Source organism: Haliotis asinina, chromosome 9 (genome assembly GCF_037392515.1).
Source record: "Haliotis asinina isolate JCU_RB_2024 chromosome 9, JCU_Hal_asi_v2, whole genome shotgun sequence".
NCBI classification, from domain to species: domain Eukaryota; kingdom Metazoa; phylum Mollusca; class Gastropoda; order Lepetellida; family Haliotidae; genus Haliotis; species Haliotis asinina.
This window is the reverse complement of record NC_090288.1, coordinates 19,986,195-20,130,373: the sequence shown is the minus strand read 5'-3', so window position 1 is coordinate 20,130,373 and position 144,179 is coordinate 19,986,195.

Below are 144,179 nucleotides of genomic sequence, written 5' to 3'. Positions count from 1 at the left end.
TTTCCTTAACATTTATAGTGAATATGAAAGCCCATGGAAATCGGGTTCAAGACGATGTATAACATGCCCATGTACACTGGCATGTCAAGCTGCAAACGTCTACGTGCCATGCCGCGTGTCCTGTGCGTAGCCAACACCATCAGCGCAGGATCCTTTGGTTAACAGTATCTACATGCCTGATGCGACTTTTAATATCTTATATTCATTAGAAAGAGCATTTCAATTCGCTTCTGGCGGTGTACGGCATGTGCATGTGCAACGTTGAGCAAAGATGCTAGGCATGTCCGTATGTAATGCCGCATGTTAGTTCCTTTTCGACGGCGAAATAGGCTTTCGTTCTAATTTCGTTATCCATCTTTGGATTTTTAATATCTATGATTCATTTGAAAGGTCTTTCCGTGGGGTTTCTGGCGATGCATAACATGCACATATGCAATGCTGTGCATAACTGCAAACGTCTGCATATAGTGCCGCTTTTCTACCCCGCTTGACTTCCGCCGCCGACGTATGTCGACCCCACAATACCTAATTATAATTTCTCTTTCCTTTCGAAGACCCTTAACATCTTTAGTGCATATTAAAGCCCATGGAAATCGGGTTCAAGACGATGTATAACATGCCCATGTGCACTGGCATGTCAAGCTGCATACGTCTACGTGTCATGCCGCGTGTCCTGTGCGTAGCCAACACCATCAGCGCAGGATCCTTTGGTTAACAATGTCTACATGCCTGATGCGACTTTTAATATCTTATATTCATTAGAAAGAGCATTTCAATTCGCTTCTGGCGGTGTACGGCATGTGCATGTGCAACGTTGAGCAAAGATGCTAGGCATGTCCGTATGTAATGCCGCATGTTAGTTCTATCGCGACGGTGCCGGTAGCGGAAATAGGCTTTCGTTCTAATTTCGTTATCCATCTTTGGATTTCTAATATCTCTGATTCATTTGAAAGGTCTTTCCGTGTGGTGTCTAGCGATGCATAACATGCACATCAGCCATTCTGTGCATAGCTGCAAACGTCTGCATATAGTGCCGATTTTCTATCCCGTTTGACTTCCGCCGCCGATGTATGTCGACCCCGAAAATACCTAATTATAATTTCTCTTTCCTTAACATTTATAGTGAATATTAAAGCCCATGGAAATCGGGTTCAACACGATGCATAAAATGCCCATGTGCACTGGCATGTCAGGCTGCAAACGTCTACGTGTCATGCCGCGTGTCCTGTGCGTAGCCAACACCATCTGCGCAGGATCCTTTGGTTAATAATGTCTACATGCCTGATGCGACCTTTAATATCTTATATTCATTAGAAAGAGCATTTCAATTCGCTTCTGTCGGTGTACGGCATGTGCATGTGCGACGTTGAGCAAAGATGCTAGGCATGTCCGTATGTAATGCCGCATGTTAGTTCTATCGCGACGGTGCCGGGTAGCGGAAATAGCTTTCGTTCTAATTTCGTTATCCATCTTTGGATTTCTAATGTCTTTGATTCATTTGAAAGGTCTTTCCGTGGGGTGTCTGGCGATGCATAACATGCACATCAGCCATTCTGTCCATAGCTGCAAACGTCTGCATATAGTGCCGCTTTTCTACCCCGTTTGACTTCCGCCGCCGACGTATGTCGACCCCGCCAATACCTAATTATAATTTCTCTTTCCTTAACATTTATAGTGAATATGAAAGCCCATGGAAATCGGGTTCAAGACGATGTATAACATGCCCATGTACACTGGCATGTCAAGCTGCAAACGTCTACGTGCCATGCCGCGTGTCCTGTGCGTAGCCAACACCATCAGCGCAGGATCCTTTGGTTAACAGTATCTACATGCCTGATGCGACTTTTAATATCTTATATTCATTAGAAAGAGCATTTCAATTCGCTTCTGGCGGTGTACGGCATGTGCATGTGCAACGTTGAGCAAAGATGCTAGGCATGTCCGTATGTAATGCCGCATGTTAGTTCCTTTTCGACGGCGAAATAGGCTTTCGTTCTAATTTCGTTATCCATCTTTGGATTTTTAATATCTATGATTCATTTGAAAGGTCTTTCCGTGGGGTTTCTGGCGATGCATAACATGCACATATGCAATGCTGTGCATAACTGCAAACGTCTGCATATAGTGCCGCTTTTCTACCCCGCTTGACTTCCGCCGCCGACGTATGTCGACCCCACAATACCTAATTATAATTTCTCTTTCCTTTCGAAGACCCTTAACATCTTTAGTGCATATTAAAGCCCATGGAAATCGGGTTCAAGACGATGTATAACATGCCCATGTGCACTGGCATGTCAAGCTGCATACGTCTACGTGTCATGCCGCGTGTCCTGTGCGTAGCCAACACCATCAGCGCAGGATCCTTTGGTTAACAATGTCTACATGCCTGATGCGACTTTTAATATCTTATATTCATTAGAAAGAGCATTTCAATTCGCTTCTGGCGGTGTACGGCATGTGCATGTGCAACGTTGAGCAAAGATGCTAGGCATGTCCGTATGTAATGCCGCATGTTAGTTCTATCGCGACGGTGCCGGTAGCGGAAATAGGCTTTCGTTCTAATTTCGTTATCCATCTTTGGATTTCTAATATCTCTGATTCATTTGAAAGGTCTTTCCGTGTGGTGTCTAGCGATGCATAACATGCACATCAGCCATTCTGTGCATAGCTGCAAACGTCTGCATATAGTGCCGATTTTCTATCCCGTTTGACTTCCGCCGCCGATGTATGTCGACCCCGAAAATACCTAATTATAATTTCTCTTTCCTTAACATTTATAGTGAATATTAAAGCCCATGGAAATCGGGTTCAACACGATGCATAAAATGCCCATGTGCACTGGCATGTCAGGCTGCAAACGTCTACGTGTCATGCCGCGTGTCCTGTGCGTAGCCAACACCATCTGCGCAGGATCCTTTGGTTAATAATGTCTACATGCCTGATGCGACCTTTAATATCTTATATTCATTAGAAAGAGCATTTCAATTCGCTTCTGGCGGTGTACGGCATGTGCATGTGCGACGTTGAGCAAAGATGCTAGGCATGTCCGTATGTAATGCCGCATGTTAGTTCTATCGCGACGGTGCCGGGTAGCGGAAATAGCTTTCGTTCTAATTTCGTTATCCATCTTTGGATTTCTAATGTCTTTGATTCATTTGAAAGGTCTTTCCGTGGGGTGTCTGGCGATGCATAACATGCACATCAGCCATTCTGTCCATAGCTGCAAACGTCTGCATATAGTGCCGCTTTTCTACCCCGTTTGACTTCCGCCGCCGACGTATGTCGACCCCGCCAATACCTAATTATAATTTCTCTTTCCTTAACATTTATAGTGAATATGAAAGCCCATGGAAATCGGGTTCAAGACGATGTATAACATGCCCATGTACACTGGCATGTCAAGCTGCAAACGTCTACGTGCCATGCCGCGTGTCCTGTGCGTAGCCAACACCATCAGCGCAGGATCCTTTGGTTAACAGTATCTACATGCCTGATGCGACTTTTAATATCTTATATTCATTAGAAAGAGCATTTCAATTCGCTTCTGGCGGTGTACGGCATGTGCATGTGCAACGTTGAGCAAAGATGCTAGGCATGTCCGTATGTAATGCCGCATGTTAGTTCCTTTTCGACGGCGAAATAGGCTTTCGTTCTAATTTCGTTATCCATCTTTGGATTTTTAATATCTATGATTCATTTGAAAGGTCTTTCCGTGGGGTTTCTGGCGATGCATAACATGCACATATGCAATGCTGTGCATAACTGCAAACGTCTGCATATAGTGCCGCTTTTCTACCCCGCTTGACTTCCGCCGCCGACGTATGTCGACCCCACAATACCTAATTATAATTTCTCTTTCCTTTCGAAGACCCTTAACATCTTTAGTGCATATTAAAGCCCATGGAAATCGGGTTCAAGACGATGTATAACATGCCCATGTGCACTGGCATGTCAAGCTGCATACGTCTACGTGTCATGCCGCGTGTCCTGTGCGTAGCCAACACCATCAGCGCAGGATCCTTTGGTTAACAATGTCTACATGCCTGATGCGACTTTTAATATCTTATATTCATTAGAAAGAGCATTTCAATTCGCTTCTGGCGGTGTACGGCATGTGCATGTGCAACGTTGAGCAAAGATGCTAGGCATGTCCGTATGTAATGCCGCATGTTAGTTCTATCGCGACGGTGCCGGTAGCGGAAATAGGCTTTCGTTCTAATTTCGTTATCCATCTTTGGATTTCTAATATCTCTGATTCATTTGAAAGGTCTTTCCGTGTGGTGTCTAGCGATGCATAACATGCACATCAGCCATTCTGTGCATAGCTGCAAACGTCTGCATATAGTGCCGATTTTCTATCCCGTTTGACTTCCGCCGCCGATGTATGTCGACCCCGAAAATACCTAATTATAATTTCTCTTTCCTTAACATTTATAGTGAATATTAAAGCCCATGGAAATCGGGTTCAACACGATGCATAAAATGCCCATGTGCACTGGCATGTCAGGCTGCAAACGTCTACGTGTCATGCCGCGTGTCCTGTGCGTAGCCAACACCATCTGCGCAGGATCCTTTGGTTAATAATGTCTACATGCCTGATGCGACCTTTAATATCTTATATTCATTAGAAAGAGCATTTCAATTCGCTTCTGGCGGTGTACGGCATGTGCATGTGCGACGTTGAGCAAAGATGCTAGGCATGTCCGTATGTAATGCCGCATGTTAGTTCTATCGCGACGGTGCCGGGTAGCGGAAATAGCTTTCGTTCTAATTTCGTTATCCATCTTTGGATTTCTAATGTCTTTGATTCATTTGAAAGGTCTTTCCGTGGGGTGTCTGGCGATGCATAACATGCACATCAGCCATTCTGTCCATAGCTGCAAACGTCTGCATATAGTGCCGCTTTTCTACCCCGTTTGACTTCCGCCGCCGACGTATGTCGACCCCGCCAATACCTAATTATAATTTCTCTTTCCTTAACATTTATAGTGAATATGAAAGCCCATGGAAATCGGGTTCAAGACGATGTATAACATGCCCATGTACACTGGCATGTCAAGCTGCAAACGTCTACGTGCCATGCCGCGTGTCCTGTGCGTAGCCAACACCATCAGCGCAGGATCCTTTGGTTAACAGTATCTACATGCCTGATGCGACTTTTAATATCTTATATTCATTAGAAAGAGCATTTCAATTCGCTTCTGGCGGTGTACGGCATGTGCATGTGCAACGTTGAGCAAAGATGCTAGGCATGTCCGTATGTAATGCCGCATGTTAGTTCCTTTTCGACGGCGAAATAGGCTTTCGTTCTAATTTCGTTATCCATCTTTGGATTTTTAATATCTATGATTCATTTGAAAGGTCTTTCCGTGGGGTTTCTGGCGATGCATAACATGCACATATGCAATGCTGTGCATAACTGCAAACGTCTGCATATAGTGCCGCTTTTCTACCCCGCTTGACTTCCGCCGCCGACGTATGTCGACCCCACAATACCTAATTATAATTTCTCTTTCCTTTCGAAGACCCTTAACATCTTTAGTGCATATTAAAGCCCATGGAAATCGGGTTCAAGACGATGTATAACATGCCCATGTGCACTGGCATGTCAGACTGCATACCTCTACGTGTCATGCCGCGTGTCCTGTGCGTCGCTAACACCATCAGCGCAGGATCCTTTGGTTAACAATGTCTACATGCCTGGTGCGACTTTTATTATCTTATATTCATTAGAAAGAGCATTTCAATTCGCTTCTGGCGGTGTACGGCATGTGCATGTGCGACGTTGAGCAATGATGCTAGGCATGTCCGTATGTAATGCCGCATGTTAGTTCTATCGCGACGGTGCCGGTAGCGGAAATAGGTTTTCGTTCTAATTTCGTTATCCATTTTTGGATTTCTAATATCTCTGATTCATTTGAAATGTCTTTCCGTGTGGTGTCTGGTGATGCATAACATGCACATCTGCCATTCTGTGCATAGCTGCAAACGTCTGCATATAGTGCCGCTTTTCTACCCCGCTTGAATTGCGCCGCCGACGTATGTCGACCCCGCCAATACCTCCTAATACTTTCCCTTTCCTTAACATTTATAGTGAATATGAAAGCCCATGGAAATCGGGTTCAAGACGATGTATAACATGCCCATGTGCACTGGCATGTCAAGCTGCATACGTCTACGTGTCATGCCGCGTGTCCTGTGCGTCGCCAACACCATCAGCGCAGGATCCTTTGATTAACAGTCTCTACATGCCTGATGCGACTTTTAATATCTTATATTCATTAGAAAGAGCATTTCAATTCGCTTCTGGCGGTGTACGGCATGTGCATGTGCAACGTTGAGCAAAGATGCTAGGCATGTCCGTATGTAATGCCGCATGTTAGTTCCGTTACGACGGCGAAATAGGCTTTTGTTCTAATTTCGTTATCCATCTTTGGATTTTTAATATCTATGATTCATTTGAAAGGTCTTTCCGTGGGGTTTCTGGCGATGCATACCATGCATACCTGCAATGCTGTGCATAGCTGCAAACGTCTGCATATAGTGCCGCTTTTCTACCCCGTTTGACTTCCGCCGCCGACGTATGTCGACCCCGCCAATACCTAATTATAATTTCTCTTTCCTTAACATTTATAGTGAATATGAAAGCCCATGGAAATCGGGTTCAAGACGATGTATAACATGCCCATGTACACTGGCATGTCAAGCTGCAAACGTCTACGTGCCATGCCGCGTGTCCTGTGCGTCGCCAACACCATCAGCGCAGGATCCTTTGGTTAACAGTCTCTACATGCCTGATGCGACTTTTAATATCTTATATTCATTAGAAAGAGCATTTCAATTCGCTTCTGGCGGTGTACGGCATGTGCATGTGCAACGTTGAGCAAAGATGCTAGGCATGTCCGTATGTAATGCCGCATGTTAGTTCCGTTACGACGGCGAAATAGGCTTTTGTTCTAATTTCGTTATCCATCTTTGGATTTTTAATATCTATGATTCATTTGAAAGGTCTTTCCGTGGGGTTTCTGGCGATGCATACCATGCATACCTGCAATGCTGTGCATAGCTGCAAACGTCTGCATATAGTGCCGCTTTTCTACCCCGTTTGACTTCCGCCGCCGACGTATGTCGACCCCGCCAATACCTAATTATAATTTCTCTTTCCTTAACATTTATAGTGAATATTAAAGCCCATGGAAATCGGGTTCAACACGATGCATAAAATGCCCATGTGCACTGGCATGTCAGGCTGCAAACGTCTACGTGTCATGCCGCGTGTCCTGTGCGTAGCCAACACCATCTGCGCAGGATCCTTTGGTTAATAATGTCTACATGCCTGATGCGACCTTTAATATCTTATATTCATTAGAAAGAGCATTTCAATTCGCTTCTGGCGGTGTACGGCATGTGCATGTGCGACGTTGAGCAAAGATGCTAGGCATGTCCGTATGTAATGCCGCATGTTAGTTCTATCGCGACGGTGCCGGGTAGCGGAAATAGGCTTTCGTTCTAGTTTCGTTATCCATCTTTGGATTTCTAATATCTTTGATTCATTTGAAAGGTCTTTCCGTGGGGTGTCTGGCGATGCATAACATGCACATCAGCCATTCTGTGCATAGCTGCAAACGTCTGCATATAGTGCCGCTTTTCTACCCCGTTTGACTTCCGCCGCCGACGTATGTCGACCCCGCCAATACCTAATTATAATTTCTCTTTCCTTAACATTTATAGTGAATATGAAAGCCCATGGAAATCGGGTTCAAGACGATGTATAACATGCCCATGTACACTGGCATGTCAAGCTGCAAACGTCTACGTGCCATGCCGCGTGTCCTGTGCGTAGCCAACACCATCAGCGCAGGATCCTTTGGTTAACAGTATCTACATGCCTGATGCGACTTTTAATATCTTATATTCATTAGAAAGAGCATTTCAATTCGCTTCTGGCGGTGTACGGCATGTGCATGTGCAACGTTGAGCAAAGATGCTAGGCATGTCCGTATGTAATGCCGCATGTTAGTTCCTTTTCGACGGCGAAATAGGCTTTCGTTCTAATTTCGTTATCCATCTTTGGATTTTTAATATCTATGATTCATTTGAAAGGTCTTTCCGTGGGGTTTCTGGCGATGCATAACATGCACATATGCAATGCTGTGCATAACTGCAAACGTCTGCATATAGTGCCGCTTTTCTACCCCGCTTGACTTCCGCCGCCGACGTATGTCGACCCCACAATACCTAATTATAATTTCTCTTTCCTTTCGAAGACCCTTAACATCTTTAGTGCATATTAAAGCCCATGGAAATCGGGTTCAAGACGATGTATAACATGCCCATGTGCACTGGCATGTCAGACTGCATACCTCTACGTGTCATGCCGCGTGTCCTGTGCGTCGCTAACACCATCAGCGCAGGATCCTTTGGTTAATAATGTCTACATGCCTGGTGCGACTTTTATTATCTTATATTCATTAGAAAGAGCATTTCAATTCGCTTCTGGCGGTGTACGGCATGTGCATGTGCGACGTTGAGCAAAGATGCTAGGCATGTCCGTATGTAATGCCGCATGTTAGTTCTATCGCGACGGTGCCGGTAGCGGAAATAGGTTTTCGTTCTAATTTCGTTATCCATTTTTGGATTTCTAATATCTTTGATTCATTTGAAATGTCTTTCCGTGTGGTGTCTGGTGATGCATAACATGCACATCTGCCATTCTGTGCATAGCTGCAAACGTCTGCATATAGTGCCGCTTTTCTACCCCGCTTGAATTGCGCCGCCGACGTATGTCGACCCCGCCAATACCTCCTTATACTTTCTCTTTCCTTAACATTTATAGTGAATATGAAAGCCCATGGAAATCGGGTTCAAGACGATGTATAAAATGCCCATGTACACTGGCATGTCAAGCTGCAAACGTCTACGTGTCATGCCGCGTGTCCTGTGCGTCGCCAACACCATCAGCGCAGGATCCTTTGGTTAACAGTATCTACATGCCTGATGCGACTTTTAATATCTTATATGCATTAGAAAGAGCATTTCAATTCGCTTCTGGCGGTGTACGGCATGTGCATGTGCAACGTTGAGCAAAGATGCTAGGCATGTCCGTATGTAATGCCGCATGTTAGTTCCGTTACGACGGCGAAATAGGCTTTCGTTCTAATTTCGTTATCCATCTTTGGATTTTTAATATCTATGATTCATTTGAAAGGTCTTTCCGTGGGGTTTCTGGCGATGCATACCATGCATACCTGCAATGCTGTGCATAGCTGCAAACGTCTGCATATAGTGCCGCTTTTCTACCCCGCTTGAATTGCGCCGCCGACGTATGTCGACCCCACAATACCTAATTATAATTTCTCTTTCCTTTCGAAGACCCTTAACATCTATAGTGCATATTAAAGCCCATGGAAATCGGGTTCAAGACGATGTATAACATGCCCATGTGCACTGGCATGTCAAGCTGCATACGTCTACGTGTCATGCCGCGTGTCCTGTGCGTAGCCAACACCATCAGCGCAGGATCCTTTGGTTAACAATGTCTACATGCCTGATGCGACTTTTAATATCTTATATTCATTAGAAAGAGCATTTCAATTCGCTTCTGGCGGTGTACGGCATGTGCATGTGCAACGTTGAGCAAAGATGCTAGGCATGTCCGTATGTAATGCCGCATGTTAGTTCTATCGCGACGGTGCCGGTAGCGGAAATAGGCTTTCGTTCTAATTTCGTTATCCATCTTTGGATTTCTAATATCTCTGATTCATTTGAAAGGTCTTTCCGTGTGGTGTCTAGCGATGCATAACATGCACATCAGCCATTCTGTGCATAGCTGCAAACGTCTGCATATAGTGCCGATTTTCTATCCCGTTTGACTTCCGCCGCCGATGTATGTCGACCCCGAAAATACCTAATTATAATTTCTCTTTCCTTAACATTTATAGTGAATATTAAAGCCCATGGAAATCGGGTTCAACACGATGCATAAAATGCCCATGTGCACTGGCATGTCAGGCTGCAAACGTCTACGTGTCATGCCGCGTGTCCTGTGCGTAGCCAACACCATCTGCGCAGGATCCTTTGGTTAATAATGTCTACATGCCTGATGCGACCTTTAATATCTTATATTCATTAGAAAGAGCATTTCAATTCGCTTCTGGCGGTGTACGGCATGTGCATGTGCGACGTTGAGCAAAGATGCTAGGCATGTCCGTATGTAATGCCGCATGTTAGTTCTATCGCGACGGTGCCGGGTAGCGGAAATAGCTTTCGTTCTAATTTCGTTATCCATCTTTGGATTTCTAATGTCTTTGATTCATTTGAAAGGTCTTTCCGTGGGGTGTCTGGCGATGCATAACATGCACATCAGCCATTCTGTCCATAGCTGCAAACGTCTGCATATAGTGCCGCTTTTCTACCCCGTTTGACTTCCGCCGCCGACGTATGTCGACCCCGCCAATACCTAATTATAATTTCTCTTTCCTTAACATTTATAGTGAATATGAAAGCCCATGGAAATCGGGTTCAAGACGATGTATAACATGCCCATGTACACTGGCATGTCAAGCTGCAAACGTCTACGTGCCATGCCGCGTGTCCTGTGCGTAGCCAACACCATCAGCGCAGGATCCTTTGGTTAACAGTATCTACATGCCTGATGCGACTTTTAATATCTTATATTCATTAGAAAGAGCATTTCAATTCGCTTCTGGCGGTGTACGGCATGTGCATGTGCAACGTTGAGCAAAGATGCTAGGCATGTCCGTATGTAATGCCGCATGTTAGTTCCTTTTCGACGGCGAAATAGGCTTTCGTTCTAATTTCGTTATCCATCTTTGGATTTTTAATATCTATGATTCATTTGAAAGGTCTTTCCGTGGGGTTTCTGGCGATGCATACCATGCATACCTGCAATGCTGTGCATAGCTGCAAACGTCTGCATATAGTGCCGCTTTTCTACCCCGTTTGACTTCCGCCGCCGACGTATGTCGACCCCGCCAATACCTAATTATAATTTCTCTTTCCTTAACATTTATAGTGAATATGAAAGCCCATGGAAATCGGGTTCAAGACGATGTATAACATGCCCATGTACACTGGCATGTCAAGCTGCAAACGTCTACGTGCCATGCCGCGTGTCCTGTGCGTAGCCAACACCATCAGCGCAGGATCCTTTGGTTAACAGTATCTACATGCCTGATGCGACTTTTAATATCTTATATTCATTAGAAAGAGCATTTCAATTCGCTTCTGGCGGTGTACGGCATGTGCATGTGCAACGTTGAGCAAAGATGCTAGGCATGTCCGTATGTAATGCCGCATGTTAGTTCCTTTTCGACGGCGAAATAGGCTTTCGTTCTAATTTCGTTATCCATCTTTGGATTTTTAATATCTATGATTCATTTGAAAGGTCTTTCCGTGGGGTTTCTGGCGATGCATAACATGCACATATGCAATGCTGTGCATAACTGCAAACGTCTGCATATAGTGCCGCTTTTCTACCCCGCTTGACTTCCGCCGCCGACGTATGTCGACCCCACAATACCTAATTATAATTTCTCTTTCCTTTCGAAGACCCTTAACATCTTTAGTGCATATTAAAGCCCATGGAAATCGGGTTCAAGACGATGTATAACATGCCCATGTGCACTGGCATGTCAGACTGCATACCTCTACGTGTCATGCCGCGTGTCCTGTGCGTCGCTAACACCATCAGCGCAGGATCCTTTGGTTAATAATGTCTACATGCCTGGTGCGACTTTTATTATCTTATATTCATTAGAAAGAGCATTTCAATTCGCTTCTGGCGGTGTACGGCATGTGCATGTGCGACGTTGAGCAAAGATGCTAGGCATGTCCGTATGTAATGCCGCATGTTAGTTCTATCGCGACGGTGCCGGTAGCGGAAATAGGTTTTCGTTCTAATTTCGTTATCCATTTTTGGATTTCTAATATCTTTGATTCATTTGAAATGTCTTTCCGTGTGGTGTCTGGTGATGCATAACATGCACATCTGCCATTCTGTGCATAGCTGCAAACGTCTGCATATAGTGCCGCTTTTCTACCCCGCTTGAATTGCGCCGCCGACGTATGTCGACCCCGCCAATACCTCCTTATACTTCCTCTTTCCTTAACATTTATAGTGAATATGAAAGCCCATGGAAATCGGGTTCAAGACGATGTATAAAATGCCCATGTACACTGGCATGTCAAGCTGCAAACGTCTACGTGTCATGCCGCGTGTCCTGTGCGTCGCCAACACCATCAGCGCAGGATCCTTTGGTTAACAGTATCTACATGCCTGATGCGACTTTTAATATCTTATATGCATTAGAAAGAGCATTTCAATTCGCTTCTGGCGGTGTACGGCATGTGCATGTGCAACGTTGAGCAAAGATGCTAGGCATGTCCGTATGTAATGCCGCATGTTAGTTCCGTTACGACGGCGAAATAGGCTTTCGTTCTAATTTCGTTATCCATCTTTGGATTTTTAATATCTATGATTCATTTGAAAGGTCTTTCCGTGGGGTTTCTGGCGATGCATAACATGCACATATGCAATGCTGTGCATAACTGCAAACGTCTGCATATAGTGCCGCTTTTCTACCCCGCTTGACTTCCGCCGCCGACGTATGTCGACCCCACAATACCTAATTATAATTTCTCTTTCCTTTCGAAGACCCTTAACATCTTTAGTGCATATTAAAGCCCATGGAAATCGGGTTCAAGACGATGTATAACATGCCCATGTGCACTGGCATGTCAGACTGCATACCTCTACGTGTCATGCCGCGTGTCCTGTGCGTCGCTAACACCATCAGCGCAGGATCCTTTGGTTAATAATGTCTACATGCCTGGTGCGACTTTTATTATCTTATATTCATTAGAAAGAGCATTTCAATTCGCTTCTGGCGGTGTACGGCATGTGCATGTGCGACGTTGAGCAAAGATGCTAGGCATGTCCGTATGTAATGCCGCATGTTAGTTCTATAGCGACGGTGCCGGTAGCGGAAATAGGTTTTCGTTCTAATTTCGTTATCCATTTTTGGATTTCTAATATCTTTGATTCATTTGAAATGTCTTTCCGTGTGGTGTCTGGTGATGCATAACATGCACATCTGCCATTCTGTGCATAGCTGCAAACGTCTGCATATAGTGCCGCTTTTCTACCCCGCTTGAATTGCGCCGCCGACGTATGTCGACCCCGCCAATACCTCCTTATACTTTCTCTTTCCTTAACATTTATAGTGAATATGAAAGCCCATGGAAATCGGGTTCAAGACGATGTATAAAATGCCCATGTACACTGGCATGTCAAGCTGCAAACGTCTACGTGTCATGCCGCGTGTCCTGTGCGTCGCCAACACCATCAGCGCAGGATCCTTTGGTTAACAGTATCTACATGCCTGATGCGACTTTTAATATCTTATATGCATTAGAAAGAGCATTTCAATTCGCTTCTGGCGGTGTACGGCATGTGCATGTGCAACGTTGAGCAAAGATGCTAGGCATGTCCGTATGTAATGCCGCATGTTAGTTCCGTTACGACGGCGAAATAGGCTTTCGTTCTAATTTCGTTATCCATCTTTGGATTTTTAATATCTATGATTCATTTGAAAGGTCTTTCCGTGGGGTTTCTGGCGATGCATACCATGCATACCTGCAATGCTGTGCATAACTGCAAACGTCTGCATATAGTGCCGCTTTTCTACCCCGCTTGAATTGCGCCGCCGACGTATGTCGACCCCACAATACCTAATTATAATTTCTCTTTCCTTTCGAAGACCCTTAACATCTATAGTGCATATTAAAGCCCATGGAAATCGGGTTCAAGACGATGTATAACATGCCCATGTGCACTGGCATGTCAAGCTGCATACGTCTACGTGTCATGCCGCGTGTCCTGTGCGTAGCCAACACCATCAGCGCAGGATCCTTTGGTTAACAATGTCTACATGCCTGATGCGACTTTTAATATCTTATATTCATTAGAAAGAGCATTTCAATTCGCTTCTGGCGGTGTACGGCATGTGCATGTGCAACGTTGAGCAAAGATGCTAGGCATGTCCGTATGTAATGCCGCATGTTAGTTCTATCGCGACGGTGCCGGTAGCGGAAATAGGCTTTCGTTCTAATTTCGTTATCCATCTTTGGATTTCTAATATCTCTGATTCATTTGAAAGGTCTTTCCGTGTGGTGTCTAGCGATGCATAACATGCACATCAGCCATTCTGTGCATAGCTGCAAACGTCTGCATATAGTGCCGATTTTCTATCCCGTTTGACTTCCGCCGCCGATGTATGTCGACCCCGAAAATACCTAATTATAATTTCTCTTTCCTTAACATTTATAGTGAATATTAAAGCCCATGGAAATCGGGTTCAACACGATGCATAAAATGCCCATGTGCACTGGCATGTCAGGCTGCAAACGTCTACGTGTCATGCCGCGTGTCCTGTGCGTAGCCAACACCATCTGCGCAGGATCCTTTGGTTAATAATGTCTACATGCCTGATGCGACCTTTAATATCTTATATTCATTAGAAAGAGCATTTCAATTCGCTTCTGGCGGTGTACGGCATGTGCATGTGCGACGTTGAGCAAAGATGCTAGGCATGTCCGTATGTAATGCCGCATGTTAGTTCTATCGCGACGGTGCCGGGTAGCGGAAATAGCTTTCGTTCTAATTTCGTTATCCATCTTTGGATTTCTAATGTCTTTGATTCATTTGAAAGGTCTTTCCGTGGGGTGTCTGGCGATGCATAACATGCACATCAGCCATTCTGTCCATAGCTGCAAACGTCTGCATATAGTGCCGCTTTTCTACCCCGTTTGACTTCCGCCGCCGACGTATGTCGACCCCACCAATACCTAATTATAATTTCTCTTTCCTTAACATTTATAGTGAATATGAAAGCCCATGGAAATCGGGTTCAAGACGATGTATAACATGCCCATGTACACTGGCATGTCAAGCTGCAAACGTCTACGTGCCATGCCGCGTGTCCTGTGCGTAGCCAACACCATCAGCGCAGGATCCTTTGGTTAACAGTATCTACATGCCTGATGCGACTTTTAATATCTTATATTCATTAGAAAGAGCATTTCAATTCGCTTCTGGCGGTGTACGGCATGTGCATGTGCAACGTTGAGCAAAGATGCTAGGCATGTCCGTATGTAATGCCGCATGTTAGTTCCTTTTCGACGGCGAAATAGGCTTTCGTTCTAATTTCGTTATCCATCTTTGGATTTTTAATATCTATGATTCATTTGAAAGGTCTTTCCGTGGGGTTTCTGGCGATGCATAACATGCACATATGCAATGCTGTGCATAACTGCAAACGTCTGCATATAGTGCCGCTTTTCTACCCCGCTTGACTTCCGCCGCCGACGTATGTCGACCCCACAATACCTAATTATAATTTCTCTTTCCTTTCGAAGACCCTTAACATCTTTAGTGCATATTAAAGCCCATGGAAATCGGGTTCAAGACGATGTATAACATGCCCATGTGCACTGGCATGTCAGACTGCATACCTCTACGTGTCATGCCGCGTGTCCTGTGCGTCGCTAACACCATCAGCGCAGGATCCTTTGGTTAACAATGTCTACATGCCTGGTGCGACTTTTATTATCTTATATTCATTAGAAAGAGCATTTCAATTCGCTTCTGGCGGTGTACGGCATGTGCATGTGCGACGTTGAGCAAAGATGCTAGGCATGTCCGTATGTAATGCCGCATGTTAGTTCTATCGCGACGGTGCCGGTAGCGGAAATAGGTTTTCGTTCTAATTTCGTTATCCATTTTTGGATTTCTAATATCTTTGATTCATTTGAAATGTCTTTCCGTGTGGTGTCTGGTGATGCATAACATGCACATCTGCCATTCTGTGCATAGCTGCAAACGTCTGCATATAGTGCCGCTTTTCTACCCCGCTTGAATTGCGCCGCCGACGTATGTCGACCCCGCCAATACCTCCTAATACTTTCCCTTTCCTTAACATTTATAGTGAATATGAAAGCCCATGGAAATCGGGTTCAAGACGATGTATAACATGCCCATGTGCACTGGCATGTCAAGCTGCATACGTCTACGTGTCATGCCGCGTGTCCTGTGCGTCGCCAACACCATCAGCGCAGGATCCTTTGATTAACAGTCTCTACATGCCTGATGCGACTTTTAATATCTTATATTCATTAGAAAGAGCATTTCAATTCGCTTCTGGCGGTGTACGGCATGTGCATGTGCAACGTTGAGCAAAGATGCTAGGCATGTCCGTATGTAATGCCGCATGTTAGTTCCGTTACGACGGCGAAATAGGCTTTTGTTCTAATTTCGTTATCCATCTTTGGATTTTTAATATCTATGATTCATTTGAAAGGTCTTTCCGTGGGGTTTCTGGCGATGCATACCATGCATACCTGCAATGCTGTGCATAGCTGCAAACGTCTGCATATAGTGCCGCTTTTCTACCCCGTTTGACTTCCGCCGCCGACGTATGTCGACCCCGCCAATACCTAATTATAATTTCTCTTTCCTTAACATTTATAGTGAATATGAAAGCCCATGGAAATCGGGTTCAAGACGATGTATAACATGCCCATGTACACTGGCATGTCAAGCTGCAAACGTCTACGTGTCATGCCGCGTGTCCTGTGCGTCGCCAACACCATCAGCGCAGGATCCTTTGGTTAACAGTCTCTACATGCCTGATGCGACTTTTAATATCTTATATTCATTAGAAAGAGCATTTCAATTCGCTTCTGGCGGTGTACGGCATGTGCATGTGCAACGTTGAGCAAAGATGCTAGGCATGTCCGTATGTAATGCCGCATGTTAGTTCCGTTACGACGGCGAAATAGGCTTTTGTTCTAATTTCGTTATCCATCTTTGGATTTTTAATATCTATGATTCATTTGAAAGGTCTTTCCGTGGGGTTTCTGGCGATGCATACCATGCATACCTGCAATGCTGTGCATAGCTGCAAACGTCTGCATATAGTGCCGCTTTTCTACCCCGTTTGACTTCCGCCGCCGACGTATGTCGACCCCGCCAATACCTAATTATAATTTCTCTTTCCTTAACATTTATAGTGAATATTAAAGCCCATGGAAATCGGGTTCAACACGATGCATAAAATGCCCATGTGCACTGGCATGTCAGGCTGCAAACGTCTACGTGTCATGCCGCGTGTCCTGTGCGTAGCCAACACCATCTGCGCAGGATCCTTTGGTTAATAATGTCTACATGCCTGATGCGACCTTTAATATCTTATATTCATTAGAAAGAGCATTTCATTTCGCTTCTGGCGGTGTACGGCATGTGCATGTGCGACGTTGAGCAAAGATGCTAGGCATGTCCGTATGTAATGCCGCATGTTAGTTCTATCGCGACGGTGCCGGGTAGCGGAAATAGGCTTTCGTTCTAGTTTCGTTATCCATCTTTGGATTTCTAATATCTTTGATTCATTTGAAAGGTCTTTCCGTGGGGTGTCTGGCGATGCATAACATGCACATCAGCCATTCTGTGCATAGCTGCAAACGTCTGCATATAGTGCCGCTTTTCTACCCCGTTTGACTTCCGCCGCCGACGTATGTCGACCCCGCCAATACCTAATTATAATTTCTCTTTCCTTAACATTTATAGTGAATATGAAAGCCCATGGAAATCGGGTTCAAGACGATGTATAACATGCCCATGTACACTGGCATGTCAAGCTGCAAACGTCTACGTGCCATGCCGCGTGTCCTGTGCGTAGCCAACACCATCAGCGCAGGATCCTTTGGTTAACAGTATCTACATGCCTGATGCGACTTTTAATATCTTATATTCATTAGAAAGAGCATTTCAATTCGCTTCTGGCGGTGTACGGCATGTGCATGTGCAACGTTGAGCAAAGATGCTAGGCATGTCCGTATGTAATGCCGCATGTTAGTTCCTTTTCGACGGCGAAATAGGCTTTTGTTCTAATTTCGTTATCCATCTTTGGATTTTTAATATCTATGATTCATTTGAAAGGTCTTTCCGTGGGGTTTCTGGCGATGCATAACATGCACATATGCAATGCTGTGCATAACTGCAAACGTCTGCATATAGTGCCGCTTTTCTACCCCGCTTGACTTCCGCCGCCGACGTATGTCGACCCCACAATACCTAATTATAATTTCTCTTTCCTTTCGAAGACCCTTAACATCTTTAGTGCATATTAAAGCCCATGGAAATCGGGTTCAAGACGATGCATAAAATGCCCATGTGCACTGGCATGTCAGGCTGCAAACGTCTGCGTGTCATGCCGCGTGTCCTGTGCGTAGCCAACACCATCTGCGCAGGATCCTTTGGTTAATAATGTCTACATGCCTGATGCGACCTTTAATATCTTATATTCATTAGAAAGAGCATTTCAATTCGCTTCTGGCGGTGTACGGCATGTGCATGTGCGACGTTGAGCAAAGATGCTAGGCATGTCCGTATGTAATGCCGCATGTTAGTTCTATCGCGACGGTGCCGGGTAGCGGAAATAGCTTTCGTTCTAATTTCGTTATCCATCTTTGGATTTCTAATGTCTTTGATTCATTTGAAAGGTCTTTCCGTGGGGTGTCTGGCGATGCATAACATGCACATCAGCCATTCTGTGCATAGCTGCAAACGTCTGCATATAGTGCCGCTTTTCTACCCCGTTTGACTTCCGCCGCCGACGTATGTCGACCCCGCCAATACCTAATTATAATTTCTCTTTCCTTAACATTTATAGTGAATATGAAAGCCCATGGAAATCGGGTTCAAGACGATGTATAACATGCCCATGTACACTGGCATGTCAAGCTGCAAACGTCTACGTGCCATGCCGCGTGTCCTGTGCGTAGCCAACACCATCAGCGCAGGATCCTTTGGTTAACAGTATCTACATGCCTGATGCGACTTTTAATATCTTATATTCATTAGAAAGAGCATTTCAATTCGCTTCTGGCGGTGTACGGCATGTGCATGTGCAACGTTGAGCAAAGATGCTAGGCATGTCCGTATGTAATGCCGCATGTTAGTTCCTTTTCGACGGCGAAATAGGCTTTCGTTCTAATTTCGTTATCCATCTTTGGATTTTTAATATCTATGATTCATTTGAAAGGTCTTTCCGTGGGGTTTCTGGCGATGCATACCATGCATACCTGCAATGCTGTGCATAGCTGCAAACGTCTGCATATAGTGCCGCTTTTCTACCCCGTTTGACTTCCGCCGCCGACGTATGTCGACCCCGCCAACACCTAATTATAATTTCTCTTTCCTTAACATTTATAGTGAATATTAAAGCCCATGGAAATCGGGTTCAACACGATGCATAAAATGCCCATGTGCACTGGCATGTCAGACTGCATACCTCTACGTGTCATGCCGCGTGTCCTGTGCGTCGCTAACACCATCAGCGCAGGATCCTTTGGTTAATAATGTCTACATGCCTGGTGCGACTTTTATTATCTTATATTCATTAGAAAGAGCATTTCAATTCGCTTCTGGCGGTGTACGGCATGTGCATGTGCGACGTTGAGCAAAGATGCTAGGCATGTCCGTATGTAATGCCGCATGTTAGTTCTATCGCGACGGTGCCGGTAGCGGAAATAGGCTTTCGTTCTAATTTCGTTATCCATCTTTGGATTTCTAATATCTCTGATTCATTTGAAAGGTCTTTCCGTGTGGTGTCTAGCGATGCATAACATGCACATCAGCCATTCTGTGCATAGCTGCAAACGTCTGCATATAGTGCCGATTTTCTATCCCGTTTGACTTCCGCCGCCGATGTATGTCGACCCCGAAAATACCTAATTATAATTTCTCTTTCCTTAACATTTATAGTGAATATTAAAGCCCATGGAAATCGGGTTCAACACGATGCATAAAATGCCCATGTGCACTGGCATGTCAGGCTGCAAACGTCTACGTGTCATGCCGCGTGTCCTGTGCGTAGCCAACACCATCTGCGCAGGATCCTTTGGTTAATAATGTCTACATGCCTGATGCGACCTTTAATATCTTATATTCATTAGAAAGAGCATTTCAATTCGCTTCTGGCGGTGTACGGCATGTGCATGTGCGACGTTGAGCAAAGATGCTAGGCATGTCCGTATGTAATGCCGCATGTTAGTTCTATCGCGACGGTGCCGGGTAGCGGAAATAGCTTTCGTTCTAATTTCGTTATCCATCTTTGGATTTCTAATGTCTTTGATTCATTTGAAAGGTCTTTCCGTGGGGTGTCTGGCGATGCATAACATGCACATCAGCCATTCTGTGCATAGCTGCAAACGTCTGCATATAGTGCCGCTTTTCTACCCCGTTTGACTTCCGCCGCCGACGTATGTCGACCCCGCCAATACCTAATTATAATTTCTCTTTCCTTAACATTTATAGTGAATATGAAAGCCCATGGAAATCGGGTTCAAGACGATGTATAACATGCCCATGTACACTGGCATGTCAAGCTGCAAACGTCTACGTGCCATGCCGCGTGTCCTGTGCGTAGCCAACACCATCAGCGCAGGATCCTTTGGTTAACAGTATCTACATGCCTGATGCGACTTTTAATATCTTATATTCATTAGAAAGAGCATTTCAATTCGCTTCTGGCGGTGTACGGCATGTGCATGTGCAACGTTGAGCAAAGATGCTAGGCATGTCCGTATGTAATGCCGCATGTTAGTTCCTTTTCGACGGCGAAATAGGCTTTCGTTCTAATTTCGTTATCCATCTTTGGATTTTTAATATCTATGATTCATTTGAAAGGTCTTTCCGTGGGGTTTCTGGCGATGCATAACATGCACATATGCAATGCTGTGCATAACTGCAAACGTCTGCATATAGTGCCGCTTTTCTACCCCGCTTGACTTCCGCCGCCGACGTATGTCGACCCCACAATACCTAATTATAATTTCTCTTTCCTTTCGAAGACCCTTAACATCTTTAGTGCATATTAAAGCCCATGGAAATCGGGTTCAAGACGATGTATAACATGCCCATGTGCACTGGCATGTCAGACTGCATACCTCTACGTGTCATGCCGCGTGTCCTGTGCGTCGCTAACACCATCAGCGCAGGATCCTTTGGTTAACAATGTCTACATGCCTGGTGCGACTTTTATTATCTTATATTCATTAGAAAGAGCATTTCAATTCGCTTCTGGCGGTGTACGGCATGTGCATGTGCGACGTTGAGCAATGATGCTAGGCATGTCCGTATGTAATGCCGCATGTTAGTTCTATCGCGACGGTGCCGGTAGCGGAAATAGGTTTTCGTTCTAATTTCGTTATCCATTTTTGGATTTCTAATATCTTTGATTCATTTGAAATGTCTTTCCGTGTGGTGTCTGGTGATGCATAACATGCACATCTGCCATTCTGTGCATAGCTGCAAACGTCTGCATATAGTGCCGCTTTTCTACCCCGCTTGAATTGCGCCGCCGACGTATGTCGACCCCGCCAATACCTCCTAATACTTTCCCTTTCCTTAACATTTATAGTGAATATGAAAGCCCATGGAAATCGGGTTCAAGACGATGTATAACATGCCCATGTGCACTGGCATGTCAAGCTGCATACGTCTACGTGTCATGCCGCGTGTCCTGTGCGTCGCCAACACCATCAGCGCAGGATCCTTTGATTAACAGTCTCTACATGCCTGATGCGACTTTTAATATCTTATATTCATTAGAAAGAGCATTTCAATTCGCTTCTGGCGGTGTACGGCATGTGCATGTGCAACGTTGAGCAAAGATGCTAGGCATGTCCGTATGTAATGCCGCATGTTAGTTCCGTTACGACGGCGAAATAGGCTTTTGTTCTAATTTCGTTATCCATCTTTGGATTTTTAATATCTATGATTCATTTGAAAGGTCTTTCCGTGGGGTTTCTGGCGATGCATACCATGCATACCTGCAATGCTGTGCATAGCTGCAAACGTCTGCATATAGTGCCGCTTTTCTACCCCGTTTGACTTCCGCCGCCGACGTATGTCGACCCCGCCAATACCTAATTATAATTTCTCTTTCCTTAACATTTATAGTGAATATGAAAGCCCATGGAAATCGGGTTCAAGACGATGTATAACATGCCCATGTACACTGGCATGTCAAGCTGCAAACGTCTACGTGCCATGCCGCGTGTCCTGTGCGTCGCCAACACCATCAGCGCAGGATCCTTTGGTTAACAGTCTCTACATGCCTGATGCGACTTTTAATATCTTATATTCAATAGAAAGAGCATTTCAATTCGCTTCTGGCGGTGTACGGCATGTGCATGTGCAACGTTGAGCAAAGATGCTAGGCATGTCCGTATGTAATGCCGCATGTTAGTTCCGTTACGACGGCGAAATAGGCTTTTGTTCTAATTTCGTTATCCATCTTTGGATTTTTAATATCTATGATTCATTTGAAAGGTCTTTCCGTGGGGTTTCTGGCGATGCATAACATGCACATATGCAATGCTGTGCATAACTGCAAACGTCTGCATATAGTGCCGCTTTTCTACCCCGCTTGACTTCCGCCGCCGACGTATGTCGACCCCACAATACCTAATTATAATTTCTCTTTCCTTTCGAAGACCCTTAACATCTTTAGTGCATATTAAAGCCCATGGAAATCGGGTTCAAGACGATGTATAACATGCCCATGTGCACTGGCATGTCAGACTGCATACCTCTACGTGTCATGCCGCGTGTCCTGTGCGTCGCTAACACCATCAGCGCAGGATCCTTTGGTTAACAATGTCTACATGCCTGGTGCGACTTTTATTATCTTATATTCATTAGAAAGAGCATTTCAATTCGCTTCTGGCGGTGTACGGCATGTGCATGTGCGACGTTGAGCAATGATGCTAGGCATGTCCGTATGTAATGCCGCATGTTAGTTCTATCGCGACGGTGCCGGTAGCGGAAATAGGTTTTCGTTCTAATTTCGTTATCCATTTTTGGATTTCTAATATCTTTGATTCATTTGAAATGTCTTTCCGTGTGGTGTCTGGTGATGCATAACATGCACATCTGCCATTCTGTGCATAGCTGCAAACGTCTGCATATAGTGCCGCTTTTCTACCCCGCTTGAATTGCGCCGCCGACGTATGTCGACCCCGCCAATACCTCCTAATACTTTCCCTTTCCTTAACATTTATAGTGAATATGAAAGCCCATGGAAATCGGGTTCAAGACGATGTATAGCATGCCCATGTGCACTGGCATGTCAAGCTGCATACGTCTACGTGTCATGCCGCGTGTCCTGTGCGTCGCCAACACCATCAGCGCAGGATCCTTTGATTAACAGTCTCTACATGCCTGATGCGACTTTTAATATCTTATATTCATTAGAAAGAGCATTTCAATTCGCTTCTGGCGGTGTACGGCATGTGCATGTGCAACGTTGAGCAAAGATGCTAGGCATGTCCGTATGTAATGCCGCATGTTAGTTCCGTTACGACGGCGAAATAGGCTTTTGTTCTAATTTCGTTATCCATCTTTGGATTTTTAATATCTATGATTCATTTGAAAGGTCTTTCCGTGGGGTTTCTGGCGATGCATACCATGCATACCTGCAATGCTGTGCATAGCTGCAAACGTCTGCATATAGTGCCGCTTTTCTACCCCGTTTGACTTCCGCCGCCGACGTATGTCGACCCCGCCAATACCTAATTATAATTTCTCTTTCCTTAACATTTATAGTGAATATGAAAGCCCATGGAAATCGGGTTCAAGACGATGTATAACATGCCCATGTACACTGGCATGTCAAGCTGCAAACGTCTACGTGCCATGCCGCGTGTCCTGTGCGTCGCCAACACCATCAGCGCAGGATCCTTTGGTTAACAGTCTCTACATGCCTGATGCGACTTTTAATATCTTATATTCAATAGAAAGAGCATTTCAATTCGCTTCTGGCGGTGTACGGCATGTGCATGTGCAACGTTGAGCAAAGATGCTAGGCATGTCCGTATGTAATGCCGCATGTTAGTTCCGTTACGACGGCGAAATAGGCTTTTGTTCTAATTTCGTTATCCATCTTTGGATTTTTAATATCTATGATTCATTTGAAAGGTCTTTCCGTGGGGTTTCTGGCGATGCATACCATGCATACCTGCAATGCTGTGCATAGCTGCAAACGTCTGCATATAGTGCCGCTTTTCTACCCCGTTTGACTTCCGCCGCCGACGTATGTCGACCCCACAATACCTAATTATAATTTCTCTTTCCTTTCGAAGACCCTTAACATCTTTAGTGCATATTAAAGCCCATGGAAATCGGGTTCAAGACGATGTATAACATGCCCATGTACACTGGCATGTCAAGCTGCATACGTCTACGTGTCATGCCGCGTGTCCTGTGCGTCGCCAACACCATCAGCGCAGGATCCTTTGGTTAACAGTATCTACATGCCTGATGCGACTTTTAATATCTTATATGCATTAGAAAGAGCATTTCAATTCGCTTCTGGCGGTGTACGGCATGTGCATGTGCAACGTTGAGCAAAGATGCTAGGCATGTCCGTATGTAATGCCGCATGTTAGTTCCGTTACGACGGCGAAATAGGCTTTCGTTCTAATTTCGTTATCCATCTTTGGATTTCTAATATCTATGATTCATTTGAAATGTCTTTCCGTGGGGTTTCTGGCGATGCATACCATGCATACCTGCAATGCTGTGCATAGCTGCAAACGTCTGCATATAGTGCCGCTTTTCTACCCCGCTTGAATTGCGCCGCCGACGTATGTCGACCCCACAATACCTAATTATAATTTCTCTTTCCTTTCGAAGACCCTTAACATCTTTAGTGCATATTAAAGCCCATGGAAATCGGGTTCAAGACGATGTATAACATGCCCATGTGCACTGGCATGTCAAGCTGCATACGTCTACGTGTCATGCCGCGTGTCCTGTGCGTAGCCAACACCATCAGCGCAGGATCCTTTGGTTAACAATGTCTACATGCCTGATGCGACCTTTAATATCTTATATTCATTAGAAATAGCATTTCAATTCGCTTCTGGCGGTGTACGGCATGTGCATGTGCAACGTTGAGCAAAGATGCTAGGCATGTCCGTATGTAATGCCGCATGTTAGTTCTATCGCGACGGTGCCGGTAGCGGAAATAGGCTTTCGTTCTAATTTCGTTATCCATCTTTGGATTTCTAATATCTCTGATTCATTTGAAAGGTCTTTCCGTGTGGTGTCTAGCGATGCATAACATGCACATCAGCCATTCTGTGCATAGCTGCAAACGTCTGCATATAGTGCCGATTTTCTATCCCGTTTGACTTCCGCCGCCGACGTATGTCGACCCCACAATACCTAATTATAATTTCTCTTTCCTTAACATTTATAGTGAATATTGAAGCCCATGGAAATCGGGTTCAAGACGATGTATAACATGCCCATGTACACTGGCATGTCAAGCTGCAAACGTCTACGTGCCATGCCGCGTGTCCTGTGCGTAGCCAACACCATCAGCGCAGGATCCTTTGGTTAACAGTATCTACATGCCTGATGCGACTTTTAATATCTTATATTCATTAGAAAGAGCATTTCAATTCGCTTCTGGCGGTGTACGGCATGTGCATGTGCAACGTTGAGCAAAGATGCTAGGCATGTCCGTATGTAATGCCGCATGTTAGTTCCTTTTCGACGGCGAAATAGGCTTTCGTTCTAATTTCGTTATCCATCTTTGGATTTTTAATATCTATGATTCATTTGAAAGGTCTTTCCGTGGGGTTTCTGGCGATGCATAACATGCACATATGCAATGCTGTGCATAACTGCAAACGTCTGCATATAGTGCCGCTTTTCTACCCCGCTTGACTTCCGCCGCCGACGTATGTCGACCCCACAATACCTAATTATAATTTCTCTTTCCTTAACATCTTTAGTGCATATTAAAGCCCATGGAAATCGGGTTCAAGACGATGTATAACATGCCCATGTGCACTGGCATGTCAGACTGCATACCTCTACGTGTCATGCCGCGTGTCCTGTGCGTCGCTAACACCATCAGCGCAGGATCCTTTGGTTAACAATGTCTACATGCCTGGTGCGACTTTTATTATCTTATATTCATTAGAAATAGCATTTCAATTCGCTTCTGGCGGTGTACGGCATGTGCATGTGCGACGTTGAGCAATGATGCTAGGCATGTCCGTATGTAATGCCGCATGTTAGTTCTATCGCGACGGTGCCGGTAGCGGAAATAGGTTTTCGTTCTAATTTCGTTATCCATTTTTGGATTTCTAATATCTTTGATTCATTTGAAATGTCTTTCCGTGTGGTGTATGGTGATGCATAACATGCACATCTGCCATTCTGTGCATAGCTGCAAACGTCTGCATATAGTGCCGCTTTTCTACCCCGCTTGAATTGCGCCGCCGACGTATGTCGACCCCACAATACCTAATTATAATTTCTCTTTCCTTTCGAAGACCCTTAACATCTATAGTGCATATTAAAGCCCATGGAAATCGGGTTCAAGACGATGTATAACATGCCCATGTGCACTGGCATGTCAAGCTGCATACGTCTACGTGTCATGCCGCGTGTCCTGTGCGTAGCCAACACCATCAGCGCAGGATCCTTTGGTTAACAATGTCTACATGCCTGATGCGACTTTTAATATCTTATATTCATTAGAAAGAGCATTTCAATTCGCTTCTGGCGGTGTACGGCATGTGCATGTGCAACGTTGAGCAAAGATGCTAGGCATGTCCGTATGTAATGCCGCATGTTAGTTCTATCGCGACGGTGCCGGTAGCGGAAATAGGCTTTTGTTCTAATTTCGTTATCCATCTTTGGATTTCTAATATCTCTGATTCATTTGAAAGGTCTTTCCGTGTGGTGTCTGGTGATGCATAACATGCACATCAGCCATTCTGTGCATAGCTGCAAACGTCTGCATATAGTGCCGATTTTCTATCCCGTTTGACTTCCGCCGCCGACGTATGTCGACCCTACAATACCTAATTATAATTTCTCTTTCCTTAACATTTATAGTGAATATTGAAGCCCATGGAAATCGGGTTCAACACGATGTATAAAATGCCCATGTGCACTGGCATGTCAGGCTGCAAACGTCTACGTGTCATGCCGAGTGTCCTGTGCGTCGCCAACACCATCTGCGCAGGATCCTTTGGTTAATAATGTCTACATGCCTGATGCGACCTTTAATATCTTATATTCATTAGAAAGAGCATTTCAATTCGCTTCTGGCGGTGTACGGCATGTGCATGTGCAACGTTGAGCAAAGATGCTAGGCATGTCCGTATGTAATGCCGCATGTTAGTTCTATCGCGACGGTGCCGGTAGCGGAAATAGGCTTTCGTTCTAATTTCGTTATCCATCTTTGGATTTCTAATATCTCTGATTCATTTGAAAGGTCTTTCCGTGTGGTGTCTAGCGATGCATAACATGCACATCAGCCATTCTGTGCATAGCTGCAAACGTCTGCATATAGTGCCGCTTTTCTATCCCGTTTGACTTCCGCCGCCGACGTATGTCGACCCCGCCAATACCTAATTATAATTTCTCTTTCCTTAGCATTTATAGTGAATATGAAAGCCCATGGAAATCGGGTTCAACACGATGTATAACATGCCCATGTGCACTGGCATGTCAAGCTGCATACGTCTACGTGTCATGCCGCGTGTCCTGTGCGTCGCCAACACCTTCAGCGCAGGATCCTTTGGTTAACAGTATCTACATGCCTGATGCGACTTTTAATATCTTATATTCATTAGAAAGAGCATTTCAATTCGCTTCTGGCGGTGTACGGCATGTGCATGTGCAACGTTGAGCAAAGATGCTAGGCATGTCCGTATGTAATGCCGCATGTTAGTTCCTTTTCGACGGCGAAATAGGCTTTCGTTCTAATTTCGTTATCCATCTTTGGATTTTTAATATCTATGATTCATTTGAAAGGTCTTTCCGTGGGGTTTCTGGCGATGCATAACATGCACATATGCAATGCTGTGCATAACTGCAAACGTCTGCATATAGTGCCGCTTTTCTACCCCGCTTGACTTCCGCCGCCGACGTATGTCGACCCCACAATACCTAATTATAATTTCTCTTTCCTTTCGAAGACCCTTAACATCTTTAGTGCATATTAAAGCCCATGGAAATCGGGTTCTAGACGATGTATAACATGCCCATGTGCACTGGCATGTCAGACTGCATACCTCTACGTTTCATGCCGCGTGTCCTGTGCGTCGCTAACACCATCAGCGCAGGATCCTTTGGTTAACAATGTCTACATGCCTGGTGCGACTTTCGCTTCTGGCGGTGTACGGCATGTGCATGTGCGACGTTGAGCAATGATGCTAGGCATGTCCGTATGTAATGCCGCATGTTAGTTCTATCGCGACGGTGCCGGTAGCGGAAATAGGTTTTCGTTCTAATTTCGTTATCCATTTTTGGATTTCTAATATCTTTGATTCATTTGAAATGTCTTTCCGTGTGGTGTCTGGTGATGCATAACATGCACATCTGCCATTCTGTGCATAGCTGCAAACGTCTGCATATAGTGCCGCTTTTCTACCCCGCTTGAATTGCGCCGCCGACGTATGTCGACCCCGCCAATACCTCCTAATACTTTCCCTTTCCTTAACATTTATAGTGAATATGAAAGCCCATGGAAATCGGGTTCAAGACGATGTATAACATGCCCATGTGCACTGGCATGTCAAGCTGCATACGTCTACGTGTCATGCCGCGTGTCCTGTGCGTCGCCAACACCATCAGCGCAGGATCCTTTGATTAACAGTCTCTACATGCCTGATGCGACTTTTAATATCTTATATTCATTAGAAAGAGCATTTCAATTCGCTTCTGGCGGTGTACGGCATGTGCATGTGCAACGTTGAGCAAAGATGCTAGGCATGTCCGTATGTAATGCCGCATGTTAGTTCCGTTACGACGGCGAAATAGGCTTTTGTTCTAATTTCGTTATCCATCTTTGGATTTTTAATATCTATGATTCATTTGAAAGGTCTTTCCGTGGGGTTTCTGGCGATGCATACCATGCATACCTGCAATGCTGTGCATAGCTGCAAACGTCTGCATATAGTGCCGCTTTTCTACCCCGCTTGAATTGCGCCGCCGACGTATGTCGACCCCACAATACCTAATTATAATTTCTCTTTCCTTTCGAAGACCCTTAACATCTATAGTGCATATTAAAGCCCATGGAAATCGGGTTCAAGACGATGTATAACATGCCCATGTGCACTGGCATGTCAAGCTGCATACGTCTACGTGTCATGCCGCGTGTCCTGTGCGTAGCCAACACCATCAGCGCAGGATCCTTTGGTTAACAATGTCTACATGCCTGATGCGACTTTTAATATCTTATATTCATTAGAAAGAGCATTTCAATTCGCTTCTGGCGGTGTACGGCATGTGCATGTGCAACGTTGAGCAAAGATGCTAGGCATGTCCGTATGTAATGCCGCATGTTAGTTCTATCGCGACGGTGCCGGTAGCGGAAATAGGCTTTTGTTCTAATTTCGTTATCCATCTTTGGATTTCTAATATCTCTGATTCATTTGAAAGGTCTTTCCGTGTGGTGTCTGGTGATGCATAACATGCACATCAGCCATTCTGTGCATAGCTGCAAACGTCTGCATATAGTGCCGATTTTCTATCCCGTTTGACTTCCGCCGCCGACGTATGTCGACCCCACAATACCTAATTATAATTTCTCTTTCCTTAACATTTATAGTGAATATTGAAGCCCATGGAAATCGGGTTCAACACGATGTATAAAATGCCCATGTGCACTGGCATGTCAGGCTGCAAACGTCTACGTGTCATGCCGAGTGTCCTGTGCGTCGCCAACACCATCTGCGCAGGATCCTTTGGTTAATAATGTCTACATGCCTGATGCGACCTTTAATATCTTATATTCATTAGAAAGAGCATTTCAATTCGCTTCTGGCGGTGTACGGCATGTGCATGTGCAACGTTGAGCAAAGATGCTAGGCATGTCCGTATGTAATGCCGCATGTTAGTTCTATCGCGACGGTGCCGGTAGCGGAAATAGGCTTTCGTTCTAATTTCGTTATCCATCTTTGGATTTCTAATATCTCTGATTCATTTGAAAGGTCTTTCCGTGTGGTGTCTAGCGATGCATAACATGCACATCAGCCATTCTGTGCATAGCTGCAAACGTCTGCATATAGTGCCGATTTTCTATCCCGTTTGACTTCCGCCGCCGACGTATGTCGACCCCGCCAATACCTAATTATAATTTCTCTTTCCTTAGCATTTATAGTGAATATGAAAGCCCATGGAAATCGGGTTCAACACGATGTATAACATGCCCATGTGCACTGGCATGTCAAGCTGCATACGTCTACGTGTCATGCCGCGTGTCCTGTGCGTCGCCAACACCTTCAGCGCAGGATCCTTTGGTTAACAGTATCTACATGCCTGATGCGACTTTTAATATCTTATATTCATTAGAAAGAGCATTTCAATTCGCTTCTGGCGGTGTACGGCATGTGCATGTGCAACGTTGAGCAAAGATGCTAGGCATGTCCGTATGTAATGCCGCATGTTAGTTCCTTTTCGACGGCGAAATAGGCTTTCGTTCTAATTTCGTTATCCATCTTTGGATTTTTAATATCTATGATTCATTTGAAAGGTCTTTCCGTGGGGTTTCTGGCGATGCATAACATGCACATATGCAATGCTGTGCATAACTGCAAACGTCTGCATATAGTGCCGCTTTTCTACCCCGCTTGACTTCCGCCGCCGACGTATGTCGACCCCACAATACCTAATTATAATTTCTCTTTCCTTTCGAAGACCCTTAACATCTTTAGTGCATATTAAAGCCCATGGAAATCGGGTTCTAGACGATGTATAACATGCCCATGTGCACTGGCATGTCAGACTGCATACCTCTACGTTTCATGCCGCGTGTCCTGTGCGTCGCTAACACCATCAGCGCAGGATCCTTTGGTTAACAATGTCTACATGCCTGGTGCGACTTTCGCTTCTGGCGGTGTACGGCATGTGCATGTGCGACGTTGAGCAATGATGCTAGGCATGTCCGTATGTAATGCCGCATGTTAGTTCTATCGCGACGGTGCCGGTAGCGGAAATAGGTTTTCGTTCTAATTTCGTTATCCATTTTTGGATTTCTAATATCTTTGATTCATTTGAAATGTCTTTCCGTGTGGTGTCTGGTGATGCATAACATGCACATCTGCCATTCTGTGCATAGCTGCAAACGTCTGCATATAGTGCCGCTTTTCTACCCCGCTTGAATTGCGCCGCCGACGTATGTCGACCCCGCCAATACCTCCTAATACTTTCCCTTTCCTTAACATTTATAGTGAATATGAAAGCCCATGGAAATCGGGTTCAAGACGATGTATAACATGCCCATGTGCACTGGCATGTCAAGCTGCATACGTCTACGTGTCATGCCGCGTGTCCTGTGCGTCGCCAACACCATCAGCGCAGGATCCTTTGATTAACAGTCTCTACATGCCTGATGCGACTTTTAATATCTTATATTCATTAGAAAGAGCATTTCAATTCGCTTCTGGCGGTGTACGGCATGTGCATGTGCAACGTTGAGCAAAGATGCTAGGCATGTCCGTATGTAATGCCGCATGTTAGTTCCGTTACGACGGCGAAATAGGCTTTCGTTCTAATTTCGTTATCCATCTTTGGATTTTTAATATCTATGATTCATTTGAAAGGTCTTTCCGTGGGGTTTCTGGCGATGCATACCATGCATACCTGCAATGCTGTGCATAGCTGCAAACGTCTGCATATAGTGCCGCTTTTCTATCCCGTTTGACTTCCGCCGCCGACGTATGTCGACCCCGCCAATACCTAATTATAATTTCTCTTTCCTTAACATTTATAGTGAATATGAAAGCCCATGGAAATCGGGTTCAAGACGATGTATAACATGCCCATGTACACTGGCATGTCAAGCTGCAAACGTCTACGTGCCATGCCGCGTGTCCTGTGCGTAGCCAACACCATCAGCGCAGGATCCTTTGGTTAACAGTCTCTACATGCCTGATGCGACTTTTAATATCTTATATTCAATAGAAAGAGCATTTCAATTCGCTTCTGGCGGTGTACGGCATGTGCATGTGCAACGTTGAGCAAAGATGCTAGGCATGTCCGTATGTAATGCCGCATGTTAGTTCCGTTACGACGGCGAAATAGGCTTTTGTTCTAATTTCGTTATCCATCTTTGGATTTTTAATATCTATGATTCATTTGAAAGGTCTTTCCGTGGGGTTTCTGGCGATGCATACCATGCATACCTGCAATGCTGTGCATAGCTGCAAACGTCTGCATATAGTGCCGCTTTTCTACCCCGTTTGACTTCCGCCGCCGACGTATGTCGACCCCGCCAATACCTAGTTATAATTTCTCTTTCCTTAACATTTATAGTGAATATGAAAGCCCATGGAAATCGGGTTCAAGACGATGTATAACATGCCCATGTACACTGGCATGTCAAGCTGCAAACGTCTACGTGCCATGCCGCGTGTCCTGTGCGTCGCCAACACCATCAGCGCAGGATCCTTTGGTTAACAGTATCTACATGCCTGATGCGACTTTTAATATCTTATATTCATTAGAAAGAGCATTTCAATTCGCTTCTGGCGGTGTACGGCATGTGCATGTGCAACGTTGAGCAAAGATGCTAGGCATGTCCGTATGTAATGCCGCATGTTAGTTCCTTTTCGACGGCGAAATAGGCTTTCGTTCTAATTTCGTTATCCATCTTTGGATTTTTAATATCTATGATTCATTTGAAAGGTCTTTCCGTGGGGTTTCTGGCGATGCATAACATGCACATATGCAATGCTGTGCATAACTGCAAACGTCTGCATATAGTGCCGCTTTTCTACCCCGCTTGACTTCCGCCGCCGACGTATGTCGACCCCACAATACCTAATTATAATTTCTCTTTCCTTTCGAAGACCCTTAACATCTTTAGTGCATATTAAAGCCCATGGAAATCGGGTTCAAGACGATGTATAACATGCCCATGTGCACTGGCATGTCAAGCTGCATACGTCTACGTGTCATGCCGCGTGTCCTGTGCGTCGCCAACACCATCAGCGCAGGATCCTTTGGTTAACAGTATCTACATGCCTGATGCGACTTTTAATATCTTATATGCATTAGAAAGAGCATTTCAATTCGCTTCTGGTGGTGTACGGCATGTGCATGTGCAACGTTGAGCAAAGATGCTAGGCATGTCCGTATGTAATGCCGCATGTTAGTTCCGTTACGACGGCGAAATAGGCTTTCGTTCTAATTTCGTTATCCATCTTTGGATTTCTAATATCTATGATTCATTTGAAAGGTCTTTCCGTGGGGTTTCTGGCGATGCATACCATGCATACCTGCAATGCTGTGCATAGCTGCAAACGTCTGCATATAGTGCCGCTTTTCTACCCCGCTTGAATTGCGCCGCCGACGTATGTCGACCCCACAATACCTAATTATAATTTCTCTTTCCTTTCGAAGACCCTTAACATCTTTAGTGCATATTAAAGCCCATGGAAATCCGGTTCAAGACGATGTATAACATGCCCATGTGCACTGGCATGTCAAGCTGCATACGTCTACGTGTCATGCCGCGTGTCCTGTGCGTAGCCAACACCATCAGCGCAGGATCCTTTGGTTAACAATGTCTACATGCCTGATGCGACCTTTAATATCTTATATTCATTAGAAATAGCATTTCAATTCGCTTCTGGCGGTGTACGGCATGTGCATGTGCAACGTTGAGCAAAGATGCTAGGCATGTCCGTATGTAATGCCGCATGTTAGTTCTATCGCGACGGTGCCGGTAGCGGAAATAGGCTTTCGTTCTAATTTCGTTATCCATCTTTGGATTTCTAATATCTCTGATTCATTTGAAAGGTCTTTCCGTGTGGTGTCTAGCGATGCATAACATGCACATCAGCCATTCTGTGCATAGCTGCAAACGTCTGCATATAGTGCCGCTTTTCTATCCCGTTTGACTTCCGCCGCCGACGTATGTCGACCCCACAATACCTAATTATAATTTCTCTTTCCTTAACATTTATAGTGAATATTGAAGCCCATGGAAATCGGGTTCAAGACGATGTATAACATGCCCATGTACACTGGCATGTCAAGCTGCAAACGTCTACGTGCCATGCCGCGTGTCCTGTGCGTCGCCAACACCATCAGCGCAGGATCCTTTGGTTAACAGTCTCTACATGCCTGATGCGACTTTTAATATCTTATATTCAATAGAAAGAGCATTTCAATTCGCTTCTGGCGGTGTACGGCATGTGCATGTGCAACGTTGAGCAAAGATGCTAGGCATGTCCGTATGTAATGCCGCATGTTAGTTCCGTTACGACGGCGAAATAGGCTTTTGTTCTAATTTCGTTATCCATCTTTGGATTTTTAATATCTATGATTCATTTGAAAGGTCTTTCCGTGGGGTTTCTGGCGATGCATACCATGCATACCTGCAATGCTGTGCATAGCTGCAAACGTCTGCATATAGTGCCGCTTTTCTACCCCGTTTGACTTCCGCCGCCGACGTATGTCGACCCCGCCAATACCTAGTTATAATTTCTCTTTCCTTAACATTTATAGTGAATATGAAAGCCCATGGAAATCGGGTTCAAGACGATGTATAACATGCCCATGTACACTGGCATGTCAAGCTGCAAACGTCTACGTGCCATGTCGCGTGTCCTGTGCGTAGCCAACACCATCAGCGCAGGATCCTTTGGTTAACAGTATCTACATGCCTGATGCGACTTTTAATATCTTATATTCATTAGAAAGAGCATTTCAATTCGCTTCTGGCGGTGTACGGCATGTGCATGTGCAACGTTGAGCAAAGATGCTAGGCATGTCCGTATGTAATGCCGCATGTTAGTTCTATCGCGACGGTGCCGGTAGCGGAAATAGGCTTTCGTTCTAATTTCGTTATCCATCTTTGGATTTCTAATATCTCTGATTCATTTGAAAGGTCTTTCCGTGTGGTGTCTAGCGATGCATAACATGCACATCAGCCATTCTGTGCATAGCTGCAAACGTCTGCATATAGTGCCGATTTTCTATCCCGTTTGACTTCCGCCGCCGACGTATGTCGACCCCACAATACCTAGTTATAATTTCTCTTTCCTTAACATTTATAGTGAATATTGAAGCCCATGGAAATCGGGTTCAAGACGATGTATAACATGCCCATGTACACTGGCATGTCAAGCTGCAAACGTCTACGTGCCATGCCGCGTGTCCTGTGCGTAGCCAACACCATCAGCGCAGGATCCTTTGGTTAACAGTATCTACATGCCTGATGCGACTTTTAATATCTTATATTCATTAGAAAGAGCATTTCAATTCGCTTCTGGCGGTGTACGGCATGTGCATGTGCAACGTTGAGCAAAGATGCTAGGCATGTCCGTATGTAATGCCGCATGTTAGTTCCTTTTCGACGGCGAAATAGGCTTTCGTTCTAATTTCGTTATCCATCTTTGGATTTTTAATATCTATGATTCATTTGAAAGGTCTTTCCGTGGGGTTTCTGGCGATGCATAACATGCACATATGCAATGCTGTGCATAACTGCAAACGTCTGCATATAGTGCCGCTTTTCTACCCCGCTTGACTTCCGCCGCCGACGTATGTCGACCCCACAATACCTAATTATAATTTCTCTTTCCTTTCGAAGACCCTTAACATCTTTAGTGCATATTAAAGCCCATGGAAATCGGGTTCAAGACGATGTATAACATGCCCATGTACACTGGCATGTCAAGCTGCAAACGTCTACGTGCCATGCCGCGTGTCCTGTGCGTAGCCAACACCATCAGCGCAGGATCCTTTGGTTAACAGTATCTACATGCCTGATGCGACTTTTAATATCTTATATTCATTAGAAAGAGCATTTCAATTCGCTTCTGGCGGTGTACGGCATGTGCATGTGCAACGTTGAGCAAAGATGCTAGGCATGTCCGTATGTAATGCCGCATGTTAGTTCCTTTTCGACGGCGAAATAGGCTTTCGTTCTAATTTCGTTATCCATCTTTGGATTTTTAATATCTATGATTCATTTGAAAGGTCTTTCCGTGGGGTTTCTGGCGATGCATAACATGCACATATGCAATGCTGTGCATAACTGCAAACGTCTGCATATAGTGCCGCTTTTCTACCCCGTTTGACTTCCGCCGCCGACGTATGTCGACCCCACAATACCTAATTATAATTTCTCTTTCCTTTCGAAGACCCTTAACATCTTTAGTGCATATTAAAGCCCATGGAAATCGGGTTCAAGACGATGTATAACATGCCCATGTGCACTGGCATGTCAGACTGCATACCTCTACGTGTCATGCCGCGTGTCCTGTGCGTCGCTAACACCATCAGCGCAGGATCCTTTGGTTAACAATGTCTACATGCCTGGTGCGACTTTTATTATCTTATATTCATTAGAAATAGCATTTCAATTCGCTTCTGGCGGTGTACGGCATGTGCATGTGCGACGTTGAGCAATGATGCTAGGCATGTCCGTATGTAATGCCGCATGTTAGTTCTATCGCGACGGTGCCGGTAGCGGAAATAGGTTTTCGTTCTAATTTCGTTATCCATTTTTGGATTTCTAATATCTCTGATTCATTTGAAAGGTCTTTCCGTGTGGTGTCTAGCGATGCATACCATGCATACCTGCAATGCTGTGCATAGCTGCAAACGTCTGCATATAGTGCCGCTTTTCTACCCCGTTTGACTTCCGCCGCCGACGTATGTCGACCCCGCCAATACCTAATTATAATTTCTCTTTCCTTAACATTTATAGTGAATATGAAAGCCCATGGAAATCGGGTTCAAGACGATGTATAACATGCCCATGTACACTGGCATGTCAAGCTGCAAACGTCTACGTGCCATGCCGCGTGTCCTGTGCGTCGCCAACACCATCAGCGCAGGATCCTTTGGTTAACAGTCTCTACATGCCTGATGCGACTTTTAATATCTTATATTCAATAGAAAGAGCATTTCAATTCGCTTCTGGCGGTGTACGGCATGTGCATGTGCAACGTTGAGCAAAGATGCTAGGCATGTCCGTATGTAATGCCGCATGTTAGTTCCGTTACGACGGCGAAATAGGCTTTTGTTCTAATTTCGTTATCCATCTTTGGATTTTTAATATCTATGATTCATTTGAAAGGTCTTTCCGTGGGGTTTCTGGCAATGCATACCATGCATACCTGCAATGCTGTGCATAGCTGCAAACGTCTGCATATAGTGCCGCTTTTCTACCCCGTTTGACTTCCACCGCCGACGTATGTCGACCCCGCCAATACCTAGTTATAATTTCTCTTTCCTTAACATTTATAGTGAATATGAAAGCCCATGGAAATCGGGTTCAAGACGATGTATAACATGCCCATGTACACTGGCATGTCAAGCTGCAAACGTCTACGTGCCATGCCGCGTGTCCTGTGCGTAGCCAACACCATCAGCGCAGGATCCTTTGGTTAACAGTATCTACATGCCTGATGCGACTTTTAATATCTTATATTCATTAGAAAGAGCATTTCAATTCGCTTCTGGCGGTGTACGGCATGTGCATGTGCAACGTTGAGCAAAGATGCTAGGCATGTCCGTATCTAATGCCGCATGTTAGTTCCTTTTCGACGGCGAAATAGGCTTTCGTTCTAATTTCGTTATCCATCTTTGGATTTTTAATATCTATGATTCATTTGAAAGGTCTTTCCGTGGGGTTTCTGGCGATGCATACCATGCATACCTGCAATGCTGTGCATAGCTGCAAACGTCTGCATATAGTGCCGCTTTTCTACCCCGCTTGAATTGCGCCGCCGACGTATGTCGACCCCACAATACCTAATTATAATTTCTCTTTCCTTTCGAAGACCCTTAACATCTTTAGTGCATATTAAAGCCCATGGAAATCGGGTTCAAGACGATGTATAACATGCCCATGTGCACTGGCATGTCAAGCTGCATACGTCTACGTGTCATGCCGCGTGTCCTGTGCGTAGCCAACACCATCAGCGCAGGATCCTTTGGTTAACAATGTCTACATGCCTGATGCGACCTTTAATATCTTATATTCATTAGAAATAGCATTTCAATTCGCTTCTGGCGGTGTACGGCATGTGCATGTGCAACGTTGAGCAAAGATGCTAGGCATGTCCGTATGTAATGCCGCATGTTAGTTCTATCGCGACGGTGCCGGTAGCGGAAATAGGCTTTCGTTCTAATTTCGTTATCCATCTTTGGATTTCTAATATCTCTGATTCATTTGAAAGGTCTTTCCGTGTGGTGTCTAGCGATGCATAACATGCACATCAGCCATTCTGTGCATAGCTGCAAACGTCTGCATATAGTGCCGCTTTTCTATCCCGTTTGACTTCCGCCGCCGACGTATGTCGACCCCACAATACCTAATTATAATTTCTCTTTCCTTAACATTTATAGTGAATATTGAAGCCCATGGAAATCGGGTTCAAGACGATGTATAACATGCCCATGTACACTGGCATGTCAAGCTGCAAACGTCTACGTGCCATGCCGCGTGTCCTGTGCGTCGCCAACACCATCAGCGCAGGATCCTTTGGTTAACAGTCTCTACATGCCTGATGCGACTTTTAATATCTTATATTCAATAGAAAGAGCATTTCAATTCGCTTCTGGCGGTGTACGGCATGTGCATGTGCAACGTTGAGCAAAGATGCTAGGCATGTCCGTATGTAATGCCGCATGTTAGTTCCGTTACGACGGCGAAATAGGCTTTTGTTCTAATTTCGTTATCCATCTTTGGATTTTTAATATCTATGATTCATTTGAAAGGTCTTTCCGTGGGGTTTCTGGCGATGCATACCATGCATACCTGCAATGCTGTGCATAGCTGCAAACGTCTGCATATAGTGCCGCTTTTCTACCCCGTTTGACTTCCGCCGCCGACGTATGTCGACCCCGCCAATACCTAGTTATAATTTCTCTTTCCTTAACATTTATAGTGAATATGAAAGCCCATGGAAATCGGGTTCAAGACGATGTATAACATGCCCATGTACACTGGCATGTCAAGCTGCAAACGTCTACGTGCCATGTCGCGTGTCCTGTGCGTAGCCAACACCATCAGCGCAGGATCCTTTGGTTAACAGTATCTACATGCCTGATGCGACTTTTAATATCTTATATTCATTAGAAAGAGCATTTCAATTCGCTTCTGGCGGTGTACGGCATGTGCATGTGCAACGTTGAGCAAAGATGCTAGGCATGTCCGTATGTAATGCCGCATGTTAGTTCCTTTTCGACGGCGAAATAGGCTTTCGTTCTAATTTCGTTATCCATCTTTGGATTTTTAATATCTATGATTCATTTGAAAGGTCTTTCCGTGGGGTTTCTGGCGATGCATAACATGCACATATGCAATGCTGTGCATAACTGCAAACGTCTGCATATAGTGCCGCTTTTCTACCCCGCTTGACTTCCGCCGCCGACGTATGTCGACCCCACAATACCTAATTATAATTTCTCTTTCCTTTCGAAGACCCTTAACATCTTTAGTGCATATTAAAGCCCATGGAAATCGGGTTCAAGACGATGTATAACATGCCCATGTGCACTGGCATGTCAAGCTGCATACGTCTACGTGTCATGCCGCGTGTCCTGTGCGTCGCCAACACCATCAGCGCAGGATCCTTTGGTTAACAGTATCTACATGCCTGATGCGACTTTTAATATCTTATATTCATTAGAAAGAGCATTTCAATTCGCTTCTGGCGGTGTACGGCATGTGCATGTGCAACGTTGAGCAAAGATGCTAGGCATGTCCGTATGTAATGCCGCATGTTAGTTCCGTTACGACGGCGAAATAGGCTTTCGTTCTAATTTCGTTATCCATCTTTGGATTTCTAATATCTCTGATTCATTTGAAAGGTCTTTCCGTGGGGTTTCTGGCGATGCATACCATGCATACCTGCAATGCTGTGCATAGCTGCAAACGTCTGCATATAGTGCCGCTTTTCTACCCCGCTTGAATTGCGCCGCCGACGTATGTCGACCCCACAATACCTAATTATAATTTCTCTTTCCTTTCGAAGACCCTTAACATCTTTAGTGCATATTAAAGCCCATGGAAATCGGGTTCAAGACGATGTATAACATGCCCATGTGCACTGGCATGTCAAGCTGCATACGTCTACGTGTCATGCCGCGTGTCCTGTGCGTAGCCAACACCATCAGCGCAGGATCCTTTGGTTAACAATGTCTACATGCCTGATGCGACCTTTAATATCTTATATTCATTAGAAATAGCATTTCAATTCGCTTCTGGCGGTGTACGGCATGTGCATGTGCAACGTTGAGCAAAGATGCTAGGCATGTCCGTATGTAATGCCGCATGTTAGTTCTATCGCGACGGTGCCGGTAGCGGAAATAGGCTTTCGTTCTAATTTCGTTATCCATCTTTGGATTTCTAATATCTCTGATTCATTTGAAAGGTCTTTCCGTGTGGTGTCTAGCGATGCATAACATGCACATCAGCCATTCTGTGCATAGCTGCAAACGTCTGCATATAGTGCCGATTTTCTACCCCGTTTGACTTCCGCCGCCGACGTATGTCGACCCCGCCAATACCTAGTTATAATTTCTCTTTCCTTAACATTTATAGTGAATATTGAAGCCCATGGAAATCGGGTTCAAGACGATGTATAACATGCCCATGTACACTGGCATGTCAAGCTGCAAACGTCTACGTGCCATGCCGCGTGTCCTGTGCGTAGCCAACACCATCAGCGCAGGATCCTTTGGTTAACAATGTCTACATGCCTGATGCGACCTTTAATATCTTATATTCATTAGAAATAGCATTTCAATTCGCTTCTGGCGGTGTACGGCATGTGCATGTGCAACGTTGAGCAAAGATGCTAGGCATGTCCGTATGTAATGCCGCATGTTAGTTCTATCGCGACGGTGCCGGTAGCGGAAATAGGCTTTCGTTCTAATTTCGTTATCCATCTTTGGATTTCTAATATCTCTGATTCATTTGAAAGGTCTTTCCGTGTGGTGTCTAGCGATGCATAACATGCACATCAGCCATTCTGTGCATAGCTGCAAACGTCTGCATATAGTGCCGCTTTTCTATCCCGTTTGACTTCCGCCGCCGACGTATGTCGACCCCACAATACCTAATTATAATTTCTCTTTCCTTAACATTTATAGTGAATATTGAAGCCCATGGAAATCGGGTTCAAGACGATGTATAACATGCCCATGTACACTGGCATGTCAAGCTGCAAACGTCTACGTGCCATGCCGCGTGTCCTGTGCGTCGCCAACACCATCAGCGCAGGATCCTTTGGTTAACAGTCTCTACATGCCTGATGCGACTTTTAATATCTTATATTCAATAGAAAGAGCATTTCAATTCGCTTCTGGCGGTGTACGGCATGTGCATGTGCAACGTTGAGCAAAGATGCTAGGCATGTCCGTATGTAATGCCGCATGTTAGTTCCGTTACGACGGCGAAATAGGCTTTTGTTCTAATTTCGTTATCCATCTTTGGATTTTTAATATCTATGATTCATTTGAAAGGTCTTTCCGTGGGGTTTCTGGCGATGCATACCATGCATACCTGCAATGCTGTGCATAGCTGCAAACGTCTGCATATAGTGCCGCTTTTCTACCCCGTTTGACTTCCGCCGCCGACGTATGTCGACCCCGCCAATACCTAGTTATAATTTCTCTTTCCTTAACATTTATAGTGAATATGAAAGCCCATGGAAATCGGGTTCAAGACGATGTATAACATGCCCATGTACACTGGCATGTCAAGCTGCAAACGTCTACGTGCCATGTCGCGTGTCCTGTGCGTAGCCAACACCATCAGCGCAGGATCCTTTGGTTAACAGTATCTACATGCCTGATGCGACTTTTAATATCTTATATTCATTAGAAAGAGCATTTCAATTCGCTTCTGGCGGTGTACGGCATGTGCATGTGCAACGTTGAGCAAAGATGCTAGGCATGTCCGTATGTAATGCCGCATGTTAGTTCTATCGCGACGGTGCCGGTAGCGGAAATAGGCTTTCGTTCTAATTTCGTTATCCATCTTTGGATTTCTAATATCTCTGATTCATTTGAAAGGTCTTTCCGTGTGGTGTCTAGCGATGCATAACATGCACATCAGCCATTCTGTGCATAGCTGCAAACGTCTGCATATAGTGCCGATTTTCTATCCCGTTTGACTTCCGCCGCCGACGTATGTCGACCCCACAATACCTAGTTATAATTTCTCTTTCCTTAACATTTATAGTGAATATTGAAGCCCATGGAAATCGGGTTCAAGACGATGTATAACATGCCCATGTACACTGGCATGTCAAGCTGCAAACGTCTACGTGCCATGCCGCGTGTCCTGTGCGTAGCCAACACCATCAGCGCAGGATCCTTTGGTTAACAGTATCTACATGCCTGATGCGACTTTTAATATCTTATATTCATTAGAAAGAGCATTTCAATTCGCTTCTGGCGGTGTACGGCATGTGCATGTGCAACGTTGAGCAAAGATGCTAGGCATGTCCGTATGTAATGCCGCATGTTAGTTCCTTTTCGACGGCGAAATAGGCTTTCGTTCTAATTTCGTTATCCATCTTTGGATTTTTAATATCTATGATTCATTTGAAAGGTCTTTCCGTGGGGTTTCTGGCGATGCATAACATGCACATATGCAATGCTGTGCATAACTGCAAACGTCTGCATATAGTGCCGCTTTTCTACCCCGCTTGACTTCCGCCGCCGACGTATGTCGACCCCACAATACCTAATTATAATTTCTCTTTCCTTTCGAAGACCCTTAACATCTTTAGTGCATATTAAAGCCCATGGAAATCGGGTTCAAGACGATGTATAACATGCCCATGTACACTGGCATGTCAAGCTGCAAACGTCTACGTGCCATGCCGCGTGTCCTGTGCGTAGCCAACACCATCAGCGCAGGATCCTTTGGTTAACAGTATCTACATGCCTGATGCGACTTTTAATATCTTATATTCATTAGAAAGAGCATTTCAATTCGCTTCTGGCGGTGTACGGCATGTGCATGTGCAACGTTGAGCAAAGATGCTAGGCATGTCCGTATGTAATGCCGCATGTTAGTTCCTTTTCGACGGCGAAATAGGCTTTCGTTCTAATTTCGTTATCCATCTTTGGATTTTTAATATCTATGATTCATTTGAAAGGTCTTTCCGTGGGGTTTCTGGCGATGCATAACATGCACATATGCAATGCTGTGCATAACTGCAAACGTCTGCATATAGTGCCGCTTTTCTACCCCGTTTGACTTCCGCCGCCGACGTATGTCGACCCCACAATACCTAATTATAATTTCTCTTTCCTTTCGAAGACCCTTAACATCTTTAGTGCATATTAAAGCCCATGGAAATCGGGTTCAAGACGATGTATAACATGCCCATGTGCACTGGCATGTCAGACTGCATACCTCTACGTGTCATGCCGCGTGTCCTGTGCGTCGCTAACACCATCAGCGCAGGATCCTTTGGTTAACAATGTCTACATGCCTGGTGCGACTTTTATTATCTTATATTCATTAGAAATAGCATTTCAATTCGCTTCTGGCGGTGTACGGCATGTGCATGTGCGACGTTGAGCAATGATGCTAGGCATGTCCGTATGTAATGCCGCATGTTAGTTCTATCGCGACGGTGCCGGTAGCGGAAATAGGTTTTCGTTCTAATTTCGTTATCCATTTTTGGATTTCTAATATCTCTGATTCATTTGAAAGGTCTTTCCGTGTGGTGTCTAGCGATGCATACCATGCATACCTGCAATGCTGTGCATAGCTGCAAACGTCTGCATATAGTGCCGCTTTTCTACCCCGTTTGACTTCCGCCGCCGACGTATGTCGACCCCGCCAATACCTAATTATAATTTCTCTTTCCTTTACATTTATAGTGAATATGAAAGCCCATGGAAATCGGGTTCAAGACGATGTATAACATGCCCATGTACACTGGCATGTCAAGCTGCAAACGTCTACGTGCCATGCCGCGTGTCCTGTGCGTCGCCAACACCATCAGCGCAGGATCCTTTGGTTAACAGTCTCTACATGCCTGATGCGACTTTTAATATCTTATATTCAATAGAAAGAGCATTTCAATTCGCTTCTGGCGGTGTACGGCATGTGCATGTGCAACGTTGAGCAAAGATGCTAGGCATGTCCGTATGTAATGCCGCATGTTAGTTCCGTTACGACGGCGAAATAGGCTTTTGTTCTAATTTCGTTATCCATCTTTGGATTTTTAATATCTATGATTCATTTGAAAGGTCTTTCCGTGGGGTTTCTGGCGATGCATACCATGCATACCTGCAATGCTGTGCATAGCTGCAAACGTCTGCATATAGTGCCGCTTTTCTACCCCGTTTGACTTCCGCCGCCGACGTATGTCGACCCCGCCAATACCTAGTTATAATTTCTCTTTCCTTAACATTTATAGTGAATATGAAAGCCCATGGAAATCGGGTTCAAGACGATGTATAACATGCCCATGTACACTGGCATGTCAAGCTGCAAACGTCTACGTGCCATGCCGCGTGTCCTGTGCGTAGCCAACACCATCAGCGCAGGATCCTTTGGTTAACAGTATCTACATGCCTGATGCGACTTTTAATATCTTATATTCATTAGAAAGAGCATTTCAATTCGCTTCTGGCGGTGTACGGCATGTGCATGTGCAACGTTGAGCAAAGATGCTAGGCATGTCCGTATCTAATGCCGCATGTTAGTTCCTTTTCGACGGCGAAATAGGCTTTCGTTCTAATTTCGTTATCCATCTTTGGATTTTTAATATCTATGATTCATTTGAAAGGTCTTTCCGTGGGGTTTCTGGCGATGCATACCATGCATACCTGCAATGCTGTGCATAGCTGCAAACGTCTGCATATAGTGCCGCTTTTCTACCCCGCTTGAATTGCGCCGCCGACGTATGTCGACCCCACAATACCTAATTATAATTTCTCTTTCCTTTCGAAGACCCTTAACATCTTTAGTGCATATTAAAGCCCATGGAAATCGGGTTCAAGACGATGTATAACATGCCCATGTGCACTGGCATGTCAAGCTGCATACGTCTACGTGTCATGCCGCGTGTCCTGTGCGTAGCCAACACCATCAGCGCAGGATCCTTTGGTTAACAATGTCTACATGCCTGATGCGACCTTTAATATCTTATATTCATTAGAAATAGCATTTCAATTCGCTTCTGGCGGTGTACGGCATGTGCATGTGCAACGTTGAGCAAAGATGCTAGGCATGTCCGTATGTAATGCCGCATGTTAGTTCTATCGCGACGGTGCCGGTAGCGGAAATAGGCTTTCGTTCTAATTTCGTTATCCATCTTTGGATTTCTAATATCTCTGATTCATTTGAAAGGTCTTTCCGTGTGGTGTCTAGCGATGCATAACATGCACATCAGCCATTCTGTGCATAGCTGCAAACGTCTGCATATAGTGCCGCTTTTCTATCCCGTTTGACTTCCGCCGCCGACGTATGTCGACCCCACAATACCTAATTATAATTTCTCTTTCCTTAACATTTATAGTGAATATTGAAGCCCATGGAAATCGGGTTCAAGACGATGTATAACATGCCCATGTACACTGGCATGTCAAGCTGCAAACGTCTACGTGCCATGCCGCGTGTCCTGTGCGTCGCCAACACCATCAGCGCAGGATCCTTTGGTTAACAGTCTCTACATGCCTGATGCGACTTTTAATATCTTATATTCAATAGAAAGAGCATTTCAATTCGCTTCTGGCGGTGTACGGCATGTGCATGTGCAACGTTGAGCAAAGATGCTAGGCATGTCCGTATGTAATGCCGCATGTTAGTTCCGTTACGACGGCGAAATAGGCTTTTGTTCTAATTTCGTTATCCATCTTTGGATTTTTAATATCTATGATTCATTTGAAAGGTCTTTCCGTGGGGTTTCTGGCGATGCATACCATGCATACCTGCAATGCTGTGCATAGCTGCAAACGTCTGCATATAGTGCCGCTTTTCTACCCCGTTTGACTTCCGCCGCCGACGTATGTCGACCCCGCCAATACCTAGTTATAATTTCTCTTTCCTTAACATTTATAGTGAATATGAAAGCCCATGGAAATCGGGTTCAAGACGATGTATAACATGCCCATGTACACTGGCATGTCAAGCTGCAAACGTCTACGTGCCATGTCGCGTGTCCTGTGCGTAGCCAACACCATCAGCGCAGGATCCTTTGGTTAACAGTATCTACATGCCTGATGCGACTTTTAATATCTTATATTCATTAGAAAGAGCATTTCAATTCGCTTCTGGCGGTGTACGGCATGTGCATGTGCAACGTTGAGCAAAGATGCTAGGCATGTCCGTATGTAATGCCGCATGTTAGTTCCTTTTCGACGGCGAAATAGGCTTTCGTTCTAATTTCGTTATCCATCTTTGGATTTTTAATATCTATGATTCATTTGAAAGGTCTTTCCGTGGGGTTTCTGGCGATGCATAACATGCACATATGCAATGCTGTGCATAACTGCAAACGTCTGCATATAGTGCCGCTTTTCTACCCCGCTTGACTTCCGCCGCCGACGTATGTCGACCCCACAATACCTAATTATAATTTCTCTTTCCTTTCGAAGACCCTTAACATCTTTAGTGCATATTAAAGCCCATGGAAATCGGGTTCAAGACGATGTATAACATGCCCATGTGCACTGGCATGTCAAGCTGCATACGTCTACGTGTCATGCCGCGTGTCCTGTGCGTCGCCAACACCATCAGCGCAGGATCCTTTGGTTAACAGTATCTACATGCCTGATGCGACTTTTAATATCTTATATGCATTAGAAAGAGCATTTCAATTCGCTTCTGGCGGTGTACGGCATGTGCATGTGCAACGTTGAGCAAAGATGCTAGGCATGTCCGTATGTAATGCCGCATGTTAGTTCCGTTACGACGGCGAAATAGGCTTTCGTTCTAATTTCGTTATCCATCTTTGGATTTTTAATATCTATGATTCATTTGAAAGGTCTTTCCGTGGGGTTTCTGGCGATGCATAACATGCACATATGCAATGCTGTGCATAACTGCAAACGTCTGCATATAGTGCCGCTTTTCTACCCCGTTTGACTTCCGCCGCCGACGTATGTCGACCCCACAATACCTAATTATAATTTCTCTTTCCTTTCGAAGACCCTTAACATCTTTAGTGCATATTAAAGCCCATGGAAATCGGGTTCAAGACGATGTATAACATGCCCATGTGCACTGGCATGTCAGACTGCATACCTCTACGTGTCATGCCGCGTGTCCTGTGCGTCGCTAACACCATCAGCGCAGGATCCTTTGGTTAACAATGTCTACATGCCTGGTGCGACTTTTATTATCTTATATTCATTAGAAATAGCATTTCAATTCGCTTCTGGCGGTGTACGGCATGTGCATGTGCGACGTTGAGCAATGATGCTAGGCATGTCCGTATGTAATGCCGCATGTTAGTTCTATCGCGACGGTGCCGGTAGCGGAAATAGGTTTTCGTTCTAATTTCGTTATCCATTTTTGGATTTCTAATATCTCTGATTCATTTGAAAGGTCTTTCCGTGTGGTGTCTAGCGATGCATACCATGCATACCTGCAATGCTGTGCATAGCTGCAAACGTCTGCATATAGTGCCGCTTTTCTACCCCGTTTGACTTCCGCCGCCGACGTATGTCGACCCCGCCAATACCTAATTATAATTTCTCTTTCCTTTACATTTATAGTGAATATGAAAGCCCATGGAAATCGGGTTCAAGACGATGTATAACATGCCCATGTACACTGGCATGTCAAGCTGCAAACGTCTACGTGCCATGCCGCGTGTCCTGTGCGTCGCCAACACCATCAGCGCAGGATCCTTTGGTTAACAGTCTCTACATGCCTGATGCGACTTTTAATATCTTATATTCAATAGAAAGAGCATTTCAATTCGCTTCTGGCGGTGTACGGCATGTGCATGTGCAACGTTGAGCAAAGATGCTAGGCATGTCCGTATGTAATGCCGCATGTTAGTTCCGTTACGACGGCGAAATAGGCTTTTGTTCTAATTTCGTTATCCATCTTTGGATTTTTAATATCTATGATTCATTTGAAAGGTCTTTCCGTGGGGTTTCTGGCGATGCATACCATGCATACCTGCAATGCTGTGCATAGCTGCAAACGTCTGCATATAGTGCCGCTTTTCTACCCCGTTTGACTTCCGCCGCCGACGTATGTCGACCCCGCCAATACCTAGTTATAATTTCTCTTTCCTTAACATTTATAGTGAATATGAAAGCCCATGGAAATCGGGTTCAAGACGATGTATAACATGCCCATGTACACTGGCATGTCAAGCTGCAAACGTCTACGTGCCATGCCGCGTGTCCTGTGCGTAGCCAACACCATCAGCGCAGGATCCTTTGGTTAACAGTATCTACATGCCTGATGCGACTTTTAATATCTTATATTCATTAGAAAGAGCATTTCAATTCGCTTCTGGCGGTGTACGGCATGTGCATGTGCAACGTTGAGCAAAGATGCTAGGCATGTCCGTATCTAATGCCGCATGTTAGTTCCTTTTCGACGGCGAAATAGGCTTTCGTTCTAATTTCGTTATCCATCTTTGGATTTTTAATATCTATGATTCATTTGAAAGGTCTTTCCGTGGGGTTTCTGGCGATGCATACCATGCATACCTGCAATGCTGTGCATAGCTGCAAACGTCTGCATATAGTGCCGCTTTTCTACCCCGCTTGAATTGCGCCGCCGACGTATGTCGACCCCACAATACCTAATTATAATTTCTCTTTCCTTTCGAAGACCCTTAACATCTTTAGTGCATATTAAAGCCCATGGAAATCGGGTTCAAGACGATGTATAACATGCCCATGTGCACTGGCATGTCAAGCTGCATACGTCTACGTGTCATGCCGCGTGTCCTGTGCGTAGCCAACACCATCAGCGCAGGATCCTTTGGTTAACAATGTCTACATGCCTGATGCGACCTTTAATATCTTATATTCATTAGAAATAGCATTTCAATTCGCTTCTGGCGGTGTACGGCATGTGCATGTGCAACGTTGAGCAAAGATGCTAGGCATGTCCGTATGTAATGCCGCATGTTAGTTCTATCGCGACGGTGCCGGTAGCGGAAATAGGCTTTCGTTCTAATTTCGTTATCCATCTTTGGATTTCTAATATCTCTGATTCATTTGAAAGGTCTTTCCGTGTGGTGTCTAGCGATGCATAACATGCACATCAGCCATTCTGTGCATAGCTGCAAACGTCTGCATATAGTGCCGCTTTTCTATCCCGTTTGACTTCCGCCGCCGACGTATGTCGACCCCACAATACCTAATTATAATTTCTCTTTCCTTAACATTTATAGTGAATATTGAAGCCCATGGAAATCGGGTTCAAGACGATGTATAACATGCCCATGTACACTGGCATGTCAAGCTGCAAACGTCTACGTGCCATGCCGCGTGTCCTGTGCGTCGCCAACACCATCAGCGCAGGATCCTTTGGTTAACAGTCTCTACATGCCTGATGCGACTTTTAATATCTTATATTCAATAGAAAGAGCATTTCAATTCGCTTCTGGCGGTGTACGGCATGTGCATGTGCAACGTTGAGCAAAGATGCTAGGCATGTCCGTATGTAATGCCGCATGTTAGTTCCGTTACGACGGCGAAATAGGCTTTTGTTCTAATTTCGTTATCCATCTTTGGATTTTTAATATCTATGATTCATTTGAAAGGTCTTTCCGTGGGGTTTCTGGCGATGCATACCATGCATACCTGCAATGCTGTGCATAGCTGCAAACGTCTGCATATAGTGCCGCTTTTCTACCCCGTTTGACTTCCGCCGCCGACGTATGTCGACCCCGCCAATACCTAGTTATAATTTCTCTTTCCTTAACATTTATAGTGAATATGAAAGCCCATGGAAATCGGGTTCAAGACGATGTATAACATGCCCATGTACACTGGCATGTCAAGCTGCAAACGTCTACGTGCCATGTCGCGTGTCCTGTGCGTAGCCAACACCATCAGCGCAGGATCCTTTGGTTAACAGTATCTACATGCCTGATGCGACTTTTAATATCTTATATTCATTAGAAAGAGCATTTCAATTCGCTTCTGGCGGTGTACGGCATGTGCATGTGCAACGTTGAGCAAAGATGCTAGGCATGTCCGTATGTAATGCCGCATGTTAGTTCCTTTTCGACGGCGAAATAGGCTTTCGTTCTAATTTCGTTATCCATCTTTGGATTTTTAATATCTATGATTCATTTGAAAGGTCTTTCCGTGGGGTTTCTGGCGATGCATAACATGCACATATGCAATGCTGTGCATAACTGCAAACGTCTGCATATAGTGCCGCTTTTCTACCCCGCTTGACTTCCGCCGCCGACGTATGTCGACCCCACAATACCTAATTATAATTTCTCTTTCCTTTCGAAGACCCTTAACATCTTTAGTGCATATTAAAGCCCATGGAAATCGGGTTCAAGACGATGTATAACATGCCCATGTGCACTGGCATGTCAAGCTGCATACGTCTACGTGTCATGCCGCGTGTCCTGTGCGTCGCCAACACCATCAGCGCAGGATCCTTTGGTTAACAGTATCTACATGCCTGATGCGACTTTTAATATCTTATATGCATTAGAAAGAGCATTTCAATTCGCTTCTGGCGGTGTACGGCATGTGCATGTGCAACGTTGAGCAAAGATGCTAGGCATGTCCGTATGTAATGCCGCATGTTAGTTCCGTTACGACGGCGAAATAGGCTTTCGTTCTAATTTCGTTATCCATCTTTGGATTTCTAATATCTCTGATTCATTTGAAAGGTCTTTCCGTGGGGTTTCTGGCGATGCATACCATGCATACCTGCAATGCTGTGCATAGCTGCAAACGTCTGCATATAGTGCCGCTTTTCTACCCCGCTTGAATTGCGCCGCCGACGTATGTCGACCCCACAATACCTAATTATAATTTCTCTTTCCTTTCGAAGACCCTTAACATCTTTAGTGCATATTAAAGCCCATGGAAATCGGGTTCAAGACGATGTATAACATGCCCATGTGCACTGGCATGTCAAGCTGCATACGTCTACGTGTCATGCCGCGTGTCCTGTGCGTAGCCAACACCATCAGCGCAGGATCCTTTGGTTAACAATGTCTACATGCCTGATGCGACCTTTAATATCTTATATTCATTAGAAATAGCATTTCAATTCGCTTCTGGCGGTGTACGGCATGTGCATGTGCAACGTTGAGCAAAGATGCTAGGCATGTCCGTATGTAATGCCGCATGTTAGTTCTATCGCGACGGTGCCGGTAGCGGAAATAGGCTTTCGTTCTAATTTCGTTATCCATCTTTGGATTTCTAATATCTCTGATTCATTTGAAAGGTCTTTCCGTGTGGTGTCTAGCGATGCATAACATGCACATCAGCCATTCTGTGCATAGCTGCAAACGTCTGCATATAGTGCCGATTTTCTATCCCGTTTGACTTCCGCCGCCGACGTATGTCGACCCCGCCAATACCTAGTTATAATTTCTCTTTCCTTAACATTTATAGTGAATATTGAAGCCCATGGAAATCGGGTTCAAGACGATGTATAACATGCCCATGTACACTGGCATGTCAAGCTGCAAACGTCTACGTGCCATGCCGCGTGTCCTGTGCGTAGCCAACACCATCAGCGCAGGATCCTTTGGTTAACAGTATCTACATGCCTGATGCGACTTTTAATATCTTATATTCATTAGAAAGAGCATTTCAATTCGCTTCTGGCGGTGTACGGCATGTGCATGTGCAACGTTGAGCAAAGATGCTAGGCATGTCCGTATGTAATGCCGCATGTTAGTTCCTTTTCGACGGCGAAATAGGCTTTCGTTCTAATTTCGTTATCCATCTTTGGATTTTTAATATCTATGATTCATTTGAAAGGTCTTTCCGTGGGGTTTCTGGCGATGCATAACATGCACATATGCAATGCTGTGCATAACTGCAAACGTCTGCATATAGTGCCGCTTTTCTACCCCGCTTGACTTCCGCCGCCGACGTATGTCGACCCCACAATACCTAATTATAATTTCTCTTTCCTTTCGAAGACCCTTAACATCTTTAGTGCATATTAAAGCCCATGGAAATCGGGTTCAAGACGATGTATAACATGCCCATGTACACTGGCATGTCAAGCTGCAAACGTCTACGTGCCATGCCGCGTGTCCTGTGCGTAGCCAACACCATCAGCGCAGGATCCTTTGGTTAACAGTATCTACATGCCTGATGCGACTTTTAATATCTTATATTCATTAGAAAGAGCATTTCAATTCGCTTCTGGCGGTGTACGGCATGTGCATGTGCAACGTTGAGCAAAGATGCTAGGCATGTCCGTATGTAATGCCGCATGTTAGTTCCTTTTCGACGGCGAAATAGGCTTTCGTTCTAATTTCGTTATCCATCTTTGGATTTTTAATATCTATGATTCATTTGAAAGGTCTTTCCGTGGGGTTTCTGGCGATGCATAACATGCACATATGCAATGCTGTGCATAACTGCAAACGTCTGCATATAGTGCCGCTTTTCTATCCCGCTTGACTTCCGCCGCCGACGTATGTCGACCCCACAATACCTAATTATAATTTCTCTTTCCTTTCGAAGACCCTCAACATCTTTAGTGCATATTAAAGCCCATGGAAATCGGGTTCAAGACGATGTATAACATGCCCATGTGCACTGGCATGTCAAGCTGCATACGTCTACGTGTCATGCCGCGTGTCCTGTGCGTCGCCAACACCATCAGCGCAGGATCCTTTGGTTAACAGTATCTACATGCCTGATGCGACTTTTAATATCTTATATGCATTAGAAAGAGCATTTCAATTCGCTTCTGGCGGTGTACGGCATGTGCATGTGCAACGTTGAGCAAAGATGCTAGGCATGTCCGTATGTAATGCCGCATGTTAGTTCCGTTACGACGGCGAAATAGGCTTTCGTTCTAATTTCGTTATCCATCTTTGGATTTCTAATATCTCTGATTCATTTGAAAGGTCTTTCCGTGGGGTTTCTGGCGATGCATACCATGCATACCTGCAATGCTGTGCATAGCTGCAAACGTCTGCATATAGTGCCGCTTTTCTACCCCGCTTGAATTGCGCCGCCGACGTATGTCGACCCCACAATACCTAATTATAATTTCTCTTTCCTTTCGAAGACCCTTAACATCTTTAGTGCATATTAAAGCCCATGGAAATCGGGTTCAAGACGATGTATAACATGCCCATGTGCACTGGCATGTCAAGCTGCATACGTCTACGTGTCATGCCGCGTGTCCTGTGCGTAGCCAACACCATCAGCGCAGGATCCTTTGGTTAACAATGTCTACATGCCTGATGCGACCTTTAATATCTTATATTCATTAGAAATAGCATTTCAATTCGCTTCTGGCGGTGTACGGCATGTGCATGTGCAACGTTGAGCAAAGATGCTAGGCATGTCCGTATGTAATGCCGCATGTTAGTTCTATCGCGACGGTGCCGGTAGCGGAAATAGGCTTTCGTTCTAATTTCGTTATCCATCTTTGGATTTCTAATATCTCTGATTCATTTGAAAGGTCTTTCCGTGTGGTGTCTAGCGATGCATAACATGCACATCAGCCATTCTGTGCATAGCTGCAAACGTCTGCATATAGTGCCGATTTTCTATCCCGTTTGACTTCCGCCGCCGACGTATGTCGACCCCACAATACCTAGTTATAATTTCTCTTTCCTTAACATTTATAGTGAATATTGAAGCCCATGGAAATCGGGTTCAAGACGATGTATAACATGCCCATGTACACTGGCATGTCAAGCTGCAAACGTCTACGTGCCATGCCGCGTGTCCTGTGCGTAGCCAACACCATCAGCGCAGGATCCTTTGGTTAACAGTATCTACATGCCTGATGCGACTTTTAATATCTTATATTCATTAGAAAGAGCATTTCAATTCGCTTCTGGCGGTGTACGGCATGTGCATGTGCAACGTTGAGCAAAGATGCTAGGCATGTCCGTATGTAATGCCGCATGTTAGTTCCTTTTCGACGGCGAAATAGGCTTTCGTTCTAATTTCGTTATCCATCTTTGGATTTTTAATATCTATGATTCATTTGAAAGGTCTTTCCGTGGGGTTTCTGGCGATGCATAACATGCACATATGCAATGCTGTGCATAACTGCAAACGTCTGCATATAGTGCCGCTTTTCTACCCCGTTTGACTTCCGCCGCCGACGTATGTCGACCCCACAATACCTAATTATAATTTCTCTTTCCTTTCGAAGACCCTTAACATCTTTAGTGCATATTAAAGCCCATGGAAATCGGGTTCAAGACGATGTATAACATGCCCATGTGCACTGGCATGTCAGACTGCATACCTCTACGTGTCATGCCGCGTGTCCTGTGCGTCGCTAACACCATCAGCGCAGGATCCTTTGGTTAACAATGTCTACATGCCTGGTGCGACTTTTATTATCTTATATTCATTAGAAATAGCATTTCAATTCGCTTCTGGCGGTGTACGGCATGTGCATGTGCGACGTTGAGTAATGATGCTAGGCATGTCCGTATGTAATGCCGCATGTTAGTTCTATCGCGACGGTGGCGGTAGCGGAAATAGGTTTTCGTTCTAATTTCGTTATCCATTTTTGGATTTCTAATATCTTTGATTCATTTGAAATGTCTTTCCGTGTGGTGTATGGTGATGCATAACATGCACATCTGCCATTCTGTGCATAGCTGCAAACGTCTGCATATAGTGCCGCTTTTCTACCCCGCTTGAATTGCGCCGCCGACGTATGTCGACCCCACAATACCTAATTATAATTTCTCTTTCCTTTCGAAGACCCTTAACATCTATAGTGCATATTAAAGCCCATGGAAATCGGGTTCAAGACGATGTATAACATGCCCATGTGCACTGGCATGTCAAGCTGCATACGTCTACGTGTCATGCCGCGTGTCCTGTGCGTAGCCAACACCATCAGCGCAGGATCCTTTGGTTAACAATGTCTACATGCCTGATGCGACTTTTAATATCTTATATTCATTAGAAAGAGCATTTCAATTCGCTTCTGGCGGTGTACGGCATGTGCATGTGCAACGTTGAGCAAAGATGCTAGGCATGTCCGTATGTAATGCCGCATGTTAGTTCTATCGCGACGGTGCCGGTAGCGGAAATAGGCTTTCGTTCTAATTTCGTTATCCATCTTTGGATTTCTAATATCTCTGATTCATTTGAAAGGTCTTTCCGTGTGGTGTCTAGCGATGCATAACATGCACATCTGCCATTCTGTGCATAGCTGCAAACGTCTGCATATAGTGCCGATTTTCTATCCCGTTTGACTTCCGCCGCCGACGTATGTCGACCCCACAATACCTAATTATAATTTCTCTTTCCTTAACATTTATAGTGAATATTGAAGCCCATGGAAATCGGGTTCAACACGATGTATAAAATGCCCATGTGCACTGGCATGTCAGGCTGCAAACGTCTACGTGTCATGCCGAGTGTCCTGTGCGTCGCCAACACCATCTGCGCAGGATCCTTTGGTTAATAATGTCTACATGCCTGATGCGACCTTTAATATCTTATATTCATTAGAAAGAGCATTTCAATTCGCTTCTGGCGGTGTACGGCATGTGCATGTGCAACGTTGAGCAAAGATGCTAGGCATGTCCGTATGTAATGCCGCATGTTAGTTCTATCGCGACGGTGCCGGTAGCGGAAATAGGCTTTTGTTCTAATTTCGTTATCCATCTTTGGATTTCTAATATCTCTGATTCATTTGAAAGGTCTTTCCGTGTGGTGTCTAGCGATGCATAACATGCACATCAGCCATTCTGTGCATAGCTGCAAACGTCTGCATATAGTGCCGATTTTCTATCCCGTTTGACTTCCGCCGCCGACGTATGTCGACCCCGCCAATACCTAATTATAATTTCTCTTTCCTTAGCATTTATAGTGAATATGAAAGCCCATGGAAATCGGGTTCAAGACGATGTATAACATGCCCATGTGCACTGGCATGTCAAGCTGCATACGTCTACGTGTCATGCCGCGTGTCCTGTGCGTCGCCAACACCATCAGCGCAGGATCCTTTGGTTAACAGTATCTACATGCCTGATGCAACTTTTAATATCTTATATTCATTAGAAAGAGCATTTCAATTCGCTTCTGGCGGTGTACGGCATGTGCATGTGCAACGTTGAGCAAAGATGCTAGGCATGTCCGTATGTAATGCCGCATGTTAGTTCCTTTTCGACGGCGAAATAGGCTTTCGTTCTAATTTCGTTATCCATCTTTGGATTTTTAATATCTATGATTCATTTGAAAGGTCTTTCCGTGGGGTTTCTGGCGATGCATAACATGCACATATGCAATGCTGTGCATAACTGCAAACGTCTGCATATAGTGCCGCTTTTCTACCCCGCTTGACTTCCGCCGCCGACGTATGTCGACCCCACAATACCTAATTATAATTTCTCTTTCCTTTCGAAGACCCTTAACATCTTTAGTGCATATTAAAGCCCATGGAAATCGGGTTCTAGACGATGTATAACATGCCCATGTGCACTGGCATGTCAGACTGCATACCTCTACGTTTCATGCCGCGTGTCCTGTGCGTCGCTAACACCATCAGCGCAGGATCCTTTGGTTAACAATGTCTACATGCCTGGTGCGACTTTCGCTTCTGGCGGTGTACGGCATGTGCATGTGCAACGTTGAGCAAAGATGCTAGGCATGTCCGTATGTAATGCCGCATGTTAGTTCCTTTTCGACGGCGAAATAGGCTTTCGTTCTAATTTCGTTATCCATCTTTGGATTTTTAATATCTATGATTCATTTGAAAGGTCTTTCCGTGGGGTTTCTGGCGATGCATAACATGCACATATGCAATGCTGTGCATAACTGCAAACGTCTGCATATAGTGCCGCTTTTCTACCCCGCTTGACTTCCGCCGCCGACGTATGTCGACCCCACAATACCTAATTATAATTTCTCTTTCCTTTCGAAGACCCTTAACATCTATAGTGCATATTAAAGCCCATGGAAATCGGGTTCAAGACGATGTATAACATGCCCATGTGCACTGGCATGTCAGACTGCATACCTCTACGTTTCATGCCGCGTGTCCTGTGCGTCGCTAACACCATCAGCGCAGGATCCTTTGGTTAACAATGTCTACATGCCTGGTGCGACTTTTATTATCTTATATTCATTAGAAAGAGCATTTCAATTCGCTTCTGGCGGTGTACGGCATGTGCATGTGCGACGTTGAGCAATGATGCTAGGCATGTCCGTATGTAATGCCGCATGTTAGTTCTATCGCGACGGTGCCGGTAGCGGAAATAGGTTTTCGTTCTAATTTCGTTATCCATTTTTTGGATTTCTAATATCTTTGATTCATTTGAAATGTCTTTCCGTGTGGTGTCTGGTGATGCATAACATGCACATCTGCCATTCTGTGCATAGCTGCAAACGTCTGCATATAGTGCCGCTTTTCTACCCCGCTTGAATTGCGCCGCCGACGTATGTCGACCCCGCCAATACCTCCTTATACTTTCCCTTTCCTTAACATTTATAGTGAATATGAAAGCCCATGGAAATCGGGTTCAAGACGATGTATAACATGCCCATGTGCACTGGCATGTCAAGCTGCATACGTCTACGTGTCATGCCGCGTGTCCTGTGCGTCGCCAACACCATCAGCGCAGGATCCTTTCGTTAACAGTATCTACATGCCTGATGCGACTTTTAATATCTTATATGCATTAGAAAGAGCATTTCAATTCGCTTCTGGCGGTGTACGGCATGTGCATGTGCAACGTTGAGCAAAGATGCTAGGCATGTCCGTATGTAATGCCGCATGTTAGTTCCGTTACGACGGCGAAATAGGCTTTCGTTCTAATTTCGTTATCCATCTTTGGATTTTTAATATCTATGATTCATTTGAAAGGTCTTTCCGTGGGGTTTCTGGCGAAGCATACCATGCATACCTGCAATGCTGTGCATAGCTGCAAACGTCTGCATATAGTGCCGCTTTTCTACCCCGCTTGAATTGCGCCGCCGACGTATGTCGACCCCACAATACCTAATTATAATTTCTCTTTCCTTTCGAAGACCCTTAACATCTATAGTGCATATTAAAGCCCATGGAAATCGGGTTCAAGACGATGTATAACATGCCCATGTGCACTGGCATGTCAAGCTGCATACGTCTACGTGTCATGCCGCGTGTCCTGTGCGTAGCCAACACCATCAGCGCAGGATCCTTTGGTTAACAATGTCTACATGCCTGATGCGACTTTTAATATCTTATATTCATTAGAAAGAGCATTTCAATTCGCTTCTGGCGGTGTACGGCATGTGCATGTGCAACGTTGAGCAAAGATGCTAGGCATGTCCGTATGTAATGCCGCATGTTAGTTCTATCGCGACGGTGCCGGTAGCGGAAATAGGCTTTCGTTCTAATTTCGTTATCCATCTTTGGATTTCTAATATCTCTGATTCATTTGAAAGGTCTATCCGTGTGGTGTCTAGCGATGCATAACATGCACATCTGCCATTCTGTGCATAGCTGCAAACGTCTGCATATAGTGCAGATTTTCTATCCCGTTTGACTTCCGCCGCCGACGTATGTCGACCCCACAATATCTAATTATAATTTCTCTTTCCTTAACATTTATGGTGAATATTGAAGCCCATGGAAATCGGGTTCAACACGATGTATAAAATGCCCATGTGCACTGGCATGTCAGGCTGCAAACGTCTACGTGTCATGCCGAGTGTCCTGTGCGTCGCCAACACCATCAGCGCAGGATCCTTTGGTTAATAATGTCTACATGCCTGATGCGACCTTTAATATCTTATATTCATTAGAAAGAGCATTTCAATTCGCTTCTGGCGGTGTACGGCATGTGCATGTGCAACGTTGAGCAAAGATGCTAGGCATGTCCGTATGTAATGCCGCATGTTAGTTCTATCGCGACGGTGCCGGTAGCGGAAATAGGCTTTCGTTCTAATTTCGTTATCCATCTTTGGATTTCTAATATCTCTGATTCATTTGAAAGGTCTTTCCGTGTGGTGTCTAGCGATGCATAACATGCACATCAGCCATTCTGTGCATAGCTGCAAACGTCTGCATATAGTGCCGATTTTCTATCCCGTTTGACTTCCGCCGCCGACGTATGTCGACCCAGCCAATACGTAATTATAATTTCTCTTTCCTTAACATTTATAGTGAATATGAAAGCCCATGGAAATCGGGTTCAAGACGATGTATAACATGCCCATGTACACTGGCATGTCAAGCTGCAAACGTCTACGTGCCATGCCGCGTGTCCTGTGCGTAGCCAACACCATCAGCGCAGGATCCTTTGGTTAACAGTATCTACATGCCTGATGCGACTTTTAATATCTTATATTCATTAGAAAGAGCATTTCAATTCGCTTCTGGCGGTGTACGGCATGTGCATGTGCAACGTTGAGCAAAGATGCTAGGCATGTCCGTATGTAATGCCGCATGTTAGTTCCTTTTCGACGGCGAAATAGGCTTTCGTTCTAATTTCGTTATCCATCTTTGGATTTTTAATATCTATGATTCATTTGAAAGGTCTTTCCGTGGGGTTTCTGGCGATGCATAACATGCACATATGCAATGCTGTGCATAACTGCAAACGTCTGCATATAGTGCCGCTTTTCTACCCCGCTTGACTTCCGCCGCCGACGTATGTCGACCCCACAATACCTAATTATAATTTCTCTTTCCTTTCGAAGACCCTTAACATCTATAGTGCATATTAAAGCCCATGGAAATCGGGTTCAAGACGATGTATAACATGCCCATGTGCACTGGCATGTCAGACTGCGTACCTCTACGTGTCATGCCGCGTGTCCTGTGCGTCGCTAACACCATCAGCGCAGGATCCTTTGGTTAATAATGTCTACATGCCTGGTGCGACTTTTATTATCTTATATTCATTAGAAAGAGCATTTCAATTCGCTTCTGGCGGTGTACGGCATGTGCATGTGCGACGTTGAGCAATGATGCTAGGCATGTCCGTATGTAATGCCGCATGTTAGTTCTATCGCGACGGTGCCGGTAGCGGAAATAGGTTTTCGTTCTAATTTCGTTATCCATTTTTGGATTTCTAATATCTTTGATTCATTTGAAATGTCTTTCCGTGTGGTGTCTGGTGATGCATAACATGCACATCAGCCATTCTGTGCATAGCTGCAAACGTCTGCATATAGTGCCGCTTTTCTACCCCGCTTGAATTGTCCCGCCGACGTATGTCGACCCCGCCAATACCTCCTTATACTTTCCCTTTCCTTAACATTTATAGTGAATATGAAAGCCCATGGAAATCGGGTTCAAGACGATGTATAACATGCCCATGTGCACTGGCATGTCAAGCTGCATACGTCTACGTGTCATGCCGCGTGTCCTGTGCGTCGCCAACACCATCAGCGCAGGATCCTTTGGTTAACAGTATCTACATGCCTGATGCGACTTTTAATATCTTATATGCATTAGAAAGAGCATTTCAATTCGCTTCTGGCGGTGTACGGCATGTACATGTGCAACGTTGAGCAAAGATGCTAGGCATGTCCGTATGTAATGCCGCATGTTAGTTCCGTTACGAAGGCGAAATAGGCTTTCGTTCTAATTTCGTTATCCATCTTTGGATTTCTAATATCTTTGATTCATTTGAAAGGTCTTTCCGTGGGGTGTCTGGCGATGCATAACATGCACATCAGCCATTCTGTGCATAGCTGCAAACGTCTGCATATAGTGCCGCTTTTCTACCCCGTTTGACTTCCTCCGCCGACGTATGTCGACCCCACAATACCTAATTATAATTTCTCTTTCCTTAACATTTATAGTGAATATTGAAGCCCATGGAAATCGGGTTCAACACGATGTATAAAATGCCCATGTGCACTGGCATGTCAGGCTGCAAACGTCTACGTGTCATGCCGAGTGTCCTGTGCGTCGCCAACACCATCTGCGCAGGATCCTTTGGTTAATAATGTCTACATGCCTGATGCGACCTTTAATATCTTATATTCATTAGAAAGAGCATTTCAATTCGCTTCTGGCGGTGTACGGCATGTGCATGTGCAACGTTGAGCAAAGATGCTAGGCATGTCCGTATGTAATGCCGCATGTTAGTTCTATCGCGACGGTGCCGGTAGCGGAAATAGGCTTTCGTTGTAATTTCGTTATCCATCTTTGGATTTCTAATATCTCTGATTCATTTGAAAGGTCTTTCCGTGTGGTGTCTAGCGATGCATAACATGCACATCAGCCATTCTGTGCATAGCTGCAAACGTCTGCATATAGTGCCGATTTTCTATCCCGTTTGACTTCCGCCGCCGACGTATGTCGACCCCGCCAATACCTAATTATAATTTCTCTTTCCTTAACATTTATAGTGAATATGAAAGCCCATGGAAATCGGGTTCAACACGATGTATAACATGCCCATGTACACTGGCATGTCAAGCTGCAAACGTCTACGTGCCATGCCGCGTGTCCTGTGCGTAGCCAACACCATCAGCGCAGGATCCTTTGGTTAACAGTATCTACATGCCTGATGCGACTTTTAATATCTTATATTCATTAGAAAGAGCATTTCAATTCGCTTCTGGCGGTGTACGGCATGTGCATGTGCAACGTTGAGCAAAGATGCTAGGCATGTCCGTATGTAATGCCGCATGTTAGTTCCTTTTCGACGGCGAAATAGGCTTTCGTTCTAATTTCGTTATCCATCTTTGGATTTTTAATATCTATGATTCATTTGAAAGGTCTTTCCGTGGGGTTTCTGGCGATGCATAACATGCACATATGCAATGCTGTGCATAACTGCAAACGTCTGCATATAGTGCCGCTTTTCTACCCCGCTTGACTTCCGCCGCCGACGTATGTCGACCCCACAATACCTAATTATAATTTCTCTTTCCTTTCGAAGACCCTTAACATCTTTAGTGCATATTAAAGCCCATGGAAATCGGGTTCAACACGATGTATAACATGCCCATGTGCACTGGCATGTCAGACTGCGTACCTCTACGTGTCATGCCGCGTGTCCTGTGCGTTGCTAACACCATCAGCGCAGGATCCTTTGGTTAATAATGTCTACATGCCTGGTGCGACTTTTATTATCTTATATTCATTAGAAAGAGCATTTCAATTCGCTTCTGGCGGTGTACGGCATGTGCATGTGCGACGTTGAGCAAAGATGCTAGGCATGTCCGTATGTAATGCCGCATGTTAGTTCTATCGAGACGGTGCCGGGTAGCGGAAATAGGCTTTCGTTCTAGTTTCGTTATCCATCTTTGGATTTCTAATATCTTTGATTCATTTGAAAGGTCTTTCCGTGGGGTGTCTGGCGATGCATAACATGCACATCAGCCATTCTGTGCATAGCTGCAAACGTCTGCATATAGTGCCGCTTTTCTACCCCGTTTGACTTCCGCCGCCGACGTATGTCGACCCCACAATACCTAATTATAATTTCTCTTTCCTTTCGAAGACCCTTAACATCTTTAGTGCATATTAAAGCCCATGGAAATCGGGTTCAAGACGATGTATAACATGCCCATGTGCACTGGCATGTCAAGCTGCATGCGTCTACGTGTCATGCCGCGTGTCCTGTGCGTAGCCAACACCATCAGCGCAGGATCCTTTGGTTAACAATGTCTACATGCCTGATGCGACTTTTAATATCTTATATTCATTAGAAAGAGCATTTCAATTCGCTTCTGGCGGTGTACGGCATGTGCATGTGCAACGTTGAGCAAAGATGCTAGGCATGTCCGTATGTAATGCCGCATGTTAGTTCTATCGCGACGGTGCCGGTAGCGGAAATAGGCTTTCGTTCTAATTTCGTTATCCATCTTTGGATTTCTAGTATCTCTGATTCATTTGAAAGGTCTTTCCGTGTGGTGTCTAGCGATGCATAACATGCACATCTGCCATTCTGTGCATAGCTGCAAACGTCTGCATATAGTGCCGATTTTCTATCCCGTTTGACTTCCGCCGCCGACGTATGTCGACCCCACAATACCTAATTATAATTTCTCTTTCCTTAACATTTATAGTGAATATTGAAGCCCATGGAAATCGGGTTCAACACGATGTATAAAATGCCCATGTGCACTGGCATGTCAGGCTGCAAACGTCTACGTGTCATGCCGAGTGTCCTGTGCGTCGCCAACACCATCTGCGCAGGATCCTTTGGTTAACAATGTCTACATGCCTGATGCGACTTTTAATATCTTATATGCATTAGAAAGAGCATTTCAATTCGCTTCTGGCGGTGTACGGCATGTGCATGTGCAACGTTGAGCAAAGATGCTAGGCATGTCCGTATGTAATGCCGCATGTTAGTTCCTTTTCGACGGCGAAATAGGCTTTCGTTCTAATTTCGTTATCCATCTTTGGATTTTTAATATCTATGATTCATTTGAAAGGTCTTTCCGTGGGGTGTCTAGCGATGCATAACATGCACATCTGCCATTCTGTGCATAGCTGCAAACGTCTGCATATAGTGCCGATTTTCTATCCCGTTTGACTTCCGCCGCCGACGTATGTCGACCCCACAATACCTATTAATTATAATTTCTCTTTCCTTAACATTTATAGTGAATATTAAAGCCCATGGAAATCGGGTTCAACACGATGTATAAAATGCCCATGTGCACTGGCATGTCAGACTGCATACCTCTACGTGTCATGCCGCGTGTCCTGTGCGTCGCTAACACCATCAGCGCAGGATCCTTTGGTTAACAATGTCTACATGCCTGGTGCGACTTTTATTATCTTATATTCATTAGAAAGAGCATTTCAATTCGCTTCTGGCGGTGTACGGCATGTGCATGTGCGACGTTGAGCAATGATGCTAGGCATGTCCGTATGTAATGCCGCATGTTAGTTCTATCGCGACGGTGCCGGTAGCGGAAATAGGTTTTCGTTCTAATTTCGTTATCCATTTTTGGATTTCTAATATCTTTGATTCATTTGAAATGTCTTTCCGTGTGGTGTCTGGTGATGCATAACATGCACATCTGCCATTCTGTGCATAGCTGCAAACGTCTGCATATAGTGCCGCTTTTCTACCCCGCTTGAATTGCGCCGCCGACGTATGTCGACCCCGCCAATACCTCCTAATACTTTCCCTTTCCTTAACATTTATAGTGAATATGAAAGCCCATGGAAATCGGGTTCAAGACGATGTATAACATGCCCATGTGCACTGGCATGTCAAGCTGCATACGTCTACGTGTCATGCCGCGTGTCCTGTGCGTCGCCAACACCATCAGCGCAGGATCCTTTGATTAACAGTCTCTACATGCCTGATGCGACTTTTAATATCTTATATTCATTAGAAAGAGCATTTCAATTCGCTTCTGGCGGTGTACGGCATGTGCATGTGCAACGTTGAGCAAAGATGCTAGGCATGTCCGTATGTAATGCCGCATGTTAGTTCCGTTACGACGGCGAAATAGGCTTTTGTTCTAATTTCGTTATCCATCTTTGGATTTTTAATATCTATGATTCATTTGAAAGGTCTTTCCGTGGGGTTTCTGGCGATGCATACCATGCATACCTGCAATGCTGTGCATAGCTGCAAACGTCTGCATATAGTGCCGCTTTTCTACCCCGTTTGACTTCCGCCGCCGACGTATGTCGACCCCGCCAATACCTAATTATAATTTCTCTTTCCTTAACATTTATAGTGAATATGAAAGCCCATGGAAATCGGGTTCAAGACGATGTATAACATGCCCATGTACACTGGCATGTCAAGCTGCAAACGTCTACGTGCCATGCCGCGTGTCCTGTGCGTCGCCAACACCATCAGCGCAGGATCCTTTGGTTAACAGTCTCTACATGCCTGATGCGACTTTTAATATCTTATATTCATTAGAAAGAGCATTTCAATTCGCTTCTGGCGGTGTACGGCATGTGCATGTGCAACGTTGAGCAAAGATGCTAGGCATGTCCGTATGTAATGCCGCATGTTAGTTCCGTTACGACGGCGAAATAGGCTTTTGTTCTAATTTCGTTATCCATCTTTGGATTTTTAATATCTATGATTCATTTGAAAGGTCTTTCCGTGGGGTTTCTGGCGATGCATACCATGCATACCTGCAATGCTGTGCATAGCTGCAAACGTCTGCATATAGTGCCGCTTTTCTACCCCGTTTGACTTCCGCCGCCGACGTATGTCGACCCCGCCAATACCTAATTATAATTTCTCTTTCCTTAACATTTATAGTGAATATTAAAGCCCATGGAAATCGGGTTCAACACGATGCATAAAATGCCCATGTGCACTGGCATGTCAAGCTGCAAACGTCTACGTGTCATGCCGCGTGTCCTGTGCGTAGCCAACACCATCTGCGCAGGATCCTTTGGTTAATAATGTCTACATGCCTGATGCGACCTTTAATATCTTATATTCATTAGAAAGAGCATTTCAATTCGCTTCTGGCGGTGTACGGCATGTGCATGTGCGACGTTGAGCAAAGATGCTAGGCATGTCCGTATGTAATGCCGCATGTTAGTTCTATCGCGACGGTGCCGGGTAGCGGAAATAGGCTTTCGTTCTAGTTTCGTTATCCATCTTTGGATTTCTAATATCTTTGATTCATTTGAAAGGTCTTTCCGTGGGGTGTCTGGCGATGCATAACATGCACATCAGCCATTCTGTGCATAGCTGCAAACGTCTGCATATAGTGCCGCTTTTCTACCCCGTTTGACTTCCGCCGCCGACGTATGTCGACCCCGCCAATACCTAATTATAATTTCTCTTTCCTTAACATTTATAGTGAATATGAAAGCCCATGGAAATCGGGTTCAAGACGATGTATAACATGCCCATGTACACTGGCATGTCAAGCTGCAAACGTCTACGTGCCATGCCGCGTGTCCTGTGCGTAGCCAACACCATCAGCGCAGGATCCTTTGGTTAACAGTATCTACATGCCTGATGCGACTTTTAATATCTTATATTCATTAGAAAGAGCATTTCAATTCGCTTCTGGCGGTGTACGGCATGTGCATGTGCAACGTTGAGCAAAGATGCTAGGCATGTCCGTATGTAATGCCGCATGTTAGTTCCTTTTCGACGGCGAAATAGGCTTTCGTTCTAATTTCGTTATCCATCTTTGGATTTTTAATATCTATGATTCATTTGAAAGGTCTTTCCGTGGGGTTTCTGGCGATGCATAACATGCACATATGCAATGCTGTGCATAACTGCAAACGTCTGCATATAGTGCCGCTTTTCTACCCCGCTTGACTTCCGCCGCCGACGTATGTCGACCCCACAATACCTAATTATAATTTCTCTTTCCTTTCGAAGACCCTTAACATCTTTAGTGCATATTAAAGCCCATGGAAATCGGGTTCAAGACGATGTATAACATGCCCATGTGCACTGGCATGTCAGACTGCATACCTCTACGTGTCATGCCGCGTGTCCTGTGCGTCGCTAACACCATCAGCGCAGGATCCTTTGGTTAATAATGTCTACATGCCTGGTGCGACTTTTATTATCTTATATTCATTAGAAAGAGCATTTCAATTCGCTTCTGGCGGTGTACGGCATGTGCATGTGCGACGTTGAGCAAAGATGCTAGGCATGTCCGTATGTAATGCCGCATGTTAGTTCTATCGCGACGGTGCCGGTAGCGGAAATAGGTTTTCGTTCTAATTTCGTTATCCATTTTTGGATTTCTAATATCTTTGATTCATTTGAAATGTCTTTCCGTGTGGTGTCTGGTGATGCATAACATGCACATCTGCCATTCTGTGCATAGCTGCAAACGTCTGCATATAGTGCCGCTTTTCTACCCCGCTTGAATTGCGCCGCCGACGTATGTCGACCCCGCCAATACCTCCTTATACTTTCTCTTTCCTTAACATTTATAGTGAATATGAAAGCCCATGGAAATCGGGTTCAAGACGATGTATAAAATGCCCATGTACACTGGCATGTCAAGCTGCAAACGTCTACGTGTCATGCCGCGTGTCCTGTGCGTCGCCAACACCATCAGCGCAGGATCCTTTGGTTAACAGTATCTACATGCCTGATGCGACTTTTAATATCTTATATGCATTAGAAAGAGCATTTCAATTCGCTTCTGGCGGTGTACGGCATGTGCATGTGCAACGTTGAGCAAAGATGCTAGGCATGTCCGTATGTAATGCCGCATGTTAGTTCCTTTTCGACGGCGAAATAGGCTTTCCTTCTAATTTCGTTATCCATCTTTGGATTTTTAATATCTATGATTCATTTGAAAGGTCTTTCCGTGGGGTTTCTGGCGATGCATAACATGCACATATGCATTGCTGTGCATAACTGCAAACGTCTGCATATAGTGCCGCTTTTCTACCCCGCTTGACTTCCGCCACCGACGTATGTCGACCCCACAATACCTAATTATAATTTCTCTTTCCTTTCGAAGACCCTTAACATCTTTAGTGCATATTAAAGCCCATGGAAATCGGGTTCAAGACGATGTATAACATGCCCATGTGCACTGGCATGTCAGACTGCATACCTCTACGTGTCATGCCGCGTGTCCTGTGCGTCGCTAACACCATCAGCGCAGGATCCTTTGGTTAACAATGTCTACATGCCTGGTGCGACTTTTATTATCTTATATTCATTAGAAAGAGCATTTCAATTCGCTTCTGGCGGTGTACGGCATGTGCATGTGCGACGTTGAGCAATGATGCTAGGCATGTCCGTATGTAATGCCGCATGTTAGTTCTATCGCGACGGTGCCGGTAGCGGAAATAGGTTTTCGTTCTAATTTCGTTATCCATTTTTGGATTTCTAATATCTTTGATTCATTTGAAATGTCTTTCCGTGTGGTGTCTGGTGATGCATAACATGCACATCTGCCATTCTGTGCATAGCTGCAAACGTCTGCATATAGTGCCGCTTTTCTACCCCGCTTGAATTGCGCCGCCGACGTATGTCGACCCCGCCAATACCTCCTAATACTTTCCCTTTCCTTAACATTTATAGTGAATATGAAAGCCCATGGAAATCGGGTTCAAGACGATGTATAACATGCCCATGTGCACTGGCATGTCAAGCTGCATACGTCTACGTGTCATGCCGCGTGTCCTGTGCGTCGCCAACACCATCAGCGCAGGATCCTTTGATTAACAGTCTCTACATGCCTGATGCGACTTTTAATATCTTATATTCATTAGAAAGAGCATTTCAATTCGCTTCTGGCGGTGTACGGCATGTGCATGTGCAACGTTGAGCAAAGATGCTAGGCATGTCCGTATGTAATGCCGCATGTTAGTTCCGTTACGACGGCGAAATAGGCTTTTGTTCTAATTTCGTTATCCATCTTTGGATTTTTAATATCTATGATTCATTTGAAAGGTCTTTCCGTGGGGTTTCTGGCGATGCATACCATGCATACCTGCAATGCTGTGCATAGCTGCAAACGTCTGCATATAGTGCCGCTTTTCTACCCCGTTTGACTTCCGCCGCCGACGTATGTCGACCCCGCCAATACCTAATTATAATTTCTCTTTCCTTAACATTTATAGTGAATATGAAAGCCCATGGAAATCGGGTTCAAGACGATGTATAACATGCCCATGTACACTGGCATGTCAAGCTGCAAACGTCTACGTGCCATGCCGCGTGTCCTGTGCGTCGCCAACACCATCAGCGCAGGATCCTTTGGTTAACAGTCTCTACATGCCTGATGCGACTTTTAATATCTTATATTCATTAGAAAGAGCATTTCAATTCGCTTCTGGCGGTGTACGGCATGTGCATGTGCAACGTTGAGCAAAGATGCTAGGCATGTCCGTATGTAATGCCGCATGTTAGTTCCGTTACGACGGCGAAATAGGCTTTTGTTCTAATTTCGTTATCCATCTTTGGATTTTTAATATCTATGATTCATTTGAAAGGTCTTTCCGTGGGGTTTCTGGCGATGCATACCATGCATACCTGCAATGCTGTGCATAGCTGCAAACGTCTGCATATAGTGCCGCTTTTCTACCCCGTTTGACTTCCGCCGCCGACGTATGTCGACCCCGCCAATACCTAATTATAATTTCTCTTTCCTTAACATTTATAGTGAATATTAAAGCCCATGGAAATCGGGTTCAACACGATGCATAAAATGCCCATGTGCACTGGCATGTCAAGCTGCAAACGTCTACGTGTCATGCCGCGTGTCCTGTGCGTAGCCAACACCATCTGCGCAGGATCCTTTGGTTAATAATGTCTACATGCCTGATGCGACCTTTAATATCTTATATTCATTAGAAAGAGCATTTCAATTCGCTTCTGGCGGTGTACGGCATGTGCATGTGCGACGTTGAGCAAAGATGCTAGGCATGTCCGTATGTAATGCCGCATGTTAGTTCTATCGCGACGGTGCCGGGTAGCGGAAATAGGCTTTCGTTCTAGTTTCGTTATCCATCTTTGGATTTCTAATATCTTTGATTCATTTGAAAGGTCTTTCCGTGGGGTGTCTGGCGATGCATAACATGCACATCAGCCATTCTGTGCATAGCTGCAAACGTCTGCATATAGTGCCGCTTTTCTACCCCGTTTGACTTCCGCCGCCGACGTATGTCGACCCCGCCAATACCTAATTATAATTTCTCTTTCCTTAACATTTATAGTGAATATGAAAGCCCATGGAAATCGGGTTCAAGGCGATGTATAACATGCCCATGTACACTGGCATGTCAAGCTGCAAACGTCTACGTGCCATGCCGCGTGTCCTGTGCGTAGCCAACACCATCAGCGCAGGATCCTTTGGTTAACAGTATCTACATGCCTGATGCGACTTTTAATATCTTATATTCATTAGAAAGAGCATTTCAATTCGCTTCTGGCGGTGTACGGCATGTGCATGTGCAACGTTGAGCAAAGATGCTAGGCATGTCCGTATGTAATGCCGCATGTTAGTTCCTTTTCGACGGCGAAATAGGCTTTCGTTCTAATTTCGTTATCCATCTTTGGATTTTTAATATCTATGATTCATTTGAAAGGTCTTTCCGTGGGGTTTCTGGCGATGCATAACATGCACATATGCATTGCTGTGCATAACTGCAAACGTCTGCATATAGTGCCGCTTTTCTACCCCGTTTGACTTCCGCCGCCGACGTATGTCGACCCCACAATACCTAATTATAATTTCTCTTTCCTTTCGAAGACCCTTAACATCTTTAGTGCATATTAAAGCCCATGGAAATCGGGTTCAAGACGATGTATAACATGCCCATGTGCACTGGCATGTCAGACTGCATACCTCTACGTGTCATGCCGCGTGTCCTGTGCGTCGCTAACACCATCAGCGCAGGATCCTTTGGTTAACAATGTCTACATGCCTGGTGCGACTTTTATTATCTTATATTCATTAGAAAGAGCATTTCAATTCGCTTCTGGCGGTGTACGGCATGTGCATGTGCGACGTTGAGCAATGATGCTAGGCATGTCCGTATGTAATGCCGCATGTTAGTTCTATCGCGACGGTGCCGGTAGCGGAAATAGGTTTTCGTTCTAATTTCGTTATCCATTTTTGGATTTCTAATATCTTTGATTCATTTGAAATGTCTTTCCGTGTGGTGTCTGGTGATGCATAACATGCACATCTGCCATTCTGTGCATAGCTGCAAACGTCTGCATATAGTGCCGCTTTTCTACCCCGCTTGAATTGCGCCGCCGACGTATGTCGACCCCGCCAATACCTCCTAATACTTTCCCTTTCCTTAACATTTATAGTGAATATGAAAGCCCATGGAAATCGGGTTCAAGACGATGTATAACATGCCCATGTGCACTGGCATGTCAAGCTGCATACGTCTACGTGTCATGCCGCGTGTCCTGTGCGTCGCCAACACCATCAGCGCAGGATCCTTTGATTAACAGTCTCTACATGCCTGATGCGACTTTTAATATCTTATATTCATTAGAAAGAGCATTTCAATTCGCTTCTGGCGGTGTACGGCATGTGCATGTGCAACGTTGAGCAAAGATGCTAGGCATGTCCGTATGTAATGCCGCATGTTAGTTCCGTTACGACGGCGAAATAGGCTTTTGTTCTAATTTCGTTATCCATCTTTGGATTTTTAATATCTATGATTCATTTGAAAGGTCTTTCCGTGGGGTTTCTGGCGATGCATACCATGCATACCTGCAATGCTGTGCATAGCTGCAAACGTCTGCATATAGTGCCGCTTTTCTACCCCGTTTGACTTCCGCCGCCGACGTATGTCGACCCCGCCAATACCTAATTATAATTTCTCTTTCCTTAACATTTATAGTGAATATGAAAGCCCATGGAAATCGGGTTCAAGACGATGTATAACATGCCCATGTACACTGGCATGTCAAGCTGCAAACGTCTACGTGCCATGCCGCGTGTCCTGTGCGTCGCCAACACCATCAGCGCAGGATCCTTTGGTTAACAGTCTCTACATGCCTGATGCGACTTTTAATATCTTATATTCATTAGAAAGAGCATTTCAATTCGCTTCTGGCGGTGTACGGCATGTGCATGTGCAACGTTGAGCAAAGATGCTAGGCATGTCCGTATGTAATGCCGCATGTTAGTTCCGTTACGACGGCGAAATAGGCTTTTGTTCTAATTTCGTTATCCATCTTTGGATTTTTAATATCTATGATTCATTTGAAAGGTCTTTCCGTGGGGTTTCTGGCGATGCATACCATGCATACCTGCAATGCTGTGCATAGCTGCAAACGTCTGCATATAGTGCCGCTTTTCTACCCCGTTTGACTTCCGCCGCCGACGTATGTCGACCCCGCCAATACCTAATTATAATTTCTCTTTCCTTAACATTTATAGTGAATATTAAAGCCCATGGAAATCGGGTTCAACACGATGCATAAAATGCCCATGTGCACTGGCATGTCAAGCTGCAAACGTCTACGTGTCATGCCGCGTGTCCTGTGCGTAGCCAACACCATCTGCGCAGGATCCTTTGGTTAATAATGTCTACATGCCTGATGCGACCTTTAATATCTTATATTCATTAGAAAGAGCATTTCAATTCGCTTCTGGCGGTGTACGGCATGTGCATGTGCGACGTTGAGCAAAGATGCTAGGCATGTCCGTATGTAATGCCGCATGTTAGTTCTATCGCGACGGTGCCGGGTAGCGGAAATAGGCTTTCGTTCTAGTTTCGTTATCCATCTTTGGATTTCTAATATCTTTGATTCATTTGAAAGGTCTTTCCGTGGGGTGTCTGGCGATGCATAACATGCACATCAGCCATTCTGTGCATAGCTGCAAACGTCTGCATATAGTGCCGCTTTTCTACCCCGTTTGACTTCCGCCGCCGACGTATGTCGACCCCGCCAATACCTAATTATAATTTCTCTTTCCTTAACATTTATAGTGAATATGAAAGCCCATGGAAATCGGGTTCAAGACGATGTATAACATGCCCATGTACACTGGCATGTCAAGCTGCAAACGTCTACGTGCCATGCCGCGTGTCCTGTGCGTAGCCAACACCATCAGCGCAGGATCCTTTGGTTAACAGTATCTACATGCCTGATGCGACTTTTAATATCTTATATTCATTAGAAAGAGCATTTCAATTCGCTTCTGGCGGTGTACGGCATGTGCATGTGCAACGTTGAGCAAAGATGCTAGGCATGTCCGTATGTAATGCCGCATGTTAGTTCCTTTTCGACGGCGAAATAGGCTTTCGTTCTAATTTCGTTATCCATCTTTGGATTTTTAATATCTATGATTCATTTGAAAGGTCTTTCCGTGGGGTTTCTGGCGATGCATAACATGCACATATGCAATGCTGTGCATAACTGCAAACGTCTGCATATAGTGCCGCTTTTCTACCCCGCTTGACTTCCGCCGCCGACGTATGTCGACCCCACAATACCTAATTATAATTTCTCTTTCCTTTCGAAGACCCTTAACATCTTTAGTGCATATTAAAGCCCATGGAAATCGGGTTCAAGACGATGTATAACATGCCCATGTGCACTGGCATGTCAGACTGCATACCTCTACGTGTCATGCCGCGTGTCCTGTGCGTCGCTAACACCATCAGCGCAGGATCCTTTGGTTAATAATGTCTACATGCCTGGTGCGACTTTTATTATCTTATATTCATTAGAAAGAGCATTTCAATTCGCTTCTGGCGGTGTACGGCATGTGCATGTGCGACGTTGAGCAAAGATGCTAGGCATGTCCGTATGTAATGCCGCATGTTAGTTCTATCGCGACGGTGCCGGTAGCGGAAATAGGTTTTCGTTCTAATTTCGTTATCCATTTTTGGATTTCTAATATCTTTGATTCATTTGAAATGTCTTTCCGTGTGGTGTCTGGTGATGCATAACATGCACATCTGCCATTCTGTGCATAGCTGCAAACGTCTGCATATAGTGCCGCTTTTCTACCCCGCTTGAATTGCGCCGCCGACGTATGTCGACCCCGCCAATACCTCCTTATACTTTCTCTTTCCTTAACATTTATAGTGAATATGAAAGCCCATGGAAATCGGGTTCAAGACGATGTATAAAATGCCCATGTACACTGGCATGTCAAGCTGCAAACGTCTACGTGTCATGCCGCGTGTCCTGTGCGTCGCCAACACCATCAGCGCAGGATCCTTTGGTTAACAGTATCTACATGCCTGATGCGACTTTTAATATCTTATATGCATTAGAAAGAGCATTTCAATTCGCTTCTGGCGGTGTACGGCATGTGCATGTGCAACGTTGAGCAAAGATGCTAGGCATGTCCGTATGTAATGCCGCATGTTAGTTCCTTTTCGACGGCGAAATAGGCTTTCCTTCTAATTTCGTTATCCATCTTTGGATTTTTAATATCTATGATTCATTTGAAAGGTCTTTCCGTGGGGTTTCTGGCGATGCATAACATGCACATATGCATTGCTGTGCATAACTGCAAACGTCTGCATATAGTGCCGCTTTTCTACCCCGCTTGACTTCCGCCGCCGACGTATGTCGACCCCACAATACCTAATTATAATTTCTCTTTCCTTTCGAAGACCCTTAACATCTTTAGTGCATATTAAAGCCCATGGAAATCGGGTTCAAGACGATGTATAACATGCCCATGTGCACTGGCATGTCAGACTGCATACCTCTACGTGTCATGCCGCGTGTCCTGTGCGTCGCTAACACCATCAGCGCAGGATCCTTTGGTTAACAATGTCTACATGCCTGGTGCGACTTTTATTATCTTATATTCATTAGAAAGAGCATTTCAATTCGCTTCTGGCGGTGTACGGCATGTGCATGTGCGACGTTGAGCAATGATGCTAGGCATGTCCGTATGTAATGCCGCATGTTAGTTCTATCGCGACGGTGCCGGTAGCGGAAATAGGTTTTCGTTCTAATTTCGTTATCCATTTTTGGATTTCTAATATCTTTGATTCATTTGAAATGTCTTTCCGTGTGGTGTCTGGTGATGCATAACATGCACATCTGCCATTCTGTGCATAGCTGCAAACGTCTGCATATAGTGCCGCTTTTCTACCCCGCTTGAATTGCGCCGCCGACGTATGTCGACCCCGCCAATACCTCCTAATACTTTCCCTTTCCTTAACATTTATAGTGAATATGAAAGCCCATGGAAATCGGGTTCAAGACGATGTATAACATGCCCATGTGCACTGGCATGTCAAGCTGCATACGTCTACGTGTCATGCCGCGTGTCCTGTGCGTCGCCAACACCATCAGCGCAGGATCCTTTGATTAACAGTCTCTACATGCCTGATGCGACTTTTAATATCTTATATTCATTAGAAAGAGCATTTCAATTCGCTTCTGGCGGTGTACGGCATGTGCATGTGCAACGTTGAGCAAAGATGCTAGGCATGTCCGTATGTAATGCCGCATGTTAGTTCCGTTACGACGGCGAAATAGGCTTTTGTTCTAATTTCGTTATCCATCTTTGGATTTTTAATATCTATGATTCATTTGAAAGGTCTTTCCGTGGGGTTTCTGGCGATGCATACCATGCATACCTGCAATGCTGTGCATAGCTGCAAACGTCTGCATATAGTGCCGCTTTTCTACCCCGTTTGACTTCCGCCGCCGACGTATGTCGACCCCGCCAATACCTAATTATAATTTCTCTTTCCTTAACATTTATAGTGAATATGAAAGCCCATGGAAATCGGGTTCAAGACGATGTATAACATGCCCATGTACACTGGCATGTCAAGCTGCAAACGTCTACGTGCCATGCCGCGTGTCCTGTGCGTCGCCAACACCATCAGCGCAGGATCCTTTGGTTAACAGTCTCTACATGCCTGATGCGACTTTTAATATCTTATATTCATTAGAAAGAGCATTTCAATTCGCTTCTGGCGGTGTACGGCATGTGCATGTGCAACGTTGAGCAAAGATGCTAGGCATGTCCGTATGTAATGCCGCATGTTAGTTCCGTTACGACGGCGAAATAGGCTTTTGTTCTAATTTCGTTATCCATCTTTGGATTTTTAATATCTATGATTCATTTGAAAGGTCTTTCCGTGGGGTTTCTGGCGATGCATACCATGCATACCTGCAATGCTGTGCATAGCTGCAAACGTCTGCATATAGTGCCGCTTTTCTACCCCGTTTGACTTCCGCCGCCGACGTATGTCGACCCCGCCAATACCTAATTATAATTTCTCTTTCCTTAACATTTATAGTGAATATTAAAGCCCATGGAAATCGGGTTCAACACGATGCATAAAATGCCCATGTGCACTGGCATGTCAAGCTGCAAACGTCTACGTGTCATGCCGCGTGTCCTGTGCGTAGCCAACACCATCTGCGCAGGATCCTTTGGTTAATAATGTCTACATGCCTGATGCGACCTTTAATATCTTATATTCATTAGAAAGAGCATTTCAATTCGCTTCTGGCGGTGTACGGCATGTGCATGTGCGACGTTGAGCAAAGATGCTAGGCATGTCCGTATGTAATGCCGCATGTTAGTTCTATCGCGACGGTGCCGGGTAGCGGAAATAGGCTTTCGTTCTAGTTTCGTTATCCATCTTTGGATTTCTAATATCTTTGATTCATTTGAAAGGTCTTTCCGTGGGGTGTCTGGCGATGCATAACATGCACATCAGCCATTCTGTGCATAGCTGCAAACGTCTGCATATAGTGCCGCTTTTCTACCCCGTTTGACTTCCGCCGCCGACGTATGTCGACCCCGCCAATACCTAATTATAATTTCTCTTTCCTTAACATTTATAGTGAATATGAAAGCCCATGGAAATCGGGTTCAAGGCGATGTATAACATGCCCATGTACACTGGCATGTCAAGCTGCAAACGTCTACGTGCCATGCCGCGTGTCCTGTGCGTAGCCAACACCATCAGCGCAGGATCCTTTGGTTAACAGTATCTACATGCCTGATGCGACTTTTAATATCTTATATTCATTAGAAAGAGCATTTCAATTCGCTTCTGGCGGTGTACGGCATGTGCATGTGCAACGTTGAGCAAAGATGCTAGGCATGTCCGTATGTAATGCCGCATGTTAGTTCCTTTTCGACGGCGAAATAGGCTTTCGTTCTAATTTCGTTATCCATCTTTGGATTTTTAATATCTATGATTCATTTGAAAGGTCTTTCCGTGGGGTTTCTGGCGATGCATACCATGCATACCTGCAATGCTGTGCATAGCTGCAAACGTCTGCATATAGTGCCGCTTTTCTACCCCGCTTGAATTGCGCCGCCGACGTATGTCGACCCCACAATACCTAATTATAATTTCTCTTTCCTTTCGAAGACCCTTAACATCTATAGTGCATATTAAAGCCCATGGAAATCGGGTTCAAGACGATGTATAACATGCCCATGTGCACTGGCATGTCAAGCTGCATACGTCTACGTGTCATGCCGCGTGTCCTGTGCGTAGCCAACACCATCAGCGCAGGATCCTTTGGTTAACAATGTCTACATGCCTGATGCGACTTTTAATATCTTATATTCATTAGAAAGAGCATTTCAATTCGCTTCTGGCGGTGTACGGCATGTGCATGTGCAACGTTGAGCAAAGATGCTAGGCATGTCCGTATGTAATGCCGCATGTTAGTTCTATCGCGACGGTGCCGGTAGCGGAAATAGGCTTTCGTTCTAATTTCGTTATCCATCTTTGGATTTCTAATATCTCTGATTCATTTGAAAGGTCTTTCCGTGTGGTGTCTAGCGATGCATAACATGCACATCAGCCATTCTGTGCATAGCTGCAAACGTCTGCATATAGTGCCGATTTTCTATCCCGTTTGACTTCCGCCGCCGATGTATTTCGACCCCGAAAATACCTAATTATAATTTCTCTTTCCTTAACATTTATAGTGAATATTAAAGCCCATGGAAATCGGGTTCAACACGATGCATAAAATGCCCATGTGCACTGGCATGTCAGGCTGCAAACGTCTACGTGTCATGCCGCGTGTCCTGTGCGTAGCCAACACCATCTGCGCAGGATCCTTTGGTTAATAATGTCTACATGCCTGATGCGACCTTTAATATCTTATATTCATTAGAAAGAGCATTTCAATTCGCTTCTGGCGGTGTACGGCATGTGCATGTGCGACGTTGAGCAAAGATGCTAGGCATGTCCGTATGTAATGCCGCATGTTAGTTCTATCGCGACGGTGCCGGGTAGCGGAAATAGCTTTCGTTCTAATTTCGTTATCCATCTTTGGATTTCTAATGTCTTTGATTCATTTGAAAGGTCTTTCCGTGGGGTGTCTGGCGATGCATAACATGCACATCAGCCATTCTGTCCATAGCTGCAAACGTCTGCATATAGTGCCGCTTTTCTACCCCGTTTGACTTCCGCCGCCGACGTATGTCGACCCCGCCAATACCTAATTATAATTTCTCTTTCCTTAACATTTATAGTGAATATGAAAGCCCATGGAAATCGGGTTCAAGACGATGTATAACATGCCCATGTACACTGGCATGTCAAGCTGCAAACGTCTACGTGCCATGCCGCGTGTCCTGTGCGTAGCCAACACCATCAGCGCAGGATCCTTTGGTTAACAGTATCTACATGCCTGATGCGACTTTTAATATCTTATATTCATTAGAAAGAGCATTTCAATTCGCTTCTGGCGGTGTACGGCATGTGCATGTGCAACGTTGAGCAAAGATGCTAGGCATGTCCGTATGTAATGCCGCATGTTAGTTCCTTTTCGACGGCGAAATAGGCTTTCGTTCTAATTTCGTTATCCATCTTTGGATTTTTAATATCTATGATTCATTTGAAAGGTCTTTCCGTGGGGTTTCTGGCGATGCATAACATGCACATATGCAATGCTGTGCATAACTGCAAACGTCTGCATATAGTGCCGCTTTTCTACCCCGCTTGACTTCCGCCGCCGACGTATGTCGACCCCACAATACCTAATTATAATTTCTCTTTCCTTTCGAAGACCCTTAACATCTTTAGTGCATATTAAAGCCCATGGAAATCGGGTTCAAGACGATGTATAACATGCCCATGTGCACTGGCATGTCAGACTGCATACCTCTACGTGTCATGCCGCGTGTCCTGTGCGTCGCTAACACCATCAGCGCAGGATCCTTTGGTTAACAATGTCTACATGCCTGGTGCGACTTTTATTATCTTATATTCATTAGAAAGAGCATTTCAATTCGCTTCTGGCGGTGTACGGCATGTGCATGTGCGACGTTGAGCAATGATGCTAGGCATGTCCGTATGTAATGCCGCATGTTAGTTCTATCGCGACGGTGCCGGTAGCGGAAATAGGTTTTCGTTCTAATTTCGTTATCCATTTTTGGATTTCTAATATCTTTGATTCATTTGAAATGTCTTTCCGTGTGGTGTCTGGTGATGCATAACATGCACATCTGCCATTCTGTGCATAGCTGCAAACGTCTGCATATAGTGCCGCTTTTCTACCCCGCTTGAATTGCGCCGCCGACGTATGTCGACCCCGCCAATACCTCCTAATACTTTCCCTTTCCTTAACATTTATAGTGAATATGAAAGCCCATGGAAATCGGGTTCAAGACGATGTATAACATGCCCATGTGCACTGGCATGTCAAGCTGCATACGTCTACGTGTCATGCCGCGTGTCCTGTGCGTCGCCAACACCATCAGCGCAGGATCCTTTGATTAACAGTCTCTACATGCCTGATGCGACTTTTAATATCTTATATTCATTAGAAAGAGCATTTCAATTCGCTTCTGGCGGTGTACGGCATGTGCATGTGCAACGTTGAGCAAAGATGCTAGGCATGTCCGTATGTAATGCCGCATGTTAGTTCCGTTACGACGGCGAAATAGGCTTTTGTTCTAATTTCGTTATCCATCTTTGGATTTTTAATATCTATGATTCATTTGAAAGGTCTTTCCGTGGGGTTTCTGGCGATGCATACCATGCATACCTGCAATGCTGTGCATAGCTGCAAACGTCTGCATATAGTGCCGCTTTTCTACCCCGTTTGACTTCCGCCGCCGACGTATGTCGACCCCGCCAATACCTAATTATAATTTCTCTTTCCTTAACATTTATAGTGAATATGAAAGCCCATGGAAATCGGGTTCAAGACGATGTATAACATGCCCATGTACACTGGCATGTCAAGCTGCAAACGTCTACGTGCCATGCCGCGTGTCCTGTGCGTCGCCAACACCATCAGCGCAGGATCCTTTGGTTAACAGTCTCTACATGCCTGATGCGACTTTTAATATCTTATATTCATTAGAAAGAGCATTTCAATTCGCTTCTGGCGGTGTACGGCATGTGCATGTGCAACGTTGAGCAAAGATGCTAGGCATGTCCGTATGTAATGCCGCATGCTAGTTCCGTTACGACGGCGAAATAGGCTTTTGTTCTAATTTCGTTATCCATCTTTGGATTTTTAATATCTATGATTCATTTGAAAGGTCTTTCCGTGGGGTTTCTGGCGATGCATACCATGCATACCTGCAATGCTGTGCATAGCTGCAAACGTCTGCATATAGTGCCGCTTTTCTACCCCGTTTGACTTCCGCCGCCGACGTATGTCGACCCCGCCAATACCTAGTTATAATTTCTCTTTCCTTAACATTTATAGTGAATATTAAAGCCCATGGAAATCGGGTTCAACACGATGCATAAAATGCCCATGTGCACTGGCATGTCAGGCTGCAAACGTCTACGTGTCATGCCGCGTGTCCTGTGCGTAGCCAACACCATCTGCGCAGGATCCTTTGGTTAATAATGTCTACATGCCTGATGCGACCTTTAATATCTTATATTCATTAGAAAGAGCATTTCAATTCGCTTCTGGCGGTGTACGGCATGTGCATGTGCGACGTTGAGCAAAGATGCTAGGCATGTCCGTATGTAATGCCGCATGTTAGTTCTATCGCGACGGTGCCGGGTAGCGGAAATAGGCTTTCGTTCTAGTTTCGTTATCCATCTTTGGATTTCTAATATCTTTGATTCATTTGAAAGGTCTTTCCGTGGGGTGTCTGGCGATGCATAACATGCACATCAGCCATTCTGTGCATAGCTGCAAACGTCTGCATATAGTGCCGCTTTTCTACCCCGTTTGACTTCCGCCGCCGACGTATGTCGACCCCGCCAATACCTAATTATAATTTCTCTTTCCTTAACATTTATAGTGAATATGAAAGCCCATGGAAATCGGGTTCAAGACGATGTATAACATGCCCATGTACACTGGCATGTCAAGCTGCAAACGTCTACGTGCCATGCCGCGTGTCCTGTGCGTAGCCAACACCATCAGCGCAGGATCCTTTGGTTAACAGTATCTACATGCCTGATGCGACTTTTAATATCTTATATTCATTAGAAAGAGCATTTCAATTCGCTTCTGGCGGTGTACGGCATGTGCATGTGCAACGTTGAGCAAAGATGCTAGGCATGTCCGTATGTAATGCCGCATGTTAGTTCCTTTTCGACGGCGAAATAGGCTTTCGTTCTAATTTCGTTATCCATCTTTGGATTTTTAATATCTATGATTCATTTGAAAGGTCTTTCCGTGGGGTGTCTAGCGATGCATAACATGCACATCTGCCATTCTGTGGATAGCTGCAAACGTCTGCATATAGTGCCGATTTTCTATCCCGTTTGACTTCCGCCGCCGACGTATGTCGACCCCACAATACCTATTAATTATAATTTCTCTTTCCTTAACATTTATAGTGAATATTAAAGCCCATGGAAATCGGGTTCAACACGATGTATAAAATGCCCATGTGCACTGGCATGTCAGGCTGCAAACGTCTACGTGTCATGCCGAGTGTCCTGTGCGTCGCCAACACCATCTGCGCAGGATCCTTTGGTTAATAATGTCTACATGCCTGATGCGACCTTTAATATCTTATATTCATTAGAAAGAGCATTTCAATTCGCTTCTGGCGGTGTACGGCATGTGCATGTGCAACGTTGAGCAAAGATGCTAGGCATGTCCGTATGTAATGCCGCATGTTAGTTCTATCGCGACGGTGCCGGGTAGCGGAAATAGGCTTTCGTTCTAATTTCGTTATCCATCTTTGGATTTCTAATATCTTTGATTCATTTGAAAGGTCTTTCCGTGGGGTGTCTGGCGATGCATAACATGCACATCAGCCATTCTGTGCATAGCTGCAAACGTCTGCATATAGTGCCGCTTTTCTACCCCGTTTGACTTCCGCCGCCGACGTATGTCGACCCCGCCAATACCTAATTATAATTTCTCTTTCCTTAACATTTATAGTGAATATGAAAGCCCATGGAAATCGGGTTCAACACGATGTATAAAATGCCCATGTGCACTGGCATGTCAGGCTGCAAACGTCTACGTGTCATGCCGAGTGTCCTGTGCGTCGCCAACACCATCTGCGCAGGATCCTTTGGTTAATAATGTCTACATGCCTGATGCGACCTTTAATATCTTATATTCATTAGAAAGAGCATTTCAATTCGCTTCTGGCGGTGTACGGCATGTGCATGTGCAACGTTGAGCAAAGATGCTATGCATGTCCGTATGTAATGCCGCATGTTAGTTCCTTTTCGACGGCGAAATAGGCTTTCGTTCTAATTTCGTTATCCATCTTTGGATTTTTAATATCTATGATTCATTTGAAAGGTCTTTCCGTGGGGTTTCTGGCGATGCATAACATGCACATATGCAATGCTGTGCATAACTGCAAACGTCTGCATATAGTGCCGCTTTTCTACCCCGCTTGACTTCCGCCGCCGACGTATGTCGACCCCACAATACCTAATTATAATTTCTCTTTCCTTTCGAAGACCCTTAACATCTTTAGTGCATATTAAAGCCCATGGAAATCGGGTTCAAGACGATGTATAACATGCCCATGTGCACTGGCATGTCAGACTGCATACCTCTACGTGTCATGCCGCGTGTCCTGTGCGTCGCTAACACCATCAGCGCAGGATCCTTTGGTTAATAATGTCTACATGCCTGGTGCGACTTTTATTATCTTATATTCATTAGAAAGAGCATTTCAATTCGCTTCTGGCGGTGTACGGCATGTGCATGTGCGACGTTGAGCAAAGATGCTAGGCATGTCCGTATGTAATGCCGCATGTTAGTTCCGTTACGACGGCGAAATAGGCTTTCGTTCTAATTTCGTTATCCATCTTTGGATTTTTAATATCTATGATTCATTTGAAAGGTCTTTCCGTGGGTTTTCTGGCGATGCATACCATGCATACCTGCAATGCTGTGCATAGCTGCAAACGTCTGCATATAGTGCCGCTTTTCTACCCCGTTTGACTTCCGCCGCCGACGTATGTCGACCCCGCCAATACCTAATTATAATTTCTCTTTCCTTAACATTTATAGTGAATATTAAAGCCCATGGAAATCGGGTTCAACACGATGCATAAAATGCCCATGTGCACTGGCATGTCAAGCTGCAAACGTCTACGTGTCATGCCGCGTGTCCTGTGCGTAGCCAACACCATCTGCGCAGGATCCTTTGGTTAATAATGTCTACATGCCTGATGCGACCTTTAATATCTTATATTCATTAGAAAGAGCATTTCAATTCGCTTCTGGCGGTGTACGGCATGTGCATGTGCGACGTTGAGCAAAGATGCTAGGCATGTCCGTATGTAATGCCGCATGTTAGTTCTATCGCGACGGTGCCGGGTAGCGGAAATAGGCTTTCGTTCTAGTTTCGTTATCCATCTTTGGATTTCTAATATCTTTGATTCATTTGAAAGGTCTTTCCGTGGGGTGTCTGGCGATGCATAACATGCACATCAGCCATTCTGTGCATAGCTGCAAACGTCTGCATATAGTGCCGCTTTTCTACCCCGTTTGACTTCCGCCGCCGACGTATGTCGACCCCGCCAATACCTAATTATAATTTCTCTTTCCTTAACATTTATAGTGAATATGAAAGCCCATGGAAATCGGGTTCAAGACGATGTATAACATGCCCATGTACACTGGCATGTCAAGCTGCAAACGTCTACGTGCCATGCCGCGTGTCCTGTGCGTCGCCAACACCATCAGCGCAGGATCCTTTGGTTAACAGTATCTACATGCCTGATGCGACTTTTAATATCTTATATTCATTAGAAAGAGCATTTCAATTCGCTTCTGGCGGTGTACGGCATGTGCATGTGCAACGTTGAGCAAAGATGCTAGGCATGTCCGTATGTAATGCCGCATGTTAGTTCCTTTTCGACGGCGAAATAGGCTTTCGTTCTAATTTCGTTATCCATCTTTGGATTTTTAATATCTATGATTCATTTGAAAGGTCTTTCCGTGGGGTTTCTGGCGATGCATAACATGCACATATGCAATGCTGTGCATAACTGCAAACGTCTGCATATAGTGCCGCTTTTCTACCCCGCTTGACTTCCGCCGCCGACGTATGTCGACCCCACAATACCTAATTATAATTTCTCTTTCCTTTCGAAGACCCTTAACATCTTTAGTGCATATTAAAGCCCATGGAAATCGGGTTCAAGACGATGTATAACATGCCCATGTGCACTGGCATGTCAGACTGCATACCTCTACGTGTCATGCCGCGTGTCCTGTGCGTCGCTAACACCATCAGCGCAGGATCCTTTGGTTAATAATGTCTACATGCCTGGTGCGACTTTTATTATCTTATATTCATTAGAAAGAGCATTTCAATTCGCTTCTGGCGGTGTACGGCATGTGCATGTGCGACGTTGAGCAAAGATGCTAGGCATGTCCGTATGTAATGCCGCATGTTAGTTCTATCGCGACGGTGCCGGTAGCGGAAATAGGTTTTCGTTCTAATTTCGTTATCCATTTTTGGATTTCTAATATCTTTGATTCATTTGAAATGTCTTTCCGTGTGGTGTCTGGTGATGCATAACATGCACATCTGCCATTCTGTGCATAGCTGCAAACGTCTGCATATAGTGCCGCTTTTCTACCCCGCTTGAATTGCGCCGCCGACGTATGTCGACCCCGCCAATACCTCCTTATACTTTCTCTTTCCTTAACATTTATAGTGAATATGAAAGCCCATGGAAATCGGGTTCAAGACGATGTATAAAATGCCCATGTACACTGGCATGTCAAGCTGCAAACGTCTACGTGTCATGCCGCGTGTCCTGTGCGTCGCCAACACCATCAGCGCAGGATCCTTTGGTTAACAGTATCTACATGCATGATGCGACTTTTAATATCTTATATGCATTAGAAAGAGCATTTCAATTCGCTTCTGGCGGTGTACGGCATGTGCATGTGCAACGTTGAGCAAAGATGCTAGGCATGTCCGTATGTAATGCCGCATGTTAGTTCCTTTTCGACGGCGAAATAGGCTTTCCTTCTAATTTCGTTATCCATCTTTGGATTTTTAATATCTATGATTCATTTGAAAGGTCTTTCCGTGGGGTTTCTGGCGATGCATAACATGCACATATGCATTGCTGTGCATAACTGCAAACGTCTGCATATAGTGCCGCTTTTCTACCCCGCTTGACTTCCGCCGCCGACGTATGTCGACCCCACAATACCTAATTATAATTTCTCTTTCCTTTCGAAGACCCTTAACATCTTTAGTGCATATTAAAGCCCATGGAAATCGGGTTCAAGACGATGTATAACATGCCCATGTGCACTGGCATGTCAGACTGCATACCTCTACGTGTCATGCCGCGTGTCCTGTGCGTCGCTAACACCATCAGCGCAGGATCCTTTGGTTAACAATGTCTACATGCCTGGTGCGACTTTTATTATCTTATATTCATTAGAAAGAGCATTTCAATTCGCTTCTGGCGGTGTACGGCATGTGCATGTGCGACGTTGAGCAATGATGCTAGGCATGTCCGTATGTAATGCCGCATGTTAGTTCTATCGCGACGGTGCCGGTAGCGGAAATAGGTTTTCGTTCTAATTTCGTTATCCATTTTTGGATTTCTAATATCTTTGATTCATTTGAAATGTCTTTCCGTGTGGTGTCTGGTGATGCATAACATGCACATCTGCCATTCTGTGCATAGCTGCAAACGTCTGCATATAGTGCCGCTTTTCTACCCCGCTTGAATTGCGCCGCCGACGTATGTCGACCCCGCCAATACCTCCTAATACTTTCCCTTTCCTTAACATTTATAGTGAATATGAAAGCCCATGGAAATCGGGTTCAAGACGATGTATAACATGCCCATGTGCACTGGCATGTCAAGCTGCATACGTCTACGTGTCATGCCGCGTGTCCTGTGCGTCGCCAACACCATCAGCGCAGGATCCTTTGATTAACAGTCTCTACATGCCTGATGCGACTTTTAATATCTTATATTCATTAGAAAGAGCATTTCAATTCGCTTCTGGCGGTGTACGGCATGTGCATGTGCAACGTTGAGCAAAGATGCTAGGCATGTCCGTATGTAATGCCGCATGTTAGTTCCGTTACGACGGCGAAATAGGCTTTTGTTCTAATTTCGTTATCCATCTTTGGATTTTTAATATCTATGATTCATTTGAAAGGTCTTTCCGTGGGGTTTCTGGCGATGCATACCATGCATACCTGCAATGCTGTGCATAGCTGCAAACGTCTGCATATAGTGCCGCTTTTCTACCCCGTTTGACTTCCGCCGCCGACGTATGTCGACCCCGCCAATACCTAATTATAATTTCTCTTTCCTTAACATTTATAGTGAATATGAAAGCCCATGGAAATCGGGTTCAAGACGATGTATAACATGCCCATGTACACTGGCATGTCAAGCTGCAAACGTCTACGTGCCATGCCGCGTGTCCTGTGCGTCGCCAACACCATCAGCGCAGGATCCTTTGGTTAACAGTCTCTACATGCCTGATGCGACTTTTAATATCTTATATTCATTAGAAAGAGCATTTCAATTCGCTTCTGGCGGTGTACGGCATGTGCATGTGCAACGTTGAGCAAAGATGCTAGGCATGTCCGTATGTAATGCCGCATGTTAGTTCCGTTACGACGGCGAAATAGGCTTTTGTTCTAATTTCGTTATCCATCTTTGGATTTTTAATATCTATGATTCATTTGAAAGGTCTTTCCGTGGGGTTTCTGGCGATGCATACCATGCATACCTGCAATGCTGTGCATAGCTGCAAACGTCTGCATATAGTGCCGCTTTTCTACCCCGTTTGACTTCCGCCGCCGACGTATGTCGACCCCGCCAATACCTAATTATAATTTCTCTTTCCTTAACATTTATAGTGAATATTAAAGCCCATGGAAATCGGGTTCAACACGATGCATAAAATGCCCATGTGCACTGGCATGTCAAGCTGCAAACGTCTACGTGTCATGCCGCGTGTCCTGTGCGTAGCCAACACCATCTGCGCAGGATCCTTTGGTTAATAATGTCTACATGCCTGATGCGACCTTTAATATCTTATATTCATTAGAAAGAGCATTTCAATTCGCTTCTGGCGGTGTACGGCATGTGCATGTGCGACGTTGAGCAAAGATGCTAGGCATGTCCGTATGTAATGCCGCATGTTAGTTCTATCGCGACGGTGCCGGGTAGCGGAAATAGGCTTTCGTTCTAGTTTCGTTATCCATCTTTGGATTTCTAATATCTTTGATTCATTTGAAAGGTCTTTCCGTGGGGTGTCTGGCGATGCATAACATGCACATCAGCCATTCTGTGCATAGCTGCAAACGTCTGCATATAGTGCCGCTTTTCTACCCCGTTTGACTTCCGCCGCCGACGTATGTCGACCCCGCCAATACCTAATTATAATTTCTCTTTCCTTAACATTTATAGTGAATATGAAAGCCCATGGAAATCGGGTTCAAGGCGATGTATAACATGCCCATGTACACTGGCATGTCAAGCTGCAAACGTCTACGTGCCATGCCGCGTGTCCTGTGCGTAGCCAACACCATCAGCGCAGGATCCTTTGGTTAACAGTATCTACATGCCTGATGCGACTTTTAATATCTTATATTCATTAGAAAGAGCATTTCAATTCGCTTCTGGCGGTGTACGGCATGTGCATGTGCAACGTTGAGCAAAGATGCTAGGCATGTCCGTATGTAATGCCGCATGTTAGTTCCTTTTCGACGGCGAAATAGGCTTTCGTTCTAATTTCGTTATCCATCTTTGGATTTTTAATATCTATGATTCATTTGAAAGGTCTTTCCGTGGGGTTTCTGGCGATGCATAACATGCACATATGCAATGCTGTGCATAACTGCAAACGTCTGCATATAGTGCCGCTTTTCTACCCCGCTTGACTTCCGCCGCCGACGTATGTCGACCCCACAATACCTAATTATAATTTCTCTTTCCTTTCGAAGACCCTTAACATCTTTAGTGCATATTAAAGCCCATGGAAATCGGGTTCAAGACGATGTATAACATGCCCATGTGCACTGGCATGTCAGACTGCATACCTCTACGTGTCATGCCGCGTGTCCTGTGCGTCGCTAACACCATCAGCGCAGCATCCTTTGGTTAATAATGTCTACATGCCTGGTGCGACTTTTATTATCTTATATTCATTAGAAAGAGCATTTCAATTCGCTTCTGGCGGTGTACGGCATGTGCATGTGCGACGTTGAGCAAAGATGCTAGGCATGTCCGTATGTAATGCCGCATGTTAGTTCTATCGCGACGGTGCCGGTAGCGGAAATAGGTTTTCGTTCTAATTTCGTTATCCATTTTTGGATTTCTAATATCTTTGATTCATTTGAAATGTCTTTCCGTGTGGTGTCTGGTGATGCATAACATGCACATCTGCCATTCTGTGCATAGCTGCAAACGTCTGCATATAGTGCCGCTTTTCTACCCCGTTTGACTTCCGCCGCCGACGTATGTCGACCCCGCCAATACCTAATTATAATTTCTCTTTCCTTAACATTTATAGTGAATATGAAAGCCCATGGAAATCGGGTTCAAGGCGATGTATAACATGCCCATGTACACTGGCATGTCAAGCTGCAAACGTCTACGTGCCATGCCGCGTGTCCTGTGCGTAGCCAACACCATCAGCGCAGGATCCTTTGGTTAACAGTATCTACATGCCTGATGCGACTTTTAATATCTTATATTCATTAGAAAGAGCATTTCAATTCGCTTCTGGCGGTGTACGGCATGTGCATGTGCAACGTTGAGCAAAGATGCTAGGCATGTCCGTATGTAATGCCGCATGTTAGTTCCTTTTCGACGGCGAAATAGGCTTTCGTTCTAATTTCGTTATCCATCTTTGGATTTTTAATATCTATGATTCATTTGAAAGGTCTTTCCGTGGGGTTTCTGGCGATGCATACCATGCATACCTGCAATGCTGTGCATAGCTGCAAACGTCTGCATATAGTGCCGCTTTTCTACCCCGCTTGAATTGCGCCGCCGACGTATGTCGACCCCACAATACCTAATTATAATTTCTCTTTCCTTTCGAAGACCCTTAACATCTATAGTGCATATTAAAGCCCATGGAAATCGGGTTCAAGACGATGTATAACATGCCCATGTGCACTGGCATGTCAAGCTGCATACGTCTACGTGTCATGCCGCGTGTCCTGTGCGTAGCCAACACCATCAGCGCAGGATCCTTTGGTTAACAATGTCTACATGCCTGATGCGACTTTTAATATCTTATATTCATTAGAAAGAGCATTTCAATTCGCTTCTGGCGGTGTACGGCATGTGCATGTGCAACGTTGAGCAAAGATGCTAGGCATGTCCGTATGTAATGCCGCATGTTAGTTCTATCGCGACGGTGCCGGTAGCGGAAATAGGCTTTCGTTCTAATTTCGTTATCCATCTTTGGATTTCTAATATCTCTGATTCATTTGAAAGGTCTTTCCGTGTGGTGTCTAGCGATGCATAACATGCACATCAGCCATTCTGTGCATAGCTGCAAACGTCTGCATATAGTGCCGATTTTCTATCCCGTTTGACTTCCGCCGCCGATGTATGTCGACCCCGAAAATACCTAATTATAATTTCTCTTTCCTTAACATTTATAGTGAATATTAAAGCCCATGGAAATCGGGTTCAACACGATGCATAAAATGCCCATGTGCACTGGCATGTCAGGCTGCAAACGTCTACGTGTCATGCCGCGTGTCCTGTGCGTAGCCAACACCATCTGCGCAGGATCCTTTGGTTAATAATGTCTACATGCCTGATGCGACCTTTAATATCTTATATTCATTAGAAAGAGCATTTCAATTCGCTTCTGGCGGTGTACGGCATGTGCATGTGCGACGTTGAGCAAAGATGCTAGGCATGTCCGTATGTAATGCCGCATGTTAGTTCTATCGCGACGGTGCCGGGTAGCGGAAATAGCTTTCGTTCTAATTTCGTTATCCATCTTTGGATTTCTAATGTCTTTGATTCATTTGAAAGGTCTTTCCGTGGGGTGTCTGGCGATGCATAACATGCACATCAGCCATTCTGTCCATAGCTGCAAACGTCTGCATATAGTGCCGCTTTTCTACCCCGTTTGACTTCCGCCGCCGACGTATGTCGACCCCGCCAATACCTAATTATAATTTCTCTTTCCTTAACATTTATAGTGAATATGAAAGCCCATGGAAATCGGGTTCAAGACGATGTATAACATGCCCATGTACACTGGCATGTCAAGCTGCAAACGTCTACGTGCCATGCCGCGTGTCCTGTGCGTAGCCAACACCATCAGCGCAGGATCCTTTGGTTAACAGTATCTACATGCCTGATGCGACTTTTAATATCTTATATTCATTAGAAAGAGCATTTCAATTCGCTTCTGGCGGTGTACGGCATGTGCATGTGCAACGTTGAGCAAAGATGCTAGGCATGTCCGTATGTAATGCCGCATGTTAGTTCCTTTTCGACGGCGAAATAGGCTTTCGTTCTAATTTCGTTATCCATCTTTGGATTTTTAATATCTATGATTCATTTGAAAGGTCTTTCCGTGGGGTTTCTGGCGATGCATAACATGCACATATGCAATGCTGTGCATAACTGCAAACGTCTGCATATAGTGCCGCTTTTCTACCCCGCTTGACTTCCGCCGCCGACGTATGTCGACCCCACAATACCTAATTATAATTTCTCTTTCCTTTCGAAGACCCTTAACATCTTTAGTGCATATTAAAGCCCATGGAAATCGGGTTCAAGACGATGTATAACATGCCCATGTGCACTGGCATGTCAGACTGCATACCTCTACGTGTCATGCCGCGTGTCCTGTGCGTCGCTAACACCATCAGCGCAGGATCCTTTGGTTAACAATGTCTACATGCCTGGTGCGACTTTTATTATCTTATATTCATTAGAAAGAGCATTTCAATTCGCTTCTGGCGGTGTACGGCATGTGCATGTGCGACGTTGAGCAATGATGCTAGGCATGTCCGTATGTAATGCCGCATGTTAGTTCTATCGCGACGGTGCCGGTAGCGGAAATAGGTTTTCGTTCTAATTTCGTTATCCATTTTTGGATTTCTAATATCTTTGATTCATTTGAAATGTCTTTCCGTGTGGTGTCTGGTGATGCATAACATGCACATCTGCCATTCTGTGCATAGCTGCAAACGTCTGCATATAGTGCCGCTTTTCTACCCCGCTTGAATTGCGCCGCCGACGTATGTCGACCCCACAATACCTAATTATAGTTTCTCTTTCCTTTCGAAGACCCTTAACATCTATAGTGCATATTAAAGCCCATGGAAATCGGGTTCAAGACGATGTATAACATGCCCATGTGCACTGGCATGTCAAGCTGCATACGTCTACGTGTCATGCCGCGTGTCCTGTGCGTAGCCAACACCATCAGCGCAGGATCCTTTGGTTAACAATGTCTACATGCCTGATGCGACTTTTAATATCTTATATTCATTAGAAAGAGCATTTCAATTCGCTTCTGGCGGTGTACGGCATGTGCATGTGCAACGTTGAGCAAAGATGCTAGGCATGTCCGTATGTAATGCCGCATGTTAGTTCCGTTACGACGGCGAAATAGGCTTTCGTTCTAATTTCGTTATCCATCTTTGGATTTTTAATATCTATGATTCATTTGAAAGGTCTTTCCGTGGGGTTTCTGGCGATGCATACCATGCATACCTGCAATGCTGTGCATAGCTGCAAACGTCTGCATATAGTGCCGCTTTTCTACCCCGCTTGACTTCCGCCGCCGACGTATGTCGACCCCACAATACCTAATTATAATTTCTCTTTCCTTTCGAAGACCCTTAACATCTATAGTGCATATTAAAGCCCATGGAAATCGGGTTCAAGACGATGTATAACATGCCCATGTGCACTGGCATGTCAAGCTGCATACGTCTACGTGTCATGCCGCGTGTCCTGTGCGTAGCCAACACCATCAGCGCAGGATCCTTTGGTTAACAATGTCTACATGCCTGATGCGACTTTTAATATCTTATATTCATTAGAAAGAGCATTTCAATTCGCTTCTGGCGGTGTACGGCATGTGCATGTGCAACGTTGAGCAAAGATGCTAGGCATGTCCGTATGTAATGCCGCATGTTAGTTCTATCGCGACGGTGCCGGTAGCGGAAATAGGCTTTCGTTCTAATTTCGTTATCCATCTTTGGATTACTAATATCTCTGATTCATTTGAAAGGTCTTTCCGTGTGGTGTCTAGCGATGCATAACATGCACATCTGCCATTCTGTGCATAGCTGCAAACGTCTGCATATAGTGCCGATTTTCTATCCCGTTTGACTTCCGCCGCCGACGTATGTCGACCCCACAATACCTAATTATAATTTCTCTTTCCTTAACATTTATAGTGAATATTGAAGCCCATGGAAATCGGGTTCAACACGATGCATAAAATGCCCATGTGCACTGGCATGTCAGGCTGCAAACGTCTACGTGTCATGCCGAGTGTCCTGTGCGTCGCCAACACCATCTGCGCAGGATCCTTTGGTTAATAATGTCTACATGCCTGATGCGACCTTTAATATCTTATATTCATTAGAAAGAGCATTTCAATTCGCTTCTGGCGGTGTACGGCATGTGCATGTGCGACGTTGAGCAAAGATGCTAGGCATGTCCGTATGTAATGCCGCATGTTAGTTCTATCGCGACGGTGCCGGGTAGCGGAAATAGGCTTTCGTTCTAGTTTCGTTATCCATCTTTGGATTTCTAATATCTTTGATTCATTTGAAAGGTCTTTCCGTGGGGTGTCTGGCGATGCATAACATGCACATCAGCCATTCTGTGCATAGCTGCAAACGTCTGCATATAGTGCCGCTTTTCTACCCCGTTTGACTTCCGCCGCCGACGTATGTCGACCCCGCCAATACCTAATTATAATTTCTCTTTCCTTAACATTTATAGTGAATATGAAAGCCCATGGAAATCGGGTTCAAGACGATGTATAACATGCCCATGTACACTGGCATGTCAAGCTGCAAACGTCTACGTGCCATGCCGCGTGTCCTGTGCGTAGCCAACACCATCAGCGCAGGATCCTTTGGTTAACAGTATCTACATGCCTGATGCGACTTTTAATATCTTATATTCATTAGAAAGAGCATTTCAATTCGCTTCTGGCGGTGTACGGCATGTGCATGTGCAACGTTGAGCAAAGATGCTAGGCATGTCCGTATGTAATGCCGCATGTTAGTTCCTTTTCGACGGCGAAATAGGCTTTCGTTCTAATTTCGTTATCCATCTTTGGATTTTTAATATCTATGATTCATTTGAAAGGTCTTTCCGTGGGGTTTCTGGCGATGCATAACATGCACATATGCAATGCTGTGCATAACTGCAAACGTCTGCATATAGTGCCGCTTTTCTACCCCGCTTGACTTCCGCCGCCGACGTATGTCGACCCCACAATACCTAATTATAATTTCTCTTTCCTTTCGAAGACCCTTAACATCTTTAGTGCATATTAAAGCCCATGGAAATCGGGTTCAAGACGATGTATAACATGCCCATGTGCACTGGCATGTCAGACTGCATACCTCTACGTGTCATGCCGCGTGTCCTGTGCGTCGCTAACACCATCAGCGCAGGATCCTTTGGTTAATAATGTCTACATGCCTGGTGCGACTTTTATTATCTTATATTCATTAGAAAGAGCATTTCAATTCGCTTCTGGCGGTGTACGGCATGTGCATGTGCGACGTTGAGCAAAGATGCTAGGCATGTCCGTATGTAATGCCGCATGTTAGTTCTATCGCGACGGTGCCGGGTAGCGGAAATAGGCTTTCGTTCTAGTTTCGTTATCCATCTTTGGATTTCTAATATCTTTGATTCATTTGAAAGGTCTTTCCGTGGGGTGTCTGGCGATGCATAACATGCACATCAGCCATTCTGTGCATAGCTGCAAACGTCTGCATATAGTGCCGCTTTTCTACCCCGTTTGACTTCCGCCGCCGACGTATGTCGACCCCGCCAATACCTCCTTATAATTTCTCTTTCCTTAACATTTATAGTGAATATGAAAGCCCATGGAAATCGGGTTCAAGACGATGTATAACATGCCCATGTACACTGGCATGTCAAGCTGCAAACGTCTACGTGCCATGCCGCGTGTCCTGTGCGTAGCCAACACCATCAGCGCAGGATCCTTTGGTTAACAGTATCTACATGCCTGATGCGACTTTTAATATCTTATATTCATTAGAAAGAGCATTTCAATTCGCTTCTGGCGGTGTACGGCATGTGCATGTGCAACGTTGAGCAAAGATGCTAGGCATGTCCGTATGTAATGCCGCATGTTAGTTCCTTTTCGACGGCGAAATAGGCTTTCGTTCTAATTTCGTTATCCATCTTTGGATTTTTAATATCTATGATTCATTTGAAAGGTCTTTCCGTGGGGTTTCTGGCGATGCATAACATGCACATATGCAATGCTGTGCATAACTGCAAACGTCTGCATATAGTGCCGCTTTTCTACCCCGCTTGACTTCCGCCGCCGACGTATGTCGACCCCACAATACCTAATTATAATTTCTCTTTCCTTTCGAAGACCCTTAACATCTTTAGTGCATATTAAAGCCCATGGAAATCGGGTTCAAGACGATGTATAACATGCCCATGTGCACTGGCATGTCAGACTGCATACCTCTACGTGTCATGCCGCGTGTCCTGTGCGTCGCTAACACCATCAGCGCAGGATCCTTTGGTTAATAATGTCTACATGCCTGGTGCGACTTTTATTATCTTATATTCATTAGAAAGAGCATTTCAATTCGCTTCTGGCGGTGTACGGCATGTGCATCTGCGACGTTGAGTAAAGATGCTAGGCATGTCCGTATGTAATGCCGCATGTTAGTTCTATCGCGACGGTGCCGGGTAGCGGAAATAGGCTTTCGTTCTAGTTTCGTTATCCATCTTTGGATTTCTAATATCTTTGATTCATTTGAAAGGTCTTTCCGTGGGGTGTCTGGCGATGCATAACATGCACATCAGCCATTCTGTGCATAGCTGCAAACGTCTGCATATAGTGCCGCTTTTCTACCCCGTTTGACTTCCGCCGCCGACGTATGTCGACCCCGCCAATACCTAATTATAATTTCTCTTTCCTTAACATTTATAGTGAATATGAAAGCCCATGGAAATCGGGTTCAAGACGATGTATAACATGCCCATGTACACTGGCATGTCAAGCTGCAAACGTCTACGTGCCATGCCGCGTGTCCTGTGCGTAGCCAACACCATCAGCGCAGGATCCTTTGGTTAACAGTATCTACATGCCTGATGCGACTTTTAATATCTTATATTCATTAGAAAGAGCATTTCAATTCGCTTCTGGCGGTGTACGGCATGTGCATGTGCAACGTTGAGCAAAGATGCTAGGCATGTCCGTATGTAATGCCGCATGTTAGTTCCTTTTCGACGGCGAAATAGGCTTTCGTTCTAATTTCGTTATCCATCTTTGGATTTTTAATATCTATGATTCATTTGAAAGGTCTTTCCGTGGGGTTTCTGGCGATGCATAACATGCACATATGCAATGCTGTGCATAACTGCAAACGTCTGCATATAGTGCCGCTTTTCTACCCCGCTTGACTTCCGCCGCCGACGTATGTCGACCCCACAATACCTAATTATAATTTCTCTTTCCTTTCGAAGACCCTTAACATCTTTAGTGCATATTAAAGCCCATGGAAATCGGGTTCAAGACGATGTATAACATGCCCATGTGCACTGGCATGTCAGACTGCATACCTCTACGTGTCATGCCGCGTGTCCTGTGCGTCGCTAACACCATCAGCGCAGGATCCTTTGGTTAATAATGTCTACATGCCTGGTGCGACTTTTATTATCTTATATTCATTAGAAAGAGCATTTCAATTCGCTTCTGGCGGTGTACGGCATGTGCATGTGCGACGTTGAGCAAAGATGCTAGGCATGTCCGTATGTAATGCCGCATGTTAGTTCTATCGCGACGGTGCCGGTAGCGGAAATAGGTTTTCGTTCTAATTTCGTTATCCATTTTTGGATTTCTAATATCTTTCATTCATTTGAAATGTCTTTCCGTGTGGTGTCTGGTGATGCATAACATGCACATCTGCCATTCTGTGCATAGCTGCAAACGTCTGCATATAGTGCCGCTTTTCTACCCCGCTTGAATTGCGCCGCCGACGTATGTCGACCCCGCCAATACCTCCTTATACTTCCTCTTTCCTTAACATTTATAGTGAATATGAAAGCCCATGGAAATCGGGTTCAAGACGATGTATAAAATGCCCATGTACACTGGCATGTCAAGCTGCAAACGTCTACGTGTCATGCCGCGTGTCCTGTGCGTCGCCAACACCATCAGCGCAGGATCCTTTGGTTAACAGTATCTACATGCCTGATGCGACTTTTAATATCTTATATGCATTAGAAAGAGCATTTCAATTCGCTTCTGGCGGTGTACGGCATGTGCATGTGCAACGTTGAGCAAAGATGCTAGGCATGTCCGTATGTAATGCCGCATGTTAGTTCCGTTACGACGGCGAAATAGGCTTTCGTTCTAATTTCGTTATCCATCTTTGGATTTTTAATATCTATGATTCATTTGAAAGGTCTTTCCGTGGGGTTTCTGGCGATGCATAACATGCACATATGCAATGCTGTGCATAACTGCAAACGTCTGCATATAGTGCCGCTTTTCTACCCCGCTTGACTTCCGCCGCCGACGTATGTCGACCCCACAATACCTAATTATAATTTCTCTTTACTTTCGAAGACCCTTAACATCTTTAGTGCATATTAAAGCCCATGGAAATCGGGTTCAAGACGATGTATAACATGCCCATGTGCACTGGCATGTCAGACTGCATACCTCTACGTGTCATGCCGCGTGTCCTGTGCGTCGCTAACACCATCAGCGCAGGATCCTTTGGTTAATAATGTCTACATGCCTGGTGCGACTTTTAATATCTTATATTCATTAGAAAGAGCATTTCAATTCGCTTCTGGCGGTGTACGGCATGTGCATGTGCGACGTTGAGCAAAGATGCTAGGCATGTCCGTATGTAATGCCGCATGTTAGTTCTATAGCGACGGTGCCGGTAGCGGAAATAGGTTTTCGTTCTAATTTCGTTATCCATTTTTGGATTTCTAATATCTTTCATTCATTTGAAATGTCTTTCCGTGTGGTGTCTGGTGATGCATAACATGCACATCTGCCATTCTGTGCATAGCTGCAAACGTCTGCATATAGTGCCGCTTTTCTACCCCGCTTGAATTGCGCCGCCGACGTATGTCGACCCCGCCAATACCTCCTTATACTTTCTCTTTCCTTAACATTTATAGTGAATATGAAAGCCCATGGAAATCGGGTTCAAGACGATGTATAAAATGCCCATGTGCACTGGCATGTCAAGCTGCAAACGTCTACGTGTCATGCCGCGTGTCCTGTGCGTCGCCAACACCATCAGCGCAGGATCCTTTGGTTAACAGTATCTACATGCCTGATGCGACTTTTAATATCTTATATGCATTAGAAAGAGCATTTCAATTCGCTTCTGGCGGTGTACGGCATGTGCATGTGCAACGTTGAGCAAAGATGCTAGGCATGTCCGTATGTAATGCCGCATGTTAGTTCCGTTACGACGGCGAAATAGGCTTTCGTTCTAATTTCGTTATCCATCTTTGGATTTTTAATATCTATGATTCATTTGAAAGGTCTTTCCGTGGGGTTTCTGGCGATGCATACCATGCATACCTGCAATGCTGTGCATAACTGCAAACGTCTGCATATAGTGCCGCTTTTCTACCCCGCTTGAATTGCGCCGCCGACGTATGTCGACCCCACAATACCTAATTATAATTTCTCTTTCCTTTCGAAGACCCTTAACATCTATAGTGCATATTAAAGCCCATGGAAATCGGGTTCAAGACGATGTATAACATGCCCATGTGCACTGGCATGTCAAGCTGCATACGTCTACGTGTCATGCCGCGTGTCCTGTGCGTAGCCAACACCATCAGCGCAGGATCCTTTGGTTAACAATGTCTACATGCCTGATGCGACTTTTAATATCTTATATTCATTAGAAAGAGCATTTCAATTCGCTTCTGGCGGTGTACGGCATGTGCATGTGCAACGTTGAGCAAAGATGCTAGGCATGTCCGTATGTAATGCCGCATGTTAGTTCTATCGCGACGGTGCCGGTAGCGGAAATAGGCTTTCGTTGTAATTTCGTTATCCATCTTTGGATTTCTAATATCTCTGATTCATTTGAAAGGTCTTTCCGTGTGGTGTCTAGCGATGCATAACATGCACATCAGCCATTCTGTGCATAGCTGCAAACGTCTGCATATAGTGCCGATTTTCTATCCCGTTTGACTTCCGCCGCCGATGTATGTCGACCCCGAAAATACCTAATTATAATTTCTCTTTCCTTAACATTTATAGTGAATATTGAAGCCCATGGAAATCGGGTTCAACACGATGCATAAAATGCCCATGTGCACTGGCATGTCAGGCTGCAAACGTCTACGTGTCATGCCGCGTGTCCTGTGCGTAGCCAACACCATCTGCGCAGGATCCTTTGGTTAATAATGTCTACATGCCTGATGCGACCTTTAATATCTTATATTCATTAGAAAGAGCATTTCAATTCGCTTCTGGCGGTGTACGGCATGTGCATGTGCGACGTTGAGCAAAGATGCTAGGCATGTCCGTATGTAATGCCGCATGTTAGTTCTATCGCGACGGTGCCGGGTAGCGGAAATAGCTTTCGTTCTAATTTCGTTATCCATCTTTGGATTTCTAATGTCTTTGATTCATTTGAAAGGTCTTTCCGTGGGGTGTCTGGCGATGCATAACATGCACATCAGCCATTCTGTCCATAGCTGCAAACGTCTGCATATAGTGCCGCTTTTCTACCCCGTTTGACTTCCGCCGCCGACGTATGTCGACCCCGCCAATACCTAATTATAATTTCTCTTTCCTTAACATTTATAGTGAATATGAAAGCCCATGGAAATCGGGTTCAAGACGATGTATAACATGCCCATGTACACTGGCATGTCAAGCTGCAAACGTCTACGTGCCATGCCGCGTGTCCTGTGCGTAGCCAACACCATCAGCGCAGGATCCTTTGGTTAACAGTATCTACATGCCTGATGCGACTTTTAATATCTTATATTCATTAGAAAGAGCATTTCAATTCGCTTCTGGCGGTGTACGGCATGTGCATGTGCAACGTTGAGCAAAGATGCTAGGCATGTCCGTATGTAATGCCGCATGTTAGTTCCTTTTCGACGGCGAAATAGGCTTTCGTTCTAATTTCGTTATCCATCTTTGGATTTTTAATATCTATGATTCATTTGAAAGGTCTTTCCGTGGGGTTTCTGGCGATGCATAACATGCACATATGCAATGCTGTGCATAACTGCAAACGTCTGCATATAGTGCCGCTTTTCTACCCCGCTTGACTTCCGCCGCCGACGTATGTCGACCCCACAATACCTAATTATAATTTCTCTTTCCTTTCGAAGACCCTTAACATCTTTAGTGCATATTAAAGCCCATGGAAATCGGGTTCAAGACGATGTATAACATGCCCATGTGCACTGGCATGTCAAGCTGCATACGTCTACGTGTCATGCCGCGTGTCCTGTGCGTAGCCAACACCATCAGCGCAGGATCCTTTGGTTAACAATGTCTACATGCCTGATGCGACTTTTAATATCTTATATTCATTAGAAAGAGCATTTCAATTCGCTTCTGGCGGTGTACGGCATGTGCATGTGCAACGTTGAGCAAAGATGCTAGGCATGTCCGTATGTAATGCCGCATGTTAGTTCTATCGCGACGGTGCCGGTAGCGGAAATAGGCTTTCGTTGTAATTTCGTTATCCATCTTTGGATTTCTAATATCTCTGATTCATTTGAAAGGTCTTTCCGTGTGGTGTCTAGCGATGCATAACATGCACATCAGCCATTCTGTGCATAGCTGCAAACGTCTGCATATAGTGCCGATTTTCTATCCCGTTTGACTTCCGCCGCCGATGTATGTCGACCCCGAAAATACCTAATTATAATTTCTCTTTCCTTAACATTTATAGTGAATATTAAAGCCCATGGAAATCGGGTTCAACACGATGCATAAAATGCCCATGTGCACTGGCATGTCAGGCTGCAAACGTCTACGTGTCATGCCGCGTGTCCTGTGCGTAGCCAACACCATCTGCGCAGGATCCTTTGGTTAATAATGTCTACATGCCTGATGCGACCTTTAATATCTTATATTCATTAGAAAGAGCATTTCAATTCGCTTCTGGCGGTGTACGGCATGTGCATGTGCGACGTTGAGCAAAGATGCTAGGCATGTCCGTATGTAATGCCGCATGTTAGTTCTATCGCGACGGTGCCGGGTAGCGGAAATAGCTTTCGTTCTAATTTCGTTATCCATCTTTGGATTTCTAATGTCTTTGATTCATTTGAAAGGTCTTTCCGTGGGGTGTCTGGCGATGCATAACATGCACATCAGCCATTCTGTCCATAGCTGCAAACGTCTGCATATAGTGCCGCTTTTCTACCCCGTTTGACTTCCGCCGCCGACGTATGTCGACCCCGCCAATACCTAATTATAATTTCTCTTTCCTTAACATTTATAGTGAATATGAAAGCCCATGGAAATCGGGTTCAAGACGATGTATAACATGCCCATGTACACTGGCATGTCAAGCTGCAAACGTCTACGTGCCATGCCGCGTGTCCTGTGCGTAGCCAACACCATCAGCGCAGGATCCTTTGGTTAACAGTATCTACATGCCTGATGCGACTTTTAATATCTTATATTCATTAGAAAGAGCATTTCAATTCGCTTCTGGCGGTGTACGGCATGTGCATGTGCAACGTTGAGCAAAGATGCTAGGCATGTCCGTATGTAATGCCGCATGTTAGTTCCTTTTCGACGGCGAAATAGGCTTTCGTTCTAATTTCGTTATCCATCTTTGGATTTTTAATATCTATGATTCATTTGAAAGGTCTTTCCGTGGGGTTTCTGGCGATGCATAACATGCACATATGCAATGCTGTGCATAACTGCAAACGTCTGCATATAGTGCCGCTTTTCTACCCCGCTTGACTTCCGCCGCCGACGTATGTCGACCCCACAATACCTAATTATAATTTCTCTTTCCTTTCGAAGACCCTTAACATCTTTAGTGCATATTAAAGCCCATGGAAATCGGGTTCAAGACGATGTATAACATGCCCATGTGCACTGGCATGTCAGACTGCATACCTCTACGTGTCATGCCGCGTGTCCTGTGCGTCGCTAACACCATCAGCGCAGGATCCTTTGGTTAACAATGTCTACATGCCTGGTGCGACTTTTATTATCTTATATTCATTAGAAAGAGCATTTCAATTCGCTTCTGGCGGTGTACGGCATGTGCATGTGCGACGTTGAGCAATGATGCTAGGCATGTCCGTATGTAATGCCGCATGTTAGTTCTATCGCGACGGTGCCGGTAGCGGAAATAGGTTTTCGTTCTAATTTCGTTATCCATTTTTGGATTTCTAATATCTTTGATTCATTTGAAATGTCTTTCCGTGTGGTGTCTGGTGATGCATAACATGCACATCTGCCATTCTGTGCATAGCTGCAAACGTCTGCATATAGTGCCGCTTTTCTACCCCGCTTGAATTGCGCCGCCGACGTATGTCGACCCCGCCAATACCTCCTAATACTTTCCCTTTCCTTAACATTTATAGTGAATATGAAAGCCCATGGAAATCGGGTTCAAGACGATGTATAACATGCCCATGTGCACTGGCATGTCAAGCTGCATACGTCTACGTGTCATGCCGCGTGTCCTGTGCGTCGCCAACACCATCAGCGCAGGATCCTTTGATTAACAGTCTCTACATGCCTGATGCGACTTTTAATATCTTATATTCATTAGAAAGAGCATTTCAATTCGCTTCTGGCGGTGTACGGCATGTGCATGTGCAACGTTGAGCAAAGATGCTAGGCATGTCCGTATGTAATGCCGCATGTTAGTTCCGTTACGACGGCGAAATAGGCTTTTGTTCTAATTTCGTTATCCATCTTTGGATTTTTAATATCTATGATTCATTTGAAAGGTCTTTCCGTGGGGTTTCTGGCGATGCATACCATGCATACCTGCAATGCTGTGCATAGCTGCAAACGTCTGCATATAGTGCCGCTTTTCTACCCCGTTTGACTTCCGCCGCCGACGTATGTCGACCCCGCCAATACCTAATTATAATTTCTCTTTCCTTAACATTTATAGTGAATATGAAAGCCCATGGAAATCGGGTTCAAGACGATGTATAACATGCCCATGTACACTGGCATGTCAAGCTGCAAACGTCTACGTGCCATGCCGCGTGTCCTGTGCGTCGCTAACACCATCAGCGCAGGATCCTTTGGTTAACAGTCTCTACATGCCTGATGCGACTTTTAATATCTTATATTCATTAGAAAGAGCATTTCAATTCGCTTCTGGCGGTGTACGGCATGTGCATGTGCAACGTTGAGCAAAGATGCTAGGCATGTCCGTATGTAATGCCGCATGTTAGTTCCGTTACGACGGCGAAATAGGCTTTTGTTCTAATTTCGTTATCCATCTTTGGATTTTTAATATCTATGATTCATTTGAAAGGTCTTTCCGTGGGGTTTCTGGCGATGCATACCATGCATACCTGCAATGCTGTGCATAGCTGCAAACGTCTGCATATAGTGCCGCTTTTCTACCCCGTTTGACTTCCGCCGCCGACGTATGTCGACCCCGCCAATACCTAATTATAATTTCTCTTTCCTTAACATTTATAGTGAATATTAAAGCCCATGGAAATCGGGTTCAACACGATGCATAAAATGCCCATGTGCACTGGCATGTCAGGCTGCAAACGTCTACGTGTCATGCCGCGTGTCCTGTGCGTAGCCAACACCATCTGCGCAGGATCCTTTGGTTAATAATGTCTACATGCCTGATGCGACCTTTAATATCTTATATTCATTAGAAAGAGCATTTCATTTCGCTTCTGGCGGTGTACGGCATGTGCATGTGCGACGTTGAGCAAAGATGCTAGGCATGTCCGTATGTAATGCCGCATGTTAGTTCTATCGCGACGGTGCCGGGTAGCGGAAATAGGCTTTCGTTCTAGTTTCGTTATCCATCTTTGGATTTCTAATATCTTTGATTCATTTGAAAGGTCTTTCCGTGGGGTGTCTGGCGATGCATAACATGCACATCAGCCATTCTGTGCATAGCTGCAAACGTCTGCATATAGTGCCGCTTTTCTACCCCGTTTGACTTCCGCCGCCGACGTATGTCGACCCCGCCAATACCTAATTATAATTTCTCTTTCCTTAACATTTATAGTGAATATGAAAGCCCATGGAAATCGGGTTCAAGACGATGTATAACATGCCCATGTACACTGGCATGTCAAGCTGCAAACGTCTACGTGCCATGCCGCGTGTCCTGTGCGTAGCCAACACCATCAGCGCAGGATCCTTTGGTTAACAGTATCTACATGCCTGATGCGACTTTTAATATCTTATATTCATTAGAAAGAGCATTTCAATTCGCTTCTGGCGGTGTACGGCATGTGCATGTGCAACGTTGAGCAAAGATGCTAGGCATGTCCGTATGTAATGCCGCATGTTAGTTCCTTTTCGACGGCGAAATAGGCTTTTGTTCTAATTTCGTTATCCATCTTTGGATTTTTAATATCTATGATTCATTTGAAAGGTCTTTCCGTGGGGTTTCTGGCGATGCATAACATGCACATATGCAATGCTGTGCATAACTGCAAACGTCTGCATATAGTGCCGCTTTTCTACCCCGCTTGACTTCCGCCGCCGACGTATGTCGACCCCACAATACCTAATTATAATTTCTCTTTCCTTTCGAAGACCCTTAACATCTTTAGTGCATATTAAAGCCCATGGAAATCGGGTTCAAGACGATGTATAACATGCCCATGTGCACTGGCATGTCAGACTGCATACCTCTACGTGTCATGCCGCGTGTCCTGTGCGTCGCTAACACCATCAGCGCAGGATCCTTTGGTTAATAATGTCTACATGCCTGGTGCGACTTTTATTATCTTATATTCATTAGAAAGAGCATTTCAATTCGCTTCTGGCGGTGTACGGCATGTGCATGTGCGACGTTGAGCAAAGATGCTAGGCATGTCCGTATGTAATGCCGCATGTTAGTTCTATCGCGACGGTGCCGGTAGCGGAAATAGGCTTTCGTTCTAATTTCGTTATCCATCTTTGGATTTCTAATATCTCTGATTCATTTGAAAGGTCTTTCCGTGTGGTGTCTAGCGATGCATAACATGCACATCAGCCATTCTGTGCATAGCTGCAAACGTATGCATATAGTGCCGATTTTCTATCCCGTTTGACTTCCGCCGCCGATGTATGTCGACCCCGAAAATACCTAATTATAATTTCTCTTTCCTTAACATTTATAGTGAATATTAAAGCCCATGGAAATCGGGTTCAACACGATGCATAAAATGCCCATGTGCACTGGCATGTCAGGCTGCAAACGTCTACGTGTCATGCCGCGTGTCCTGTGCGTAGCCAACACCATCTGCGCAGGATCCTTTGGTTAATAATGTCTACATGCCTGATGCGACCTTTAATATCTTATATTCATTAGAAAGAGCATTTCAATTCGCTTCTGGCGGTGTACGGCATGTGCATGTGCGACGTTGAGCAAAGATGCTAGGCATGTCCGTATGTAATGCCGCATGTTAGTTCTATCGCGACGGTGCCGGGTAGCGGAAATAGCTTTCGTTCTAATTTCGTTATCCATCTTTGGATTTCTAATGTCTTTGATTCATTTGAAAGGTCTTTCCGTGGGGTGTCTGGCGATGCATAACATGCACATCAGCCATTCTGTGCATAGCTGCAAACGTCTGCATATAGTGCCGCTTTTCTACCCCGTTTGACTTCCGCCGCCGACGTATGTCGACCCCGCCAATACCTAATTATAATTTCTCTTTCCTTAACATTTATAGTGAATATGAAAGCCCATGGAAATCGGGTTCAAGACGATGTATAACATGCCCATGTACACTGGCATGTCAAGCTGCAAACGTCTACGTGCCATGCCGCGTGTCCTGTGCGTAGCCAACACCATCAGCGCAGGATCCTTTGGTTAACAGTATCTACATGCCTGATGCGACTTTTAATATCTTATATTCATTAGAAAGAGCATTTCAATTCGCTTCTGGCGGTGTACGGCATGTGCATGTGCAACGTTGAGCAAAGATGCTAGGCATGTCCGTATGTAATGCCGCATGTTAGTTCCTTTTCGACGGCGAAATAGGCTTTCGTTCTAATTTCGTTATCCATCTTTGGATTTTTAATATCTATGATTCATTTGAAAGGTCTTTCCGTGGGGTTTCTGGCGATGCATAACATGCACATATGCAATGCTGTGCATAACTGCAAACGTCTGCATATAGTGCCGCTTTTCTACCCCGCTTGACTTCCGCCGCCGACGTATGTCGACCCCACAATACCTAATTATAATTTCTCTTTCCTTTCGAAGACCCTTAACATCTTTAGTGCATATTAAAGCCCATGGAAATCGGGTTCAAGACGATGTATAACATGCCCATGTGCACTGGCATGTCAGACTGCATACCTCTACGTGTCATGCCGCGTGTCCTGTGCGTCGCTAACACCATCAGCGCAGGATCCTTTGGTTAACAATGTCTACATGCCTGGTGCGACTTTTATTATCTTATATTCATTAGAAAGAGCATTTCAATTCGCTTCTGGCGGTGTACGGCATGTGCATGTGCGACGTTGAGCAATGATGCTAGGCATGTCCGTATGTAATGCCGCATGTTAGTTCTATCGCGACGGTGCCGGTAGCGGAAATAGGTTTTCGTTCTAATTTCGTTATCCATTTTTGGATTTCTAACATCTTTGATTCATTTGAAATGTCTTTCCGTGTGGTGTCTGGTGATGCATAACATGCACATCTGCCATTCTGTGCATAGCTGCAAACGTCTGCATATAGTGCCGCTTTTCTACCCCGCTTGAATTGCGCCGCCGACGTATGTCGACCCCGCCAATACCTCCTAATACTTTCCCTTTCCTTAACATTTATAGTGAATATGAAAGCCCATGGAAATCGGGTTCAAGACGATGTATAACATGCCCATGTGCACTGGCATGTCAAGCTGCATACGTCTACGTGTCATGCCGCGTGTCCTGTGCGTCGCCAACACCATCAGCGCAGGATCCTTTGATTAACAGTCTCTACATGCCTGATGCGACTTTTAATATCTTATATTCATTAGAAAGAGCATTTCAATTCGCTTCTGGCGGTGTACGGCATGTGCATGTGCAACGTTGAGCAAAGATGCTAGGCATGTCCGTATGTAATGCCGCATGTTAGTTCCGTTACGACGGCGAAATACGCTTTTGTTCTAATTTCGTTATCCATCTTTGGATTTTTAATATCTATGATTCATTTGAAAGGTCTTTCCGTGGGGTTTCTGGCGATGCATACCATGCATACCTGCAATGCTGTGCATAGCTGCAAACGTCTGCATATAGTGCCGCTTTTCTACCCCGTTTGACTTCCGCCGCCGACGTATGTCGACCCCGCCAATACCTAATTATAATTTCTCTTTCCTTAACATTTATAGTGAATATGAAAGCCCATGGAAATCGGGTTCAAGACGATGTATAACATGCCCATGTACACTGGCATGTCAAGCTGCAAACGTCTACGTGCCATGCCGCGTGTCCTGTGCGTAGCCAACACCATCAGCGCAGGATCCTTTGGTTAACAGTCTCTACATGCCTGATGCGACTTTTAATATCTTATATTCAATAGAAAGAGCATTTCAATTCGCTTCTGGCGGTGTACGGCATGTGCATGTGCAACGTTGAGCAAAGATGCTAGGCATGTCCGTATGTAATGCCGCATGTTAGTTCCGTTACGACGGCGAAATAGGCTTTTGTTCTAATTTCGTTATCCATCTTTGGATTTTTAATATCTATGATTCATTTGAAAGGTCTTTCCGTGGGGTTTCTGGCGATGCATACCATGCATACCTGCAATGCTGTGCATAGCTGCAAACGTCTGCATATAGTGCCGCTTTTCTACCCCGTTTGACTTCCGCCGCCGACGTATGTCGACCCCGCCAATACCTAGCTATAATTTCTCTTTCCTTAACATTTATAGTGAATATGAAAGCCCATGGAAATCGGGTTCAAGACGATGTATAACATGCCCATGTACACTGGCATGTCAAGCTGCAAACGTCTACGTGCCATGCCGCGTGTCCTGTGCGTAGCCAACACCATCAGCGCAGGATCCTTTGGTTAACAGTATCTACATGCCTGATGCGACTTTTAATATCTTATATTCATTAGAAAGAGCATTTCAATTCGCTTCTGGCGGTGTACGGCATGTGCATGTGCAACGTTGAGCAAAGATGCTAGGCATGTCCGTATGTAATGCCGCATGTTAGTTCCTTTTCGACGGCGAAATAGGCTTTCCTTCTAATTTCGTTATCCATCTTTGGATTTTTAATATCTATGATTCATTTGAAAGGTCTTTCCGTGGGGTTTCTGGCGATGCATAACATGCACATATGCAATGCTGTGCATAACTGCAAACGTCTGCATATAGTGCCGCTTTTCTACCCCGCTTGACTTCCGCCGCCGACGTATGTCGACCCCACAATACCTAATTATAATTTCTCTTTCCTTTCGAAGACCCTTAACATCTTTAGTGCATATTAAAGCCCATGGAAATCGGGTTCAAGACGATGTATAACATGCCCATGTGCACTGGCATGTCAAGCTGCATACGTCTACGTGTCATGCCGCGTGTCCTGTGCGTCGCCAACACCATCAGCGCAGGATCCTTTGGTTAACAGTATCTACATGCCTGATGCGACTTTTAATATCTTATATGCATTAGAAAGAGCATTTCAATTCGCTTCTGGCGGTGTACGGCATGTGCATGTGCAACGTTGAGCAAAGATGCTAGGCATGTCCGTATGTAATGCCGCATGTTAGTTCCGTTACGACGGCGAAATAGGCTTTCGTTCTAATTTCGTTATCCATCTTTGGATTTCTAATATCTATGATTCATTTGAAAGGTCTTTCCGTGGGGTTTCTGGCGATGCATACCATGCATACCTGCAATGCTGTGCATAGCTGCAAACGTCTGCATATAGTGCCGCTTTTCTACCCCGCTTGAATTGCGCCGCCGACGTATGTCGACCCCACAATACCTAACTATAATTTCTCTTTCCTTTCGAAGACCCTTAACATCTTTAGTGCATATTAAAGCCCATGGAAATCGGGTTCAAGACGATGTATAACATGCCCATGTGCACTGGCATGTCAAGCTGCATACGTCTACGTGTCATGCCGCGTGTCCTGTGCGTAGCCAACACCATCAGCGCAGGATCCTTTGGTTAACAATGTCTACATGCCTGATGCGACCTTTAATATCTTATATTCATTAGAAATAGCATTTCAATTCGCTTCTGGCGGTGTACGGCATGTGCATGTGCAACGTTGAGCAAAGATGCTAGGCATGTCCGTATGTAATGCCGCATGTTAGTTCTATCGCGACGGTGCCGGTAGCGGAAATAGGCTTTCGTTCTAATTTCGTTATCCATCTTTGGATTTCTAATATCTCTGATTCATTTGAAAGGTCTTTCCGTGTGGTGTCTAGCGATGCATAACATGCACATCAGCCATTCTGTGCATAGCTGCAAACGTCTGCATATAGTGCCGCTTTTCTATCCCGTTTGACTTCCGCCGCCGACGTATGTCGACCCCACAATACCTAATTATAATTTCCCTTTCCTTAACATTTATAGTGAATATGAAAGCCCATGGAAATCGGGTTCAAGACGATGTATAACATGCCCATGTGCACTGGCATGTCAAGCTGCATACGTCTACGTGTCATGCCGCGTGTCCTGTGCGTCGCCAACACCATCAGCGCAGGATCCTTTGATTAACAGTCTCTACATGCCTGATGCGACTTTTAATATCTTATATTCATTAGAAAGAGCATTTCAATTCGCTTCTGGCGGTGTACGGCATGTGCATGTGCAACGTAGAGCAAAGATGCTAGGCATGTCCGTATGTAATGCCGCATGTTAGTTCCGTTACGACGGCGAAATAGGCTTTTGTTCTAATTTCGTTATCCATCTTTGGATTTTTAATATCTATGATTCATTTGAAAGGTCTTTCCGTGGGGTTTCTGGCGATGCATACCATGCATACCTGCAATGCTGTGCATAGCTGCAAACGTCTGCATATAGTGCCGCTTTTCTACCCCGTTTGACTTCCGCCGCCGACGTATGTCGACCCCGCCAATACCTAATTATAATTTCTCTTTCCTTAACATTTATAGTGAATATGAAAGCCCATGGAAATCGGGTTCAAGACGATGTATAACATGCCCATGTACACTGGCATGTCAAGCTGCAAACGTCTACGTGCCATGCCGCGTGTCCTGTGCGTCGCCAACACCATCAGCGCAGGATCCTTTGGTTAACAGTCTCTACATGCCTGATGCGACTTTTAATATCTTATATTCATTAGAAAGAGCATTTCAATTCGCTTCTGGCGGTGTACGGCATGTGCATGTGCAACGTTGAGCAAAGATGCTAGGCATGTCCGTATGTAATGCCGCATGTTAGTTCCGTTACGACGGCGAAATAGGCTTTTGTTCTAATTTCGTTATCCATCTTTGGATTTTTAATATCTATGATTCATTTGAAAGGTCTTTCCGTGGGGTTTCTGGCGATGCATACCATGCATACCTGCAATGCTGTGCATAGCTGCAAACGTCTGCATATAGTGCCGCTTTTCTACCCCGTTTGACTTCCGCCGCCGACGTATGTCGACCCCGCCAATACCTAATTATAATTTCTCTTTCCTTAACATTTATAGTGAATATTAAAGCCCATGGAAATCGGGTTCAACACGATGCATAAAATGCCCATGTGCACTGGCATGTCAGGCTGCAAACGTCTACGTGTCATGCCGCGTGTCCTGTGCGTAGCCAACACCATCTGCGCAGGATCCTTTGGTTAATAATGTCTACATGCCTGATGCGACCTTTAATATCTTATATTCATTAGAAAGAGCATTTCAATTCGCTTCTGGCGGTGTACGGCATGTGCATGTGCGACGTTGAGCAAAGATGCTAGGCATGTCCGTATGTAATGCCGCATGTTAGTTCTATCGCGACGGTGCCGGGTAGCGGAAATAGCTTTCGTTCTAATTTCGTTATCCATCTTTGGATTTCTAATATCTTTGATTCATTTGAAAGGTCTTTCCGTGGGGTGTCTGGCGATGCATAACATGCACATCAGCCATTCTGTGCATAGCTGCAAACGTCTGCATATAGTGCCGCTTTTCTACCCCGTTTGACTTCCGCCGCCGACGTATGTCGACCCCGCCAATACCTAATTATAATTTCTCTTTCCTTAACATTTATAGTGAATATGAAAGCCCATGGAAATCGGGTTCAAGACGATGTATAACATGCCCATGTACACTGGCATGTCAAGCTGCAAACGTCTACGTGCCATGCCGCGTGTCCTGTGCGTAGCCAACACCATCAGCGCAGGATCCTTTGGTTAACAGTATCTACATGCCTGATGCGACTTTTAATATCTTATATTCATTAGAAAGAGCATTTCAATTCGCTTCTGGCGGTGTACGGCATGTGCATGTGCAACGTTGAGCAAAGATGCTAGGCATGTCCGTATGTAATGCCGCATGTTAGTTCCTTTTCGACGGCGAAATAGGCTTTCGTTCTAATTTCGTTATCCATCTTTGGATTTTTAATATCTATGATTCATTTGAAAGGTCTTTCCGTGGGGTTTCTGGCGATGCATAACATGCACATATGCAATGCTGTGCATAACTGCAAACGTCTGCATATAGTGCCGCTTTTCTACCCCGCTTGACTTCCGCCGCCGACGTATGTCGACCCCACAATACCTAATTATAATTTCTCTTTCCTTTCGAAGACCCTTAACATCTTTAGTGCATATTAAAGCCCATGGAAATCGGGTTCAAGACGATGTATAACATGCCCATGTGCACTGGCATGTCAGACTGCATACCTCTACGTGTCATGCCGCGTGTCCTGTGCGTCGCTAACACCATCAGCGCAGGATCCTTTGGTTAACAATGTCTACATGCCTGGTGCGACTTTTATTATCTTATATTCATTAGAAAGAGCATTTCAATTCGCTTCTGGCGGTGTACGGCATGTGCATGTGCGACGTTGAGCAATGATGCTAGGCATGTCCGTATGTAATGCCGCATGTTAGTTCTATCGCGACGGTGCCGGTAGCGGAAATAGGTTTTCGTTCTAATTTCGTTATCCATTTTTGGATTTCTAATATCTTTGATTCATTTGAAATGTCTTTCCGTGTGGTGTCTGGTGATGCATAACATGCACATCTGCCATTCTGTGCATAGCTGCAAACGTCTGCATATAGTGCCGCTTTTCTACCCCGCTTGAATTGCGCCGCCGACGTATGTCGACCCCGCCAATACCTCCTAATACTTTCCCTTTCCTTAACATTTATAGTGAATATGAAAGCCCATGGAAATCGGGTTCAAGACGATGTATAACATGCCCATGTGCACTGGCATGTCAAGCTGCATACGTCTACGTGTCATGCCGCGTGTCCTGTGCGTCGCCAACACCATCAGCGCAGGATCCTTTGATTAACAGTCTCTACATGCCTGATGCGACTTTTAATATCTTATATTCATTAGAAAGAGCATTTCAATTCGCTTCTGGCGGTGTACGGCATGTGCATGTGCAACGTTGAGCAAAGATGCTAGGCATGTCCGTATGTAATGCCGCATGTTAGTTCCGTTACGACGGCGAAATACGCTTTTGTTCTAATTTCGTTATCCATCTTTGGATTTTTAATATCTATGATTCATTTGAAAGGTCTTTCCGTGGGGTTTCTGGCGATGCATACCATGCATACCTGCAATGCTGTGCATAGCTGCAAACGTCTGCATATAGTGCCGCTTTTCTACCCCGTTTGACTTCCGCCGCCGACGTATGTCGACCCCGCCAATACCTAATTATAATTTCTCTTTCCTTAACATTTATAGTGAATATGAAAGCCCATGGAAATCGGGTTCAAGACGATGTATAACATGCCCATGTACACTGGCATGTCAAGCTGCAAACGTCTACGTGCCATGCCGCGTGTCCTGTGCGTAGCCAACACCATCAGCGCAGGATCCTTTGGTTAACAGTCTCTACATGCCTGATGCGACTTTTAATATCTTATATTCAATAGAAAGAGCATTTCAATTCGCTTCTGGCGGTGTACGGCATGTGCATGTGCAACGTTGAGCAAAGATGCTAGGCATGTCCGTATGTAATGCCGCATGTTAGTTCCGTTACGACGGCGAAATAGGCTTTTGTTCTAATTTCGTTATCCATCTTTGGATTTTTAATATCTATGATTCATTTGAAAGGTCTTTCCGTGGGGTTTCTGGCGATGCATACCATGCATACCTGCAATGCTGTGCATAGCTGCAAACGTCTGCATATAGTGCCGCTTTTCTACCCCGTTTGACTTCCGCCGCCGACGTATGTCGACCCCGCCAATACCTAGTTATAATTTCTCTTTCCTTAACATTTATAGTGAATATGAAAGCCCATGGAAATCGGGTTCAAGACGATGTATAACATGCCCATGTACACTGGCATGTCAAGCTGCAAACGTCTACGTGCCATGCCGCGTGTCCTGTGCGTAGCCAACACCATCAGCGCAGGATCCTTTGGTTAACAGTATCTACATGCCTGATGCGACTTTTAATATCTTATATTCATTAGAAAGAGCATTTCAATTCGCTTCTGGCGGTGTACGGCATGTGCATGTGCAACGTTGAGCAAAGATGCTAGGCATGTCCGTATGTAATGCCGCATGTTAGTTCCTTTTCGACGGCGAAATAGGCTTTCGTTCTAATTTCGTTATCCATCTTTGGATTTTTAATATCTATGATTCATTTGAAAGGTCTTTCCGTGGGGTTTCTGGCGATGCATAACATGCACATATGCAATGCTGTGCATAACTGCAAACGTCTGCATATAGTGCCGCTTTTCTACCCCGCTTGACTTCCGCCGCCGACGTATGTCGACCCCACAATACCTAATTATAATTTCTCTTTCCTTTCGAAGACCCTTAACATCTTTAGTGCATATTAAAGCCCATGGAAATCGGGTTCAAGACGATGTATAACATGCCCATGTGCACTGGCATGTCAAGCTGCATACGTCTACGTGTCATGCCGCGTGTCCTGTGCGTCGCCAACACCATCAGCGCAGGATCCTTTGGTTAACAGTATCTACATGCCTGATGCGACTTTTAATATCTTATATGCATTAGAAAGAGCATTTCAATTCGCTTCTGGCGGTGTACGGCATGTGCATGTGCAACGTTGAGCAAAGATGCTAGGCATGTCCGTATGTAATGCCGCATGTTAGTTCCGTTACGACGGCGAAATAGGCTTTCGTTCTAATTTCGTTATCCATCTTTGGATTTCTAATATCTATGATTCATTTGAAAGGTCTTTCCGTGGGGTTTCTGGCGATGCATACCATGCATACCTGCAATGCTGTGCATAGCTGCAAACGTCTGCATATAGTGCCGCTTTTCTACCCCGTTTGACTTCCGCCGCCGACGTATGTCGACCCCGCCAATACCTAATTATAATTTCTCTTTCCTTAACATTTATAGTGAATATTAAAGCCCATGGAAATCGGGTTCAACACGATGCATAAAATGCCCATGTGCACTGGCATGTCAGGCTGCAAACGTCTACGTGTCATGCCGCGTGTCCTGTGCGTAGCCAACACCATCTGCGCAGGATCCTTTGGTTAATAATGTCTACATGCCTGATGCGACCTTTAATATCTTATATTCATTAGAAAGAGCATTTCAATTCGCTTCTGGCGGTGTACGGCATGTGCATGTGCGACGTTGAGCAAAGATGCTAGGCATGTCCGTATGTAATGCCGCATGTTAGTTCTATCGCGACGGTGCCGGGTAGCGGAAATAGCTTTCGTTCTAATTTCGTTATCCATCTTTGGATTTCTAATATCTTTGATTCATTTGAAAGGTCTTTCCGTGGGGTGTCTGGCGATGCATAACATGCACATCAGCCATTCTGTGCATAGCTGCAAACGTCTGCATATAGTGCCGCTTTTCTACCCCGTTTGACTTCCGCCGCCGACGTATGTCGACCCCGCCAATACCTAGTTATAATTTCTCTTTCCTTAACATTTATAGTGAATATGAAAGCCCATGGAAATCGGGTTCAAGACGATGTATAACATGCCCATGTACACTGGCATGTCAAGCTGCAAACGTCTACGTGCCATGCCGCGTGTCCTGTGCGTAGCCAACACCATCAGCGCAGGATCCTTTGGTTAACAGTATCTACATGCCTGATGCGACTTTTAATATCTTATATTCATTAGAAAGAGCATTTCAATTCGCTTCTGGCGGTGTACGGCATGTGCATGTGCAACGTTGAGCAAAGATGCTAGGCATGTCCGTATGTAATGCCGCATGTTAGTTCCTTTTCGACGGCGAAATAGGCTTTCGTTCTAATTTCGTTATCCATCTTTGGATTTTTAATATCTATGATTCATTTGAAAGGTCTTTCCGTGGGGTTTCTGGCGATGCATAACATGCACATATGCAATGCTGTGCATAACTGCAAACGTCTGCATATAGTGCCGCTTTTCTACCCCGCTTGACTTCCGCCGCCGACGTATGTCGACCCCACAATACCTAATTATAATTTCTCTTTCCTTTCGAAGACCCTTAACATCTTTAGTGCATATTAAAGCCCATGGAAATCGGGTTCAAGACGATGTATAACATGCCCATGTGCACTGGCATGTCAAGCTGCATACGTCTACGTGTCATGCCGCGTGTCCTGTGCGTCGCCAACACCATCAGCGCAGGATCCTTTGATTAACAGTCTCTACATGCCTGATGCGACTTTTAATATCTTATATTCATTAGAAAGAGCATTTCAATTCGCTTCTGGCGGTGTACGGCATGTGCATGTGCAACGTTGAGCAAAGATGCTAGGCATGTCCGTATGTAATGCCGCATGTTAGTTCCGTTACGACGGCGAAATACGCTTTTGTTCTAATTTCGTTATCCATCTTTGGATTTTTAATATCTATGATTCATTTGAAAGGTCTTTCCGTGGGGTTTCTGGCGATGCATACCATGCATACCTGCAATGCTGTGCATAGCTGCAAACGTCTGCATATAGTGCCGCTTTTCTACCCCGTTTGACTTCCGCCGCCGACGTATGTCGACCCCGCCAATACCTAATTATAATTTCTCTTTCCTTAACATTTATAGTGAATATGAAAGCCCATGGAAATCGGGTTCAAGACGATGTATAACATGCCCATGTACACTGGCATGTCAAGCTGCAAACGTCTACGTGCCATGCCGCGTGTCCTGTGCGTAGCCAACACCATCAGCGCAGGATCCTTTGGTTAACAGTCTCTACATGCCTGATGCGACTTTTAATATCTTATATTCAATAGAAAGAGCATTTCAATTCGCTTCTGGCGGTGTACGGCATGTGCATGTGCAACGTTGAGCAAAGATGCTAGGCATGTCCGTATGTAATGCCGCATGTTAGTTCCGTTACGACGGCGAAATAGGCTTTTGTTCTAATTTCGTTATCCATCTTTGGATTTTTAATATCTATGATTCATTTGAAAGGTCTTTCCGTGGGGTTTCTGGCGATGCATACCATGCATACCTGCAATGCTGTGCATAGCTGCAAACGTCTGCATATAGTGCCGCTTTTCTACCCCGTTTGACTTCCGCCGCCGACGTATGTCGACCCCGCCAATACCTAGCTATAATTTCTCTTTCCTTAACATTTATAGTGAATATGAAAGCCCATGGAAATCGGGTTCAAGACGATGTATAACATGCCCATGTACACTGGCATGTCAAGCTGCAAACGTCTACGTGCCATGCCGCGTGTCCTGTGCGTAGCCAACACCATCAGCGCAGGATCCTTTGGTTAACAGTATCTACATGCCTGATGCGACTTTTAATATCTTATATTCATTAGAAAGAGCATTTCAATTCGCTTCTGGCGGTGTACGGCATGTGCATGTGCAACGTTGAGCAAAGATGCTAGGCATGTCCGTATGTAATGCCGCATGTTAGTTCCTTTTCGACGGCGAAATAGGCTTTCGTTCTAATTTCGTTATCCATCTTTGGATTTTTAATATCTATGATTCATTTGAAAGGTCTTTCCGTGGGGTTTCTGGCGATGCATAACATGCACATATGCAATGCTGTGCATAACTGCAAACGTCTGCATATAGTGCCGCTTTTCTACCCCGCTTGACTTCCGCCGCCGACGTATGTCGACCCCACAATACCTAATTATAATTTCTCTTTCCTTTCGAAGACCCTTAACATCTTTAGTGCATATTAAAGCCCATGGAAATCGGGTTCAAGACGATGTATAACATGCCCATGTGCACTGGCATGTCAAGCTGCATACGTCTACGTGTCATGCCGCGTGTCCTGTGCGTCGCCAACACCATCAGCGCAGGATCCTTTGGTTAACAGTATCTACATGCCTGATGCGACTTTTAATATCTTATATGCATTAGAAAGAGCATTTCAATTCGCTTCTGGCGGTGTACGGCATGTGCATGTGCAACGTTGAGCAAAGATGCTAGGCATGTCCGTATGTAATGCCGCATGTTAGTTCCGTTACGACGGCGAAATAGGCTTTCGTTCTAATTTCGTTATCCATCTTTGGATTTCTAATATCTATGATTCATTTGAAAGGTCTTTCCGTGGGGTTTCTGGCGATGCATACCATGCATACCTGCAATGCTGTGCATAGCTGCAAACGTCTGCATATAGTGCCGCTTTTCTACCCCGCTTGAATTGCGCCGCCGACGTATGTCGACCCCACAATACCTAACTATAATTTCTCTTTCCTTTCGAAGACCCTTAACATCTTTAGTGCATATTAAAGCCCATGGAAATCGGGTTCAAGACGATGTATAACATGCCCATGTGCACTGGCATGTCAAGCTGCATACGTCTACGTGTCATGCCGCGTGTCCTGTGCGTAGCCAACACCATCAGCGCAGGATCCTTTGGTTAACAATGTCTACATGCCTGATGCGACCTTTAATATCTTATATTCATTAGAAATAGCATTTCAATTCGCTTCTGGCGGTGTACGGCATGTGCATGTGCAACGTTGAGCAAAGATGCTAGGCATGTCCGTATGTAATGCCGCATGTTAGTTCTATCGCGACGGTGCCGGTAGCGGAAATAGGCTTTCGTTCTAATTTCGTTATCCATCTTTGGATTTCTAATATCTCTGATTCATTTGAAAGGTCTTTCCGTGTGGTGTCTAGCGATGCATAACATGCACATCAGCCATTCTGTGCATAGCTGCAAACGTCTGCATATAGTGCCGCTTTTCTATCCCGTTTGACTTCCGCCGCCGACGTATGTCGACCCCACAATACCTAATTATAATTTCCCTTTCCTTAACATTTATAGTGAATATGAAAGCCCATGGAAATCGGGTTCAAGACGATGTATAACATGCCCATGTGCACTGGCATGTCAAGCTGCATACGTCTACGTGTCATGCCGCGTGTCCTGTGCGTCGCCAACACCATCAGCGCAGGATCCTTTGATTAACAGTCTCTACATGCCTGATGCGACTTTTAATATCTTATATTCATTAGAAAGAGCATTTCAATTCGCTTCTGGCGGTGTACGGCATGTGCATGTGCAACGTTGAGCAAAGATGCTAGGCATGTCCGTATGTAATGCCGCATGTTAGTTCCGTTACGACGGCGAAATAGGCTTTTGTTCTAATTTCGTTATCCATCTTTGGATTTTTAATATCTATGATTCATTTGAAAGGTCTTTCCGTGGGGTTTCTGGCGATGCATACCATGCATACCTGCAATGCTGTGCATAGCTGCAAACGTCTGCATATAGTGCCGCTTTTCTACCCCGTTTGACTTCCGCCGCCGACGTATGTCGACCCCGCCAATACCTAATTATAATTTCTCTTTCCTTAACATTTATAGTGAATATGAAAGCCCATGGAAATCGGGTTCAAGACGATGTATAACATGCCCATGTACACTGGCATGTCAAGCTGCAAACGTCTACGTGCCATGCCGCGTGTCCTGTGCGTCGCCAACACCATCAGCGCAGGATCCTTTGGTTAACAGTCTCTACATGCCTGATGCGACTTTTAATATCTTATATTCATTAGAAAGAGCATTTCAATTCGCTTCTGGCGGTGTACGGCATGTGCATGTGCAACGTTGAGCAAAGATGCTAGGCATGTCCGTATGTAATGCCGCATGTTAGTTCCGTTACGACGGCGAAATAGGCTTTTGTTCTAATTTCGTTATCCATCTTTGGATTTTTAATATCTATGATTCATTTGAAAGGTCTTTCCGTAGGGTTTCTGGCGATGCATACCATGCATACCTGCAATGCTGTGCATAGCTGCAAACGTCTGCATATAGTGCCGCTTTTCTACCCCGTTTGACTTCCGCCGCCGACGTATGTCGACCCCGCCAATACCTAATTATAATTTCTCTTTCCTTAACATTTATAGTGAATATTAAAGCCCATGGAAATCGGGTTCAACACGATGCATAAAATGCCCATGTGCACTGGCATGTCAGGCTGCAAACGTCTACGTGTCATGCCGCGTGTCCTGTGCGTAGCCAACACCATCTGCGCAGGATCCTTTGGTTAATAATGTCTACATGCCTGATGCGACCTTTAATATCTTATATTCATTAGAAAGAGCATTTCAATTCGCTTCTGGCGGTGTACGGCATGTGCATGTGCGACGTTGAGCAAAGATGCTAGGCATGTCCGTATGTAATGCCGCATGTTAGTTCTATCGCGACGGTGCCGGGTAGCGGAAATAGCTTTCGTTCTAATTTCGTTATCCATCTTTGGATTTCTAATATCTTTGATTCATTTGAAAGGTCTTTCCGTGGGGTGTCTGGCGATGCATAACATGCACATCAGCCATTCTGTGCATAGCTGCAAACGTCTGCATATAGTGCCGCTTTTCTACCCCGTTTGACTTCCGCCGCCGACGTATGTCGACCCCGCCAATACCTAATTATAATTTCTCTTTCCTTAACATTTATAGTGAATATGAAAGCCCATGGAAATCGGGTTCAAGACGATGTATAACATGCCCATGTACACTGGCATGTCAAGCTGCAAACGTCTACGTGCCATGCCGCGTGTCCTGTGCGTAGCCAACACCATCAGCGCAGGATCCTTTGGTTAACAGTATCTACATGCCTGATGCGACTTTTAATATCTTATATTCATTAGAAAGAGCATTTCAATTCGCTTCTGGCGGTGTACGGCATGTGCATGTGCAACGTTGAGCAAAGATGCTAGGCATGTCCGTATGTAATGCCGCATGTTAGTTCCTTTTCGACGGCGAAATAGGCTTTCGTTCTAATTTCGTTATCCATCTTTGGATTTTTAATATCTATGATTCATTTGAAAGGTCTTTCCGTGGGGTTTCTGGCGATGCATAACATGCACATATGCAATGCTGTGCATAACTGCAAACGTCTGCATATAGTGCCGCTTTTCTACCCCGCTTGACTTCCGCCGCCGACGTATGTCGACCCCACAATACCTAATTATAATTTCTCTTTCCTTTCGAAGACCCTTAACATCTTTAGTGCATATTAAAGCCCATGGAAATCGGGTTCAAGACGATGTATAACATGCCCATGTGCACTGGCATGTCAGACTGCATACCTCTACGTGTCATGCCGCGTGTCCTGTGCGTCGCTAACACCATCAGCGCAGGATCCTTTGGTTAACAATGTCTACATGCCTGGTGCGACTTTTATTATCTTATATTCATTAGAAAGAGCATTTCAATTCGCTTCTGGCGGTGTACGGCATGTGCATGTGCGACGTTGAGCAATGATGCTAGGCATGTCCGTATGTAATGCCGCATGTTAGTTCTATCGCGACGGTGCCGGTAGCGGAAATAGGTTTTCGTTCTAATTTCGTTATCCATTTTTGGATTTCTAATATCTTTGATTCATTTGAAATGTCTTTCCGTGTGGTGTCTGGTGATGCATAACATGCACATCTGCCATTCTGTGCATAGCTGCAAACGTCTGCATATAGTGCCGCTTTTCTACCCCGCTTGAATTGCGCCGCCGACGTATGTCGACCCCGCCAATACCTCCTAATACTTTCCCTTTCCTTAACATTTATAGTGAATATGAAAGCCCATGGAAATCGGGTTCAAGACGATGTATAACATGCCCATGTGCACTGGCATGTCAAGCTGCATACGTCTACGTGTCATGCCGCGTGTCCTGTGCGTCGCCAACACCATCAGCGCAGGATCCTTTGATTAACAGTCTCTACATGCCTGATGCGACTTTTAATATCTTATATTCATTAGAAAGAGCATTTCAATTCGCTTCTGGCGGTGTACGGCATGTGCATGTGCAACGTTGAGCAAAGATGCTAGGCATGTCCGTATGTAATGCCGCATGTTAGTTCCGTTACGACGGCGAAATACGCTTTTGTTCTAATTTCGTTATCCATCTTTGGATTTTTAATATCTATGATTCATTTGAAAGGTCTTTCCGTGGGGTTTCTGGCGATGCATACCATGCATACCTGCAATGCTGTGCATAGCTGCAAACGTCTGCATATAGTGCCGCTTTTCTACCCCGTTTGACTTCCGCCGCCGACGTATGTCGACCCCGCCAATACCTAATTATAATTTCTCTTTCCTTAACATTTATAGTGAATATGAAAGCCCATGGAAATCGGGTTCAAGACGATGTATAACATGCCCATGTACACTGGCATGTCAAGCTGCAAACGTCTACGTGCCATGCCGCGTGTCCTGTGCGTAGCCAACACCATCAGCGCAGGATCCTTTGGTTAACAGTCTCTACATGCCTGATGCGACTTTTAATATCTTATATTCAATAGAAAGAGCATTTCAATTCGCTTCTGGCGGTGTACGGCATGTGCATGTGCAACGTTGAGCAAAGATGCTAGGCATGTCCGTATGTAATGCCGCATGTTAGTTCCGTTACGACGGCGAAATAGGCTTTTGTTCTAATTTCGTTATCCATCTTTGGATTTTTAATATCTATGATTCATTTGAAAGGTCTTTCCGTGGGGTTTCTGGCGATGCATACCATGCATACCTGCAATGCTGTGCATAGCTGCAAACGTCTGCATATAGTGCCGCTTTTCTACCCCGTTTGACTTCCGCCGCCGACGTATGTCGACCCCGCCAATACCTAATTATAATTTCTCTTTCCTTAACATTTATAGTGAATATGAAAGCCCATGGAAATCGGGTTCAAGACGATGTATAACATGCCCATGTACACTGGCATGTCAAGCTGCAAACGTCTACGTGCCATGCCGCGTGTCCTGTGCGTAGCCAACACCATCAGCGCAGGATCCTTTGGTTAACAGTATCTACATGCCTGATGCGACTTTTAATATCTTATATTCATTAGAAAGAGCATTTCAATTCGCTTCTGGCGGTGTACGGCATGTGCATGTGCAACGTTGAGCAAAGATGCTAGGCATGTCCGTATGTAATGCCGCATGTTAGTTCCTTTTCGACGGCGAAATAGGCTTTCGTTCTAATTTCGTTATCCATCTTTGGATTTTTAATATCTATGATTCATTTGAAAGGTCTTTCCGTGGGGTTTCTGGCGATGCATAACATGCACATATGCAATGCTGTGCATAACTGCAAACGTCTGCATATAGTGCCGCTTTTCTACCCCGCTTGACTTCCGCCGCCGACGTATGTCGACCCCACAATACCTAATTATAATTTCTCTTTCCTTTCGAAGACCCTTAACATCTTTAGTGCATATTAAAGCCCATGGAAATCGGGTTCAAGACGATGTATAACATGCCCATGTGCACTGGCATGTCAAGCTGCATACGTCTACGTGTCATGCCGCGTGTCCTGTGCGTCGCCAACACCATCAGCGCAGGATCCTTTGGTTAACAGTATCTACATGCCTGATGCGACTTTTAATATCTTATATGCATTAGAAAGAGCATTTCAATTCGCTTCTGGCGGTGTACGGCATGTGCATGTGCAACGTTGAGCAAAGATGCTAGGCATGTCCGTATGTAATGCCGCATGTTAGTTCCGTTACGACGGCGAAATAGGCTTTCGTTCTAATTTCGTTATCCATCTTTGGATTTCTAATATCTATGATTCATTTGAAAGGTCTTTCCGTGGGGTTTCTGGCGATGCATACCATGCATACCTGCAATGCTGTGCATAGCTGCAAACGTCTGCATATAGTGCCGCTTTTCTACCCCGTTTGACTTCCGCCGCCGACGTATGTCGACCCCGCCAATACCTAATTATAATTTCTCTTTCCTTAACATTTATAGTGAATATTAAAGCCCATGGAAATCGGGTTCAACACGATGCATAAAATGCCCATGTGCACTGGCATGTCAGGCTGCAAACGTCTACGTGTCATGCCGCGTGTCCTGTGCGTAGCCAACACCATCTGCGCAGGATCCTTTGGTTAATAATGTCTACATGCCTGATGCGACCTTTAATATCTTATATTCATTAGAAAGAGCATTTCAATTCGCTTCTGGCGGTGTACGGCATGTGCATGTGCGACGTTGAGCAAAGATGCTAGGCATGTCCGTATGTAATGCCGCATGTTAGTTCTATCGCGACGGTGCCGGGTAGCGGAAATAGCTTTCGTTCTAATTTCGTTATCCATCTTTGGATTTCTAATATCTTTGATTCATTTGAAAGGTCTTTCCGTGGGGTGTCTGGCGATGCATAACATGCACATCAGCCATTCTGTGCATAGCTGCAAACGTCTGCATATAGTGCCGCTTTTCTACCCCGTTTGACTTCCGCCGCCGACGTATGTCGACCCCGCCAATACCTAGTTATAATTTCTCTTTCCTTAACATTTATAGTGAATATGAAAGCCCATGGAAATCGGGTTCAAGACGATGTATAACATGCCCATGTACACTGGCATGTCAAGCTGCAAACGTCTACGTGCCATGCCGCGTGTCCTGTGCGTAGCCAACACCATCAGCGCAGGATCCTTTGGTTAACAGTATCTACATGCCTGATGCGACTTTTAATATCTTATATTCATTAGAAAGAGCATTTCAATTCGCTTCTGGCGGTGTACGGCATGTGCATGTGCAACGTTGAGCAAAGATGCTAGGCATGTCCGTATGTAATGCCGCATGTTAGTTCCTTTTCGACGGCGAAATAGGCTTTCGTTCTAATTTCGTTATCCATCTTTGGATTTTTAATATCTATGATTCATTTGAAAGGTCTTTCCGTGGGGTTTCTGGCGATGCATAACATGCACATATGCAATGCTGTGCATAACTGCAAACGTCTGCATATAGTGCCGCTTTTCTACCCCGCTTGACTTCCGCCGCCGACGTATGTCGACCCCACAATACCTAATTATAATTTCTCTTTCCTTTCGAAGACCCTTAACATCTTTAGTGCATATTAAAGCCCATGGAAATCGGGTTCAAGACGATGTATAACATGCCCATGTGCACTGGCATGTCAAGCTGCATACGTCTACGTGTCATGCCGCGTGTCCTGTGCGTCGCCAACACCATCAGCGCAGGATCCTTTGGTTAACAGTATCTACATGCCTGATGCGACTTTTAATATCTTATATGCATTAGAAAGAGCATTTCAATTCGCTTCTGGCGGTGTACGGCATGTGCATGTGCAACGTTGAGCAAAGATGCTAGGCATGTCCGTATGTAATGCCGCATGTTAGTTCCGTTACGACGGCGAAATAGGCTTTCGTTCTAATTTCGTTATCCATCTTTGGATTTCTAATATCTATGATTCATTTGAAAGGTCTTTCCGTGGGGTTTCTGGCGATGCATACCATGCATACCTGCAATGCTGTGCATAGCTGCAAACGTCTGCATATAGTGCCGCTTTTCTACCCCGTTTGACTTCCGCCGCCGACGTATGTCGACCCCGCCAATACCTAATTATAATTTCTCTTTCCTTAACATTTATAGTGAATATTAAAGCCCATGGAAATCGGGTTCAACACGATGCATAAAATGCCCATGTGCACTGGCATGTCAGGCTGCAAACGTCTACGTGTCATGCCGCGTGTCCTGTGCGTAGCCAACACCATCTGCGCAGGATCCTTTGGTTAATAATGTCTACATGCCTGATGCGACCTTTAATATCTTATATTCATTAGAAAGAGCATTTCAATTCGCTTCTGGCGGTGTACGGCATGTGCATGTGCGACGTTGAGCAAAGATGCTAGGCATGTCCGTATGTAATGCCGCATGTTAGTTCTATCGCGACGGTGCCGGGTAGCGGAAATAGCTTTCGTTCTAATTTCGTTATCCATCTTTGGATTTCTAATATCTTTGATTCATTTGAAAGGTCTTTCCGTGGGGTGTCTGGCGATGCATAACATGCACATCAGCCATTCTGTGCATAGCTGCAAACGTCTGCATATAGTGCCGCTTTTCTACCCCGTTTGACTTCCGCCGCCGACGTATGTCGACCCCGCCAATACCTAATTATAATTTCTCTTTCCTTAACATTTATAGTGAATATGAAAGCCCATGGAAATCGGGTTCAAGACGATGTATAACATGCCCATGTACACTGGCATGTCAAGCTGCAAACGTCTACGTGCCATGCCGCGTGTCCTGTGCGTAGCCAACACCATCAGCGCAGGATCCTTTGGTTAACAGTATCTACATGCCTGATGCGACTTTTAATATCTTATATTCATTAGAAAGAGCATTTCAATTCGCTTCTGGCGGTGTACGGCATGTGCATGTGCAACGTTGAGCAAAGATGCTAGGCATGTCCGTATGTAATGCCGCATGTTAGTTCCTTTTCGACGGCGAAATAGGCTTTCGTTCTAATTTCGTTATCCATCTTTGGATTTTTAATATCTATGATTCATTTGAAAGGTCTTTCCGTGGGGTTTCTGGCGATGCATAACATGCACATATGCAATGCTGTGCATAACTGCAAACGTCTGCATATAGTGCCGCTTTTCTACCCCGCTTGACTTCCGCCGCCGACGTATGTCGACCCCACAATACCTAATTATAATTTCTCTTTCCTTTCGAAGACCCTTAACATCTTTAGTGCATATTAAAGCCCATGGAAATCGGGTTCAAGACGATGTATAACATGCCCATGTGCACTGGCATGTCAGACTGCATACCTCTACGTGTCATGCCGCGTGTCCTGTGCGTCGCTAACACCATCAGCGCAGGATCCTTTGGTTAACAATGTCTACATGCCTGGTGCGACTTTTATTATCTTATATTCATTAGAAAGAGCATTTCAATTCGCTTCTGGCGGTGTACGGCATGTGCATGTGCGACGTTGAGCAATGATGCTAGGCATGTCCGTATGTAATGCCGCATGTTAGTTCTATCGCGACGGTGCCGGTAGCGGAAATAGGTTTTCGTTCTAATTTCGTTATCCATTTTTGGATTTCTAATATCTTTGATTCATTTGAAATGTCTTTCCGTGTGGTGTCTGGTGATGCATAACATGCACATCTGCCATTCTGTGCATAGCTGCAAACGTCTGCATATAGTGCCGCTTTTCTACCCCGCTTGAATTGCGCCGCCGACGTATGTCGACCCCGCCAATACCTCCTAATACTTTCCCTTTCCTTAACATTTATAGTGAATATGAAAGCCCATGGAAATCGGGTTCAAGACGATGTATAACATGCCCATGTGCACTGGCATGTCAAGCTGCATACGTCTACGTGTCATGCCGCGTGTCCTGTGCGTCGCCAACACCATCAGCGCAGGATCCTTTGATTAACAGTCTCTACATGCCTGATGCGACTTTTAATATCTTATATTCATTAGAAAGAGCATTTCAATTCGCTTCTGGCGGTGTACGGCATGTGCATGTGCAACGTTGAGCAAAGATGCTAGGCATGTCCGTATGTAATGCCGCATGTTAGTTCCGTTACGACGGCGAAATAGGCTTTTGTTCTAATTTCGTTATCCATCTTTGGATTTTTAATATCTATGATTCATTTGAAAGGTCTTTCCGTGGGGTTTCTGGCGATGCATACCATGCATACCTGCAATGCTGTGCATAGCTGCAAACGTCTGCATATAGTGCCGCTTTTCTACCCCGTTTGACTTCCGCCGCCGACGTATGTCGACCCCGCCAATACCTAATTATAATTTCTCTTTCCTTAACATTTATAGTGAATATGAAAGCCCATGGAAATCGGGTTCAAGACGATGTATAACATGCCCATGTACACTGGCATGTCAAGCTGCAAACGTCTACGTGCCATGCCGCGTGTCCTGTGCGTAGCCAACACCATCAGCGCAGGATCCTTTGGTTAACAGTCTCTACATGCCTGATGCGACTTTTAATATCTTATATTCAATAGAAAGAGCATTTCAATTCGCTTCTGGCGGTGTACGGCATGTGCATGTGCAACGTTGAGCAAAGATGCTAGGCATGTCCGTATGTAATGCCGCATGTTAGTTCCGTTACGACGGCGAAATAGGCTTTTGTTCTAATTTCGTTATCCATCTTTGGATTTTTAATATCTATGATTCATTTGAAAGGTCTTTCCGTGGGGTTTCTGGCGATGCATACCATGCATACCTGCAATGCTGTGCATAGCTGCAAACGTCTGCATATAGTGCCGCTTTTCTACCCCGTTTGACTTCCGCCGCCGACGTATGTCGACCCCGCCAATACCTAGTTATAATTTCTCTTTCCTTAACATTTATAGTGAATATGAAAGCCCATGGAAATCGGGTTCAAGACGATGTATAACATGCCCATGTACACTGGCATGTCAAGCTGCAAACGTCTACGTGCCATGCCGCGTGTCCTGTGCGTAGCCAACACCATCAGCGCAGGATCCTTTGGTTAACAGTATCTACATGCCTGATGCGACTTTTAATATCTTATATTCATTAGAAAGAGCATTTCAATTCGCTTCTGGCGGTGTACGGCATGTGCATGTGCAACGTTGAGCAAAGATGCTAGGCATGTCCGTATGTAATGCCGCATGTTAGTTCCTTTTCGACGGCGAAATAGGCTTTCGTTCTAATTTCGTTATCCATCTTTGGATTTTTAATATCTATGATTCATTTGAAAGGTCTTTCCGTGTGGTGTCTAGCGATGCATAACATGCACATCAGCCATTCTGTGCATAGCTGCAAACGTCTGCATATAGTGCCGCTTTTCTATCCCGTTTGACTTCCGCCGCCGACGTATGTCGACCCCACAATACCTAATTATAATTTCTCTTTCCTTAACATTTATAGTGAATATTGAAGCCCATAGAAATCGGGTTCAAGACGATGTATAACATGCCCATGTACACTGGCATGTCAAGCTGCAAACGTCTACGTGCCATGCCGCGTGTCCTGTGCGTCGCCAACACCATCAGCGCAGGATCCTTTGGTTAACAGTCTCTACATGCCTGATGCGACTTTTAATATCTTATATTCAATAGAAAGAGCATTTCAATTCGCTTCTGGCGGTGTACGGCATGTGCATGTGCAACGTTGAGCAAAGATGCTAGGCATGTCCGTATGTAATGCCGCATGTTAGTTCCGTTACGACGGCGAAATAGGCTTTTGTTCTAATTTCGTTATCCATCTTTGGATTTTTAATATCTATGATTCATTTGAAAGGTCTTTCCGTGGGGTTTCTGGCGATGCATACCATGCATACCTGCAATGCTGTGCATAGCTGCAAACGTCTGCATATAGTGCCGCTTTTCTACCCCGTTTGACTTCCGCCGCCGACGTATGTCGACCCCGCCAATACCTAGTTATAATTTCTCTTTCCTTAACATTTATAGTGAATATGAAAGCCCATGGAAATCGGGTTCAAGACGATGTATAACATGCCCATGTACACTGGCATGTCAAGCTGCAAACGTCTACGTGCCATGTCGCGTGTCCTGTGCGTAGCCAACACCATCAGCGCAGGATCCTTTGGTTAACAGTATCTACATGCCTGATGCGACTTTTAATATCTTATATTCATTAGAAAGAGCATTTCAATTCGCTTCTGGCGGTGTACGGCATGTGCATGTGCAACGTTGAGCAAAGATGCTAGGCATGTCCGTATGTAATGCCGCATGTTAGTTCTATCGCGACGGTGCCGGTAGCGGAAATAGGCTTTCGTTCTAATTTCGTTATCCATCTTTGGATTTCTAATATCTCTGATTCATTTGAAAGGTCTTTCCGTGTGGTGTCTAGCGATGCATAACATGCACATCAGCCATTCTGTGCATAGCTGCAAACGTCTGCATATAGTGCCGATTTTCTATCCCGTTTGACTTCCGCCGCCGACGTATGTCGACCCCACAATACCTAGTTATAATTTCTCTTTCCTTAACATTTATAGTGAATATTGAAGCCCATGGAAATCGGGTTCAAGACGATGTATAACATGCCCATGTACACTGGCATGTCAAGCTGCAAACGTCTACGTGCCATGCCGCGTGTCCTGTGCGTAGCCAACACCATCAGCGCAGGATCCTTTGGTTAACAGTATCTACATGCCTGATGCGACTTTTAATATCTTATATTCATTAGAAAGAGCATTTCAATTCGCTTCTGGCGGTGTACGGCATGTGCATGTGCAACGTTGAGCAAAGATGCTAGGCATGTCCGTATGTAATGCCGCATGTTAGTTCCTTTTCGACGGCGAAATAGGCTTTCGTTCTAATTTCGTTATCCATCTTTGGATTTTTAATATCTATGATTCATTTGAAAGGTCTTTCCGTGGGGTTTCTGGCGATGCATAACATGCACATATGCAATGCTGTGCATAACTGCAAACGTCTGCATATAGTGCCGCTTTTCTACCCCGCTTGACTTCCGCCGCCGACGTATGTCGACCCCACAATACCTAATTATAATTTCTCTTTCCTTTCGAAGACCCTTAACATCTTTAGTGCATATTAAAGCCCATGGAAATCGGGTTCAAGACGATGTATAACATGCCCATGTACACTGGCATGTCAAGCTGCAAACGTCTACGTGCCATGCCGCGTGTCCTGTGCGTAGCCAACACCATCAGCGCAGGATCCTTTGGTTAACAGTATCTACATGCCTGATGCGACTTTTAATATCTTATATTCATTAGAAAGAGCATTTCAATTCGCTTCTGGCGGTGTACGGCATGTGCATGTGCAACGTTGAGCAAAGATGCTAGGCATGTCCGTATGTAATGCCGCATGTTAGTTCCTTTTCGACGGCGAAATAGGCTTTCGTTCTAATTTCGTTATCCATCTTTGGATTTTTAATATCTATGATTCATTTGAAAGGTCTTTCCGTGGGGTTTCTGGCGATGCATAACATGCACATATGCAATGCTGTGCATAACTACAAACGTCTGCATATAGTGCCGCTTTTCTACCCCGTTTGACTTCCGCCGCCGACGTATGTCGACCCCACAATACCTAATTATAATTTCTCTTTCCTTTCGAAGACCCTTAACATCTTTAGTGCATATTAAAGCCCATGGAACTCGGGTTCAAGACGATGTATAACATGCCCATGTGCACTGGCATGTCAGACTGCATACCTCTACGTGTCATGCCGCGTGTCCTGTGCGTAGCCAACACCATCTGCGCAGGATCCTTTGGTTAACAATGTCTACATGCCTGGTGCGACTTTTATTATCTTATATTCATTAGAAATAGCATTTCAATTCGCTTCTGGCGGTGTACGGCATGTGCATGTGCGACGTTGAGCAATGATGCTAGGCATGTCCGTATGTAATGCCGCATGTTAGTTCTATCGCGACGGTGCCGGTAGCGGAAATAGGTTTTCGTTCTAATTTCGTTATCCATTTTTGGATTTCTAATATCTCTGATTCATTTGAAAGGTCTTTCCGTGTGGTGTCTAGCGATGCATACCATGCATACCTGCAATGCTGTGCATAGCTGCAAACGTCTGCATATAGTGCCGCTTTTCTACCCCGTTTGACTTCCGCCGCCGACGTATGTCGACCCCGCCAATACCTAATTATAATTTCTCTTTCCTTAACATTTATAGTGAATATGAAAGCCCATGGAAATCGGGTTCAAGACGATGTATAACATGCCCATGTACACTGGCATGTCAAGCTGCAAACGTCTACGTGCCATGCCGCGTGTCCTGTGCGTCGCCAACACCATCAGCGCAGGATCCTTTGGTTAACAGTCTCTACATGCCTGATGCGACTTTTAATATCTTATATTCAATAGAAAGAGCATTTCAATTCGCTTCTGGCGGTGTACGGCATGTGCATGTGCAACGTTGAGCAAAGATGCTAGGCATGTCCGTATGTAATGCCGCATGTTAGTTCCGTTACGACGGCGAAATAGGCTTTTGTTCTAATTTCGTTATCCATCTTTGGATTTTTAATATCTATGATTCATTTGAAAGGTCTTTCCGTGGGGTTTCTGGCGATGCATACCATGCATACCTGCAATGCTGTGCATAGCTGCAAACGTCTGCATATAGTGCCGCTTTTCTACCCCGTTTGACTTCCGCCGCCGACGTATGTCGACCCCGCCAATACCTAGTTATAATTTCTCTTTCCTTAACATTTATAGTGAATATGAAAGCCCATGGAAATCGGGTTCAAGACGATGTATAACATGCCCATGTACACTGGCATGTCAAGCTGCAAACGTCTACGTGCCATGCCGCGTGTCCTGTGCGTAGCCAACACCATCAGCGCAGGATCCTTTGGTTAACAGTATCTACATGCCTGATGCGACTTTTAATATCTTATATTCATTAGAAAGAGCATTTCAATTCGCTTCTGGCGGTGTACGGCATGTGCATGTGCAACGTTGAGCAAAGATGCTAGGCATGTCCGTATGTAATGCCGCATGTTAGTTCCTTTTCGACGGCGAAATAGGCTTTCGTTCTAATTTCGTTATCCATCTTTGGATTTTTAATATCTATGATTCATTTGAAAGGTCTTTCCGTGGGGTTTCTGGCGATGCATACCATGCATACCTGCAATGCTGTGCATAGCTGCAAACGTCTGCATATAGTGCCGCTTTTCTACCCCGCTTGAATTGCGCCGCCGACGTATGTCGACCCCACAATACCTAATTATAATTTCTCTTTCCTTTCGAAGACCCTTAACATCTTTAGTGCATATTAAAGCCCATGGAAATCGGGTTCAAGACGATGTATAACATGCCCATGTGCACTGGCATGTCAAGCTGCATACGTCTACGTGTCATGTCGCGTGTCCTGTGCGTAGCCAACACCATCAGCGCAGGATCCTTTGGTTAACAATGTCTACATGCCTGATGCGACCTTTAATATCTTATATTCATTAGAAATAGCATTTCAATTCGCTTCTGGCGGTGTACGGCATGTGCATGTGCAACGTTGAGCAAAGATGCTAGGCATGTCCGTATGTAATGCCGCATGTTAGTTCTATCGCGACGGTGCCGGTAGCGGAAATAGGCTTTCGTTCTAATTTCGTTATCCATCTTTGGATTTCTAATATCTCTGATTCATTTGAAAGGTCTTTCCGTGTGGTGTCTAGCGATGCATAACATGCACATCAGCCATTCTGTGCATAGCTGCAAACGTCTGCATATAGTGCCGCTTTTCTATCCCGTTTGACTTCCGCCGCCGACGTATGTCGACCCCACAATACCTAATTATAATTTCTCTTTCCTTAACATTTATAGTGAATATTGAAGCCCATGGAAATCGGGTTCAAGACGATGTATAACATGCCCATGTACACTGGCATGTCAAGCTGCAAACGTCTACGTGCCATGCCGCGTGTCCTGTGCGTCGCCAACACCATCAGCGCAGGATCCTTTGGTTAACAGTCTCTACATGCCTGATGCGACTTTTAATATCTTATATTCAATAGAAAGAGCATTTCAATTCGCTTCTGGCGGTGTACGGCATGTGCATGTGCAACGTTGAGCAAAGATGCTAGGCATGTCCGTATGTAATGCCGCATGTTAGTTCCGTTACGACGGCGAAATAGGCTTTTGTTCTAATTTCGTTATCCATCTTTGGATTTTTAATATCTATGATTCATTTGAAAGGTCTTTCCGTGGGGTTTCTGGCGATGCATACCATGCATACCTGCAATGCTGTGCATAGCTGCAAACGTCTGCATATAGTGCCGCTTTTCTACCCCGTTTGACTTCCGCCGCCGACGTATGTCGACCCCGCCAATACCTAGTTATAATTTCTCTTTCCTTAACATTTATAGTGAATATGAAAGCCCATGGAAATCGGGTTCAAGACGATGTATAACATGCCCATGTACACTGGCATGTCAAGCTGCAAACGTCTACGTGCCATGTCGCGTGTCCTGTGCGTAGCCAACACCATCAGCGCAGGATCCTTTGGTTAACAGTATCTACATGCCTGATGCGACTTTTAATATCTTATATTCATTAGAAAGAGCATTTCAATTCGCTTCTGGCGGTGTACGGCATGTGCATGTGCAACGTTGAGCAAAGATGCTAGGCATGTCCGTATGTAATGCCGCATGTTAGTTCCTTTTCGACGGCGAAATAGGCTTTCGTTCTAATTTCGTTATCCATCTTTGGATTTTTAATATCTATGATTCATTTGAAAGGTCTTTCCGTGGGGTTTCTGGCGATGCATAACATGCACATATGCAGTGCTGTGCATAACTGCAAACGTCTGCATATAGTGCCGCTTTTCTACCCCGCTTGACTTCCGCCGCCGACGTATGTCGACCCCACAATACCTAATTATAATTTCTCTTTCCTTTCGAAGACCCTTAACATCTTTAGTGCATATTAAAGCCCATGGAAATCGGGTTCAAGACGATGTATAACATGCCCATGTGCACTGGCATGTCAAGCTGCATATGTCTACGTGTCATGCCGCGTGTCCTGTGCGTAGCCAACACCATCAGCGCAGGATCCTTTGGTTAACAGTATCTACATGCCTGATGCGACTTTTAATATCTTATATGCATTAGAAAGAGCATTTCAATTCGCTTCTGGCGGTGTACGGCATGTGCATGTGCAACGTTGAGCAAAGATGCTAGGCATGTCCGTATGTAATGCCGCATGTTAGTTCCGTTGCGACGGCGAAATAGGCTTTCGTTCTAATTTCGTTATCCATCTTTGGATTTCTAATATCTCTGATTCATTTGAAAGGTCTTTCCGTGGGGTTTCTGGCGATGCATACCATGCATACCTGCAATGCTGTGCATAGCTGCAAACGTCTGCATATAGTGCCGCTTTTCTACCCCGCTTGAATTGCGCCGCCGACGTATGTCGACCCCACAATACCTAATTATAATTTCTCTTTCCTTTCGAAGACCCTTAACATCTTTAGTGCATATTAAAGCCCATGGAAATCGGGTTCAAGACGATGTATAACATGCCCATGTGCACTGGCATGTCAAGCTGCATACGTCTACGTGTCATGCCGCGTGTCCTGTGCGTAGCCAACACCATCAGCGCAGGATCCTTTGGTTAACAATGTCTACATGCCTGATGCGACCTTTAATATCTTATATTCATTAGAAATAGCATTTCAATTCGCTTCTGGCGGTGTACGGCATGTGCATGTGCAACGTTGAGCAAAGATGCTAGGCATGTCCGTATGTAATGCCGCATGTTAGTTCTATCGCGACGGTGCCGGTAGCGGAAATAGGCTTTCGTTCTAATTTCGTTATCCATCTTTGGATTTCTAATATCTCTGATTCATTTGAAAGGTCTTTCCGTGTGGTGTCTAGCGATGCATAACATGCACATCAGCCATTCTGTGCATAGCTGCAAACGTCTGCATATAGTGCCGCTTTTCTATCCCGTTTGACTTCCGCCGCCGACGTATGTCGACCCCACAATACCTAATTATAATTTCTCTTTCCTTAACATTTATAGTGAATATTGAAGCCCATGGAAATCGGGTTCAAGACGATGTATAACATGCCCATGTACACTGGCATGTCAAGCTGCAAACGTCTACGTGCCATGCCGCGTGTCCTGTGCGTCGCCAACACCATCAGCGCAGGATCCTTTGGTTAACAGTCTCTACATGCCTGATGCGACTTTTAATATCTTATATTCAATAGAAAGAGCATTTCAATTCGCTTCTGGCGGTGTACGGCATGTGCATGTGCAACGTTGAGCAAAGATGCTAGGCATGTCCGTATGTAATGCCGCATGTTAGTTCCGTTACGACGGCGAAATAGGCTTTTGTTCTAATTTCGTTATCCATCTTTGGATTTTTAATATCTATGATTCATTTGAAAGGTCTTTCCGTGGGGTTTCTGGCGATGCATACCATGCATACCTGCAATGCTGTGCATAGCTGCAAACGTCTGCATATAGTGCCGCTTTTCTACCCCGTTTGACTTCCGCCGCCGACGTATGTCGACCCCGCCAATACCTAGTTATAATTTCTCTTTCCTTAACATTTATAGTGAATATGAAAGCCCATGGAAATCGGGTTCAAGACGATGTATAACATGCCCATGTGCACTGGCATGTCAAGCTGCATACGTCTACGTGTCATGCCGCGTGTCCTGTGCGTCGCCAACACCATCAGCGCAGGATCCTTTGGTTAACAGTATCTACATGCCTGATGCGACTTTTAATATCTTATATGCATTAGAAAGAGCATTTCAATTCGCTTCTGGCGGTGTACGGCATGTGCATGTGCAACGTTGAGCAAAGATGCTAGGCATGTCCGTATGTAATGCCGCATGTTAGTTCCGTTACGACGGCGAAATAGGCTTTCGTTCTAATTTCGTTATCCATCTTTGGATTTCTAATATCTCTGATTCATTTGAAAGGTCTTTCCGTGGGGTTTCTGGCGATGCATACCATGCATACCTGCAATGCTGTGCATAGCTGCAAACGTCTGCATATAGTGCCGCTTTTCTACCCCGCTTGAATTGCGCCGCCGACGTATGTCGACCCCACAAAACCTAATTATAATTTCTCTTTCCTTTCGAAGACCCTTAACATCTTTAGTGCATATTAAAGTCCATGGAAATCGGGTTCAAGACGATGTATAACATGCCCATGTGCACTGGCATGTCAAGCTGCATACGTCTACGTGTCATGCCGCGTGTCCTGTGCGTAGCCAACACCATCAGCGCAGGATCCTTTGGTTAACAATGTCTACATGCCTGATGCGACCTTTAATATCTTATATTCATTAGAAATAGCATTTCAATTCGCTTCTGGCGGTGTACGGCATGTGCATGTGCAACGTTGAGCAAAGATGCTAGGCATGTCCGTATGTAATGCCGCATGTTAGTTCTATCGCGACGGTGCCGGTAGCGGAAATAGGCTTTCGTTCTAATTTCGTTATCCATCTTTGGATTTCTAATATCTCTGATTCATTTGAAAGGTCTTTCCGTGTGGTGTCTAGCGATGCATAACATGCACATCAGCCATTCTGTGCATAGCTGCAAACGTCTGCATATAGTGCCGATTTTCTATCCCGTTTGACTTCCGCCGCCGACGTATGTCGACCCCACAATACCTAGTTATAATTTCTCTTTCCTTAACATTTATAGTGAATATTGAAGCCCATGGAAATCGGGTTCAAGACGATGTATAACATGCCCATGTACACTGGCATGTCAAGCTGCAAACGTCTACGTGCCATGCCGCGTGTCCTGTGCGTAGCCAACACCATCAGCGCAGGATCCTTTGGTTAACAGTATCTACATGCCTGATGCGACTTTTAATATCTTATATTCATTAGAAAGAGCATTTCAATTCGCTTCTGGCGGTGTACGGCATGTGCATGTGCAACGTTGAGCAAAGATGCTAGGCATGTCCGTATGTAATGCCGCATGTTAGTTCCTTTTCGACGGCGAAATAGGCTTTCGTTCTAATTTCGTTATCCATCTTTGGATTTTTAATATCTATGATTCATTTGAAAGGTCTTTCCGTGGGGTTTCTGGCGATGCATAACATGCACATATGCAATGCTGTGCATAACTGCAAACGTCTGCATATAGTGCCGCTTTTCTACCCCGCTTGACTTCCGCCGCCGACGTATGTCGACCCCACAATACCTAATTATAATTTCTCTTTCCTTTCGAAGACCCTTAACATCTTTAGTGCATATTAAAGCCCATGGAAATCGGGTTCAAGACGATGTATAACATGCCCATGTACACTGGCATGTCAAGCTGCAAACGTCTACGTGCCATGCCGCGTGTCCTGTGCGTAGCCAACACCATCAGCGCAGGATCCTTTGGTTAACAGTATCTACATGCCTGATGCGACTTTTAATATCTTATATTCATTAGAAAGAGCATTTCAATTCGCTTCTGGCGGTGTACGGCATGTGCATGTGCAACGTTGAGCAAAGATGCTAGGCATGTCCGTATGTAATGCCGCATGTTAGTTCCTTTTCGACGGCGAAATAGGCTTTCGTTCTAATTTCGTTATCCATCTTTGGATTTTTAATATCTATGATTCATTTGAAAGGTCTTTCCGTGGGGTTTCTGGCGATGCATAACATGCACATATGCAATGCTGTGCATAACTGCAAACGTCTGCATATAGTGCCGCTTTTCTACCCCGCTTGACTTCCGCCGCCGACGTATGTCGACCCCACAATACCTAATTATAATTTCTCTTTCCTTTCGAAGACCCTTAACATCTTTAGTGCATATTAAAGCCCATGGAAATCGGGTTCAAGACGATGTATAACATGCCCATGTGCACTGGCATGTCAAGCTGCATACGTCTACGTGTCATGCCGCGTGTCCTGTGCGTCGCCAACACCATCAGCGCAGGATCCTTTGGTTAACAGTATCTACATGCCTGATGCGACTTTTAATATCTTATATGCATTAGAAAGAGCATTTCAATTCGCTTCTGGCGGTGTACGGCATGTGCATGTGCAACGTTGAGCAAAGATGCTAGGCATGTCCGTATGTAATGCCGCATGTTAGTTCTATCGCGACGGTGCCGGTAGCGGAAATAGGCTTTCGTTCTAATTTCGTTATCCATCTTTGGATTTCTAATATCTCTGATTCATTTGAAAGGTCTTTCCGTGTGGTGTCTAGCGATGCATAACATGCACATCAGCCATTCTGTGCATAGCTGCAAACGTCTGCATATAGTGCCGATTTTCTATCCCGTTTGACTTCCGCCGCCGACGTATGTCGACCCCACAATACCTAGTTATAATTTCTCTTTCCTTAACATTTATAGTGAATATTGAAGCCCATGGAAATCGGGTTCAAGACGATGTATAACATGCCCATGTACACTGGCATGTCAAGCTGCAAACGTCTACGTGCCATGCCGCGTGTCCTGTGCGTAGCCAACACCATCAGCGCAGGATCCTTTGGTTAACAGTATCTACATGCCTGATGCGACTTTTAATATCTTATATTCATTAGAAAGAGCATTTCAATTCGCTTCTGGCGGTGTACGGCATGTGCATGTGCAACGTTGAGCAAAGATGCTAGGCATGTCCGTATGTAATGCCGCATGTTAGTTCCTTTTCGACGGCGAAATAGGCTTTCGTTCTAATTTCGTTATCCATCTTTGGATTTTTAATATCTATGATTCATTTGAAAGGTCTTTCCGTGGGGTTTCTGGCGATGCATAACATGCACATATGCAATGCTGTGCATAACTGCAAACGTCTGCATATAGTGCCGCTTTTCTACCCCGCTTGACTTCCGCCGCCGACGTATGTCGACCCCACAATACCTAATTATAATTTCTCTTTCCTTTCGAAGACCCTTAACATCTTTAGTGCATATTAAAGCCCATGGAAATCGGGTTCAAGACGATGTATAACATGCCCATGTACACTGGCATGTCAAGCTGCAAACGTCTACGTGCCATGCCGCGTGTCCTGTGCGTAGCCAACACCATCAGCGCAGGATCCTTTGGTTAACAGTATCTACATGCCTGATGCGACTTTTAATATCTTATATTCATTAGAAAGAGCATTTCAATTCGCTTCTGGCGGTGTACGGCATGTGCATGTGCAACGTTGAGCAAAGATGCTAGGCATGTCCGTATGTAATGCCGCATGTTAGTTCCTTTTCGACGGCGAAATAGGCTTTCGTTCTAATTTCGTTATCCATCTTTGGATTTTTAATATCTATGATTCATTTGAAAGGTCTTTCCGTGGGGTTTCTGGCGATGCATAACATGCACATATGCAATGCTGTGCATAACTGCAAACGTCTGCATATAGTGCCGCTTTTCTACCCCGTTTGACTTCCGCCGCCGACGTATGTCGACCCCACAATACCTAATTATAATTTCTCTTTCCTTTCGAAGACCCTTAACATCTTTAGTGCATATTAAAGCCCATGGAAATCGGGTTCAAGACGATGTATAACATGCCCATGTGCACTGGCATGTCAAGCTGCATACGTCTACGTGTCATGCCGCGTGTCCTGTGCGTCGCCAACACCATCAGCGCAGGATCCTTTGGTTAACAATGTCTACATGCCTGATGCGACCTTTAATATCTTATATTCATTAGAAATAGCATTTCAATTCGCTTCTGGCGGTGTACGGCATGTGCATGTGCAACGTTGAGCAAAGATGCTAGGCATGTCCGTATGTAATGCCGCATGTTAGTTCTATCGCGACGGTGCCGGTAGCGGAAATAGGCTTTCGTTCTAATTTCGTTATCCATCTTTGGATTTCTAATATCTCTGATTCATTTGAAAGGTCTTTCCGTGTGGTGTCTAGCGATGCATAACATGCACATCAGCCATTCTGTGCATAGCTGCAAACGTCTGCATATAGTGCCGATTTTCTATCCCGTTTGACTTCCGCCGCCGACGTATGTCGACCCCACAATACCTAGTTATAATTTCTCTTTCCTTAACATTTATAGTGAATATTGAAGCCCATGGAAATCGGGTTCAAGACGATGTATAACATGCCCATGTACACTGGCATGTCAAGCTGCAAACGTCTACGTGCCATGCCGCGTGTCCTGTGCGTAGCCAACACCATCAGCGCAGGATCCTTTGGTTAACAGTATCTACATGCCTGATGCGACTTTTAATATCTTATATTCATTAGAAAGAGCATTTCAATTCGCTTCTGGCGGTGTACGGCATGTGCATGTGCAACGTTGAGCAAAGATGCTAGGCATGTCCGTATGTAATGCCGCATGTTAGTTCCTTTTCGACGGCGAAATAGGCTTTCGTTCTAATTTCGTTATCCATCTTTGGATTTTTAATATCTATGATTCATTTGAAAGGTCTTTCCGTGGGGTTTCTGGCGATGCATAACATGCACATATGCAATGCTGTGCATAACTGCAAACGTCTGCATATAGTGCCGCTTTTCTACCCCGCTTGACTTCCGCCGCCGACGTATGTCGACCCCACAATACCTAATTATAATTTCTCTTTCCTTTCGAAGACCCTTAACATCTTTAGTGCATATTAAAGCCCATGGAAATCGGGTTCAAGACGATGTATAACATGCCCATGTACACTGGCATGTCAAGCTGCAAACGTCTACGTGCCATGCCGCGTGTCCTGTGCGTAGCCAACACCATCAGCGCAGGATCCTTTGGTTAACAGTATCTACATGCCTGATGCGACTTTTAATATCTTATATTCATTAGAAAGAGCATTTCAATTCGCTTCTGGCGGTGTACGGCATGTGCATGTGCAACGTTGAGCAAAGATGCTAGGCATGTCCGTATGTAATGCCGCATGTTAGTTCCTTTTCGACGGCGAAATAGGCTTTCGTTCTAATTTCGTTATCCATCTTTGGATTTTTAATATCTATGATTCATTTGAAAGGTCTTTCCGTGGGGTTTCTGGCGATGCATAACATGCACATATGCAATGCTGTGCATAACTGCAAACGTCTGCATATAGTGCCGCTTTTCTACCCCGCTTGACTTCCGCCGCCGACGTATGTCGACCCCACAATACCTAATTATAATTTCTCTTTCCTTTCGAAGACCCTTAACATCTTTAGTGCATATTAAAGCCCATGGAAATCGGGTTCAAGACGATGTATAACATGCCCATGTGCACTGGCATGTCAGACTGCATACCTCTACGTGTCATGCCGCGTGTCCTGTGCGTCGCTAACACCATCAGCGCAGGATCCTTTGGTTAACAATGTCTACATGCCTGGTGCGACTTTTATTATCTTATATTCATTAGAAATAGCATTTCAATTCGCTTCTGGCGGTGTACGGCATGTGCATGTGCGACGTTGAGCAATGATGCTAGGCATGTCCGTATGTAATGCCGCATGTTAGTTCTATCGCGACGGTGCCGGTAGCGGAAATAGGTTTTCGTTCTAATTTCGTTATCCATTTTTGGATTTCTAATATCTTTGATTCATTTGAAATGTCTTTCCGTGTGGTGTATGGTGATGCATAACATGCACATCTGCCATTCTGTGCATAGCTGCAAACGTCTGCATATAGTGCCGCTTTTCTACCCCGCTTGAATTGCGCCGCCGACGTATGTCGACCCCACAATACCTAATTATAATTTCTCTTTCCTTTCGAAGACCCTTAACATCTATAGTGCATATTAAAGCCCATGGAAATCGGGTTCAAGACGATGTATAACATGCCCATGTGCACTGGCATGTCAAGCTGCATACGTCTACGTGTCATGCCGCGTGTCCTGTGCGTAGCCAACACCATCAGCGCAGGATCCTTTGGTTAACAATGTCTACATGCCTGATGCGACTTTTAATATCTTATATTCATTAGAAAGAGCATTTCAATTCGCTTCTGGCGGTGTACGGCATGTGCATGTGCAACGTTGAGCAAAGATGCTAGGCATGTCCGTATGTAATGCCGCATGTTAGTTCTATCGCGACGGTGCCGGTAGCGGAAATAGGCTTTCGTTCTAATTTCGTTATCCATCTTTGGATTTCTAATATCTCTGATTCATTTGAAAGGTCTTTCCGTGTGGTGTCTAGCGATGCATAACATGCACATCTGCCATTCTGTGCATAGCTGCAAACGTCTGCATATAGTGCCGATTTTCTATCCCGTTTGACTTCCGCCGCCGACGTATGTCGACCCCACAATACCTAATTATAATTTCTCTTTCCTTAACATTTATAGTGAATATTGAAGCCCATGGAAATCGGGTTCAACACGATGTATAAAATGCCCATGTGCACTGGCATGTCAGGCTGCAAACGTCTACGTGTCATGCCGAGTGTCCTGTGCGTCGCCAACACCATCTGCGCAGGATCCTTTGGTTAATAATGTCTACATGCCTGATGCGACCTTTAATATCTTATATTCATTAGAAAGAGCATTTCAATTCGCTTCTGGCGGTGTACGGCATGTGCATGTGCAACGTTGAGCAAAGATGCTAGGCATGTCCGTATGTAATGCCGCATGTTAGTTCCTTTTCGACGGCGAAATAGGCTTTCGTTCTAATTTCGTTATCCATCTTTGGATTTTTAATATCTATGATTCATTTGAAAGGTCTTTCCGTGGGGTTTCTGGCGATGCATAACATGCACATATGCAATGCTGTGCATAACTGCAAACGTCTGCATATAGTGCCGCTTTTCTACCCCGCTTGACTTCCGCCGCCGACGTATGTCGACCCCACAATACCTAATTATAATTTCTCTTTCCTTTCGAAGACCCTTAACATCTTTAGTGCATATTAAAGCCCATGGAAATCGGGTTCTAGACGATGTATAACATGCCCATGTGCACTGGCATGTCAGACTGCATACCTCTACGTTTCATGCCGCGTGTCCTGTGCGTCGCTAACACCATCAGCGCAGGATCCTTTGGTTAACAATGTCTACATGCCTGGTGCGACTTTCGCTTCTGGCGGTGTACGGCATGTGCATGTGCAACGTTGAGCAAAGATGCTAGGCATGTCCGTATGTAATGCCGCATGTTAGTTCCTTTTCGACGGCGAAATAGGCTTTCGTTCTAATTTCGTTATCCATCTTTGGATTTTTAATATCTATGATTCATTTGAAAGGTCTTTCCGTGGGGTTTCTGGCGATGCATAACATGCACATATGCAATGCTGTGCATAACTGCAAACGTCTGCATATAGTGCCGCTTTTCTACCCCGCTTGACTTCCGCCGCCGACGTATGTCGACCCCACAATACCTAATTATAATTTCTCTTTCCTTTCGAAGACCCTTAACATCTATAGTGCATATTAAAGCCCATGGAAATCGGGTTCAAGACGATGTATAACATGCCCATGTGCACTGGCATGTCAGACTGCATACGTCTACGTGTCATGCCGCGTGTCCTGTGCGTCGCTAACACCATCAGCGCAGGATCCTTTGGTTAACAATGTCTACATGCCTGGTGCGACTTTTATTATCTTATATTCATTAGAAAGAGCATTTCAATTCGCTTCTGGCGGTGTACGGCATGTGCATGTGCGACGTTGAGCAATGATGCTAGGCATGTCCGTATGTAATGCCGCATGTTAGTTCTATCGCGACGGTGCCGGTAGCGGAAATAGGTTTTCGTTCTAATTTCGTTATCCATTTTTTGGATTTCTAATATCTTTGATTCATTTGAAATGTCTTTCCGTGTGGTGTCTGGCGATGCATAACATGCACATCTGCCATTCTGTGCATAGCTGCAAACGTCTGCATATAGTGCCGCTTTTCTACCCCGCTTGAATTGCGCCGCCGACGTATGTCGACCCCGCCAATACCTCCTTATACTTTCCCTTTCCTTAACATTTATAGTGAATATGAAAGCCCATGGAAATCGGGTTCAAGACGATGTATAACATGCCCATGTGCACTGGCATGTCAAGCTGCATACGTCTACGTGTCATGCCGCGTGTCCTGTGCGTCGCCAACACCATCAGCGCAGGATCCTTTCGTTAACAGTATCTACATGCCTGATGCGACTTTTAATATCTTATATGCATTAGAAAGAGCATTTCAATTCGCTTCTGGCGGTGTACGGCATGTGCATGTGCAACGTTGAGCAAAGATGCTAGGCATGTCCGTATGTAATGCCGCATGTTAGTTCCGTTACGACGGCGAAATAGGCTTTCGTTCTAATTTCGTTATCCATCTTTGGATTTTTAATATCTATGATTCATTTGAAAGGTCTTTCCGTGGGGTTTCTGGCGAAGCATACCATGCATACCTGCAATGCTGTGCATAGCTGCAAACGTCTGCATATAGTGCCGCTTTTCTACCCCGCTTGAATTGCGCCGCCGACGTATGTCGACCCCACAATACCTAATTATAATTTCTCTTTCCTTTCGAAGACCCTTAACATCTATAGTGCATATTAAAGCCCATGGAAATCGGGTTCAAGACGATGTATAACATGCCCATGTGCACTGGCATGTCAAGCTGCATACGTCTACGTGTCATGCCGCGTGTCCTGTGCGTAGCCAACACCATCAGCGCAGGATCCTTTGGTTAACAATGTCTACATGCCTGATGCGACTTTTAATATCTTATATTCATTAGAAAGAGCATTTCAATTCGCTTCTGGCGGTGTACGGCATGTGCATGTGCAACGTTGAGCAAAGATGCTAGGCATGTCCGTATGTAATGCCGCATGTTAGTTCTATCGCGACGGTGCCGGTAGCGGAAATAGGCTTTCGTTCTAATTTCGTTATCCATCTTTGGATTTCTAATATCTCTGATTCATTTGAAAGGTCTATCCGTGTGGTGTCTAGCGATGCATAACATGCACATCTGCCATTCTGTGCATAGCTGCAAACGTCTGCATATAGTGCAGATTTTCTATCCCGTTTGACTTCCGCCGCCGACGTATGTCGACCCCACAATATCTAATTATAATTTCTCTTTCCTTAACATTTATAGTGAATATTGAAGCCCATGGAAATCGGGTTCAACACGATGTATAAAATGCCCATGTGCACTGGCATGTCAGGCTGCAAACGTCTACGTGTCATGCCGAGTGTCCTGTGCGTCGCCAACACCATCAGCGCAGGA